Here is a 104,471-nt window from a genome sequence, read left to right on the forward strand (position 1 = left end):
AACTGAGAAGTGGGGCAGCATTCCTGACCGAGAGCTGCAACTCTGCCTCATTCCTCCAGGGATGCCTGTTGATCAGCAAAAGAATGGACGCCTAGTCTTTGAAATGTCCTCTCCTTCCCTACGTTGGTTAAATCTAGTGAGGGCGTGTCACACATCGAGACAAATGGAATAAAGCTTAGCATACACACGATTCAGAGGATATTCACATGGAGGTTTAGTCATGTACTCGTCACTGTAGATATGTTGGGATTAATTTAGTCAAAGCTTCTTTTAATCTTTGAACGCAGAGAAACGAACAGCTCATGAGAATAGCTCAGTAAGAAAGGTTTCATCCTGGTGCATTAAAGCTGGTTCTAAAGGCTTCCAGTCAGATTATCATCGCTGTTTTTGTACAAGGAACCATGATTTTATAAATATTGAAAGTCTGCACGGTGCGAGCTGTGAGGGATGTTTCAGTGCACTATTGTCATGGAAATCTAAATCCACCAATTTATGTCTGTCTGTATGTGTATCGCATATCTCACGAACCTTACATTTGATACGCTTCATACTTGGCATGTGTATTGTTATGCACTCCGGGTAGCGCAGTGTTGTGTCTGGTAGAATTTTAACAAGCGGGACGTTAAATATTAACAAAAGTTTAATAAACAATCGACCAGTGCAACAACCTGTTAAACCATGAGTCAAAATCACAGCCAGATTATTTTAATAGTTTTAATATTTTCATTTCATTAGATGTCCACTAAAATACCAACTTCCCTCTGCACCACAGATTGTTTATAATAAGCTCTGCACACAACATCCAGCACACAAGCAATAAAAAATAAAGTGACAGTAAATTGTTGAACTGTATGAGGAGGACTCACTGAAGACAATGAATGATTCTGAAGTAGCTCCGGAGCTTTAACACAAAGAGAGCAGGAAATTCCAAACCGGCAGGTTTAGAAAAGGTGCTGCACTAGTATCTCAAAAGCAATGAAATGGATTATCACGCATTTCTTTTACAGATATTCATAGTCACCTGAGGATAAATACCTGAAAGTAAAACTTAGCCGTTCCTGTCAGCCACACCTCTCCATTTCGTTAAGTGCTAATTAGCAATATAAGGAATATTTTAAGATAAGATAAGTCCCCAATATCTTCAGTTGTATTGGAATCGGCTCCTACTGCTAACCCCCTGAAACTCGAGCAGTGTTTCAGGGTCTCAAACACTTCACCAACCCCTCCATCACTATATGGGTGAGTAGATAATGAGTGAATTATAATTTTGCGGTGAACTTTCCAATGAGTATGAAGTAAAGATTGAGTGTTTACTTTGTGTGTCCACTGTCTGTACCGCAGCTTCAGGCTGAGTTGGTGGAGTGAGAGTGAGAGTGAGGGGCGGTTTTGCTCTGTGGGCAGGGGCCTGCTATGTGTGGGATGACTTGCATAGCTCTGACTTAGAGTAGAGTCTCGTGACCGGGCTGCTGGAGACGATCATGTGGGTTAGACTCTCCTCTCCAACTGTTGCCCCGTGCTTCGGGGTCACGGTTCTGGCAGCCAATAATACGGACTGACTTGTTAAGGTTTGAAGATGAATTACAACTCCACGTGACGCCTTCTATTAGTCACACAATGGCACACAAGGGTCTCTTTCCTCACAGCAATATTGGCCGAGATCTTGTATCCTGCATCTTCCGAGAACTGAATGGGAGTACATTGTCTACTTTCTTGGATCCCCTTTTCTCAGAATTTCCTTTGAATTTGAATGAGGGGACCTCCCTTTGCTTCTCAAGGCAACAAAGAGCTCTATCAGGCATACAGCGTCCTTTTGGCAGCCTTCGGGTTGTCAAATAACTCTCAGTTCTCAACTCGTTCTGGAATCACGCAGGATGCCCTGATTCTTAACTGCCTTCCCTTTCAGATGCATCCCTCTCCTTCCTCGCCTAATTAGAAGCCATTACAGACCTTAACACAACGGTTCATAAATATTGATTCTTATGGTGAGCAGTTGGCTCATTAAGACGAGGAAATTAAAATGTGGGACAATTACGCCTAACCATGGGTATGTAAATTGAATATTCAGAGCCTCCTTGCACTATTCTGAAACAAGCTGTTCTCATCGACTTGACTGTAAGCAACTCCACCTGACAGTATTTACAGTGCTGTCGGGTTTTAAGCAGGGATTGCTGCGTTTTGAAGTCGGTGCTGCAGCGAGCGGTAATGCCAACCCCCTCCCCACCTCCCAGAGCTAAGCCTTGTTCTCAGCCAGTGCCAGCCTCCAATATCTGAGCTCATCCCACCCGCTCCGCAGGATCTAGCGCCAGCCCTGCCATGCACTGCACTTGAGAGTGGGTGGCATCACATGGTCCTTCAGCCTGCCTTCTGGGGCTCGGCATGGAGGGAGACGGACACACACACACATGCATGGGCCTCTGTGTGATTAGGACCACTGCTGCTGCCTCTGCTGAACACGTCTCTCTCTTCTTTTTTTGTGGATTAACTCCACTGAATCTCAAAGTCAGCGATGCCCACACACCTCCGTGGAGCATAGACCCGTTTTCCAGCCTGCAGAGCCTCCCACGCTCTAGACTGTGAGTGTGTCGAGCTTGAGTGAACCAATCAGAGCCGGGTAACACCTCCTACCCACCCACCCCCTCGTCTTTATCTCCCATCTCTATCACACGACATACTGTACTTTCTCTGGTACAATGCCTTCAAAATAACTGATGGTCGAGGTCCTCAACGCTTCCAGGTAAAATACCTGAGATTTGCTCTGCGTGGTAAATTTCTCCTGGAGATAATAATCCAAAGATAAGGTGGACCTGAGGTGATAAATCAGTCAAAGTGAAACCACCTCCTCTGCCCCCACATCCTGCCTGCAGGGTGTCACCAGCAGAGATGAGCTCTCAAGGCTTTGTACTTTGCTGTGCATCCAAAGCAATGTAACTCACATGAAAGAGAACATGTGTCATCTTGAAAATACACACATGATTGAAAGACCTGCAGCCCAGACAGAGCACGTGTCTCACCCAGGCAACCGGTACAAAGATCTCTCTTGTAGTACGACAAGGTGTGTGCTGGTGAAACTCGTGACCAGAGGCCCTGCAGGATTTGTGCATTTAGCAGCTGAGTTTTCCTTGACTACACGTCCCTGCTACTATTCAAAAACGGGGAAATAGACCCACATTAAAACTAACCAGGCATATTAGCACACAAATATAAAAACAAGCAAGGGAACATGCTGGCTATGATGGCACATCAAATTGTGGCAATGCCAGGGGCGGCAGCTTGTGTGTCTGTGCAGTGTGGTGTGCTAGTGGCTCCAACCTGCCAGGAGACAGGAGGTGTACACCACGCAGGCCTCCTCATCAAGAATTGTAATGCTGTCGTTCTCTCTCTTGCTTCCTGTCTCACTTCACATTAAATGATTCATTGTGAGCAGGATTGGCCGCGCCTGTGGTCTCTGCTGGTGGTGGTGGTGGAGGCCGACATGTACTTAAGCACATGTCGGCTGGTGAACATGCAGATGAAGAAGTGCAGTTTTCACAGGGTGGAGGCTGCAAGTTTGTGGTGAATCATTTCTTCTTCTGCTCGCAAAGGCAGTAAATACGTACAGGAAACAGTTGATTTGACCTGAAAACACAATAAGGAAGGAAGGAGTACCCAGCGCTGCACTGCCACACCCATCATTGATACCCAAGCAGTTGCTGTAAATATTTGCATGGGGGAACAAGGTGTACTTCCTCTTACAGGAATAATACTGAAGTGAAAGGCAGGCTTGTGAGAAGAGGCTCTCTAACTGAGAAATTGAGAGCACACTGCAAGATTGTCAAGCCTGAAGTTAAAGAAAGATATTTAACTTTATAGAACATCCTCCTCTAATCGTTAATTTGAATTCACAAGCAATAAAACACAGATGCTCAGCTCAGTGCAGTCAGGGATATTGTTTGTAGTTATTTACTTGACCGGCGGCAGTGAAGATTATGGGAATGCACACACCCACCTCCCCCCAGGATCTTTCTGAGCAGTCCACCATTAGGCAGGCCAACAGGATGTCATCTCAATTCTTAATATGTTCAGAGGAACTCTAGGAAGAAGAACAGGATCCCTCTGTGCAAACACAACCCGTACAAACAATCTGTCAGTTCGCTGTTTTGTAGAAAATGTGAGGAGTAGAGTCTGAAAGCATGTTTTGTCTTTTTCAAAAGAGTTCACTTTATAGTGTTCTATATAGAAAACCCTATATAGTAAACTAGGGGTGAGTGGAGATTTTGGTCGCATCCATAATATCAACACTCTCAATTCTCTCCTAAAGATGGTGAATAAACCTATTGGCCAATGACTCTCACCCTCCTCTACTAGTAGCGTTTGTTTTAGCATCTATCATTGTCCTGTCATGTGTTTGTCCCTGTTTAGCGTGGTACCTGTAGCTGTCACATAAACCAAAAGGGAAAAGAGCACAAATCAAATTTTTGAGCTGCTTATTTTATGAATTTATTTCCAAATGTAAACTTCACTATTTCATGCATACAAGTTATGACAACATACATTATTCAACAATCTGTTATTTTTCATATTTGCATAGGACATGGTCACAATATATTGTCTAACATGTAAAAAATAATGCCATAAAAAGGTACAGCAGAGCAGCTAAGACCAGCACATTAGAAGTGTGTAGAATCCGAGGAACTGTACAACTGTAATACTTGAATGCATGATTTTGGTTTGCTGAGAGAAAAAATCTAAAACAAAAAAAAATGACACCTGAAGGTTAGAGTGAGGTCACAAGTGGATGTACTGGCCATAGCTGAGTCGAGAGTTATTTACAGATTCGATTTTTATCGGCGCTGAGAGGGAGAGCAGCACCATGGAGTCACTACAACAGGCAACTGATGGTGATGGGCAGAGGAGGAACACACAGAGGTATCAAGAGAGCAACACTACACTAAGGAGGTACGTTGAAGACAAACAGGTTCGGAACCAACAGGCCCTTTGTAATCAAAGGGAGGTCATTGACAGCACTGTGTGCTGCAGAACTTAGAACAAGACAAATCCTTTAAGGGCAAAATATCCAACGTTCGAGTAAAAGACTTTTGTCATCCTGTTTTTGAAGAGTAAATTCTGTACAGTGTCAGCTGTGGCAGTCGAGCGAGAGCACTCGATCGGTGAAGGGTACAGACGGATGTGCTCTGCTAATCTGCCACGCTGCACGTTCCTACTCACTCAGTCTCTAGTTAATACTCTTTCAGTCGTTGAGTATTCGTTTGCTCTTGTATTTAAATGAGTTTTGTTCATTCAAGTTAAAAAAAGTTGAGGTGCAGAAAAAGGTCCATATGAAGCACAACATCCATTGATCAACACTTACAGCATGTAAAGTTGAACCCAGGGGTCCATGTCGGGTTGGGTTCAAAGTTACTGCAACATTCATCTTTCCCTTCAAAGCCTTTGGTAACAGTTTTTAACTGTGGAGCCGCCGTCGAGCTGCGAGAACTCAAAGACTCCTTCGCACCGGTCGAGAACCACTCTTTTCTTTCATGGCTGCCGATTAAACATTGTCCCACCTTAAACAGCCTCAGGCCTTTGACCATGAGGGAAGACATGCTCTGTCTGAACTTTTTAAAAATATTGCATGTTGTGTTCATTTGAATTGGCTTAAGCCTGCACAAAGAGCCCGCAGAGAGGAAAGGAGAGATTAAACCCGGGAAATGTTGACAATGAGAAACGTACCTTGTGCACAACTCACAATGGGTAAAACCTCACAGTCAAGACGAACTTCTATATCAAAACCTACCAAGATGCATCAGGTCAATGTAAGCAGCACATTTATAGCAAATGCAAAATTGCCAATCCTTTGGAATGGGTGGGCGTTAACTATCATTAAGATTGTTTATGTCAAAAAATACCTGTAATAAGCCATTATACATTGCTTGAGTATTGTACAGCAAAAAAAAAAAGAAAACAAATTAAATAACAAGAATCAAATAAAAACAAATCTACACAGTCAAAAAAAACTGTTGACATTAAGCAGAAAAAGAAATATTTAACTTAGAACAATTGCATATCAAATATGCAGAGTTGCTTCATTAAATCCTGTACATAGCGTAAAAAAAAAAAGTCACACTTTATAAAACTGTACACCTTTGTTAAATGTCTGATAGCTAGTTTCTTGTTTTTTATCCCTAACATTTGTATGATCTTTATGAAGTTACCATTATGGTTTTGGCACACAATTGCATCACTCATGCTTTTGTATTGTGATCAGTCAACAAGATTTCAGCTGAGACAGTCCCAACAGTGAATATATTCATGTCATTAATATCAACTTCTTAAATAATATTAAATGTTAGTTCTTTACATACTCGTCAACAATCAATTCTCTTTTAATGTATTTTATTTTTACATTTAGAAGAAAACGGCGTTAACATTTTGTAGAAACCTCACATTTCCACTTTGTCAGCGTTTAAAATTGTTTTTGACAGATGTTGAAATCTGTAGTCTTACTGGGATTACAATTACAATCATAAAGATGGATTAAAACAAATGCTGAAATTGAGTTTCATACCAATACAGTTGACATCATCCCAGTCACAGTAAATATTCAGACCGAGACATAGTTGTGGAGCTCAGTAGGGAAGGGATGGTGTAAATATTTCTGTTAAAAAAAAATATTAAAAAACCATAGTTATACTTTTTCCAAGGAAGATTTCTTATTGAATCTACAAGGATGTGCAGGACCCTGACAACATGGGATGATTATATAAAATGTAGCCCAGTGTTTTTTGTTGTTGTTTGTTTTTTTGTTTACAAAAGAAGTCTCTCTTTCCTTTCTTATTCAAGTAGGGACAAATAAAACCACCAGTCAATTGTGCTGCTCATCAAGCAAATATAAGCTACATGATGGATGCTTTGAAAAGATATGAAGGTACATATTTCGAGAGGTATGATTTTTGAAAAACATACAAGCTTAAAACTTCTTACATGAGACAAAAAATTATAATAATAATAATACACAATCGTGACTACATTGCTAACTCACAATGCTGTGGTCTCTCTATTCTTATGGAAAACCTAAAAAAGAATCTAAGTAATCAAGGAAAAAGTCACCACAGCGGAAATCAACGTACATAGAGGTCAGGAAGTTTCCGTTTCTCATTGTGACCCCAATCACTCCCCCCAACGACCCTCTCAGTTTCCAACATGGAGGAACTTTGGATAACAGGCTCCCTGGAACGACCTGCATCCTGACATCAACAGAGTAGTAAGTGTATCTGGTTAAAGGGGTGAACCCCAGTTAAATGGGGTTTAAGTTGTGTTTCTGTATTCAAAAAAATATCCTGCCGTTACAGCCCGACAAAACAGTCCACCTTAATGCTGTGATAAAGTTAGAGGAATCGCTGAAATGACCTGAAGACAATGGAAAATCATCACAAAAGAAAATCATCAAAAAAGGAACATACTACTCTATAAACCTTTCTGCAGAGAGGTTATGAATTATTTGACAACATATGCGAGTACAGTAAAAACGGACATGTACAAAACTGTGTTCAATGGCCTTTTGTGTTGTGTTATTCAAGTAGATTTGGTACAGTGAGAATAAAAGCAATGAGACACCCTGCCTGTGGAGGCCTGTATGTCACTGGTGCAGTATGGATGGATGGATGGATTGGTGGATGGATGGATGGATGTCTACACTGTCGCAGTCAGTTTATTTTCTCATGGTATGAGCTTCGGGCTGCATACTGTACAGAACGTCCACCGGCGCTAATGGTCAAAGGTCTTTAAAGGAGCAGTTCATCATCGTTGCCCGGTGCTTAAAGAGACATATAGCAGGACTGTTGAATGTTATGCAGACATATCAGGCAGGAGCTGGGCCCGTAAAGCGGCGTTCCTGTGATTCCAGTGTGGTCGGACACTGACCAGCAGTGAGCACTGGGAACCCCAGGAACACTGCGGAAGGCCGGCGGAGACATTTCTGTGCAGCCAAGGATGTTACGACAAAATCTGCAAACTGTCCCGGTCTGCTCTGCGGATGTCGACCCTGAGGTAAATGTGCGGAGTATGGATTAAGAAGTGATTCATGAAACCTGCTTAAGGGTGAGCCACTCAGACGTTTGTTTGTTTGTTATTTTTTTTCGCAAAGACAATGTTATACTACAAATCAAGTCAAAAATTGACAGTAATAAAACAAAAGCCATGGGTAGACACCACCAAAAGCTGCTCAACAGCAATTAGAAGGAAGTGTTTGTTAAAATCCGAGGTCATTTTTGTTTTGTTTTCAGAAATGGTGAAAAGTAAAAACCCTCTCGGTGCTTCCCTCACAGGAAGCGACTGATTAGTGGCATTCAAAGTGTCATCCTGCCGCCTGGAACCTTGTTTAACATCTCACAGAGTTTTCTTTCTCTAACATGTGGTGTGTTTGAGTAAACTACTGCATTCGGTCAAAATAAGGGTTGGTTTTTCCTTCTGGAGGATGTGACAGAGCGGATTCTTTACGACTCTAAAGAGAGATGGCCGCTATGGCGAGTGAGGGACAAGGCCTGCCATTCATTAGCTTACACCTGCCACACCGCCTCAAGAAAGACCCTCCACGCTTTCAGGGTTAAGTTGTTAACATGCACACAGCGGACCACAGGGGTGAGGGGCTGAGATGGGAAGATGAAGCGAACGACCATAGTGCTGAAGCATTAAAAGAAAATGTAGGCATAACACAGACTGGCTGGGCTGCAGCCGTTTTGATAGTGGTGCCTGTTTGCATGGAAGGTTTACTGTGCCTTTTGCCCGACTTATTGAGGCATGTCCGTCTAGAAAACACAAGTGAGCTTTCTCACGGACACATCTGAGCTTCACAGGCAGGACAACGTGAGACTGGCGAACGCTGCACTTTGCTGATATGTTCATTTTGGTTCAGATGTTTTTTCAACAGTTTAAAAGCCCCCTTGTTGCTAAAGAGAGAAGTTTGAAAGCAGCTGTTTGACGGCTTCGGTTTAACTGTTGGGAATTTGTCGCATCGTTTTCTTGGCATCGTGAAATGTGACTCCTCAGGAGCACCGGAGGATTTCTACCTGTGCTTAGGATGGAGTTGGGTACATCCTACCCACACTGTCGGCATTGTTTCGGTAGCCCCGTTGTTCATATTCTTCTCTTTCTACTCTTATCTCACAGGTCGGATCAAACCACTAATTACAGCCATTTTTCCACTCACATCTCCTACAGTTGGAGGAGGAAGGGAGTCGCAGGAGGAGGAGATGGGGTTGTCTGCAACTGGGTGTCTCCTCCTCAGTGCTGCTCAGCTCATGATAAACCTCTCCTCTATTTTCAGGACCTGCCCTCTCTTGTCTGGCTACTGCAGATAGCTGCTTTGTTTCTTCTAAGCTCCACTGTGTTGCAGCCAGGCCCGGCTCGGCCCAACTACTCCGGCCTACATTTGACCTCCTACTTAGGCGCACTTATGCAATTTGGCAGGCGTGCAGCCTCTCCGCTCCCTGACAGGACAGGTAGAGCCAGATGAGTGAAGGAGGGACTCCCTGAATAATGGCATGATCACACTCCTCCTGCGGGTTGTGAATAGCTTCTTGTGGGATGCAGCTCTTTTCTTCGGGGAGGCCGCAAAAAAGTCAGAGCCAGGAGGAGGGAAGCGAGCAGGCTGTCTGGTTCTACCTGTGATACTGCCAACCACCAGCCCCAAGCCTCGATGAAGGGCGGCTCACAAGACCGAGTAGAAAGCTTTCTTTCACTCTTGTCTTTGGTACTTTTTCCTATGTGCTTGAGAGAGGGATAAATATTGTTTCAACCACAATCACTCTGTGACCATTTTGTGTGAAATACTGGCTGATGATACAGCACTTTTGCTTGAAAAAGACGTATATGAACAGCTGCTTTGAAACTTAACTGTGTCTATTTAAAGGTTTCTTCAACTGAGTGCATGTATAAAAATTGTTCACTCACTCTAATCCCAGTCCTCCCACTCTGCAGATTTACACAGTACACGCTGGTACAGTGCACACTAAAAACATGTTTAACCCAGTGTCACGGCAACTGACTGTGGACAGATGTGTTTACTGAGGTGAGGGTATGGAGATATTGATTTCTTGATACACGGCATTTACATCACATATGAATCCCCAGAACACACGTGAGTCCAGAGCATGAGCTTTGTGTATGATTGACCGTATGACCATAGGGCTAGTTTCCTTGGATGTGAAAACAGATAAAAAGTAAAAAAGTAAAATAAAACCATAGAGTGCAAATTGTGTTGAGTGTAAGGCTGCAATATATGTACTGTAGGATTCTCTTTACTGTGTTCATTCTTTCAAGCTAACAAGGCCATCCCTGAGCAGGGCGTAAAATCCAACCCCTGTTGAATTTCAGAGTAAAGTGATGAGTATATTGTGCAGTCAATGTGAGTACTGTTCAGTACTGTGGTATTCCAGAAAAAGTAACTGTCTTCGATCCTGAGGTGTGTGTAAACCCCTTCTCCTCACCGGTTTAAAAAACAAAACAAATCAAACATGATAAGACTTGTCAGGGCGTCTGTGTTTTTGTTTAGCCGACTGCGAACGTATATTGGACAACTAGCCGTCATTAGAAGCTAAAAAAATACAGACATATGGTACAGAATGTAAATATTGCCATCTGGGAAAGGCTTTACCTTCTTTTAGGATCACACAAGTAATTGCACTACAATAAGCAGTTATGTACAGTATGGTACACCACAGCAAGCGCAGGAATAGCAAAGGAGGGGGGGGGGGGTTGCTGACAACTGTGCAACACAAGTGTTATGATGAAAACACAGGCCTCGCAGGTTAGAGGCGGAAAGTGCGACTGGTTTTCAGTTTAAGGCGAGTTGGCTGGGCTGAGGGTGGGGCTGAGGGTGGGGCTGGAGGCATCTGAGCGGCTGTAGTCGCTGAGGGAGCTGGGGCGCATGCTGCTGCTGCCGCCGCTGCCGCCATGGGGCCTCTTCAGCATGCCGGGTTGGAACTCTGAGTGGCGCCGGGCGTGCTTCATCAGGTGGTCGCTGCGCATGAAGCGCTTGTCACAGAGTGGGCACCCAAACTTTTTCTCCCCCGTGTGGGTGCGGTAATGACGGGCCAGCTCGTCGGAGCGAGCAAACTTCTTACTGCAGTCTGGCCAGGTACAAGGGAAAGGTCGTTCTCCTGAAAAACAAGAAAAGGAAGAGAGAGGTTGTATAAATAACTGAAGAAAGACAAGACTACAGCAGCATGACTTTAACCACCAGTGTTTCTGAATGTTTTTATCTCCATAATTATAATTTTACAAGTAGAAAAATTGCAATTGAAGGCAAAAATAGGAAACAATTTAAAAGTAATTTAAGATCACAAAGCAGCAAATTGCAATACAGACGAGAAAGCGTAAAAAAAACAAACAAAAATGATTACAACAGCCGGTAAGATCTACTAGATTAAAAGTAATAAGTAAAAAGAAACCGTACTACAGATCATACACACTTAATATTAGGGCCATCTCTGAACATGTTTTCAGGCCAAGATGAATTGTTTTTTTCACGTTAGTATTATTGGACAAATGGGGAGCAGTAATGTAAATTATTGACATTTGCGTTATAAGGTCAAAATCTGCTAAATCCAGTGTGCATGCTTCAGATTTAGTACAAAGGGAATTCCTTTTCTGCTCTAAGCCTTTTCAGAAGTCCTGAAAGTGTCAGTTAGCGTAACCTGGAAAAATACAAACTCATGTCTATTCACACGTCTGCACTGTGATAACAACTCTGCTACCCCAGTTAGTGACTCATTGTGAGGTGTTTACAGGTTGACAAGCCGTGAACGCTGACATGCACAGCAAACACACGACAGGTCCGGCTCAACAAGACTGTGCTGTTTTCTCTACAGAGTCAACTCTGAGTCATCCGGGAATTATGATCCCAAGGCTACTGTTGTCACTAATAGGTCAGTAAGGGGAGGGATGTCAAAAACCACAAAAGACCTCTTCAGAATATATTTTTTTAACGTGAGACAAAAAGTCTGTGGGGACTCGGGGGACTTTGTGGGTAAATCACTTAGAAATAGCGCTGTAGGAGCAGACACAGTTTAATTATCTATGCTCCAGATGCTAATCACGCTCACAATGGCTGCCCTGCCCATTTCCCAACATGCAACTATATGTGACTCGGCACATGGGAAATTACACCCTTCCCCCCTCCATCAGGCAATAAAAGTGGGCTTTGACACAAATATACTCAAAGCCAGATGGCACCATATATCTTGTGGTTTCCCTCCATTCTGATTTGGAAACAGAGAGCATGGAGCCTCAATGCAGCGCAGTGCGTTCACCCGCCATTATGTGTAATACTGTGTTCCGTTTAGTTACATTTCACTGAGTTTCTGCCTGACAATAATCCAGCATGCTAATTTTACTTTGCAATGCTACACAGCAAAGAGCAGGACATATTCTTTTAATGTCATGGTTCTTTCTGGAGAATAAAAATAATCAATCATCATGTGTAAGTATATGCCAAGGATTTGAAAGAAAAGGCATAGATGACGGGATGTGTTAATGTTTATTGGTGTCATGACAATAAGAGCAGGTCTTCCAAATGCTTTCTTTGTTCTGTGGTTTCCCCGAGGGCCACAATGGAAACAGTGCTGTTCAGCATCAAACACTCATATGCTACCTGATGCCAGTGAGTCTCAAAAACAAGAACTCGGTTCACTATAGTCTCGATCCCTCCCCCCATACTGCACGGTTACAAAGCATGCAGGCAGACAGAGCAGGTCTAGACAACCAAGTCTGTGTTCCTGCCTCTGACGCCTCACCTCAGCTCCAGACAAACACCGTTGGCCCTTCCCACTATAGATCCTGAAGCCTATGTAAACTCTGTAACTGACATATATACATTTGCATATGCACATCGCAAACCACCCTTTTTCTTGGTATCAGAACCCTTAACATGCCTTTTTCCTTACGATACATGAATTATTCCCCGGGAAATCAGTATAATGGCAATAATAAAAAAACCTGATCCTGCAACGATAAAAACATTCCTAGATATGCCCCTTTATCTAAATCTGTACCATAGTTTAATGGGCTCTTCCCTGGTGCATACTTTCAACACCTTCCACAACGTTATTCATTTAATCCGTTCTATCCGTGCTTAAGATACAAACCAACCAACAAAAACCGATAGGGGTGAAAACATGACCTCCTAATCCGTTGGCGTTACCAATTCTCAGAGACTCAGGATTATCTGATTTCAGACCTTAGAATCAAGAGGAGCAGCCCATGCTGCCACATGGCCCGCAAAATGAGTTATTGGCTTTAAAAGAAGTGCTGAGCTACGTAGGCAGCTTAAGGCTCAATAACCAGTGTAAAGGATCCAACAACATTAATATTTAACCAGACACCAGAGAGCTGGGCTGAAATATCCCGTCTAACTGCTCTGATACAGTAATGCAGTCATAGTGGAAGCATCAGGTATCCAACAGCTACTCACGGAGACGCATCGAATTATGTGCAACGTGACTTCTTTGAAAATACAAAATGAACCAACACAGTGACCATTTTCTCCTGATGCTAAACTTCTTTTGGCATTTGGGTCGACAATATGCATTGAAATCCGGCTGCTCTAATGTTTCGCCTTGGAAGTTTCTCTTGCGTGAAGAGAACACACATGCTTTTCCCCGATTGGTTGTTGCGCTTGTTCCATAACCATAAGGATCCATACGGTTTGGGGGGGTTATGGAACAAAGACTTCGATCCTGACTGGAAATGATGATAGCAGCTATTTCCCTGTTGTAGTAGGAGGATGTCACTCTGCAAGATATTTCAATTAACTGCAGCTATCACTCAGCATCTCTGTTAAAAGACTAATGCTGCTAGCTACTCCCCTTACAAGTCTGTTCTTCCCAACTAGTCCCAGCATTGTCACAGCAGGACACTGTGGCCGCCATGACGCCAGGCCCCATCGAGGCCAGGCACCCATTTCTGGCAGAGTGCCATTTCCAGGGTGGGGTTTGTCTTGTCTCAGAATGTGTCGGTTGCAGAGGGCAAGGAAAGGGGGGTTGCACGGGGCGTAATGAGGGAAGCTTTTCCCTAACGAACACAGTGACCCAGTTACCCGTAAAGGGAGTTACATCATGCATGCAAACTGTACCACTGCAAGGCATTAGTGTCCCCCCTCCAAGGCGATGTGATTATGTCACAGGTACTCTTGTCATATAACTGTTCTCTCGGAGGCCATTGTGTCAGTAAATAAACAACACATCTCCTGCTCATCTCCCTTCACCCCCCTCTCATTCATATCTTAGAAGTTCGGCTCCTCGGTTTCTGCAGAAACGGCCGAGAGAAACGGAATCCGTCTCCCCGGTGTAAGAGATGCGGTCTGTGAAGGCGAGATCAAATCTCTTTTTGACGTGAGCAGCGGCAGCGGCACAGGAACTCTACTCAGTCACCTGCTCCGACAGCGGCTACCAGCATCTCAAACCAGAGGAGATAACATTCCTGGTGTGTCCTGGGCCAAACTCCCACAGCTTAAACTCCACGTGTGCGTGCCATGAGAACTTGAGTAAATAGCTCCTAAAGGGTGAGAGATGGGAACAAACTCCAGCTCCTGTGGATACATGTGAGATCACCTTGGAGTTAACTTTGTTCTGCCTGTGAGAAACAGAGCAGGAAATATCTTTTACAGAGCTCATGACAACAACCCGTTGCACACACACACTTGCACTAACACATGCATACGACCTGCACAGACTTTTACAAGCCTAGACAAAGGGAAAGTAAGACTGGAGTCAGACAGTAGATCACCGCTCATTAGATTTGGAGCTACCTCACCTCACTGCTGGCTTAGCTGCACAGCCAGCTTGGCAACATGAAATGAGAGGGACACCACTAACTCCAGTGGCAGGGCTCCGCAGAATCCTGTAATTTGGATGCATGTTTACAACATGCTATGACCTGTAACCAACCAGGAGCCAGCCACTCTGCAAGGAGACAAGCATTCATGTGATTTTGGGTAATACTAAAATGACTGGCGAGTCCCTCATCAGCATAAACCACTGAAGCAGACGAGGTAACCCAACCGTGCCCGGCCTCTCCCACCACACTCACCATCACATGCCAAGATGGTATAAACACAAACATGTGTGTGCAGAACAATAAATATACTTTAAGGTTTTTGCAGCGGCCCATTTCTTTGTTCATGCAGCAGAAACTACACAGGCCTTGCTTCACAAAAATAACAACAAAGGATTAGAACGTTCTGCGGTCTGTGGAGAAGAAAAAAAGCTTGATTTGAAACACATCTGAGATCAGAACAACTGTTTACGTGGCTGTTTGTCTATGAAAAATTAACTCAGTGGGAGAGGAGTCAAATTTTCAAGAAAATCTGCCCCGGCAAACTGTTTGGCTCTTTTCAGAGTTTGCTGCTAAAGATAAAGAATTAGACCTCCCTGCAGGAACAGAGAACCCTTGGGTGGGTCAGGTGCTCGTGATGAGGTCCGGCTCCAAAGTGGGAGAAAGCTCAGACAACAGCGAGCATTTGATCTCTTATCATCTTTTGTCTTTATTGAGGGGGACATTGCTGGCCGTTGAATAGCCCGGCTCCCCTCGTGGGCCTATAGCTGTCAGGTTGTGAACAATAGTGGCAGCCCCGCAGCCAGCAGGAGAGGCACTCCTGTAATGCATTTCAATCAGACAGGCTGGGCGTACTAACCGTAACTCACTCCCCTTGGTCTGCACTGCACAGGGCTTATTGACATTCACCGGGAGACATGCAGCGGGGGTCGAGTGTGACTGTCTGTGATTCCTGCACATACATTACTTCATCCCCTCAACTCTTTAAGAGAACTGCAGGGATAACTTGCATTGACTACCTCATCACATTTGCTTCAATTAGTTAGAGTGGGCACTCTCTTTCAGCCTCGAGTGAATAGTAAAACAACCTGCAGCCTTGATGTGTTGCAGGCAGTCGCCTCATTTTTTAAGCCCTAGTGAACTTAGGACATGCAGGCAGCTGCAGCTACTGTATTAATGGGTGTCTGCAGTTGGTCTACATAAGCAGGTGGGAGCAGGGATGCCCCATCACCCACTCTCACGGGACAATGCCAGCTCACTCCATTGATGGAGCCTGACATTATATCTCCTATGAGATAGACATCCTCACCGCCCGGTGCCAGACAAAGAGCCATAGCCTTGCTAGATCCTGGGAGGCCTCATCACACACAGGATAAGAGCAGATACAGGCTGGGGATAGTGCCAGCTGTCCCAGTGTTATACCTGATACTCTGACGGTGAGTGGGAGAGAAATATTTTCAAGAGGGAGATGATTATGCCGTCCTTCCCCCAAGACTGAACAAAATACTCCTCGTTCTGTGCAGAGGGCCTCACCCCAGTGTATCGTGGGCTGCCACAGTCTGATTTATCACTCTGAGAAAGGGGACACACCTTACATGCTGTAGGGAACATAAACGGCTCAGCTAGAGAAAAACACTCCCTCTGACATCAGCTCCACAGCTAAATTCAGCCATTGCCCCCTTATTCGAGCTATGCTGAACAGAACACAGTAGACCTGGTCCGAGTCCAACTTTCAGATGGGACCCTTTGAGCGCAGACCTGACAGGCGGGTTCTCTGGTGCAGAGGTCACAGCCCTTCAATGTTAATCAGATTAGCTGCAGATGCATGCAGCTGAATATATGACCTACATCAATGCAGGGTATTGACAGTGACTATCCTAGTATCTAACCCCACCCCACCCCCACCCCGCCACACTGTACATTCTCGTCTCTTTACTGCAGAACCTTCCCTCGCACGCAAAATCGGTCTGGCCATTTTTGAACAGCAGGGGTGAAAAATGCACAGTGTTCCACAGGTCTGTATCCCTCTCTTCCTGCCGCTGGTAATCAACACCACACCACGAGCCTTGGCCGGGTCTTGGCCTGGGAACACAACACGCTTCAGCACCTATTTTGCTGTGCAGGCTGGAGAAGCGTGGGAGGGGCTGGAGGGGGGACAGACAGAGTAGCTTTTATAGTAGTACTCCAGAGCTACCTAAAGAATACATGAGCCCTGTGGGCCATTGGACGCAGCAAAGCCAGGGAACTGCCTGACAGGGGCCTTTCAGTATTATGAGTGTCCACCATGCATGCTTAATCATGGCTAAATTAGGTTTATATCCTGACATAGCGAGGAACTGTCCTACAGTCATCTTTACATGTCCATATGTAACACGGGACAGTGCGTTCACCAGAGCACGTCACACTGTGGTGGGTTGTTTCATGGACCAGAGGATTAGCACAGACAAGATGGTGGTTCCACTGGTTGTATTTGCATCCCAAGGATCAAGTAGATTTAACTAATACCTTGTTTCCACTGGACGTACTGTGGGCCGCCGCCAACCACATTTCATCCTGTCTTATCTTACATCGAGACAAAACACTCAAATGTATTCTTCTTTAAATGTATAACAGCCATGCTGCAGACTCAGTGGCCCAGTGGGGCTTTGAGCTGAACTGACACCAGCTAACATGCTCACATTAGCTAACATGCTCCTGATGAGCATGTGCCATGTTAAGCATATACTGCTTTAGCATGCTAACATTCGCTAATTACGCCAAACCCAGTGTGCAGCTAAACTTAATAGGAATGTGATCCCTCTGCAGGTATTTGGTCATAAATTGGACACTGCACATAAAACGGCAAATGTCAACCTGCTGGTGGAACAAGAGGAAAATTCAAATGATCATCAAAAAGTAATTAGGATTCATGATCGAATACCAAACCTAACTGCAATGCATTTCATAGTTAAGATATTTCAGTCTGGACCTAAGTGTTGCACGACACACCACTAGCTTTCCCTAAAACAGACATTTAACTTGTAGCATCACCAGAATAGAGGTCAATGGAAAGTGCTGGGCATCTCCTGACTAAGGAGTCATCCTTTTTTGTTTCATTTTAGGAGAAATATTACTCAACTGGGAGGGATGGTGGAAATCCTGCCATGTGGCAGGTAGAGAGACTAACCTCTTGTGCCCCAATGTATTTTTTGCATATTAGTGCACCAAGGTCAGGCTCGGGAAAGAGCAGGAAAACCCCATCTCCACCCTGCTACCTCATCATTGCCACCAGCCACACACGAACACTGCACTCAGTGTAGCCATGCAGCCAAATATAAAACCACTGGCGGAGATGCAGTTTATATAAAATGAGAGACTCCTGCTTCTCTTTTTCCATTCCAAATTTGGGATAATTTAACGGTTTAAAATAGTGTCATTAACCGCAGTTATTTGACCGAAAGTAGAAAGTATGCATGAACAACTGGAGCTACATGAGTGTGAAACTGTGCTGCCAGGTGGTGCCACTTAGTTTTTAGGACAGACATTAAAATGCTATACAGCAATCTCTCGGTATTAGAGGTACCCCCAGCATAACACAAAAGATGTCTAGACAAAACATCAAACGAACTGTAAAATATGTCATTAGGCTCTTTGTCGTTGAGAAATATTGACCCTGTTCCTCCCGGTGATTCAAATAGTTTTCGAATAGGTTTTGTACACTGACAAGATGGCCTTTTGTGAGGCCCAGCTGTGGGGGGCACAGAGGAGCCGGGCTGTTCTTTCTGAAGAAGACATGACTTGTAATGAGCTTGTCAGGGGCCATCTCTCCTTTGGACGTGGCCGTCTGCATGACATGACTAAAGCAGGGTAATGAGCCTTCACAGAAAACACTGTGTACCCCATGACCGCAAGACACCTCTTGGGATAGTGGGACCTCATTGTTAAGGGTCTGCTCCACAGTTGAAGAGAGAGAATAAGATTGAATAAAAAGAAACCAACTAGCGCGAGAGACTCCATGTAAAAGAATCAGAGGCAGTTGTTGCCTTCTGGCCCTCATTTGCTCCATTTGACTGTAAAGCAGAGTTTATCTGTGAATCAGCATTACACAACTGCAATTTCCATACTTCAGGATAAGTGTATGTGCTCGAGGGGAAAAAAGTCCCACCTCCCACACCGGAAGATCAGACAGAAGCTGTCTGGTAACCATAGACCCCTAAACTGCTACACCCATGTCTGCTACATCCTACCGGCCATCTTACTCTGGGCTGAAGGACACAAAATGTGGTTGAAACCTAAAATTAGACATTTAACCGGGAACCTTTTAACACCTTTTCAGAGATAATTTTACCAGTTTCTCGAGAAAATTCTCGGATCTGACAGGATTGTAAATTATCCTGAATACGATACAAGACAAGAGTTTTCCAAAGGTTACATAAAAAAAAAACTTTGAGCTCCATAAACAAACTTGTATTCATGTTCATCGCACTGGATTGGCATCAGAAACACTGAAACATCAAAAACTTTGTTTAACTATATATAAACCCTGAATCTATATGTATAGCAGTGGTTATCTGTCATTTAGACTTACCCTCGACAATGCTTCAGTAGTTTGAAGGAAACTATGAAATACATTGCAATTAGAATATACTGATACTATATTAACTAAGTATATAACTAGCAAGTGTTAGTTAAGTTTAGATTTTTGCTTCCTGACAATAAAAGTCAAGAGTAAACAGCCGATATTGTCCAACAAAAACATCATAACATGAACTAAAGTGTGGTTTTTGCATGGATATAAATGAAAATGATAAAGTTCATTCTGAGTTTGTAATGAGATCAATTATTTTATGTGCTGTAGAAAATGTGTGCATCAGAAATAAAATGCTGCTCGGGTTTTAGCTCCAAGGATTTGAAAAGATGGGATAATGAGTCTTTGGGCGTTAGAGAAGTCAAGTAAGGACACCTTGTTCCCAGCTCTTTGTTTAGTGTCTATGACAGTGCCCCCCCCCCCCCCTCAATTAGATAGTGGTGTTTGGCTGGGGATGGGATCCATTCTCTCTTGACTCTGCTAGTAGGGACTGAAGGGAAGTGCACCGCCAGGGTCTGGCTCTGTGAAAGCACTGCAAGGTTGGCTGAGACAGCCTGGCTGAACCCAGATGACCCACATTCTGAGGCTATCCAATCAAATAAGCAGCAAGAGTCATTATTATGGGAATTTATGGGGCACAAACCAATCGTGAAGCCAGACGCCGGGCATATCGACACAGAGAGGCAGGCGAAAGGAAACACTTAGCAGGCAAAGAGACAAGGGATTGGGCAAATTCAGGGCAATAAAAACTGCACTTAAAACACATGGCTGGGGCTGAAGGGAAGCACACTGCACTGGAGGCTGGCACACTGAGAGAGGCGCTGCTGCAAGTCTGGCTCAGATGAACTGAGATGACTCACATTTTGTGACTATCCAATCAAATAACAAGAAACAGGACGCAAGCCAATCACAAAAAGCCAGACACAGGAGTGTGTCCTGAAAGAAAGGAAAAGGCTTAATAAGCAAAGAGACAGGGGAAGGAAGGATGGACAGTTATAGACCTGCACTAACACAAACTATTATTAGTATCATGTACTCCCACTTTATGTATAGACATAAGTCAAATCAGGGCTTCATTTTTCTTAGACTCGCACCAGAGCTGGCAGCACCAGGCTGCAGCTGATGGATAAAAACACAAAAAAATACACAACAGCACGACAGGATTAACCACACACATCAGAGAGAAGACACCTCCTAACAGGCCGGACGTATGCTGGCAGTTATATAGTTTCCCCTTTATTGCCTAGGCATGTGGCATCCATATGAACGTCTTCTAGAGGATAATACATCTGGAGATATAAACAGATGCAAACCAGTCACAAAGCCAGGAGAGGGGAGTGCCCCCTCCCAGTTAGACAGGCACAAAGAAAAAAGGGCTTGATAAGTAAAAAGACAATAATTTACCTTTATATATAGAGTCTCAGACAAGAGGAAAAAAGAGGTCATAGTCGATAATGTTTTGGTTTTTTTCTATCACATAAAATCTCATAAAGACTCAAATGTATGTCAAGTTCAAATAAGGTTTCCTGCGATCAATGTGTGTGTGTGGGAAGAAGCAGAGGAGGGAAGGGAGTGAGAGCTGCAGTCATGTAACAGGGAGGCAGAGGCTCCTCAGTCGAGGCTCAGCTAGCTGAGTCTGTTGCTGGCCAGATCAGCTGGCAGTCTGTCTGCTTGGGGGTGTGGCACATCACAACAAAGGGCTCTGGGCAGGCGGAGGACTGCGCGGCGCTTATCAAACCCCCCAATTTGAGCCGATCTACATCTCGTTTCCCTCCAATCTCTCTCTGTCTGTGGCTCTCTGTCCTGGGGAATGCAAAGCGCAAATATGGAGGTGTGGTCCTTCAGGAAGGTCAAAGCCAACCGAGCCTTCACTGCCGATCTGGAGCGCGATTCACAGCCTCTCGCCCCATCTCTCTCGTTTCTCTCTGCAGTGTGACGCACTGGATTGATCTTGAAAACTTTTTTTTTTTTTTTATGCATCCGCATATTCGTGCACACTTGTTTATTTATTCTGTGACGTGCGTAATGCGTGTTGTTGAATGTTATTTATTTGGTCATGATGTCATTAAACTAACCAAAGTTTACTTTGTGCACGAATATACGTCAATGTAAAAGTGATCGTGTAAGATAAACGGGATGTTTGTGCGTTTTGGCTTTGTATTTTCGGTTTATACGCACCGTCCAATGAGGGCGGTGTGGGGGGGAGTAACGCCGTGACAAGGCTCGGAGACTTGAGTGGGAGTGGCACTGTTTTCGACTCGCTCCCTCCCCGAAATCAAAATGACATTACCCAAAGTTCACACAACTTAAAGGCAATAATACAAATGATTAAACTATGAGCCAAATCTGCCCCAATCCGTCCGTCTATTTCCATCCCAGGGTTGGATCCGTGCGTATTTACGCATGTGACACACACACCCACCCTCCTCTGCACACACATATCTCTCTGGGTATATAACAGAACCCAGTTTCTTTATTCAAATCTCGATTTTCGTAGTTTTAATCATCTCATCCGCTCTCGTGTATATTGAAGGGGGGGGAACCACAACAAGTATAATGTTCACAGCAAGAAACATTCGCATCCGGTGAGACTGACCTGTGTGTGTCCTTAGATGAGCTTTGAGGTGGGAGGATTTGCCATAAACTTTTTCACAACCTGAATAGGAGCATTTGTGCTTTTTCTGGGGGGACTCCTGCTCTGCTCGACCTCTCGATCTCTTGCCTCTTTGTTTGAGCGAAGGATCGGAGATGGTGGTAGGTGTGGCAGAGTTTCCATCATCGGCACCACCACCATCATCATCATCATCCTCATCTAGCAGCTTCGGCATGCTCTCATCCTTTATTTTTGCCTGCTCGGCAACATTGCCGGGAGTCTGCTGCTGGTTAAAATCCGCCAGGATCCGCGCCACCACGAACAGAGAGGAGTTGTCTCTCACCAGGGGCTCCTTCATCTCCTCCCCGCTCCTGGAGGAGGAGGACGGGCTCTCTGGTTTCATCTCCCTATTCCCTTTAGGAGCGTGAACGATTGCACGGCTGGACATGGAAACAAGGCACTCTGCAGCAAAGTGATCCATCGTGTCTTTGAAACAGCCCCCTCTGCTTCTGAATGACATTCAAAATAACACTAACAACAACAGTAATATAAAAAAGAAAATGATGGCGCGTTGGGGAAAGTACTTGCTCCGTGTTTCCCTTTGTGTGGTGGAGAAGAGGAGGTGGTTCTCGTCAGAGGAGAAGTGACTTTAGGATCTCACCCCGGCTTTCCAATATCATCAACATCCTGTGAGAGAGACGCCTCGGACAAAAATGCAGACAAGCCCCTCGGATGGAGAAAAAACCAGAAGAGAGCCAGAGTCTTTGTTTAGTGCAACGACACTGGAAACAGGAACTCTACAAACTTGGATGTGTTAACTCCCATCGCGGCTTCAAACACTCCGGCATAGTGAGTGTGTGTGTATGTGTGTGTGTGTCTCCTGAGCGCCTGCTCCTGCTGGTTGTATCCGCGCTGGGGGCGTGTCGACCGGCAGCGCTTCGGCAGCATCATCAGAGTGGCCGCGCATTCATTGGGCACCGCGTGTCCTCAGATGCACCGAGCAGGACGAGTTTGCTTGAAAGTTTCCCCACAGGTTGCTCACGGGCGAGACGGTTACATGCACTGCAGAGACATTTCAGGAACAAAATGTGCAATACAATGACAATATTTTTCTGCTGTCTCCTTGCAGCGGGCGGGATGGATCATTCTGCAGGATCCTAGTCCGCGTGCATGCACACTGACACGTGGTGTAACATTTGCAAAAACATGCACACGATGCAGGGGTCATTTTTAATGCCATTCTACTGATCCATCCATGGGGAAATAGTGTCGGATGAAATGAAATGATATGTCTTTTTATTTTTTTACACAGAAGCAGCAAATCCTTACAAGTGTATTAGCTATATGACCCCCAAAAGAGCACATAGATCCACTAATCTACAACGGTCCCCTAATGAAACAACATTTAAATTCACTAGAATCAGATGATTGATTTTTTTTGGCAATGTACTAGGTTGCACATGCTCATCAATATAATCATATAAAAAATCAGTGAAAATGCAGAATTTGGTCATGTTAATGGTGGGGTCCTTTCCAAAATCACGTTTTCCAAATTGTCTTATCTCTCCAAAAGTCCAAAATAAAAGCTTTGCAATGATACACAACTAATGAAAGCATCAAATACTTATATTGGAACAAAAATAAATCAGACCACAACAAGAATCACACTCAGTAGAGAACATACTTCCACCAAGGCGAGGTGCCGTTGCTAATACCAATTTATGAAACTAAAGAGTATACAGTAGTAGCTGAGTAGTTGTTGTCAACACACATGACAAAGAAATGTAATTGAGGCTTCACATTGTACGGCTTCTACATAAACTTTAAAGAAAACACATGAACAATTAGACGGACATTCGTTCGAGGCCCAACAGTCCCCTTATGAAACAGCATTTACATTAGGTCAAGATTTTTGACTTGAATCTGCACCAATTGCGACAGGCGCCTTCAAACTGTTTAATATCACAACCAGACAAAATAAAAGCTCTGCATTGATGTAAAGCAAAACCTTGGAACAAAATAAACCAGAACAGAATGGCACTCAGTAGAGCTCATACAGGCAAAGAAATCGGATTGAGGCTTGATATTCTACATTTTGACCTTAAACATGCTCACACAGTTGAGCTCGTACCTCCACCAAGGCCCAACAGTCCCCTCATGAAACTACATTTAAAATTCACTAGACCCAGATCTTTTGGGAAGTTTCACACACTCATAAATAACAGTCCAATAAAAATGTCAGGGTTTTTTCACCAAAATCCATGAATTGTTCTCTGAGAAATCTGTGAAAACACCCAATGTTAAAGAAAATGAGATTCCTGAGGTCTTCCTGGCATGGGAATAACCCCGCCCATCCACACAATGTATTATATTGGTAGAGGACTTTTTGCACAATCCAGCTGACTAGCAAGCAGAGTTGAAAACCCCTCCTCTTCGTGGAGCCAGTGTCTGCAGATTAATTTACAGGAAATGTGCTTTGATGGTAAACAGCAGCAATTTCTTCTTTCGAGTGAATCTCTGACACCAGTATGCCACTGACTTCCCCTCCGTGTCACATTAAAAAATGAGCAATCATAAATGAGGAAACAATAAAGAAAAGCACACACAAGTCACAGAGGAACATTGAGGCGAGTGAGTTTGTCTGGTATGCAAAAAAGACCGGCTGCCGCAGATCATCATCAACAAGAAGTTCCACCTGATTCTATGAATGTTACTGCATCATCTTCTCCTCGGGGTCCCTGGCCAATGAGACCGTGATCCGGCAGTGGGCTCAACTGCTTCCAATGGCCATATTATTTGTGTAACCTGTTGAGATTCCACAGGGCTGATCATTCTGTTTCACACCCTCTCATAAGCTCTTAATTATGCCTCAGTCAAAGGAGAGACAGTGGTGTCAACATTACCGGAGAAAACTGTAACAGTTTTTCAAATACCTGTTTAAAATGTTAATTAAACCTTCTTCTTCTTCTTCTTCAGGGATTGTGTGTACATTTGTTTTTCAGGAGCTGCTGCATGTCACGATTATGATCCATTTTCCAGTGTAATATTTCGCTAAATTTAACAACAACAGCTTGTTCATTTTTTCTTTTTTTTTTTTTTTTTTAAAGATGGCGGCTGACTCTCAACAGAACCAGCAATTTACCTCAGAACCTTCCACTGAGCAGCTCTGTGGTCTCTGCCAACTGAAAGGCAGCCAGCTACCACAGGCAATGTCTTCTTCAATTTATCCTCAGGCAAGAGACAAGTGACACCATTGTGGGGAGGAAATAGTCAAGATACAGAGCTGTGCGATATGAGGGTTCTGCCATTACTAGACGTCCATTTATTTCACAGTGTTAGTGTTACAGCGAGTCTGTCAGAAACGTATCTCCCAGAAACCTGGAGTTAAAATCACAAGTCAATTTTTCATCAGTTTATCCAACGTTAGGTTTTCGAACGCAGTACTCTAAAATGACATGTCCCCAGTTACAAAGTCCTGTTAGCAAAAAAAAAACAGCTGATGCCATTGATTAGCAACCAGGACACACTTGAACATCCCTGATAACCTCATGCACCCGAGTGAACCCCACTGGTTATATCTCAAATATATTTTCAGGAATCAACCTTCGCAGATGAAGAACGAGACCAAACTCTGCTTTGTGCATGATGTTCTCAATGATCACCCTGTGCTCCACTTTTCATCTCTTATTTATCCACCACTTAACAAAAGGGGTTGCTTGAAACACGTTTATTAAGAATAAGTAAAAAAAACGCACACTGCAGTGAAACAGGATTAGACCTGCTTCCCTGCAGCAGCTGATGCTCTCCTGTGAGAATGAATGCACACTTTCAGCACCGTGCACAAAAGCCCACACTAGAAAGTTCCCAGTGTTCGGAGAGAGCAAGGCGATGTGGCTTTCAGAGGGCCATCTGGCTGTATTATTTTACATATTCTTTCACCACAAAAAAGACGCGGCGTTCTTGTATTTCACGTGGTGCTCCGGCAGCCTATTCTAGCTTGAGCACGTCAAGAGGGTGTAGTTCCTCTTTCACAGGGTTATTTCCCAGAGCTGTGTAGAAACTGCGAGTGTTTATCAATTCCCACAGGGTGTCAGGCACAAGAAGGCCCGAAGAGAGCGGCTGCATCTCCAAAGGTAACATGCAAAAGTCTCTCTCTCTCTCTGTAGCTATACTGCGATCTGATGATTCCAGAGACCAGTTTTAAATTCCCCAAATTCCCAGTGCTGATTCACCAGCCTCTAAACAGCACACTGTCTGGCACTGACATGGAGTTCTCGCAATCTGATTGGCCTACTCGCTTCTGTTTGTAATGGGAGAGATGTGTTTTCGAGCACAGGACAGTCTGACCACTAATAGCAATCTGGTCGAGTTTGTGGTGTCAAGGCTCTGAAGGCAAGGAGGAAAAAGGACAAAAAAGAACAATAAAAATAATATGAAACACAACACTTGGATTGAGAGTTTATCCTGCAGCAGGTGTTGATGTTCAGCAGAGGCCAAAGATCTCTGGCTTATCTGAGTCATTCCACTGTTACATCAGCATGCTAACATGCTGACAACGCTAACATGCTGATGTTTGGAGGTTTTTAGTTTATTTAGTATTTTTATTTGTTTACATAAAAAATAAGACGATGCGTCCCCACTTCCTATAGGACGATAAAGTAGCCCACAGACGGCCATCTTGCGTTTTTGACTTTATTTACAGCCAGAGTTTGTGCAGTAGTGATCTTGGTGTAATCATTTTCGACCTAGTCAGTCTGAGCTGTCAAGCATTGCGTTGTTAGAGCATCAAAAAAAATAAAACCAATCTTACCAGAAAAATCGGGACCTGAAGCGACGTGATAAGGGCTAACTATAAATTACTGAAATCATCTTCGAGGAAAAAAGATCAAGATTATTTGGCCTCACCGTTGGGAAGCTGTCATGTCGTACATCTCTATATAGAGTGTATGTTACAATGCTTATTATCGCTGTTGTACGGCTAACAGCTAACAACGGACAACACAAATCTAAGCTGGATGGAGCTTTGCAGGTATTTGGTCATTCAATTTTTTGGGGTGAACAAAAAGTAGGTTATTATGTTTTTCCATCAAAACAGAGCCTGTCTTGTAATGTAATAATTCATTAACTAAAAAGTTTCCACTGGATTTCCTTTAATTCTCAGCTTAAGTTGCTTTGGCAATCCGACTTCCCTTAAATTGAAAAACAGCCAGCTCTTATCAGAACTGAAGAAAGCACAGTCTTTCTGGAAATGTCACGTGCCTTATCTGTTACCGACTCGACAAGTAAAAATCAGATACCACAACTCTCTGATAAAAAAAACAGCGTATGACGTAATTTGAGCTGTAAGAACAGACACAGAACATGAGGTGCTAGAGCGTCGGTCCCACAATGCTGCCCCTTCTTTGTGTTGCTCTACAAAGCCCAGTCATCCTTAGTGACACTCGAGCAGTCGGGCCTCATGACTAATACTGACAAACAGGTGGCTATTTTACCCGTATAAAAGAAAAGAGGATTAGTCACGCACAGGACGTTAAATAGGTGTTGAGGGTAAACATGATCATATAAGTCAACAGTGTGAGTCTGACACACTCCCTCTGTAGGTCACTGTAACAACAAACCACATGACCTGCAGTTTCAAGGTTTTGATCGACTGAAGAGGGGAAAACAATTGCAGATTGCATGTAGCATATTTATGAACGCAGTGATCACGTGAGGCAAAATGAATCAAGTCAGGTGCTGCAAGTCCAAACTATGTGTAATTGGGACAAAGTGCGGCCTGGCTGCTGTGGAGCAGGATATACTGGTTATTTTATTGGGTCCTTATCATCCAGCGTCTACTGTCCTTACATTTCCATTAGACCCGAATAGAGCAAACAGGAGACTGAACAAATACTTCTGAGAATTCAGGACCAAAGTGAAAGCCAAATAACGAGCTGGCACCAAACAGGCCCACACGTCTGTTCTTCCTCTCCATGCTGGGCAGAAAACATTCTCGTGTTTTATTAAGAAAGAATTATTACAAAAGTGCTGTTTGTCAGTCAACTTATTCTAAAGTTCTAAAATAAAAAACATTCTGGACCTTCTTTCCATGATCTTAATGAAATATATATATATATACATATATATATATATATATATTTATGATATATAGGCCTATACATGGCTACAGGTAGCAACCAGTTGATTTATTTTAGCATGATGATGTGAACGGAAACAGCCTGTCTCAGTCAACTATAACAGGAGTCATATATCCAAGACGTGGTCTGGCACATAACTCTCTGTGAATCCACAAATTGTCATGTTTACATGCTTTAAACACACAAAATAATGTTGTAATGATGTTAAGAGGTTGCCGTGACCTTCAGACAGAGACAGGCTAGCTGTTCCCCCCTGCTTCAAGTCTTGATGCTAAGCTAATTGTCCTCATGCAGGCCCTAAGCAGATTTAGCAGGCAAACAGGATATTGGCTTTGTACTTGTCATCTAAGGCTACAATCATACTGTTGTCTTTTCATTTGAAAACGCGTCAACACTGCTACAGATTCACCAGCTGTCCACACTACTCCAAAAGTTTTAGAGCCGCTAAAACTGCTAAGTCTGGAAATGCTGCCGGCCATGTTTGAGTTTGAAAACTCCTTTCTGATTGGATTTTTTCTGTCATGAAGTAGCCCTCAGTGATTCGTCAGGCTCATGTCACATGACCCCGTTTCGAAATAAAATATCCCGCATTAGCCACTGCTACCAGTGTAGAACGCAACATGGATAATCAATTACAAGTTGCTGACCCTGTTGTCTTTGCTAACAGCTGTTGTGCTGTTAAATTCAGAATTTTACAATGATACAACTGCTCACATGCATAGGAGACAAGCTTTTATTTGAGCAATCTCCAACAATTCCTGTTTACACCGACACATGATTGTCTTCCTGTTTACCCCGACACGTGCATGCCTGGTGTACGTGACTGGTCACATTAGATTAGATTAGATTCAATTTGATAAGCAGCCAAAACACCTGTGTGCACAGAGGTTGTCTTAGTTTGAAAACTGGTCTACAAATGAAAACGAAAATGTATCGATGTAGCCTAACTCTTGTGAGTGAGTAACCAGGTAAAACTCTTTCCAAATTCATTGAACTATTCCTTGTGGTAGTTGAATCTTTCCTTCAGCAGCTTTATTGTGTTATAAAGTGTTCACATTAACGAGGTCAGAAAATCGTGTGTGCAGTTTATATGTCACGTAAAAGCCTTGTGCAAACAACTTGCACGCCTTTAAAAGCTGCTTGTGCACATAGGGAAATTGTTTTATGGGTGGAGGTAGAAATTACCTGCACAGGTAGTTAACATGCAGATTAACACACAAAAGCAGTGCAGGGCCGCCTCGCTGCTGTCCCGCAGGTGTGTCACTCCTCAACAACAACTAGTAAGTTGAGACCGGAAGACAGATGAGGAAGCGTAGCACAAAAGAGAACTCAAAGGTGCTCTGTGAGGCACCTTGCAGGAAGAGGGTGCACACTGGGAAGGGGGGTGGCTGCATCAGTTCACAGAAGGGTGGGAGGTGTTTGTTGTTGAAGAAGGAGTTCAGCTTGGTCGTCATCCTCCCTCTGCCTGTGCCTCTAGGCCGTCCACGTTCAGCCGCACAACAGAGGCAGCCTTTTTCACCAGTATGTTAATCCTGCATGCCTCCCCCGCCTTGGTGCTGCTTCCCCAGCACGGCACCACAAAGGACAGAGTGCGGCCCACACTCATCGGTAGAACATTTTGAATCGTCCGTTGTCAAATATGAGAGAGGAAGAGCCTCCTCAAGACAATCCACTCTATCCTATGACGTGAAAGCGATGACTGCCATGTATGTGCCGTTGAGTTCAAACTCCACGTCATTGCTTGACCCCGGGCTAACGCTGAGCCATGAGTATGTACTGCCATCTTTGTCCCTTTACATCACAGCGTGGTGGCTTTGTCTGCTGCACACAATACAGCTCAAAAGAGCAAAGTGAAGCGGACACAGTTTTGTTTTTGCTCCCATTTGCTGGTCAGTAGTGGCCCTATTCAGAATGCATTGATCAGTGCAGTGGCGGTGGGGGGAGGGATGAGCCTCGCAGGCACTGGTGAGGGGAAGCATTTCAGAAACACACCATTCAGCTCGGTGGTGAGTCCGCAGGCGCTGCATTAGCCACTGTGCTGATGCTGTGGGGATGAGGGTATCTCTTCTAGCGCCATTCAACAGAGGCACTTATATGGCATGTCATCCAAGAGGAATGAACATGGCCTGTGACGGCACTGAGCACCACAACTGAAGACATACACAACATGATCTTAGACATTACGGCTCCAACGGGTGATCCTTTTTATCAATGATTTAACTGCTGGTGACTTTCTTTTTAGTAGAATGGCCCTCTGTGAACAAACACCTCCACCAATGACCAACCGCCGCCTTAAATCTCACCCACTCATAGAACTCAGTTGCTAACATGCCTGATTTTTTTTCCATCACGATCCAAGAATTTTCCTGGGAAAAACCAGATAATATCTATTCAGCACTACTTAATAAAGTGAAAAAAGATTTCCTGTATAGATAGATAGATAGATAGATAGATAGATAGATAGATAGATGACGTAAAGAGCGTCCATTACTTTTTATGAAGTGACCTAATTCCCCCTTTGCCCACGTGTTGATTCAAATTCCTTACATGTCTTCCACTTTCTTTTACGCACGGTTATGGGTCCGTTTGGAGCGAGCAGGGCGCACGAACCACCGCCTTCAACTTTGTGTGGCGCAGCTAGAGTTCAAAAAGGGAGAAATCAGCGAAGCTTCATTTCAAAACATACACTTTCCACAGAGGTGCTCTTGCATCACATGGTTGTTTTTCACCGCTTCGACCCGAGTGCGCTCTAAAAGTCACCGGGTTCACAAGTGGGCGAGGCTCCACGCAGACTGTGGTGCACACGCTGCCTGCTGCTCGGTGCCTGAACCAGGCGGACCGCGTGGATGCGCTCCGGTGCGCGCTGGAGGCCTCGAGATGAGAAGGGGGAGCGGCTGCGGCAGCGTCTCGCCTTCTCCAAGTTCCCAGCTCCCGCTCCTCGCCGTAACAACACCATCTACAGGGGACGCACGTTGTTTATCCTCGAGTGACCCCAATGACGGGGCGAGAACATCCCGTTCCTGTGATATTAATAGCTCTCCTTGCGTCACCAAACTGTGGCGGACCATTTTGCAAGACACGCAACAGAGCCACAAACTGTGCCAGCGACACATTCTGCTCCAAAGCAAACATGCTTATAAAACAGGTAGTCATCATTCTCCAGCAGCTGTCTGCGTCCGGCATGCACAGCCAGTGTGATTAGACCACTTGTTAAGTGTCACACACACGTTGTTATTAAGGAGGTGAGAGGGGACAATACGTTTAGCCAGTGCGCGTCCAGGGAGTTTTTAGTGTCACTTTGTGTCCGTGTATAAACACACAATGAGTCACTCTTTCAGAAACACAACTCTGCATAGTGATTTTCCAGCCCGAGAGTCCAACACAGTTTTGTGACAGGAGGAGGGAGAGCCAGTGTTGTTGATGAGCTGAAAGCCACAGCCCCACAATGCACAATAAGCCATATGTTAACTCAGTCCCTTCCCCCATGTCCTGGCCTGCATAGCTGCATAGGAGGGGGTGGGTTAGTAGTGGTGGTGGTAGAGGGGGGTGGGGGGGGGGGTCTGTTGCTATGTTCTCTGGATGTCTCCTGTCTGGAGGATCTCTGGAGGCGGGCTGAAATTTTGAGGGCTGACATGGCAATGTGTGTATGTAGGTCAGCAACAGGGAAATAACTCAGGCAGCCCCAATGCACACAGGGAACGTGCATGTGTACAGCGCCACAGTGCAAATCTTTACATAATGGCTGTAAATGAACAGACTGGGCCTGTGCCTCCGCCAGTCTTGTCATGAGATGTGGTTCTTGTGTCGAGCATGATGTCTTTTAATTTCATCCCTTTGATACTGCGACTGCACAGCGGCCCCACACCTGCATCAACAAGCGCATGAGTCGAGGCATTCACCGCTGGAAAGATGCATGTTTCCAGACGCCAAATGAAACATCCTGTAAAAAGACTCAAATGATGCAGATGTTTGAAGTGGGACATTTTGCAGGAGAATCCACTTTTGCGGAGCTTTATCGGTTTCTTCGGCTTCCATTAAAACGTCTAAGCTTTGCATGAGTTTAAGAAGCCACCGGACTTTTTGATGGATGATGGCGTGGAATGTGAATTTGCAGGTTCGGGAGCAAATAAAAACACAATCTGCTGATGAAGATAAAGTTGAATTTAAATCACCCTTGAGTCGTATTTTTTTGATCATCTGCTGCTGTTGAGAATCAACGTGAGCGTATACATGTGAAGAAGCGATTCTGTCCTGATCAGGCAGTTGCTGGATTTTGATAGAGAATAAAAAACAACAACCGGGAGATTCGTGTAGAATCATGAAAGCAACTAAAACATGTACCTTACATGTTTTTGCTGCAGGGGAGGTTCTGTGTCACAGCAGCTGTGTCTCAGTCAAACCCCACTTCCTGTGTGGGTGTGAGAAAACAGTTTGACTTTAAGGGCAATGATTTGATTTAGAGACTTTTAGAGACACGTACCTGCGAATGCGTCTCCAGATGAGAGCAGGCTGGTGCTCGCATTAAGACCTCAGCATAACTTCAAGACCCCCAAACCCCTCGAGCTTTGAAGAACATCTGGATTCACAGCAGGTGCATGAATAATGTGTGAGTGTGGCGCGGTTGATAAGGTTAATGAACACGAGGACATGACTTGGTGTGATTCAATCGTCAGCGGCAGCGTTTGATTAATTGCATTTGAGTTTCATTTCAGACCCATCATTCACATTTTACAGCTGTCACATGGCTGAAGAGGTTTCTCATGACAGGAAAGCTGCTTTCAGACATTTACTGAACTCCACACATCTTCCTCAAATTTTCTGGAGGGGCTGTTTGCATGGATGGGGATTAAAACAGATAATGAGCCAAAAACGCTAATGTGGACAAATAACTTTTTGGTTTTAAAACGTCCCCCAAAGAACGTAGATGAACCTAGCCTTAGTCTCGGTCAGCTGAGGTCTTTAAAGATTTGTCTGCAGCCCCAACCAATTACCCTACTGCTGTTTGCATAGTCTGCCAGCACCATCTGTGTTTCAGATCATCCACAGGCAGTTCTAATTACAGTCACAGGCAAGAGCCCATAGATAATGACAATGGTGCTATGATCAGCAGGATTAGACACATGCTCGACTTGCTCTGACTTGGGCCTTTATGGTCGCCCAGTAAGACACTGTGCCCAATCAATGAGGAGATGAGAACCTCACTGGCTCTTTGTTTAAAGCTCAGATATACAAACAATGCTGTTTCCTTTAACGAACGGGTGTTTCTGTTTCACGTCACAGCTGCAGACCTGCACTACCGGTCGAAGGTTTGACAACACCCCCCAGTTTTCTATCTCTCATTTAAGAAGTTAAGTCCAGTGAATAGTATTTACATACGTCGGTGTTAATGTTTGAGTCACTTGAGGCTGGAGCAGTCCAAGCTCATGGCTTACCATCCCACACACTGTGTTTTTCTGAATGCCCCAGTCATAGACGCATCTCTGTGAATTATACAGAGCTGGCATGGCATTGACAACAGCCTGTGGCTCAGATGAAGCTCTAAAAAAAAATATTGACCGTTTTTGACTTGTAATTCCCAGTAATCTGGCTCACAGCAGTACTCGGGCTGTAGAGGTAATCAAAAAAGCACAGCAGTGACTATTGATTTGGCTTGTTTACATCCATTTCTGACATTCATTTGCATCTATTACACTGGGTTTGGTGACTGTGGACGTCTGACGCAGGCGGTGACACTGTCGCGTGGCTTCGGTTCCCTGTGCGAAAAGTGCTGAACGGCAGTTTTTGTGCTTTCTGTCAGTCTGGCTGTGTGTTCCCGTCTCACATCTCCAGAGTGTTGATGCAGTTTAAATATTTCTTCCCGTCAGTCCATCACATGTTGGTCCCTTAAAAGGTCAGGGAAGTAGTAGGCTTCTGAGTGTGAATCCCACATCTGGTTGTTTGGATCTTGGACTACAAGTCGATTCTGGAAGTTTACGCAGCTGAGCACAGGACTCGACACCCCCCCCCTCCTCCAGTGAGAAGGAGCTGCTGGTGAAGGGCTTATGTGCTTTCCCCTGACAGCACAGACGCTGCAAACACAAACACAGAGGTTTATGAAGCTCCTTCTCTGATCACAGGAAGGAGCCACTGTTCTGGTCGTCTTGATATATCGTGAAATGGAGTCATGGGTCGGTAAACTTCCTGTGGGTCAAGAGAGAGGCACTTTGTAAGCTCCCCTGCAGCACATGGATTTCCCTCTTAACCTTTGTGTGGCTCCCAGGTCAATGCCTTATGCCAGCATGCAACCACTGAGCAGGCAGAATAGAGATACACAAACAGGCTAGACGATTAACCGCTCCAAGAAGGAGATTCATGGAATGCATTTCTCCCAGGGGACAGGTTTCCAGGAACAGTTTGCTCAGTGAGCCACTCAGCGGGCAGAGGCAGGCAGAGCTGGGTTTGCACGAGCCTGCCGGGGTGTTTCACCAGACGAGCTGTTAGCCTTGTGCACACAGATTGCCCCGCCTGCTTCCTATCCACTTCCCTAAAACCCATTTTGTGCTGACGGTGGAGTACAGAGCGACCACTTCTCTCGACATATGTCTTATCATCAGTGTTATCCTCATAAGCTGCAACCTTCAGGAAGAACCTAGGGCTCAACACGCTCGCAATTTTACCCTTAACCCAATTATGCCCCCTCTCCAGCCCCAGACATTGTAAACATCCTTTTTCTCACATGAGTGGACACACCCCTCCGCTCTGAGACGTGGCCCATAGGCAGCTTCTTCCTCCTACACCTTCTAGAAAAATCTCCTTATCATTTACACACATGTATACTCTATTTTTGTATAGCAATCTTTTAAGTTTAAGTTTTTGTGCCACAAATAGTACTGTACATTATTTCATAAATCTATAGACAAGAATTATCTGCAGTTGCATGGCTTTAAAAACAACTAGTTGCATGATGTGCTTTTGTTTTTTATTAATTTAAAGGAAATAAGTGACATTAATGGAAAATCAAATGTAAAAACGTAGAGTAAAATCAGCAAACTGACAAATAACAATCTCAGTTACACAACAATAACTATCTTAAGTTAGCTATCATTAGACACAATAAGCCAACTGGACGTGACATTAGATTTTACATTAACTCCGTTTTGAACTTAGAACTGAGAGGCAATGAGGGACGACACCAAAACGCAGTGCAGGAGGAAACATTGAAGCACTAAGTCGGTTCAAATGGACAAAGTGCATGAGATCAGGTAAAGAAGTAAGTGAAAGTGCACATTAAGTGCTACTGGGGCATGTTTGGGTGTCAGAGGAGTCAGGAGAGGAGGTTCTCTCAGAAGACACGAGTCTGTAGGAGGTTCATGAAGACAGAGAGGGACATCCCTGCACGGATCACATATAGGCAGCTTGTTCCACCATCAAGGAACCACAACAAGAACAGTCTGGACTGATTGCCTGGTCTGCAGGGATGGCAAAGCCAGACGCGGTCCTGGGAGGAACCCAGTGCAGAGTGTTGAAATAGATGGCTGCAAACCCTGAAGTTGCTTTGTAGGCAAACATGAGTGACTTGAACTGTAGTCAGGTGACTGAGTACCAGAAGTAAAGCTGCAGCAGGCTAATTCCTGAGTTTGCTGAAGTGCATCGTATTACCTCTGCCCAGGGGGGGTGTTTTCCTCTTGTTTGTTTGTTAGCAGGATTATGCAAAAACTACAAAAGTGATTTCCGTTCAATTTTGTGGAGGAGGGGCTTGACCCAAGTAAGAACCTATTCAATTTCAGTGTGGATGCAGGATTCGTTTTTTCAACTTTCTTTGACATCGACAGATAGGGAGTTCTTCTTTAGCACTAACGTCCACCGACATCTACTACTGGTTGGCATCTTATCTAGACCTTCAAACGTACACGGGAGATTCTCCATCTTGTCATATGTTCTAAAATAACACGAAGTGATCGAGATTTGAACGCTTATAAATTCAGCTTTCAGGAGTACAATTCTGACATTTCCTTCAAAATAATAAGAGTGAATTTGTCTGGCTCGAAATGACAGTTAAAAAAATATTCAGGGCCGTGTTGCACACCTCTTAAAAGCACCTTCCGTTGGCTTTGAGACGCACAAATCAAGCTTTTACTTGTGTTGTGTCAAATAAGGGGTTATTATGTGGGGAACTCAGGATGCTAGACATGGACACGAAGGGTGCATAGGAGAACATGTCCTGACACGACCCGCTCATAACAAAACACCGAAGAACGTTTCCTGCCCTTCAGTTCAGGTCCATGTTCAGTGTTTGGTCTGTAAAGAGAGATGAAATGTCAACACTCACTCATTTACACATCCTTGTGGTGTGTATTATCTCCCTCGACACATGTAAAGCAGCGTTTTTGTAATCTATCAGTCCAACTGCGTGCATGTTATTATCAGCCGGGTGTGTTTGTCCTCCCCCGCCGTACTGAGGGACTGAACACACCTGAAGCACCAAGGTCTCAGGTGAGGGTGTAGTCCGTCTCCCTAGCAACCAGCAGAAACACTGGGTGTTCACCAGGTCGGAAAAAAAAAACCTGCACACTACTTATTATTGTTTTATTAGCTTAGGTCACTGCAGATCACCTTGATAACAGAAAAAAGGCACGTGCGAGAACAAGCTGACGTAATTCCCTTTGTTTGGTGTTTTTCCCCGTCAGGTGTCTGCAGTGCTCTGGCTCTGTGAGTTGAAATGAATTGAAATGCCTGTCAGCACCTCACAGGAACAAAGAAGCTCTTCCACAGCTTCGGCGAGCCGCACGCAGTGAGACGTCCTCCCTTTCCCATGCACACTGTCTCCTTCCAGAGAATCACACGTGGAAGTCGGCTTCGGGCCTAATCCTGCCTTCGAGTTGTTGGCTTCATCCCATCTGGCTTAATAGAAGAAATTAGTCACACCAGCTATTTACAAGTTATCAAGTGAAGCAACTTCAAGGTAGATCAGGCTTGATGCCAAACGAAGTATTTACTACAGGGACGCACCTCCTCTGTTTGCACTTCTCTGCTGGTGTCTCTGCGGATGGATCCTATATAGACACAACCTGATGGATTCACAACCACAGTGACTGTCATGATGGCAGGTCAATCACTCTGTGTTCGACCCCCCACACTCACAGTGATGCGCAAATCCCCAGGTCATACAGTGGATCAGAGCGTCATCTTGTGGTCAAAGTTGGGAATTACATGCTCTGTGTCCTCCGCATAGTAGTCTGTACATTGTGTACTGCACGGAGATACAGGCATATTAATACTTGATGAGATTATCTTAAATCCACAAAGCTGTCAGGTCATTATTATTGTTGACAAATGAATGAACTGATTATATACATAATCTTAATTAAACGTTATAATTCGTTATTTATTTTCTAGCATGAATTTGGGCAAAGGGTACAACGTATTTTCTGAGGATAGACAATCAATAAACCTCCTCTGTCAACAACAACCTCCTCAGTGATGCATTCATGTCAGCTTGGATTAACTTTAGTTGTCACCTGCCACCAGTGAAGAAATCATAGTATATAAACATCCTGTTTTTGTGGGCTCCAATCTCTTCTGTACTCTGTATCGTTCACTGCAGTTTGTTAAAAATCCATTGTTTGTTGATTAATGCGCACTAAGTGTCAAATTGCCAGTTTTCCTCAGGCTTCAGTGTCAAGTACACATGTAGATTCATCCATCTGTTTCTGATCTAAGGGGAGGGCAGTGCCTACCACTGGCCGAGGAAGTACTTTTACCTAAGTAAAAGTTCAAATAAATAGCCAAAATATACTCAAGTACAGGCAAAAGTACCACATTGGCTTTTCTTCTTGGGTAGAAGTGAGTACTTTTCTTTTACATATACTTTCAGTATAAAAAGTAAAAGTACTTACTGAATGTATCCCGTTCCATAATGCAACTGTCTACTACATCATTATGTTTGAGTCTCTGCCTCTTCTGAATCCATTCTAGTTGTTTCTTCTATACAAGTGATGCTGCTGCTACAGAAGGCGGAGTCAGATCTGACCAGTTCACCTTATCGATCACTCCATAACAATATACAAAAAAGTATAAAGTATAAATGCTTGCCAATATATTTAATGAAGTACAGAAACATGAAAAATGTACTAAAGTACAGTTATTATACTTTGACTTCCCCTTTGTATTTTTGGTCGACACCACACCTCAAACTCAGCAGCTCTTGTTGCTTCTCCTTAGCTCAGTGCTGCACCTTCTCCTGCAGCTAAATAATCTCCTGCAGTGACACACACACACACACATGGACACACACACACATGGACACACACACACAGACACACACATACATAAAGCCACCAGCAGATGATAAAGCTCATTTGTGTCTGCTTACGAGGGGAAATTAGGCATTATCCATCTTTCATCCAGGCAAACAACAATGAGACACATGGCTGCAGTGGAGAAGAGAACAAAAGATGAATGGTGGTTGTTGTTGATCATTTGTGATTTTGACCTCAAGAAAACCTCATCTGACTTTCTTCACTCGCCATAACAGGTACAGTTGCTTCCTGAGACTTATGTGAGCTTGATTATAGTTCAAGATTATTATCTGATCGGAGGCGCTGACCTAGACATAGAAGCTTCAAGCAGAAGTGGATTATTTTTTCTCTTAATGTTTTCTCAACAGTTTTGTCTGTTGCCATGGAAATTGTCCTTATTTGCCTCCTGCTACAGCTCAATTTAGTAACCAGCAGAGGGAGTCACTGGATTTCTAATTTGTCTGATCTGACTCTTTTTCCATCTGTGGCTCAGGTGGTCGGAGGTTTAAGAGGAATTTTCTGATAATCTATAACAGTATATAAATATTTAAGCATTATAAATACTCATGTTTACAAAAAATGTATTATTTTTATATATATATATATATATGAAGACAAGAAGGCATGTAGACATGAATAAATGTATATATATATATATATATTTATAATGTTTAAACATGTACATATATATATATATAAATGTATACATGTCTACATTTTCTTCATGTTAGCAGTTTCATGTGATAGATCTGCTACAGTGAAAATTGTTCGCGTTCTTAAATGTTGAGGTGGAGGTTACTTTCACATCATGGTCTCTTTTTAGATACATAAAAATTAAGTATAAGTAAATCAGAATAATCATAATATTAATAATAATAATACAGATAATGACACAGCAACAAGGTGCTGTACAAGTACAAATTTAAGGTACACAAAAGGAAATAGTTAAAAAGAAACAATATGTAAAACATTTAAATCAATTTAAATATCACACAGCAATAATGCACAAATACAGAAATAATAAAAATGTTAGAGATGAGAAAAGGGTAAAAACTTGATGACGTGAAACATTGCGAAATGATTTTAAATGATATTGCATGAACAGCAACAAGTTCTGTATTAAAGTACATTACTGCTAATTTCAGTTTTTTTTCTAGCTTTGTTATTTGAAAGCAGAAATAATTGCTCTAATTTGTAAGCGTTTCATATTAGGCCGTATACGTTTTATTTTCCTTTAATTTCGTTGCTATTGTGTAACTCTTAATGTCAAGCTGCTTTGAATCTGTGCTGTGATACGACTTTATCCATGTAAAATTCTGCTGTTGAGTGGAAATGAGACAACTCCACCGTTCATTACATTCTGCTGTGTTCATAACTGTAGTAATCAAACTGAGGGATGAGTCTGATGCTGTCCCTCTAGACTCAACTGTTGTTCAGGGTGTGTGTGTTGATTCTGGTCTTTTGTCTCTGCATCACATTTTGTATGTGTGTGTGTGTGTGTGTTTGCACCTTTCTGTTGGGACCCTCCTGTCGTCCCCCTGTCAGACACACTGAGCCTCATCTGCTGGGACAACCTCTGGCTCTGCGCCGGCTAACTTTAGCCTCGCAGCTCTCATGGTCTCTCTCTCTCTAAGCCTTTTTTGGGGTTGTGATGTGCCAAAGTAGATTTACCTTCAATAACCATTTATTAAATCTCTATCCATTAGACTCTGAGGCTTCGTAAGAGCTGGCTGCATTAAGCCTGATTATGGGATGCCCGGCAGAGGAAAAGGGTCTATGTGTCAAGTGTGTCATCGAGTGATTTATATCCCTGGCAGGGATCTCTGTCTTGTCAGTCGGGCGTAAGCTGCTGAGAGGAGAGCGAGGCGCCGAAACCCTCAATGATGCGTTGATACTTTCTATTTTCTCTAATGAGTGATCACAGAAGTCGTTGCCATGCCTTGGTTCTGTAGTGGCCATCCAGGGGTTTCTGTCGGTTTCTCCTGCTGACGCTGCTGCTGAACCTTGACCTGTCGCCGCTCTCCAAGGATCCCTGTCGAAGTCAGTTTGACTCAAGCTGCCCGTCGTCAACATGGACGCCAAGGGCCCCAGCAGCACCTTCAAAAGGTCCTCGCTCAAACGCACCACATCTGGCTCGCAGAAGGTAAGATGAGGTCACACTCAGCAGGTGATTCAGTGTCCCCTGTCTGAGTTAGCTCCAAACTGGAGTGTAATTATTTGTCTCTAAGAGTTTGTTTTACGTTACCCTTTAAGTTTTTGCTTTAATTACATAAAGAGAGTAAAGGTTTAATATCACTGACAAACAACTGGCTCTTATCTTGGCTGCTTTTTGTGAACTCTTGGCTGTTTTTTGTGAAACCACATGATTATTCTGAGAAGGACTTGTGGTGCACAGCTTGTGTCACATGGAGCCGCTACTATAGCCAGAGTCCATATTAGAGCCTAACCAATCATTTGAGAGCTTCTGCCCACAGCGTAATGACATGCATCCTTTAGGACTGTGGGCCATATATTAGTGAGCACATGGTCTGCACTCCCAGCCCCTGCAAACTTAGTGCTAAGTGGTGTTGGAAGCCGAGCGAGCAGCTCACTCCAGTACACCACTTTAATCCTTCATAATGGCCCAGTATGGAAGACCATGGCTTCGGCAGATTAAGGACTTTTATATCTTTCTAAAGTCTGCTTTCATGTGATTAACACACTCCTATTAACATGTCCTTGAAAGCAAGAAAGATTTGATTTTTATATTCATGTTCGCCTCGAGCGCGAGTCCAATGAGCAGTGTGTGCTGGGATGACACACACACACACACACACACGTACACACGCTGACACACACCACAGATTCACAGATTCACTCACTTGGTGTCTGTTCTGTGGAAGCATGTTACTACAGGACTGCATAAATATATACATTTCTTAGTTTTAACATAAACAAAATGTAAATAGATGGAAGATAAATTGAAATATGAAACACATAATGCGTTTCAAATTCTACTTTTGTTGAATACATCCACATCTATAACCATCACCAAAATGTTTCTTTACTTAAACGTTTTGTTCCCCTACTGACACTGGCGTCCCTATACGTATTCAGTGGGATGGGTTTCTATATGTTAATGGAGGCATTATTGGGTGAGATTAATATTCTGTGTACAATCCACAGCCTCTTTCTATATATGAGCTTTAACTCCATCAAGCAACCAGCAATGGCATGGCTCTCCGCTGAATTTTTAATGAGATCGGATATGTTGCTAAATATAAACTCATTGGCAGCACAAACCAGACGGCGGACAGACAACATGTCCTATTTTTTCTGATCATGCATTGTCATGTATGACAGTCTTAAATCATGGATTTATCTGCTTTATTTAAACTATCATCTTCATTATTTACAGTGGGTCGTGGTATGAAGGATGAGGATTTACTCTTCATCCATGGTATAGTGCATCAGAAATTGAAGGCATTATCCCTTGGAAGTGTTTGAACAGATTTGATTTGAGGGTGAAAGTCTCTAACAGAGAGCACATTCAGTTAAATACGTTCACATGATATTACTTTGTCTGTTGCCATAAAGATGCCGCCGGTAAAGTTCCATCTCCCCAGCTGACTACTGACCTTTTACCTATTTTACTGAGATATTATGTCTTATTCGTCAATAGTGAGGAAAGAAATGGAACGTCTTTGGTGTAACAGGTTTGACTGATCAGAGAGAAATTTTGTATTCAGACGATTAGAAAACCAAATGAACCAAATTAATAAACGCTGTTCAAGCAACAGAATCAATACAAATCGGACTGAGAAATTCAGCATTTTTCACAGTGCTTTTTTTTGGTGTGTGAGATCATATGACGTGTGATGTAAGCATCAGGCTCAGGTCAGGTGAGGGCCAAGGATCTTTAAAAAAGCTTTAAGATTCAGGTCAGGGTTGAGCATGAATTATACTGGGGCTGTTGGTGAAAACTAAGACTTAAAGGAATAAGAGCCTCAAATGTTGCAGACAAGTTAAATGAGGTCATGTCACTGAAGGACAAACATAGAGAAGTTATTGTACTAAATTATGAAGCAGACCAAGTGGAAAATATAAAAGCTGTGGTCTTAGCGAAGGGAGAATCTGTTGATTCTGTAACGTAGATGGTAAAACTTTTACATTCCATACACTTACACGTCTAAACATGGTGACATGTTAGCAATAGGTTGAATCTCTTTATATTTATAATGCAGAATCAAAGAGTGTTGCAGTTTTTTTTAAATATATCCCAGCATGCAAGTCAAGCATTTAATAAAACAACCACTCTCGGAAAAACACTTTTCTTCTAATATGTGAACTACCGTCAAACCGCAGCAGATTTATAAATAACCGTTTGATGCCCAGGTGTTATCTCTATGCCGAATCCATGCAAATCTCCATTTATTCTCTTTTTCTATCAGGGTTTTAAAAACACAGGAAAACAGTGTCTTTAAAAAATGTCTTATGACTCCCTCAACTCTCGGGGATAATCAGTGACATGTTGGACTCATGTGATGGCTAACTGGATTTTCAAACTCAGATGCACAATGAGAGCATTTACAAACAGGGCAGGGTGAAAACAGTTAGCTTCACAGTAAATGCAAATTTGCCTATCCAGAGCTTGTAACTCGAGTTGTTTCGCCTTCTTCCAAATATCTTTCCCCTCAAGTGAAAATACATAAAAAAAGGCAGCGTTTGATTCGCTTCACGTGAGATGGACCATGGGTCTGGAATATTTTTTTTCCGCCAGCGAGGGAGTCTTCATGGGTTTCCTTCCTGTCACATAGCATCAAACTCGTAGCACGTCGCCATTCAATACCAAAGCTGAGCAATTAGTTGCTTTTATCTGCGACCCTGGAGACACCACATTCCTCATAGGACCCCCAAATCCCTTCTGATCTATTTCACTTGTGCTGATGAGGCTTTTGTTGTTCGAATTCCATCGTTACTGAAATCAATATTCAGAACGACTGATTCCGCGTCATTCTCTGATTTATAAAGCCACCAACTCGAAATCAGGATACGGAAATACAGGCATCATTATACTCTTTCCTTAAAACTGCTGGGGCTGAATGGTCCATGTAATTGTAGCTGAACTGGAACAAATGTGCTGTGATTTAGCTGCTCGCTAAGCCGTGGGTCAGGAGACCGGGACCATGTGATTCCAGCACAGAGAGGCATTAATGTATGGCACACAGTGTGTGTAGGCTGTAGGTGTCTTCACTAATACAAACATGGTATTTACAACATGTGAAACTGGTGGAATGACTTGCTCCAACACACTCAATGATAAGCATTTTGACAGTATTGCAATGCAGTGGCATAACATTTAAGAGAAGGAACATTGCATCAAGTACAGCTAATGAAATAGTCATGAATTTGTGTCCTGTGTCCTCCTCAGCAACGCACCACTTCTAGTGTTCATCTCACACAGTTGCTTTTTGTTTTCCACCAGCATTTCTTCAGAAAACGGAACACGTTGGAATGAATGTTGTTTATTGTTCCGGGGCTTGTCTTAAGTCGTGTTAAAGTGCCTGGCGTGACACAATCTGATCCCATGGTATCTGATTCTTTAAGGTTTTTGTTGCTTAGTGCTCAGAGGCAGCTCGTAACGAGGCGGCTGGCTGCTGACTGGATTTTGGTTTTAATTGCTGTGGTTAATGAGTTTAAGTAAGCTGAAATAACTGCGTCATACTGGCCAAACCCTTCTGGAAATGCGCTTTGTTTTCTCCAGCTATAATTAACAGTGGCCCATATGCAATTTTTTTCCCCTAATTTTTCTACCAGTGCCAGGACCAAACGGGGGAAGTTAGGGTGTGTGTGTGTGTGTGTGTGTGTGTGTGTGCGTGGGTGTGTGTTTGTGTGTGTGTGTGTGTGTGTGTGTGTGTGTGGGTGTGTGTGCCCCGCTTCTCTCTCTTTGTCTTCTTGAGACATCAGTCACTGACCTCCCTCGTCTTTTTTCACCAACAACACTTATTACAGTCGGGCTCAAACTTCTCCCTTCAACCATAAAAGGAGCGATTATCAAACCCTTTCAAAAGAGGAAGGTTTTAAATGAGAGTCTGCACCTCAGAGTTTTTTAACTCCATCTCAGCTTCCAGCCCACCTAATGCCTTCCTCTGGTTATTTCAGCACTTACCTGAAGCCCTTAACAGTTTTAAACTGATAGGCCACCACGTAAAATTGACAAACATCAATTTAAATTGATATACAACTTGAAGTTCCCCATGTACAATAAACAAAATTCAGTTTGAACTCATTAAAAGATCTGAGTTGACATTCCCCCATACAAAAGAGGCTTAATCCCCCCCACTTGAGCTTTAAAATGTTAAAAGTCAAACTGTTGGCTGTAGGTTAAATGAAATGTTGTTGTTTTTTTATTCATCCAGCTGGTAGGATATTTTTTATACATGTGGGTGGGAATCTCTTTACACTATCCTTTTTAAAGATTAAGAAAATATTGAATTGTCTCCTCTGCTGAGTTTTTCCTTTACACCACAAAAACAAAGTGGGTGGAAATGGAGATTAACTGCAATTAGCAGCGAGTGACCTTGCCCCCAACTGGAGACCAGTCATGTCTTAACAAGGCACCTTCCAAAAGAATGCCTGCATCCAATTCTCTCAATTATGCAAATTAAGTTGAAATCAAAGTAGTTGGAGGGGGTAAAAACTTTCAAATTAATAGTTAGAGAGCCTCTGAACGACACTGCAGTCCCTGCGAGGTCGGACGCTCTGCTCCGTCTTCTCAAACAAACTAAAGATCTTCCACACTATGAAGTGAACACAAAGAAAGGAGTTTCAACAAATTGGGAGATTAGGGGCCGGGTATCAAAGTAGATTTATTGTGCCTTGTTCAAGCGAAGGATGAAAATACCCTGTGGGCATGGAGAGGTTGGTCATGGGACTCCCAAAAGGATTACCTTGAACTGGAGTCATGAGACTTGGGCGAACAAAGACCCTGCTCACATGCTCATCTATTAACTGGCCCTCATAAAGTGAAGAAGTTTCATGTCCAGTGGGATTCAATAAGAGCGCTTGACTGGGAGAGCAGCAGCAGGAGAAAGCTCGGGTAGAGACTCAGCAGACGCTGGACCTCTCCACTCTCCAGGCTCTGACTCCGTCAGCCTTAACGATAGGAATCCGCAGCTCGGACCGCAGATTATCCGTAAGTGCATCTACAATCTACAGCAGCAACTTTTTTTACTTTTAACACTTTTGTGACGGAATCATTTAGATGCTGGCGAGTGGCAGGAGATGTTGCTTGCTTTATGTTACCTTGAATCTGAATTTAGATGTGGTGAATGTCGGCAGGGCAGCACAGTTTGAGTTGTGAGTGCTCAATGATGCACGACAACACTGAGATGGAAAATTGCTGAGACGAGGCTGACACAAAATAGACGGAAACAACCACAGCCAGTTGGACTTTAAAAAAAAAAAAAAAGGATTTGTAATATTTTTACAAAACCCTTACGGGCAGTATTAGTAATTTACATACATACAGTATTATTCTGTTTTAAAGAATACTTTGGATTGTTTAGATTAATATTCTTAGTTACTACTTACTAATTGTATCTTCTGATTTAGCCAATCATTACTCACTAATTAAATCTACAGAACCATGTCATTTCTAGATGACTGTTTGGGATAAAGACAAATTCAAATGAATGAATCTGGTAAGAATATCAGCTATACAATACAAACAATATAATGGTTATTTCTTTATTGACACATGATGATGAAAAGTGTGTCTTTGCAGTTGTGCTGCAGATCAGCAAAAGAAATCAGAGTACGATATTATAGTTATGGTTCATGAAAAGATGATGCAATGTATGTGCGGAAACATGTATTTATTTATATATATGACAAAGTTGACCTTTTTGCAGCAACTCTCCTGCAGAGCCTCCAGAGAGAGAGAGAGAGAGAGAGAGAGAGAGAAAACGAGAGAGTGAGAGAGAGAGAGCGAGAGAGAGAAAACAGTAACTCCACTGTGTTGTGGGCACTTGTGGTCACTGGTCACAAGACTGCATTGGGATTTATTTATGTCCATTTCTTTATGCTCATATTAGTTTTTTTTTTGCTGTTTAACTTTTGATTGGACAGATTCACCTCCACTGCTTCACTTTTAATTGGTCAACACTGTCAACGACATCGGCTCTCAGAGCAAAGCTCGCTTCAAACTCAGTACTGCTCATCAAACTTAAACAGATGATGACAAAGTGTCTAATACCACAGTATTATCAATCTCTAATAATCTCAGGAATAATAGCAGTCATTTTATTAATCTGATTTATTCGCTTTTTTTTTAAAGATACAGAAAGTCCTCATCTTTTAGCCAGGATTACCGCTAAGAGGATTTCCAGAGTGTAACTAAAAAGAAAAGACGGATGATCTCTCTGTGGTATGACAACTTGTTCTGTCGACTAACATTTATTTCTTTCTTTCAAAACGTTTCTCTTGACAGGCACAGAAAGCTTGGATCGAGAGGACCTTTCTCAAAAGAGAATGTGTTCACATATTTCCCACCAAGGACCCAACCAGGTAATCAATTTAATGACTGTTCGTCACTTGTGCTAAAGTCAGGTCAGGCTGCAACATCAGCTTTGTCTTTAGTCATTTATAAAGAGAGTTTACATTAATGAAAGATTAATGAAACAGTTTAGGTTAGGTCAATTATTTTAATTTCACTCAAATTAATTGAGTCTCGACTCTAAAAAGATTGTGAATGTCTTTCCAGTCTATAGAAAGATCAGCAGTTAAAGAATCATGACAGTGTTAATAATGTACAATAAAATATTAATCATGTTTTATACTCATTATGAGTAATGTTTCATTTCTTCCTATTAATTAATCAAGTAATTCACTAAATCATGGGACCCATGACAACAGGTTATCAGAGATTTACTGAGATTAAACCTGGTTTTTCAGAGTTCATTGTAGGACATGGTTACTCTGCTGGGCTCCGAGAACAGGCTGAGAGCAGCCAGGCAGCGCGGCCCTTTGTTCGATGAGGCACATTATTTCCCAGAAATGGGCACAGTCATGAAAGAGCCTGCACAATGTGTGTTTCGAGGAAAAGACATGGGCAAACGAAACAGCGTTCTTTGACTCAGGTCATTCTCATCCACTCAACACTGGACAGTGTAACGCTCAGGGATTTCTATGAGTAGCAAAGACAGTTTATTTAAGTTTACACATCAGGGATCAGTTCTGATATTTTGGTTCTGTGATGTCTAGATGTGCCTGTGGTCAGCTGACAACGCAGCACGCGGCCATTCCCCCTGGTGCCAGCTCGGTAGAGGAAACCAACCAGCTGGTGCAGCTCGACACCCCAAAGGATAAATGGACGTTGTTAAAATACACCAGAACGTACCCAACAGACGCCTTTGGCCTAATCGAGTTCCAGGGTGGAGGATTCATCAACAAGGCCATGGTGAGTCTCAGCTAATGGAAAATAATGTGGATGAAGTGACAATGTGGTTCATTACAAATAAGTCTCCGTGCAATATTCTTTAATGTGAATCAAATACTTTTTTTTCCTAAACCAGTACATCCGGGTTTCCTACGACACCAAGCCTGACAACCTGCTGCATCTGATGGTGAAGGACTGGCAGCTGGAGCTCCCCACGTTGCTCATCTCTGTTCATGGCGGCCTCCAGAACTTCGACCTCCAGCCCAAACTCAAGCAGGTGTTTGGCAAAGGCCTGATCAAAGCTGCGGTCACCACTGGAGCGTGGATCTTCACGGGCGGAGTCAACACGGGTAGGACACTGGCGGCTCAGGACAATGCTTTTAATGTTCCCCCTAACAAACCATTTGTGACATAAGAAGATTACCATGGTTCTAAATTGTCATTACATAAAACAATTTCTGCAATTTCCTAGGGGAGATTTGACCAGCCTATTGTCACAGGTTAAGCTCTATAATTAAAGCTTCTGTGGAAAAATTGAGCGCAAAAGACAATCAGCGGGTTTTCCTGTGACACAGTGTGTCCCATGATGCAGCCCCGTTAGCCAGTTGAGAGCGTCATTATCCATGAGGCTGTATTTAACAATATATTGTATTATTACAACTCAGGGGTGATCCGCCATGTGGGAGATGCCTTGAAGGACCACTCCTCCAAGTCACGAGGGAAGGTGTGTGCAATAGGAATTGCTCCATGGGGGATCCTGGAGAACAAAGAGGACCTCATTGGGAAAGATGTAAGAACATCTGCAGCTTCATTTCATTTCTCAAAATTGTATGCAAACGTTTCTTCCTTTAAACAGATTTCTTCCTTCGTTTGCAGGTAACCAGACCCTATCAGACGATGGCTAACCCCCTGAGCAAACTGGCTGTGCTCAACAACAGCCACTCCCACTTCATCCTGACTGACAACGGCACCTGCGGGAAGTATGGCTCTGAAGTCAAACTACGTCGCCTGCTGGAGAAGCACATCTCCCTGCAGAAGATTAACACTCGTAAGTCGGACAGTGCTGCACACACGTCACGAAACATGCTCCTACATCCTCCGTGTTGTGCGACTGTGAGACACTCCGTCTTCCTGGACGCGTGGGAAGAGAGTTCCTCTGTGACCTGTGGGCTTCCCTTTGTCATCCTATGCCTGGAGTTTGGTTAGGCAGGGACAGCAAAGGGATGCTCAGCCGTCACCACTGACTTCACCACGTCCCTCCTGAGGTTTTGCCTGTTGACACATAACATCAACATTTTGTTTGTTCAACTTTTGACTCTCAAAGATCTGTTATCATAAGGTTGAGTGATAAAAACAAATGGATGTCATTTTTTGGGGGGTTTCCAGGTCTTGGTCAGGGCGTCCCCCTGGTGTGTCTGATTGTGGAGGGAGGCCCCAACGTGATCTCCATCGCCCTGGAGAGCCTGAGAGACGACCCCCCCATCCCCGTGGTGGTGTGCGACGGCAGCGGCCGAGCTTCTGACATCATTTCCTTCGCGCACAGGTTCTCAGAGGATGGAGGGTGAGACTTTAGACCGATGAGTTCTCCTTCTCTATGTTCACATTACTCTTCTGGTTCAAAAGCTGAAATGTCATCCTCAACCCCTCTCCCCTCACACCCTCCAGCCTGATCAATGATGACGTCCGAGACCAATTGTTGGTGACTATTCAGAAGACTTTCAATTACACCAAAAGCCAATCGCAGCAAATCCTGCTCATGGTAATGGAGTGCATGAAGAAAAGGGAGCTGGTGAGTAGGAGAATACAAGCGATGGATGATGTGCTAATATCTCCAGGCTCCTTGTATGTCACAGTTATCCTGTATATGAAAAATAACTTGTCCGTGTCAATAAATAAATCATTTGTCGTGAAACATCTGGTCTCCATCGTCATTCATCCATTCCACTCATCTATGTGATCCATTAACATATTGAATAAACATAATCCCCACAACCTGCCGGTCATCTCCCCGTCTTGTCGTGGTCATGTCATGTAATGCGGGTCATTCGCAGCTCCACCGCCGACCAGTAATAAATGCTCGTGCATAAGTGCAAAGCTGCGAGGTGGCGGCTGATGTGCGATTTCTGCCGAGTTTAAAGTCTTTATTTTGGTGTAAACAATGCAGCTTGGCGCTCACATGAGGAAGCAGGTGATGGATCTCCACAGATAGCAGATTAACCCCCGAGCCATGAGTGTTTCTCAGGAGGGTTTGATGGGAGACCTCGGTGCATAAATAGCGGCGCCGTTTGAGGATCCGCAGCAGATTTTCCATGTGATGTGATTAGTAGTTTGTAATACCCGGGATATATAATCTCCAGACTCTATACATTTGGGTGGGAAAGATCAGAGCCCACTACCAACTGCTTAGCAGAGGCTCTTACTTCATCCCTTCACGGTAAACATGCAGCACACAGATGGAGGATGGGATCCATCTCCCTAATCCTCATCCAGGTTACTCTTTCTCTCCGATCCCCAGGCTTTTCTTTTTCAGGGCCCAGAGTGCTATCTCTTCACCATTGACTTTGTGTCCTCTATCCCTGGTGTATTAGTCTGCCTAATGCTCCAACACACTCAGATAAGCAACTTAAACGGCTTTTTTTTTTTTTTAAAGATCAAGCTGCTGCGGCCTTTTTTTCCCCCCCATGTACCATTTAGTTCTCACTGATTCCCGACCCAGACAATGTGGCAGAACTTTATACACAACGAAGAGGCCCCATCATTGCCTGCTCTTAATCTAAAGTGCCATGACTAACCTACAGGTGAATCAGTGTCGCTGTCTAGGCCCTGCTTAATCCTCTCATCCTAAATGCATGTGAACAGCTGGGTTAGACAAACTGAAAACACTGACTTAGAGAGCGGAAAGTTGCAATGATGTTACACCAGGACACATCATTTAACTGAATTTGGAGTTCACTGTCTCCCTGTCTGCATCCTGCATCTGTCTGGAAGAGCAACACAAGTCTTCAGTCCTGATGCTGATGTTAGCGGCTGGTTATAGACACATCTCGAGACCAGCTCGGAGCTCTCTGGCACAGTGCCGCATATTCATGCCAAGCTAATTCCATTCACCACGGCTGCACATGTGACAGGGCCGTCAGCGTAACTTCATTTGATATAGTCGAGCATGCAACAAGGAAAGCACTATCACTGTCTCTGACAAACAGTCAGCATGTGAGGGGTCAGCCACAGAGTCCTGCAGCGAGAGTTCCTGCTGAAACAGTGTCCCACCAGTTCACTCCACATGTTTGTGAGCGACACTGACAGTTAGACACATTCATCCGTTCGTTGATTCACCAATTCATCTATCCAGTTTGTTGAGAAACATATCCCACCATCACATGACTGCTGCAACCGTTCCTCCTCTCTTCTCATGTTTTCTCCCACACGTAGATCACAGTTTTTCGAATGGGTTCCGAGGGACAAGAAGATATTGAAATGGCCATTCTCACAGCCTTGTTAAAAGGTATTTTCTGAAGATACGTCACGCCAATATTGGTGCTATTGCAGCACAGCACGTACTAGATACCACCACTTCTCTCTGACTTCCCTCTCTTCCTCCATTCCTCTTGCTTTAGGCACCAATGCTTCAGCGGCAGATCAGCTCAGTTTGGCTCTGGCGTGGAACAGAGTGGATATTGCACGCAATCACATCTTTGTCTACGGACACAATTTGCCCGTGAGTGTCGATCACATCTGAATAATGTGAATAAATGATTCCGAATGAGTGTAGTACAGCTGAAAGTCATCAAAGATTTTTTTTTTTCCAATAAAAAAAAAAATTGAATACAAATGCTTCCACGAGTTATCAAACTTTGGCGTAGAGACAGAGGGACTTTGATTCAACTGAATTGTATTTCTCGTATACACAATAATTCAATGATTTAATAAACAATTTAATATTTATAACAAAAGGCAAAGATTGAACTGTTCTGTGAATGTGTGTTCAAAGAAGAGATATAGAGTTCCTCCCCTCTTATTCCTTTTGGTCAGCCTGCCGGTATGATGAACAGCACTACAACATCTACAGCCATGACGCAGGAGAAGCAGAGGAGTCCCGCCAGCGCTCCTCGCAGTAAGACCCGGGGAAAGAAGGGCAAAGGGAAAGGAAAGGCAAAGCCTGAGCCTCCAGAAGAAACAGATCCCAGGAAGTTGGAGTGTATTCGTTGGGTAAGAGCAGGGTTCACAACAAAGACTCTACTCATGATTGAAATGTGAGTAAATAGCTCGAAGGCCGTGTGGTGTAAATAATAATCGGCTTGTGTCCCGTGCTGACTTCTCCTAGGTGAACTCTCTGGAGCAGGCGATGATGGATGCTCTGGTGCTGGACAGAGTGGACTTTGTCAAACTGCTTCTTGAGAACGGCGTCAATATTCACCACTTCCTCACCATTCCCAGACTGGAGGAGTTATACAACACGGTGGAGATGACACGCCGTAGCAACACAATTCAATAAATAAAAAGAAACCAAATCTGAATGCAGGTCTGACAAATATGAAACAGGTTGACACTCGCCTTTCCTCCTCTTCTCTTCTCTCAGAAACTAGGCCCGCAAAACACCCTGCATGCTGTGGTTAGGGACGTCAAAAAGGTACAAATGAACTCTCCTGGAGCATTTATCGTTAATGCATAATGTTTGACTATTTAGATCATATCAGGTTTCATCTTCAGAGTGCAGCTTTGTTAAGTATGACTCTGGTGAATTTGCAGGGAAACCTTCCTCCAGATTATCAGATCACTCTGATTGACATTGGTCTGGTGCTGGAGTACCTCATGGGTGGAGCGTACAGGAGCAATTACACCAGGAAGGCTTTCCGTAACCTCTACAATAATCTGTATGGACTCAAAAGGGTACGCGTGGTTGGCAGAAAATAAAAGACAATGACTTGCTCATTATATTAAGTGACATCTGATATTGATTATCATGTTTTGCTTTCCTCCTCTTGCAGCCAAAAGCACTAAAGCTCCTTGGAATGGAGGTGAGGTTTCCTTTACAACCCTGTCAGTTAGCTGAAACAACAACTCACACATGCAACAGAATAATCAATCATCTTTATTTTATTTTCAAAAACCTTATTAGGACGATGAACCCAGAAAAGGCAAGAAAAAGGGAAAAAAGAAGAAAGAGGAAGAGGTTGAAATCGACGTGGATGACCCTGAGGTCTGTCGTTTCAAGTTCCCCTTCCATGAGCTGATGCTGTGGGGGGTGCTGATGAAACGCCAGAAGATGGCGCTCTTCCTCTGGCAACGTGGAGAGGAGGCCATGGCAAAGGCCCTGGTGGCTTGTAAGCTTTACAAAGCCATGGCTCATGATTGCTCTGAGAGTGAACTGGTGGATGACGTCTCCCAAGACCTGGAGAACAACTCCAAGTCAGTACAGATAACGTCTACAACTTTAACTTCTCTGTCGGCTCTCACAAATCTGCATTAAGATATCTATATTTCTATACAACATGTAAAGCATATTACTCAAACTGTTTGGAGAAGAGCTGAGTTGAAATAATTGTCCTTGTTCCTTCCCCTTCACAGAGAATTTGGCCAGTTGGCGTATGAGATGTTAGATCAATCCTACAAGCATGACGAGCAGGTGGCCATGAAACTCCTAACATACGAGCTGGTGAACTGGAGTAACTCCACCTGTCTGAAGCTGGCTGTGGCTGCAAAGCAACGCGACTTCATTGCCCACACCTGCAGCCAGATGTTGCTCACTGACATGTGGATGGGTTGCTTAAGGATCGGCAAGAATCCAGGCCTCAAGGTTGATAACACAAAATGTTTTCCTTTCAAGCAATCATAAACAAGTTTTAAAAAATTAGACTCAATAGGTCTCATTCCTCCGCCTAGGCTCAACATTCCCTTAAAAAAAAAAAAACATAACCTCCTTGGCAGAGATAACGCTAGCAGTGTCATCATTAGTCGTAATACTTCTCCCAGTAGAGGAATCACATTGGAGTAAAACATATCACTGTAAACAAGAAAATAAATAAAAATCACCATGTCTTGTAAAAACTGAATATTTTCTTTCAGGTTATTCTGGGAATCATCTTTCCTCCTTTCATTCTACTGTTGGATTTCCGTATTGGTGATGATGCATCATATCAAGCTGCTGACGGCAAAGACACGGCAAAAGACAAGGACGACGACGCAAAATCTAGCAAGGTCCAGGATTCATGCTGACCTTGATCAGTTTTTACATCTTGTTAATAAACCATCTTTGTCCAAGATGAAAGATGATGACCTAAGAGATTGTTCTTGCATTATAGGATCCTAATTCGGATGCAACTTCCCGAAAGGGAGACGAAGAGGAGGGTAGCACGCACGTTCACAAAATCCCGATTGGCAAAAGGTTGTTTGAGTTTTACGACGCACCCTTCACCAAATTCTGGTTCAACACTGTGAGTTCCCTTTGGTGCATGAGACAAATTATAGTGAGCATTTACAAAAGAATATGTCTAACTTAAAATAAAAAATGTATAATTTATAACGTTTGTCTTCTTCCAATAGATTTGCTATCTGGGATATTTGATGTTGTACAACTACATAATCCTGGTGAAAATGGAGCGGTTGCCATGTATACAGGAGTGGACTGTCATTGCATACATCCTCACGCTTGGCGCTGAAAAAGTCAGACAGGTAAAAAGGACAAGATATACTGTCAGTCTGATCCACAGACTGTATATAAAGATGAGCAACATGAGAATGAAGCCAAATTCTCTCGATTGCCCCCTGGTGGTTGGTTGCAGTATAGGCCAACAAACAACCCTGGCTCCTCCATGTTAGTGGACCAAACTAATTTTGATTAGTTACTTGGTGCTAAAAAGTCAGGGGGGATTATGTCATGATTGACAGCTGACCTCAATAATTGGGCTCCACGCTATTAACACCTCTGTGCAGATTCTGACTCCAAATGACATCAAAAGCACAAGATGGCAGCATCTTTATGCAGGATATTTTAAGCTTCATGTTCATACTAGAGGAGAAAGTGAAGAAATGTTGTCTTTATTTATGAACAGTTTGTAGTCTGATCAAGTTCAAGTAACTATGTGTGTTAAAGATCACTTGTGGTGTCTGAACTGTGTCTAGATTCTGATGTCAGAGCCGGGGAAGCTGAAACAGAAGATAAGTGTGTGGATGGAAGAGTACTGGAACATTACAGACATGGTCGCCATTGCCACCTTCCTGTTTGGGCTTTTGCTTCGGCTGCAGCATGAGCCTTACATGGGCTATGGCCGAGTCATCTACTGTATAGACATTATCTTCTGGTACATTCGTGTCCTAGACATCTTTGGAGTCAACAAATACCTGGGACCCTATGTGATGATGATCGGGAAGATGGTAATAAGTGTTTTAATTAAATCCTATGAAAGTCACGTGACAGACATGATACATATACTAACAGAACACACAGCAGTTCTCAGGAGTTAAAATGTTTGTTCCTCTTTATTTTCAGATGATTGATATGATGTACTTTGTAGTGATCATGCTGGTGGTGCTCATGAGCTTCGGGGTGGCTCGGCAGGCCATCCTTCACCCGGATGAGGAGCCGACCTGGCGTCTGGCCAGAAACATTTTCTACATGCCCTACTGGATGATCTATGGAGAGGTTTTTGCGGACTCGATAGACCGTAAGACTAGAGTTCATAGTAAGATTCTGTTTCCTGATTCTGGGCAGATGATCAGCGTTAGATTAATTTATTTGTCTAACTCTGTGAAACAATAAGTTACTCTAGGATCTCTCATACTTTGTCTCCCTCTGCTGGTAGATTTGTAATCTTAAATGCATAACCAGAACTTTGCATTGAGGGAGAGTAGAATAGGTATCATTATCTCATGCCCCTGTATCATGATCATCTGCCTTCAAGTTCTGTCAGTTTCTTCTGTCAGGGTGAAGGCAATACGCAGCATTTAAAAAAAAAACGAATATGAAATATGAATATTTAGATATCATGTTTGAAGCTCCATGTATTTAAGACTAATGCTCCACAGCTTTAAAAAAAAATTCAACCAGGCTGTGAAATATGAAATAGAATTTTTGTGAAAAAAGGTAAAAAACATGCTTTCTGGAAACATTTTGATGATGCACGTCAGCTTGACCTTGACAGAAGCGAGATATGAAAGTCCAACATTGATTGATTTTAACGCTTTCTACGTGTTCTTGCTTGACTCTGCTTTGCTCGGATTTCTCTAGTCTATGCAATGGAAATCAACCGTAAGTTATTTTTAAGTCACTTATGTAATTCCTTTCAATCATCTTAAGTTCTCAGAATAAATTCATCAGCTGTAACCCCCCTTCCCCACAGCTCCGTGTGGTGATCATTTATATGACGAGGATGGAAAGAAACTGCCTCCCTGCATCCCGGGTGCCTGGCTCACACCTGCCATCATGGCCTGTTACCTTCTGGTGGCAAACATTCTTCTAGTCAACTTGCTCATTGCAGTCTTTAAGTAAGTATATGTTCCAGTATCTGACTGCACAGTCATGGTTTATGCTCATTTATCTTTTTTTCCTGTTCCACAGCAACACCTTCTTTGAGGTCAAGTCCATTTCCAACCAGATATGGAAGTTCCAGAGATATCAGCTGATCATGACCTTTCATGACCGTCCCATCCTTCCTCCACCTCTCATCATCTTCAGCCACCTCTACATCATCTTCAGCCGGCTGTGTCGTCGGTGTGCCACGAAGAAAAAAGAGGGAGAGCTGGATGAGAAGGACCGAGGCCTCAGTAAGTTTCCTCTAATAATTAGAAAAACGTATACCTAAACATTAATTTCAAGATCTTAATCGTATCCTGGCTCAATAAAACAAATCCGAACATGTTTTAGCTCATTGACATTTAGATCAGTCTTAGACTTGTAGGATGCATGAAGGCAGCTATATCAATGTAACATGCAGAATTTAGCTGCACACCAGCTGTTAACAAAGATAAAAGGGTCAGCAATGCTTGTAATAGATTATCCATGCTGATGCTGATTATTTACTAGCACACGGTTAAGAGTGTCCTAGCTCTCCATTTATGCCCGTCCAGACAAAAACGCAGACCCAATCCATCGTGGTTCGGGGTTGTGTTTTTGCCTGGACAAAACCTATTTTTTGTAGCTCTGAATCTCCGGAGTAGTATGGATGCAAGGCGTATACGTAGCACATTTGATGCATTCTCAAACAAAACATAGTAGCGTAGATGTAGCCTCAGACTGACAAAAAGTGTTGGTCTTTGTTTCTACCAGAGCTCAGGCTGAATCCAGAGGAGTTAAAATGTCTCTTTGAGTTCGAAGAACAGTGTGTGGAGGAATATTTCCGTGCAAAAGAGGACAAGATGCAGTCCTCAAGTGACGAACGCATCAAGGTTACCTCAGAAAGGTGAGCCTCCTTTGTGTGCAGACATTTCTAAACACCAGATCCAGGAAAAACATACATACATTTCGTTTGTGTTTTGTGGCAGAGTTGAGAACATGTCCATGCGTCTGGAGGAGGTGAATGAGAGGGAGAACACTATGAAGGCCTCTCTTCAGACCGTGGATCTGCGTTTGGCTCAACTGGAGGAGATCCACGGACGAATGGCAGTCGCCCTTGAAAAACTTGCAGGTGTGGACAGACTGGAGCTGACCAGAACCTACTCCCGAAACTCCTCAGTGTGCGACCCGTCCTCTCTCCTTCGTCAGGGCAGTATTAACAGTGCTGATGGTTACAGCCTTTATCGTTTCAACATGGACATGGAGGAGATTGCACAGAAGCAGAGGGACACAAATGAGTTGACCAGAGCTGGTGTAGAGAGGCAAAAAAGTCTGCGGCAAGCCTCCAGTGTTTGTACTCTCAACACAAAGGATGGTGGTCAGACCTTAGATGTTGCAGGTTTGGAGAGATCGAGGCCCAGCTCTTGTGTGGACATTCTCATATCTCCATGTGAACAAAAGCCTGCTTCTGCAGGATCAAGTCAAGAGACCATAACCAACATAAAAGGTAGCACATTGCTGATAGACAGTCTAACAGACAAGGATAGACTAAGGCCTTCATCCTCTCCAAAAAGGACCAAATCCTTGAAGTGCTATCCTGTTGAAGACCAACCCACATCTCCTTTGACGAAGAGGAGGGCTATGAGCACCATCATTATCAGCCCTCCTGATGAACCAGAAGAGGCAGCTGAACAAACGAAAAAAGGCCCCATGGTGTTGGGAGCGTCCTCTTCTCCAAAGAGAACAGAATCTTTGAGATACGTCCCCACTTACACCCAGAGTCAAACTTCTCCTATCACAAAGAAGAGGGCAATGAGCAGCATTATCTACAACCCAGCAGAAGCATGTGACGATGTGCTGCAGACTGTAGACTACAGGTCACTGGTTGAGCAAGTAACTAAAGAGCCAAATCAGTGGCCGGGAAACTTGGAGTATCAGGTGCACCCCAGCACTTTGGGGCATTTGCCTAAGGTATCAACAGTCAGGACTCTTGCCCAGCAGTTTCAAACTAGCGCCGCCCCTGCAGTGCTTGAAAAAGAGGAGAAAAGTCTGACTGATCCAAGACCTTCAGAGAGCGAGCAGGCGGCAGAGCCCTGGCCAGATCACACCAAGATGAAGGCAAAGAGAAACCTCTCAGATGCCACCGAGTATCTGACTGTGGCTGATGCAACCTACCTGCCATCTCACAGGTCACAGAGCTGGAATGCAAGCTTGAGGAAAACTAAGAGTCTGATGGTTTGCAAGGAGCCCGGAGCCTCCAGCAGCGAGAGAGACCTCAGTGAAGTCCAGAGGGTGGCAGATGACGGAGGGGAAGATGTGGGAGAGAAGATGGAAGCAGAGAAGAGCGAAGATGAAGCAGAGGAAAAGAAATGAGAGCTGCAAAGGTTGATTAGAGCAGAAATAGGGGACAAAAAAAACTGAATGAGGAAAGTATTTGATAGGAAGAGGAACTGAGAGGCCTGTTACGGCCAGAGGCCTCTGATGACTGTGTATATGAAACAATTTCTGCAACCACGACCTAAACTTGATTACTAAACTCTGCAATCTTGCAGTAAATGTTAACCGTCGTTGCAAAATAGTGAAAACCAACATAATATTCTCTTTTGAAGATCTACTTTCTTTACTGTCTCTTTTCATTGGTGTAACATACAGTAGCTTACGAAGACAATCATTCACATTACAGCTTTCCCATGTTATTGTGTTTTCACTGTAGAGATGAAAAGGGCAACAGGTTTGATGTCTACAGTTTAGGGTAAACTAAAGGATATATACAACTCTTAATATTCACGTGTACACAATGTGAAAAGCAAAAACATGACTGTCCTATATATGGTTGACACTTTGAAATACAGTCTGTAAACATTTTTTAAATATAATGTAATATGTGCTCAATAATGTCCCACTCTAAGGTGTCCCTACAGCTTCCATGCAAATACTGACAACTGCATAACAATATGTATTGAGTACAACTTCCAAGAAACAAAGAACCTTTTCCGTTTCATTTTGTCACACAAACCTGTATAAATAACGGTTCCGTTTGAAAACAATAAATAAAAATTGAGAGAATACAATAAGGTTGTATGTATACATACTTTTGTCTTTTCTAAAAACAATACTGCAAGTCCTTCTATAGGCACACATGAACAAGCAGAAATGTTGTGCAACAGGAGACCATAAGCTTATTAATACACAGTAATTCACAGACAAATACAATCAGTGCTGAGACTCACACAATCATCATATTAAATAAAAAAAGAAACTTTCCCACATTGTTTTACATTTTTACGACAACTATGTGTAACTGAGATATTGTAATGAAAAATTCCAACCAGAAGTATCATGAATGCCGACAGAGTCACGCCCCCCTGTGAGCAGGTACTGACGGCCAGCTACAAACCACTGCTGATGATCAAGTCTTATCACGAGGCTAATTACAGCATCGAGCCTCATTCCTCTGCGATGCTCCTCTGCTCATCAGATCACGATGGCGTCTCAACCACTCATTACACTGGGAGCTTCATGACAGCAGTAAGGCTCTCTGTTTATGACCAGTGCTGCCGCTGCTGTGAGGACATTGAGGGAGGAGGGACACTCCAAAATAGCAAAGTCACACAGGCTGTGAGCTGCCAGCGCTACAGAGGGGCAGCCTAGAGGAGTGAACATTTGAAGAACTTAATCCTCCTGGACTTTTTCTCTGAGAGTTTGACCGGCTTGCCCGACCCTCCGGCACCGTTGTCAGTCTAGAGCAGGGAGAAATTTTATAAGTACAGTATTAAACAAGTGAGCCTTCACACATTGTAGAATCTATTAAAAGAAACTCTTAATCACTTACTGTCTTTGAGCTCAGATTATGTAATATGTCTCTTCCCATGGTATAAAAAGCCTTGAGTGACAGAAAAAAAAGATCAGTTGCCTGTAAATACATTATCACTCATGTTACGTGACACTTCCAGGGTTAAACATTTCTGCTTACCTCCTCCACGTTTAAACCAGACTTTGCACTGGTTTCCAAGAACTTCACTCCGTAATCAATAGCCAGCTAAGTGAGATGACAAACAAAATTGTTAGTGTCACTTACTGCAAACTTGAAAATTGCCCCTTACTTGTTTGCCCCTTACAGATTTTAGTAATGAGCGGCTGAAGAGACTCACTTTTTCTCCTCTGTCTTTCGACACCTGTCGCCGGTCATTCATGTCACATTTGTTGCCCAAGATCACCTTCTCCACATCCGACGAGGCATGCTGGGAGAAATGAAAAGATTAGTTATGCAAAGTATGTCGCTCAGAACAAGGACAAAGTCCACAGCACTTGTAACAAATATAAATACATTTTTTGCAAAATATTTAGTTTAGCTATTAATATCAGGTAAGGAGGCTCTATACAAGTTTTCTCCTCTGCCACAGGTGGTTTCTTTGATTCCATCATTTACATGGACAAGTATACCCTGTGAGCTGTGCTACGTCTTCAGACTGCAGTGACTCGTAGTAAGTAACAAGCCGTAGCAAGACTCTCTGGTTCCAATGCTAACTTCAGGAGAAGCAAACATCCGTCAACAGCGCCCATCAATAGAAACAGATTTTGTGAGCAAAAGGATAACATTTTATGCTGAACTTGCAAAGTTTCTGGTAGATACACAACTGTTAATGCTGTAACATTGCTATCTCGCAAAGGCAAAAAAACGTACATACAACTCTTTTAAAGTGAGAGCTCACCTCTTCAATATTTCTGATCCAGTTTTTGATGTTTTCAAAGGACTTCTCATTGCAGATGTCATAGACCAACATGATACCCTGTGAAGAAAACCAACCTCAGAATGAATTTCCAAACCCTGATGTTTTTTTTATAGACACACAGTGAAGAGGTGTGTTGTGATGGAGGGAGGTCTCACCATAGCGCCTCTGTAGTAAGCTGTGGTGATGGTGCGGAACCTCTCTTGTCCTGCAGTGTCCCTAAGATCATCAGAGCAACAATGTCAGTAATCGAATTGGCCAGATTCACGTCACACTTGCTTTTACAAGGACACTTACCAAATCTGAAGTTTGACTCTCTTCCCATCCAGCTCTATTGTTCTGATTTTGAAGTCTATTCCTGTAATAAAAATGAACACAAGCAGGGTGTGAGTTGATGTTTGCTGCATCCATTAGTGGCATGATATCGTGAACGGTCACATGTCCATGATGCCCAGGGACAAATTATCCATCCTGTATATCAGCCTGCTGAAGGACATAATTTAATTCCACAGCAAATGTAACCGCAACAAAACTAACGAGGATATAACAACATCCAAACTGTTCTCAGCGGCTTCACATTTCAATTAGGTTTCTGACAGTCGATCATCATGACTACAGTTTGGATCTCATTCTACATGCAGGTCTAATGATGCCTCTGAAGCATCAAGGACAGGAGCTCATCACTGGTTCCCATTGTCTTAGTCTTATGCTGCATTTAACGATGCACGTCTGTGTGAGAATCAAAACGTGCTGCTGTCTCTGCATATATTCAACCTACATTAGAGCAATGGCAGCAAAGCAGCGCTATCTGTCAATATGTGCATGCATTACAGCAAAGGCGTCCAGAGGGGCGGATGCAGGGGTATTCACCTATTGTGGATATGAAGGTGGTGTTGAAGGAGTCCTCGCTGAATCTGAACAGCAGACATGTCTTGCCGACTCCGCTGTCCCCGATCAGCAGCAGCTTGAACAGGTAATCGTACGTCTTCGCCATTTGAACGCAGCATACAGTCCAACGTGTTCGATGTTAAAGAGGCCGAGCGGCGCCGGGATCCCCCCTCAGCTGTCTGTGTGTGACGGAGCGGCAGACCGGTGCGGTGGCGTCACTTCCCGCTTTGCATTGTGGGCAATGAAGTTTGACGTACGGTGGCCCCTGAAGCGCAAATCGCAACAGCACATCATAGACACGCAACAAGGCCCGAAACATGGTGACATTAATTTCTCACAGAACAAGAAGTTAGCTGCTGACCCTAACCTTTCTATTATTTAACGGGAAAGGTTACAAAACATGTCTCAAATCGCAAGCTTGTGTTTCTTTATTTGCTTTGCTGTCTTCCTATTATGGTTTCTTTAATGTCCTTTTTTTAATTGGCTACAGTTCTCTTATGATTTTGTATTGAGCTTTCTTATTTGGCGCTGGGAATTTCTTTTTCGCCGTCTTATATGTTTATTTGTTGTGCTGGGTTATTTATACCAAAAAAAAGGACAACGTGCTGCAGCACTACAGGTAGCGTAATAATATTTGCTCCCCCCCCCCCCGCCCCCCTCCTTCTATTGAACCACTTCACATGAACAAAAAGTTGTATTTGTGTATTGGACTCGTCCGTTATCTGTCCTGCATTTTACTAAGGCTAATTGTGAGGTGACTGCACCTTTTGATTGTTCATTTTGCCATGGACTTGCACTGTGTAACCTCGTATTATTATTATTATGAAGATGATGAGGATTTAATGGCTGATGGATCGAATCCCCAATCACTGCCGAGAAAGACTTCCCAGAATGTTAAAACGTTTTACACACTTGTCACACAAAATGTCTGTGACAGTTAAAAAGATATGACAGAAACACACATGGCTGGGAAGGTGCCAGTCTTTTGCCATGATGTCTGATAGAACAGTAAACATGTTTTGAAGATACGCTGTGGACAGAACGAAAATACACCTCCCCCCCTCCTCCTCCTCTTCCTCCTCCTCCTCCTGCCTCTGCCCAGCAGCCCCACGTACATGCAGGAAAGCTAAAGCTAACACGGACAAAATGCCTGTAAGTTTTTTTTAAGTTCCCTGCTCCGCGTGTTGTGTGTGTCCCTGCGCAGTGTTGTCGGCTGTCTGTGTTGTTAACTGTCGAGCGAAGCCTCGGGGTTGTGTTGTTGACGCGTAGCAGCCGCAGCACATGGGGCTACGTGAAGTTAGCTAACGTAGCTGCGTGAGACACGGGAGGCGTCTATTTGCTGAAACACAGCGGTACCAAAGGCGTGTGCGACACAGGCGGCCAAGAAGCAGTCCGCACCCGTTTTAGACAAGACCCTCCTGTGTTTTCACCAGATGATTTACAAACATTAATATTTGTCTTGGGAAAGGGAGAAAGTACAGTGGGTGCTATGTGTGTCTTGTCATCATTGCTTCAACGTTAGTTAATATCAGCTATTTTCATGTCGTTTAAAGCCTTAAAAACAAAAACAATGACATTATCTCGAGAGGAAGAAGTTGTCATCTTTATAAACCGTGTATAACGTGAGACAGGGCAAAATTACTTGGTACATTACAAATCCACTAAACAACACTGTTGTGCTTTTACGGAAATGTCCTGAAAACTGTCAAGTGTCCCCTGATTTGTATTTGTCGTTGACTTCAGTTGGCCAAAGACCTCCTCCATCCTGCACTCGACTATGAGAGAAGACAACACAAGAAGAAAAGACTTGTTCAAAGTCCGAACTCCTACTTCATGGATGTGAAGTGTCCAGGTGAGTAATGACAGACTAGATTCAGGTCGTAACACATAATCTGAACTCCAAAGTTTCTCCTGACATTCTATTGAGGCGTTGTGTGTGTGTGTGTGTGTGTGTGTGTGTGTGTGTGTGTGTGTGTGTGTGTGTGTGTGTGTGTGTGTGTGTGTGTGTGTGTGTGTGTGTGTGTGTGTGTGTGTGTGTGTGTGTGTGTGTGTGTGTGTGTGTGTGTGTGTGCGTGTGCGCGTGCGAGTGTGTGAATGAAAATGTCCGACTGAGAGCCTTCAGACTTTTTACATGTGGCTCCCTTTTAGAAAGCCTGCAGAAAGTCAGGGGGAGCTGATGTGAATGCACAGAAGGAGATCCTCCTCAAGTGAGGAATATTACAAATTATTTAAGGATGAAAAAGCGGAGGGATACAAGTAGAAGACGAAGATGTTAAGAGAGTTTGGTCAGAAGAGCCGATGCTGGTTTAAACAAAAACACATGATCACCGCAGCAGAATTTAAACATGACATCCTGCGACTTTCCTGCTGAACCACCCGTCACCTGAACACTCCAGAGATTTCTGTGTTATCGTGAATTTGTCTGAGCGGAGAATCTCCTGTGGGAAAGGCAAACTGTGGAGAAAGTCTGAACCCAATTCTCCGGACATCCTCCGGAGGCCATGTCTGAAAAGCATCTATACAGTACATTACTCACAAGACTAGTCTAATTGTAGGTCAGATATTGTGGTTTTGTTAAATCGCACAGTGACTCATTTACATGTCATTGTTATGCACAGTTTTAACCCTTCTGTAGATAACATTCAGGCTACATCCATACTACTATGTTTTTAATTAGAATATTGTTTTTTTCAAACAAACAATATCCATTGACCCCTCACATACCATGACCCCTCACATACACTGGGCTTGCACATGCTGTGGAAACAGGAAGACAAGCGCATCCCTCTGGACACGGGAGTTCTGCAGATTGCTCCAATAATAGCTTGTATCCTACGCATGTAAGCACTTATATCATAGATAAGAGTCTGACAGCTCTACACTTCAAGCAGCTGAATTTTAGTTTTAAAAGATGTGATGAGTTTCATTTAAGACAACACAATGATGTGATATGAACTTTTTTCATCATATTTACTTTTATCAACTTTAAACTTCTCAGATGGTACATGTGTATTATTTCAAGACACAAAGAGCTAAATTATGTTTCATGAAAAAGAAACCTAAAATGTTTGTAGTATTTATAATCTTTGGAGCCCTCACATATATCTTGCGACCCTTAAGAGGGGGGCTATTACCTAGCACTTATGTTTAATCTATTGTTTGCAGTTTTAACACAATCTTTTTTGCAGGCTGCTACAAGATCACCACTGTGTTCAGCCATGCACAGACGGTGGTTCTCTGTGTGGGATGCTCAACTGTGTTGTGCCAGCCAAAAGGAGGAAAGGCCAGACTGACAGAAGGTAAAACATCCTAATTCCAATATACAGATAGAGCTTTTTACTTTGTTAAAAGTCTCAATCAACAGCCAGTTTGCTGACATATCCCCTGTGTTGTAAACTAGAAGGCTTACTAACTCCTGTTCATTTTTGTTTTACAGGTTGCTCTTTCAGGAGGAAGCAACATTAAAAAGGGATTGCCTCCTCAATCATGTCTGTAATTCAGCCATGGCGTTGATAACATTTTCCATTGATTACAATGTAGTTCATTCAATAATGATACTGTCACTGTACAAATGTTCAACTTTTAAGAAGAGTTTCTAAACTTGCTAGCAGTTTTTTTAAATACGAAATGAGATATCTCAATAAATAAAACTGTTATAAAAACCTAAGGCCTTCAGGGACTTTTATTGAGGAATAAATGATTACCCTTAGAGGAAGCATACAAGTTGTCAGCGTCAGGGGGAAAATACATTTTTAGTTGGTCTTCTTCAGAAGCATAAAACCAACGAAGACAAGTATCTTAAATATGTGAACATAAAAGGAACTCTACCTGTATGTTAATGTTTCAGGAACGTAAGACAAAAATGGCTTTACTAACTGTTTTAAACTCTGTGAATAACTTGGGGTGTTGTATATAAGACTGGATACAAAGATGGGCCACACCTCTCCATCTTGCCTAAGGACACCTCAGCATGTAGACAAGGGAAGACTGGATCGAAACACTAACGTTCTGACGACTGCTCTAACCCATGAGCCACAGCCGCCCCCCAAAGAGGGAAATATGTGTTCCTGATGAAGACTTGAGATGTTGTGTTGAATTACTGGATGCACAGCAGATGCACAGCAGACAATATTTTGTCAAGTGACAAAATATTGTCACAATGCAACTCAGACAGTATTTTGTCAAGTGACAAAATATTGTCTCACTGTGAGAAAACAAACAGTCTTATTGCTTAAGTACCACAGTGGGCTTTTATGTATTGATCTACAAAATGAGCCACAAGTGTGAAGTTAAGGGGATTACAAGAGAACTAAGGTTTTCAAGAAAATTTGAGAAAGACCTTTAATAGTCTTCAAATTTCCAATGTTCTAGTTCCAAGCAAGTTTCAATGGCTAGCATGGTGACTTTAACCTATGAAGATCATAGACATCAGAAGCTTTTGAAGAAAAAGCAGGTGCTTGACGTTGGTTGCCTTTTCCAATAAACCGAACAAGGAAAAGCTGACTGCATTTTACCAGACAACTAGTTGTTCGAAGATGGCCAAGTCAGAGGCTGAAGAGACAATGTTGGCTTTGATTGAGCTCTATTTCTATGGAAAGTATTTCAATCACGCTGTAAATGCAGCAGAAGGTGCTCAGAGGAAGTTTGGCAATGACCCCATCTACAGTTTTTTCCAAGCATATGGTTCCATTATGCAAGACCAAACTCAAGAAGCTTCTGTGGAGTTGGACTCATTAAGAGATAGTCAAGATGTATCTCTCTGCACAGTTATAGCTCTTGCCTATGCTGAGAGAAAAAAGACAAACCCAGACAGGGAGGTCGTTCGAGCACTTAATGCAAAGATCAAGCATGATCGTAAAAGTGCGTCCCCCAAGAGTCTTTATTATGCTGGACTGTTTCTTTGGCTATATGGGCGAAATGATAAGGCAAAAGAGTACGTAGAGAAAATGATCAAACTCTCCAATGGCTCTAGAGAGGGGATCATCCTTAAAGCCTGGATAGATGTGACATCTGGTAAAGATGACTATGCCAGGAAAGCTGGAAAATACTTTGATGAGGCATTGAAAGAGAAAGCAGATGTTTTTGCCCTGATGGGGAAGGCACAATACCATGAATATCTTCAGAACTACTCTGGAGCATTAGAAATGGTCAACTGTGTCATTAAGAGTTCCCCTGGGTTTGTGCCTGCGCTCATCAAGAAGATGAAACTGGTGCTCAGCCTTCAAGACTGGGATCAATCCATAAAGGTAGCGCGCAGGCTTTTAGAGAAGGATAGAAATAACTTAGAGGCAATACTGATGTTAGCTCTGCATTCTTTATGTAAAGATGGAGATATAACTAAGTCAGTGAAACATCTTTCAACCCTAATCAAAAACTTGGATTATCTGGAACCCCACAACCCTGAGCTAATCTACAGAATGTCTCTGGCCTTCACTCGTGTTTGTGGACGAAATGAGAAAGTGATTGAGCAAACGTTCAGGATGGTGGAAAGAGCCTTCTCTGTGGATTCCAGGGACTCATATTTAGCCACAGAGTTGGGCTACCAGATGGTCCTTCAGGGAAGTATAAAGGAGGCTATGAAGTGGTACAATATTGCCATGGCTTTGGATAAGACCAGTGTTTCTGCTCTGACTGGCATAATTCATTGCCAGCTGATCGAGGGCCACCTTGAGGCTGCAAAACAACAATTGGCATTTCTCGCAGAGAATCAACAATCTATTGAAAAATCAGGAGAGCTGCTGTACCTACGGGCTTTACTGGCAGTGAAAAAGTGCAGACCCCAGGAAGAGATTACCAATCTGCTGGACGAGGCAGTGGACAAACACCTCTCCAAACTGCGAGGTGTGCCTCTGGGAGTAGAGTACTTGGAGAAGCTCAACCCAGACTTCCTTTTGGAGATAGTCAAAGTGTATCTTGCACTTTGTCCTGCTAAGCCTCCGGCCCAGGGCCAAACTCTCGCTCCTCAACTCCGGCAATGTTACAAATTGTTGGATACTGTTGTCAAGATTGTGCCAGGTCTCCACCAAGGGGTCTTCCTGTTAGCCAAAGTCAGATATCTCGCTGGCGACACTGACGCTGCTCAGAGGATTCTCCATCGTTGCTTGGAAAAGTGCCCCTCTCATGCAGAAGCTCATCTACTAATGGCACAGATCCATCTGTTGCAGGGTAACTTCACATTGTGTTCCCAGTCTCTTGAACCCTGCCTCAACCATAAATTTGAGATTCAAGAACATCTCTTGTGCCACCTGATTAAGGCTCAGTGTCAGAAGAAAATGGGCAAACTGACAGAGGCTATTCAAACATTGCAGATGGCCATGAGTCTCCCAGGTGTTCAAACAGCTGGATCCTTGTTCAAGTCCAAGAGTAATAAGATTGAGCTGAGCATTTCTGACTGTGTCTCCGTCTTCTTGGAGTTGGCTGAGGCCCTGAGGCTCAAGGGAATGATGCATGAAGCAGCAAAGGTGATACAAGAAGCCCTCATTGAGTTCTCTGGGACCCCTGAGAAGCCACGTGTCACTATTGCAGAAGCAAACATGGCCCTTTGCCGTGGTGACTCTGAGATGGCGCTTAGTATGCTTAAAAGTATTTGTCCCAAGCAGCCCTACTACATCCAAGCAAAGGAGAAAATGGCAGATATATATCTGAACCACAGAAATGATCCAAAATTGTATACAAGCTGTTATAAAGAAATGGCGAGGAATATGCCCAGCTGTCACACATTTATCTTGCTAGGTGATGCCTATATGATGATTCAAGAACAAGAGAAAGCCATAAAAATGTATGACCTTGTTCTGAAGAAAAACCCAGAATATGGTGCTTTAGTTGGCAAAATTGGAAAAGCACTGGGTGAGACTGATAACTATGACAAGGCAATACATTACTATGAAGTTGTGTTGAAAACTAAGCAACAAAGCTTCCTACGCTATGACCTGGCTGTGCTGCTGTTAAGGGTGAAAAAGTACAAGCACTGTGAGAGGGTATTGCGTGAAGCGCTGGACCATCAGCCAATGAATGAAGTTAAGGAACTCTCAGAGTATTGCCAATATCTTCTCCTATTTGCAAAAGTCCAGAACAAGGTTGGCAAAAATGAGGAAGCTTTACTTTGCCTAAAAAGAGCCCGGGATATGCAGGAAAAGGTACTTAATAGGGTGCAGTCAGAGAAGCCTGACACTGTCCCCATGCAGAAGCAGCTTGCTGCAGAGATCTGCGCTGAGATTGCTCAACACTACAAACGACTGGGGCTTTATAAAACAGCAGTCAAATTCTACAAAGAAGGTCTTGTGTATTGTGAGACTGATTGCAAGGTGATGCTGGAGTTGGCTCGGTTGCACCTCACTCTGGATGAAGTTGATGCGTGCCAGGCGCAATGCTGCCTCATTCTGAAGAATGACCAGTTTAATGTGGACGCAACTATGATGATGGCTGACACCATGTTAAGGAAGCAGGACTATGAACAGGCTGTTTTCCACTGTCGAAAGCTTGTAAAGGGGAAACCAGACAACTACCAAAGTCTGTCATGTCTTATCGACTTGTTGAGGAGGGCTGGGAAGTTGGAAGAAGTGCCCAGCTTGCTTGATATGGCAGAAAAAAATTCTTCCACGACTGAGTTTGACCCTGGGTTGAACTACTGCAAAGGACTTTATCTTTGGTATACAGGAGAAATTAATGATGCCCTACACCATTTTAATAAAGCTCAGACAGACAACGATTGGGGTCAACATGCTATGTACAACATGACGGAAATGTACCTTAACCCTGACTATGACCCCATGGGAGAACAGATGTTTGGGAATCTAGATAGTGAAATGAAGAACTCCACAAAGAAGCAGGAAGTACAATACCTTGCTATATGTACAGCTAGGAAACTGCTGAAGAAGTTAAAGCCTCAGACAACGTGCGGACACCTACAGCTCCGCATCCTGGAGAACTACTGCCTTCTGGCAACCAAAAAGAAGGCCAACATGGAAATAGCCCTCAAAGATTTCATGGAGATTGCAAAAAAGGAGAAAGACAACGTCCCAGCACTGTTGGCCGTAGCGACTGCTCATATGATGCTCAAAGATCATCTGCGGGCCAGGAACCAGCTCAAACCATTAGCTCAGATGAAGTGGACCCTGGTAGATGCCGATGAGTTTGAAAAGAGCTGGTTGCTCCTGGCAGACATCTACATCCATTCAGGGAGGTATGACTTGGCTAGGGACTTGCTGAAGAGATGCCTCAAGCATAACAAGTCATGCTGTAAAGCTTATGAATATCTGGGCTATATGAAGGAAAAAGATGGAAAATTCAATGATGCAGCACAAAACTATGAACTGGCTTGGAAATATGGGATTCAGACTAGCCCATCTATTGGATACAAGCTTGCTTTCAACTACCTAAAGGCAAAGAGGCATGACGATGCCATACATGTGTGTCATAAGGTTCTGGCCGCTCATCCAAATTATACAAAAATTAGAGAGGACATCCTGGACAAAGCTGATACTTCTCTGAGATTCAAGAGTTAGGCCTGTGTGTGTTTCTCAGTCATCATCATCAGTTTAACCCTTACATACTGTTTGGGTCACATTTGTCCCGATGTGACATTTGACAGCAGTAAAAATACCCTAAATATCTTCTTTTAACCTGAAACTTGATATATATATTTATTATACTTTCGTAGAGGTGATATAAATGTTTGTACATAGAGACTGTTCCAGGTCAAATAAAAAAAAAAAGTAATTGGATTATTGGGTTTTAATGTTTGTATGTTGTTTAATAAATCCCAACAGTTCCAGTTTCTTGCAATTCTCGCTTTCAATAAAATATGTTCAAATCATTATGGCTTTACAGATTGTATGTCTTAGGTAAATCAGGACATGATAATGTGTGAGATGTTTTTCAAAAAAATAATGCTGAAACATTAATAAGGATTTATCATTCAGATGAAAGATGAACTTTTCAGCTACTTTTAATCTCTCCCCAGTGCCGTGATATTGTAAACAAAGTAGAAATGTAGTGTGTTTTCCAAGCTTTTTACTTCTGCTTCTTTAACTGCTTTTAACACAGAGGATATGGGTCCTCTTTTTAATAACACCTGGCCGACAGTCGTGGATACTGGAAAGAGAGATTTTAGGAGAAAGGAAAGCTGAAATGATAACCTACCAAAAGGGAAGTTAAAGAGGCAAAACCCTTCTACTGTTCTAACTTGATTTTAATCAATTACTCTAATCCTAGAATTATATTTACAATGTAAGAATTTATTCTATCACCCCTTCCCCCTCTCATTTTATAGACACCTTGGAAGAAATTTGTGAGGCTTTTAAAGGCACAGGGAATTACTCACCACATTTTAAATGCCAAGAGGGACATTAATCATGTCAGTAATTCTGCAATGCTCAAGATAAACTCCCTATTTTCCCCACAGTTGTCTGTTTCTGTACATATGTTTTAACCTGCAAGCAAAGTTGGGAGAGGCGGTGGTCTAGTGGCAGAAACTTGGACTATGGGCAGAGAAGGTCTCTGGTTCGTCTCTGGTTCGACTCCACGGAGAGACAACAAAAGACGAACCTGGATTGATCTGTCCAAAAATCCAAGAGTCTCCCTACCCTGTCTAGTGCCCCCGAGCAAGGCACCTTACTCCCCCAACATCTGCTCCCCGAGCGCCGTACATGGTCGCTCACTGCTCTGTGTGCCCTGCACCAGATGGGTAAAAGGCAGAGATTAAATTTCCCTACCTGCAAGAGTGTGCCTTTGCATGTGTATGGGATGAATAAATGGATCTTAAAGTTTTAAAAATGTTAAATATGACATGCAAGATCACAATTAATCCAAAACCCAAGATTTTGGCATTCTGGGACTTTTATTGAGAAATAATAAAATGTTTGTCATGGCTGAAATTACCTTCACAGAAAGCATACAAGTAGTCCTTTCAGCTTTTGAGTGAAAATCAATCTTTTGTGCACTGGTTTTCTTCAGAAGCATACATCAACAAAAGAGAATGAGATAACAACAACATACACTTGATAACTTTGGGGGCACAATTAAAATGGGAAATACAAGCACCCCAGTTGCATGTTCGTGTTTCAGGAAAGAAGCACACAAATGGGTTGTTTACTGTTTTAAAGGTAATGTGAACAATCTGCTGTGCATTACTTAAAAATCATAACTTTAAAGAAACAAAAACATTTCACAACAAAACCCCACATGCTCTACAACCTGTGATATCATCGTGTATAATCACTGAGTCTGACATTGCATTCCGCCTCTGGGACCCTCCTCATCTTCCTGATAAGCCTCCCTGCCATAGTTTCTCTGTTGTGTCTGCTCATCCACCTCACAGAGATCCGCCTCATCCGCATCATCAGTAACCATCACGTCCTCCCTGGGAGGAAGCAGTCTTTCCAGCTGGAACATGAGGTGCTCTGGAAGCCAGTCTTTTTCTGGGAAATCCACCTGAGGGGTTAAATTACAATTACCTGATCTGAATGTTTGGTCCGACAATATAACCTAAGAAAGATTTGAATCCAGAGTCTGGTGTAACACTGGTTAACAGTTCAGTGACTTACCTGGAACTGAATAATAAGCTTTCCCTTTACAAAGGGATCCTTGTAAATTGGCATGCCCTCATTTGGAATACATTTGATGTCATTGTGCTTGATGACATCACCTGTTGATAAAAAGACATTTAAATTAACTCTGAATTTGAAAAACTCCATTTAAGGGTTAGAGAGGCTGGAGAGCAGCTGATCAGTTACCTGGCTGTGTGCTGATGACTAGCGTTCTATCATCTAAGGTTTGAATGGTTTTCTTGAAACCACACAGGGCCTCAACAAGTTTGATGTTCATCTTCATTATCAAATCATCCTCTCGTCTCTGGAAAACAGAGTGGTCCTTCTGATCAAGCACAATGATCACATCTCCGGGCTCCAGTCCCGGTTCCTGGTCGCCTTCATCCTGGAATGTCAATCTCTGACCGTCTGTCATACCTTCCAAACACATTTATCTTCTGGTTAGTTTGCTTTACACATTTAATACTAACGACAATTCTTAAAGAAATAAGAATATCTGAGATGGAAGGAAAATTCACCTTTGTCAATGTGAACTTCAAGAATCTTCTTTTTGCGTTCTACTTTTTGTCCATTGCAGGTCTTGCAGCGGTCTTTGGCGTTAAACCTGTCCCCCTGTCCATGGCAGTCTGAACACATGCATTGGATCTGCTGGAGCATGCCGGGCCCAATCTGCTGCACCTTAATTTGAACTCCTCTTCCTTTGCAAGTCAAGCACTTCTCCAGGGCATCTTTCTTACCACCATAACCTGCCATAAAGAGAATAAGAGAAACAGTTTGGTACTTCTGAACAAACTTGTTCAGTAGTTAACGATTAACGACAAACCAATACGTACCTTCACATTTTTCACAAATCACATTCTTCTGGAGTCCAAGCTTCCTGGTGGCGCCATTGTACATTTCCTCTAGAGTAACAGTAAGCTGGTGAACAACATTCTTCCCTGTAGGAAAATATAAAAAATATATGTGTATGAAGGTAAAAGTTAAATGTTATGCATTTCGAATATATAAACTTAAACAGTCTGCAGGTTGACTTATTAAGCCAATACAAATCTTACCTTTTCTCTCCCTCTGCATCCGCCCCCCACCTCCAAAGAACATGTTGAAAATGTCCATCGGCGATGTTCCTCCGCCCACGCCTCCCTCTTTGATCGCTTGTTCTCCACCTTGGTCATACAATTGTCTCTTCTTTGGATCGGACAGCACCTCATATGCTTGAGATATAAGCTTGAACTGTGGATTAAAACATTTAAAAAACATTACCTCATTTTTTAAAACAGGACTTCATTCATTTCATAAATAATTGACCTACTTCGGTATAAGTGGTAATGACTGATTATGGTTTCATGATTCCTGAAATATAATCTTTTAGTTTAATTAGATGTACACATGGAAATTTGGTGGAGGGCTGCAGTAAGAACCGCCATACAACATCACCAACATAAGAGTACAGCCTCTCCTTGCTGTGTTCATATACACTCTCCACACGACTCAATCTAATCCCCTCTTTGCAAATAGTGCTGGAGCCCTCTACTGGCCTTGCACTGTAAAAGCATCCCAACAATCACCTAATGAAACTCACTGTTAATGAAAACAAGTTGCCAAGAAAAAGAATCTCCCTTTTTAACAATATGAGGACATTTTTCTATAATATCATGTTACGGAGATTCTTCAATATCAATACCTTTCAAGACAGTAAGATAATGATAAATCTCGATACTTGTCTTACTGAGGAAGAATACTAGATGCCCTTAAAAAAAAAAAGTGGACAATTAACGGACTCGAATACCATTACTGACAATAACTCATAGGAACAGCAATGACCATCATTTCATCGGTCATTGCTGCTCCCTTAATCTCTTTCAGACGTTTTCTCAAGGAAAAATTACTTTAAACCACATTGTCTGAGGTTTTTATGTTTTTTTATCCTGTCAATAGATTTTGGTGTAGTTTTTCGTGGCTCTTGTTGAGGGTTAAGGACAGAGGACCTCACACGATGTTAAAAGGGATAATTCACTCGTTATCTACTCACCACTATATCTATGGAGGGGTGGTTTAAGAAAAGTTAGAGTCCACAAAACACTTCTGGTAAACAGCGTTGTAGCCAAATCCAATATAATTAAAGTAAATCTCCACTGTTATCCACATGCGGACGCAGCTCCAGAGGAGCAGGGGACATTTAAGCTAAATACTTGGTGCAAATAACCTTGTTCGAGTCAAATATGAATGTCTGGGCTTACAAAAACATGGACTACACCGCGGCAACAGTATGGAGGCATTTAATGATTTTTTTTTATACGTTGAATAAGTGATCCCCAAGTCAATTCATTTGTATTGGATTCGGTTGCAGGACTGTTTAACCCTGAAACTCCCAAAGTGTTGTGTTGACTCAAACACTTCACCCACCCCCTCAACCGGCAAAGTGGTGAGTGGATTTTTAGGTGAACTATCCATTTAAGGCCTATGAGGCAAACTGTGATTTGTGAATATGGGCTACACAAAGAAATTGGACTGATTGATTGGTCTCATGAGTCCGGACGAGGATGTGTCATCACATCGATCCCTGGCTCTGCCACAGCGCCACATACCGGGGAGGTGGCTCGGTCTTTCCAGAAACTTCCTTCTGTCAGGTGTTTAAAATTAGCAGACATTTCCAACGGCTCCGCGTGTGCGCGTCACTCACCCGCTCCCCTTCACTGGGGTTCTTGTCGGGGTGATACTTCAGGGCCAGCTTCCTGTAGGATTTCTTGATCTCATCCTGCGTGGCTTTGGGGCCGACATTCAGGAGGTCGTAGAAGCCGGTTTCGTGAACCATGGTAGCTCCTCTTCAACAAACACCAGAAGAAAAAGGAACAAAAAAAAAAAAATCAATATGGCTCTTCAGTAAATGTGAAACGACCGTTGAAGAAGGTTACCTAACGACAAAGGTGACGCTAAATATAAAAAACACGGTAACAGCTGCAGGACATGTGGCGTTCACGGTCCGTTCATTACTTCCGCTGTTGTTCTCCTACGTTTAAACGTCAACGTTAAACAGCTGCGCAGCATAGGGATTCGTACACATGTACACACGCTGTCACATATTTACCTTATGGTGTTACACTCCCGTGTTTCCCTCGGCGAACAGTGAGGCTGCTGGGGGAAGATGGCCGGCTCTTATAACCGCTCCACAGTGTAGAACTTTCTGAAGAGCTCCAGAAGAGACGCCGGATGTTTCGTCGTGCTGAGGCCGCAGGGACACGAAGGAGGCGTGGTCAGAGGAGGCCGGCACCCTGCCCCTTTCCCCCGGGTTAAATTACACTGGAGCCATGGTACCAGGGTCCGAGGCTTATAAAGCATTTAGTGGGACACAGGCAGCTCATTTAAAAGTAATTAAACAAGTTCATCAATATTAACATCACAACAATTACAACAACATTAATCATTTATGATAATCAATGACAATAATAATAAAAACAAAAACTGTATTTATGAATCACCTTTATATGTATATAACACGAGGTGCTTTACAAGTTACAATATACAAAATTAAGTAGTAATAGGAAAATGTTAAAAATGAACCTCATATTACATTATTTTATTCCTCATTTTTATATATTCACATATCATTGCATACTCATATTCATTTTTGTACCCCACCTGCTTTGTGCAATCAACCAACATCCTGGTGCAATAATCCTGTGCCACTGCACTTTACTCGATTACATTTTGATACGAACAATATTCCTCAGTGAAATGTTTATTTTATGTACAAATTCTGTATTTTTTGTTATTTTCTCTTTTCCGTTGGATGTTTATAGAAATCAAACAGTTTACCGTGATCTAAATCAGCAAATCATGTTGTTACTGTCAAACCTTAAATCTGTTTTCTTTGTGGCTGACAGCTGAAATTTCATTGACTTACTGTGAGCCTCATGTCTTCATGTGCAGTCTGGTCAAGCTCAACTGAGTTCACTAATCTCATCTCATTCACATCCGCAACATTCTCTAGATTCCATCAACCACCGGCAGTGTCTAGACCTCAGCATCAAATAGACTCATGCATATCACATTACTTGATCTCTTAGTCAGCATGGCAATACATTTAGTTTATCTTTCAATTTAAATCTGTCCTGATTCACATACAATTTATTTTTCAGTCAAAAATTTGACCAAATACTTCCTTGAACGGATCTTACAAATTTACATATTTTGTGCTGCATATTCCGTACATGGTTTATACCCATGTGAACAAATGAAAAACAATAACCCCAAAAACAAGTTATCATAGGGATTGTTGCTGTTAGTGGAGGGCGCTAATAAAGCCAAGTATAGTCATTAGCATATCATTGAATAAAGAGTCTGACATTGTGATGTTATACTCATTTTCTTTATATTGCAGCAGAACACAAAATGACCTGAACAGCAAGATGAGTGCAAAACATTTTCAAGTTTCATGTGAAGGAGCCTGATAATGTTAAAATCATAAAAGCTGAAATTGTGCCTTCCATTATGAAATAAAATTGTACAATACATCACACAGGAGGCTAAATAAAGCCAATAAAGAGACATGTCCACCACAGATAAATCTCTTTTAAGAGTTTACGCATATAACATATACAGCGTTGAATGTTGATCCAACGTTTTAAGACATTGCTTGGAAAGTGCGGGAAAAATAAAACTTCTGGGTTCTCAAAATCTTTTTAAATACATATTTCGGTTAAAATTGTGCAGATACAACATGCCATGATTAAGTTTATAGACTTCAACACTAACAATCGACTCACAGCCACATGAGGATTCTATTAGTCCATATCACGCACTCGCTGACAAATAACATCTGTGAATTCTGAGCACTTTGAGTTTCCTCCCAGGTCTTTTGTGAGAACCTTGAAGATGGGTGACAAATAGCATAATAAGTCAGAAAGGGAATTTATGAACATGTGCGTCTTTAATGTCTTGATAAGAAGTTTACCTTTTTGTCTCGAATGGTGTCAAAGCAGGCAGCTTCAATCTTTTTGGCGTAGCCGTGCAGACCCATGTGCCGCAGCATCATGACCGCACTGAGCAGCAAGGCAGTGGGGTTGGCCATGTCTAGTCCTGCTATATCTGGTGCAGTTCCATGAACCTGAGGGGGGAATTAATCAAAATCAATCATCATGATGAGGATACAAAAACATGTAGACAAAAGGTTCATGTGTCTTCAATAACTCCTCCCACACCGTGATTTTCTGGATAGAAAAACAACATACCGACTCAAATATGGCAACACCATTGGCTCCAATGTTTCCACTAGGAGTCACTCCGAGACCTCCAATAAGTCCAGCACAAAGATCACTGAAATATTAAACACATGTGGTTTACCTTTAGAGTTCTTGGTCCTACAGTAACGTTGTTGTCATTGCTACACATTACTAGTTTCTGCTAATATATTGTTTGGTGGATTCAACCTAGTCAGCACTTCTCTCCTGGTTTTAACACATTTCTACATGTAGAGTAAAACAAAAAGACACAATGGACAGTTGTGTTTAAATGCATACACAATCTGTTTTACCTCAAGATGTCTCCATACAAATTTGGCATCACTAACACATCAAACTGAGTGGGGTCCTGCACCATCTGTAAAAACATAATTGGATGTTAAATTTACAATATTTACGGCAAAATATTGCTTTGTATCCAATCAAAAACTAATTTCTTGTAAAAGTTACTGGGACTTACATTAAGACACACAGTATCCAAGTACATCTCAGTGAACTTCACATCTTTGTGCTTTTCAGCGGCCTCTCTGCATTTTCGCAGGAAAAGCCCATCTGACATGCGCCTATAGAAAAAAGAGAGGACAACCTTTTAATTTCCGGAAACAGCTTTAAAATTAAGTTATAAAACTAATTTGTAATAAAAACAACTTACATAATATTGGCCTTATGAACAGCAGTAACGCTGGCCCTCTGATTGTTTCTGGCATATTCAAAAGCATATTCTGCAATGCGTAGGCTGGCTTGCTCGGTAATGAGCTTAATACTCTGTACAACTCCATCGACAATCTGAAATGAATATTATCAATAGTTACAAAATACCCCACTTCTATAATATAGACTAATAACAGTGACTATCGGAGAAATTAGATAACAAAATACATTAGAATATAAGGGGGTTTGAGCCTAATAAAACTGCCTACATTTAGATGTTATGCATGTCTATGTAAAATGAAAAGGTCAAAACAGAAAAAACGTTTACAGAAAAAATTTGATTTTCAATACTTGACAATTAATGTTTGAAGATTTTTACCACATGTTCGATCCCACTGTATTCTCCCTCTGTGTTCTCCCTGATGGTGACCAGGTTCACATCAGTGTAAGGGGTTTTATATCCCTCAATGGACACACAGGGACGCACATTGGCATAGAGGTCAAAGGTTTTCCTAAGCAGCAGGTTCATAGAGGGATGACCAGCAGCTATTGGTGTCTTCAGAGGACCTGTTTATTGTTAAATAAATCAATAATATTTAGTTTTTAACCTTTCAACACAAACACCTATCCAATGGATAAGATCTTATATTGATGTACCATGATTATTTTTAACAGCAATATACAGCAATGTATAAGTTATTTACTTTAAACCGCTTTCTCTGACACAAAGGATAAAATAACTGATCTTGTAGTGTCATTGGCAAATGTAATGCATCTCTCTAAATGATATAAATCCCTAACATCTGCTGTGGAAAGTAATGGGGGAAATGTTACAGGTATAGAAGAATCAGTTAACACTCACTAGAAAAACATTGTACCAATTTCATCAGCACTATTAGCATAACTTATTGGCTAATTATCCTACATTTAATAAATATTTGTAAAAATGTACCTTTCAAGCCAATTTTGGTCCTGTCCATTGATTCTTTGCAATCAGGAGGAATCATCCACTTGCCACCAGGTCCTTGAATGGCAGTAACATTCCTCTCCTCCCATTGAATGGGTGCCTAATTTAAAAGTGGACAGCAGCAGGAGATTAGTTGAATAGAGCCATTTAAAAAATGTATGAAAAAATACAGACTTAAAATATAAGTATTTACCTGGGCTGATTCAAATATTTTAATGACAGCATTGGAGATCTCTGGACCAATTCCATCACCAGGGATTAAAGTGACGGTTTGCATCTGTGAGGCAGAACAAAGACAAATAACACTTAGTGATAATAGAACAACAACACCCTTCAGAGTTACAATTTAATAAGCTATATGCAAAAAGTCTTCCATTTATAATGTATTTAATCTCTAAAGTAAAAGATGAATACCCCACGGTTGAATGTCCTGGATTGTGGAGTCTCTCTCATCAAAGCTCCAAACACCTTCGACACCTGACAATCAGAAATATAAAAATCAAATACTTTTCCATTTGACTTTCTGACTTCTATTGCAGGAATATGTCACGGGTGCTATGCTGTGTATTTCTGACTGAGGAAAACCCTAAGAACTGGAAAGTATGGGCACAGTGAACTTACTGGAGGCAGCGAGCATACTAGGAAAAGGGTGACACAAGAATTATGCATTCTTGTGTTTTACAGCCTGCAGACAGATAGTGATAGAGAGACAGAGAGACATAGAGATTGATAGACAGACAGATAGATAGATAGATAGATAGATTGATAGATTGATAGATTGATAGATTGATAGATTGATAGATTGATAGATTGATAGATTCTCTGGGAGAAGATACTCATTACAGCAGGAGCTGCTAGGCCTCCATAAATAAAATGTTTTCATCTTAATGAAGGACAATGGATAAAGGACCCACACAAATACCTTTATTAAAGGTTAAGGTTAGATGAGATAGAAAATGTAATGTTGATATTGTAGTTGAACAACAGTGAAGATAGGTTTCATTTTGTAAAGGAGCTGTCAGTTTACAGGGAAGGGCGTGTCTTAGCCGTGCCGAGTTTCAATAACATGTCAACTTCAGATCTGAGCAGCATTTCTACTGAGGGTCGTTGCTAGCTAGCTACCGTGCTAACCCAGCGGGGACAGTCAACTTTACATGTTTAACTTACTTCCTGTGCCTTGATTTTATCCTTGTCATTGACCGATAAACCCCACTTTCTTAGTAGATTAAGAATCTGCAGATGATATGAAGACGTGTTGCCTTAGCGTTGATTCGCAGTAACATGTTACACTTGAGCAGTCAACAATACACTGTCACCACATGCATTATCACATTATAGAAATCTTATCGTAGTAGCAGGCTGGCGGTCAGGAATCAGGTTGCTATAGTAACTCAAAGCAAGTAGCATGGCTAGCTAGCTGGGGAGCAGACGTCAGTCTGTGAGGGAAGGAGCGTCGGTCAAACAGGCTGAAGTCAACTGACCGTTGCTGTGACACAGTCGCAGAGGTTTGGTACAACACACTTGAGAGACTGACAGATTGACGGTACGTACCCCTGACCTCCACGCTTTCCCTGCCATCATCAGCTTTCAGACCAAGGTCGATCCTGTACTGCACACAGGGTACTGCAGCAGCAGGAGAGAAGCCGCTTCTTCTTCTTTGGGCTTTCACGGTCTCCAGCTTCAATGTCCCATCACTGCCACCTGCTGGTGTTAGTCCGTTAGCCGCTACTCGTATATCATGCACACGTTCTCTGTATTTTCATTTCATTTTATTATATTTGTATACTTTCCTGTTTTCTTTATCCTTCTGACTACCTGCAGCTGAAATAAGGTAGGATTTATACTGTTTTATCTCATAATCGTTTTATTATGAGCAGGTTGTTACCTTGAGTATTTTTAAATGTGCAGGAATCCACATGAAATTGAGCTCCTCTGCTTGATTGATACTCTTGGATGTATCAGGGGACTTTTTTAAGGGCCGGATTCATTATGTTTTTGTAAAAAAATGATATCTTCACCTACACCTCACCTCAGTCCAGCACACACTACAACAACCAGTATGTCATCCATAACTACAGCCAGTGTTGAACACGTTCACTTTTATGAGAACGATGAACTGTATGCAACTCAATGAGAAATAATTAATTTGAACGGTGAACACGTTCATATTGTAGCATCCTCGCGTATAGACGACAGGAAACTTCTTTATGTGTTTATGTTAAATCATCCAGTATCTAAAAGCCAAAAATATAAAGTAACTTTTAAATGAGGCTGTCAAATATATGTAGTAAAGTAGAAAGTATTTTCTCTGAAGTGTTTATTAAAAGCAGCATAAAATGACACGTACGCACACGATAATTTGTCCATCTTCTTACAATGCTTAGTTCCTCCTTGCGATCATCAGACGGTGTGGCCAGGGGCGGACTGGGGGAAAAAAGTGGCCCGGGAGTTTCTGTCAGACCGGCCCACTCAATACACGGCGGTGCGCATGCGTATAACTGGGTGCCGCGTTGCGTGTATGTATGCAAATCCAAATTCTCTACACTTCGGCTGTGTAAGAACCAATTTAGAGGTGTTTATTAATAAGGTGGAGATCTTTTCTTACTTTGGACTTCCGAAGTCTGTAAAACACATATTAAAAGACACTTAAAAAAAAATCGAAAAATAGTCACCATGAGTGTGAAGACCGATTGCGAGTAGCAGTATAAAAGCAGTCAGTGCGAATAGATATTTATAGCTCTTGGAGAAAATTACGCTTGTGCCGCTGTTTCAACCATTGTCGGGCTGATGCGATGATGGGCGTGGGCCGGTACATCATAGTGATGGGTGTGGCCCTGTAGGTAGAGCGTCCGCCCTTCGACAAGGACCCAGTTTCAAATCCCACTCCCTCCCATCTTGTCATGTCATTTAGCTGACGCTTTTATCCAAAGCGACTTACATTTTTAGAACACTCATCATTTTATGAGGGGCCATCTAGGGGTTCAGTATCTTGCCAAGGACACTTAGGCATGCAGATGGGATAGAGTGGGATTCGAACCGGCAACCTTCTTGTTGCAGAGCACCCGCTCTATCCCCTAGGCCACACTCTCCCATCTTCCATACGGCAAGATACTGAACTCTTTACATTGGCAGGATTTTTGCTAGTAATTGCTTAATATCTTACACTATGTAAATTTAAATTAATTAAATATAAATAAAGGAAAAAATTAAATAAAAAAAAAACAAAAAAAAACTGCGCGCGCAATTCCTGTGCAATGGGCTTCTGTGCAGGATGTGCGCAGTAGGCCTCTGCGCAGGATGTGCGCGCTCAGTTTTAAAAAAATTTTTTGATGTAATTTAAATTAATTTGTCTATATTTAATTTTATATTTAATTTTTTTATATGTAATTTTTCATCATCATTGTCATTTCTCCGCGCTGGTTCAGGGGTTAATGATGCTGGTCTTCACAGGTGACTGACCTACGCCAGCCTGTAGCCGCCACCCCCCCACAGGAGATGTGCTTGTGTGTTTGTGGGTGGCCATGGCGCTTCCCGGCTCTTCGCTGCAGATGTGCGAAGAAAGGAGGCGGACCGCTTTTGGCAGCGCTTCTACCTCCGGTGCGTTCCCGGGGTTAGAGGATGATGGTGTGACGTTAATGTATTGTTTCACATTGCATGTGTCACGTCGTGATAAATCAGTCTCCTATGTCGCCTGTACCAGGAGCTGCCCCTTTCACTGGTGATCTTGGCTCGCTGTCTGGCCGGTAACCAGCCGTCCGGACCGCTCCGTGAATAAGGAGGAGGAGCTGTTTCTTTACTTGGAATGCGACCACTTTATTTCTTAGATATACAGCAGGAGCAACACTCGCATCACCTCTCGGTGGTCCGTCTTATACACACTTTTGGCGTCTTTTCCCACAATACCCTAGTCACACACTACAAACTTTCCTTAAAGGGGCAGGCCATACCTGCAACACAACAGCTCTCGGTCTCATATACAGAGGGCAAGAGAAAGCAGAGAGAGATTTTTACACACTGTCTGATAAAGATTCCGACAGTAAAGGCAAGGGGTAGTGATGGATAAGGTTTTACTTAACAAGTTAAGTCTTTCATTCTCACTTTCCACCTTAAAACTATGAAATTTACTGAAAATGAACTAGTTCAGAATTTAAATGGTAAACGTGAACTATTCACGTTAACTTGTATAAACTAAACTTTGAACTAGTTCATGAGGTGTGAACTTGCAAAACACTCTACAGCATGCACACACTTACAGCTTGGGGTTCACAGGTCTCTGGTGATTGGACACTGCCACCACTGATCCTGTTTAATGTGTCTATGGGTCATTTAACTTATCTATGGTAATGGCACTTATTCAAAACAATTTTGTCCTTTGCAGCTGTGGCACTCAAATACATGAGTGCCTCATACAATTTTGCAGCATACATTACCACCGACAGGTGGCGCCAGTAGACTGTTACTGAGTCTACAAATTCCATCATGTATGGCTGCCTTCAGTGTGTTGCGCCTTTCTTTACTTAAGACACATCATTAATGTTACACTTTCTTTGGTTCTGAATGTGTACACAGTGTGTGTGTATCAGTATTAAAGTAAAGTTTGTAAAAAAAATATTGAAGCAGACTTTAACACCTTTATAAGCACTGTATTTTCTACAAGTTGGTCAAACACATAATACATTCTATGGTATAAAACAAGTAGAAACAGCTGGAACAATCATTCATTCAGTTTTTGCAAAAGTTTAACATACAACAAAAGCATACAGCATGGGACACATTAACTCCCAAACTTATCCAGCCATGTCAAATGGAAAAGAGCTCTTAATTCTTGAGCAGCATTAGCTCTCAGCATAAATTCAGGCTACAAAATGCAAATGCAAGTAAAGACATCTTTGAACCAAACTAAGGGGTGTCAGAATGGATAAAGGCTTTTAAAACACTTGCATGTATTGTATACTACCCACTGCATAGGATGCGATAAAGTTTCAACAAATGCTTGCACTGCAACACAGAGAACGTGAATCTGGCAAACATACTTATCAAGCATTTGGATATAGCGCAGTAATTTAAAAAGCCTACAGTACATTAGACATAGGAACTCATACAACGGAAGGTTGTTGAAGTTAACATAACTTAGATGGCGTACTGCTTTGGCTGCTTCTTCAAGCTCATTGATCTCTCAGTTTGAGAAATGACATGTGTGGCTCTGTTGTTGAGGAGTCTGCATTCATGAAGAACATCTGTAGAGTAAAACGAAGGACAATGATTCGATGGACTACAATACAGCAAACACAGATAGGTTGAGTTGACAGCTGATTAGATCACATGTAAAGCAGTCACCCAGAGAACCTCTTACCATTAAACTGTTTGTAGGCTTCTTCTATAATGGCGTTGTTTGATCGCTTTATCTCCCAGTAACTATCCTCCACCCATGGCTTGCAATCAGGACGTTCGACAAGTTGTCCATTCTTATATAAACCAGCTAAAGATTCATAGATGGAGAGAAAAACACATTAGTTCAATCTGAACTAACATCTTACTCTACCAGGAAAACATCACAGGCTGGTAAATGCTGTAATGTAAATACATATGCTGTAATATACATATACATATAAAGCTGTTCTGCCACTCTGCTCTACAAATCCTCTGGCACTCTCGCTGCATTGGGATAAGGTTCAATGTGACATTCAAGTGTTTCCATAGGTGTTCAATCTGGTTTAAACATCTAAAAAATGATCAAGACAAATGGGAGGACCCCATGAAAATATTTTTGTTATTCCTTTTCAATACATTTGTAAATTGAATATCTAAAATACTGTTTTCTTTAGTGTTAATGGGCTATTGAAGATTGAGGAGTTAAAATCCCTCTTCTGAGTAATTCCTGAATTTACAGTACAAACATAATACACTTACATAATACATACTAGTTAGAAAATATACCTTTGATGGTGTCATCAATGTCTTTGCATAACTGGTACAAGTCACTGCCCCGTCCGACCACTCTTTCACCTACAGTTTAAACAAACAAATCCACAGACCTTGTAAAACATGCACAAGTATAAGAGTATTTTAGTGAAAGGCATAAGAATAAAAAAAACACATCTTACCATCCAGCACCTTAATGTTGGAGAACATCTCCAGAACTATGGTTCTATATGATGCGTTTCTGCACACTGACAAGGAGAGTCATTGTGAGTTCACTAATCAAGATATCCCTCCATTAAATAGATACTAAATATAATCACTGAATAACATACCTGGATTAGTGTAATTGTAAGTGTTGTCTTTAAAGCGTATATTTTCTAGCTTTCTCAAAGACTGAAGGCAGTGAAAGCTCTCAATGCTGGTGAAAAACAAAACACACATAAGATAATTTTACAGGGCCATAACATATAATACTTCATATTTCATGCCAAACAGTCAATTGTTTCTACAGTATATAATACAAATTGTAATGAGTGCCATGTTAACTCAATCATTTAGGTGAATTATTCGTCACAGCAGTACCTGGATATGATATTCCCAGCCACGTTTAAGTGCTGTAGACTGTCACAATTGCGCAGGGGCTCTGGAAGTACAAAAGTAATAACATAAAAATAAATAAATACAATTATATTAATGAAAGAATGTTATTTGATCAGTCGAGATCAATAAAACTTTTGCTCCTGAAATCTTACCTAAATTGGAAATCCTGTTCGCAGACAGATTGAGCACAGAAAGAAGCCGCAGCGATGATAAACAACCCAAATTTGTGATATTATTTCCAGAGAGGTCCAGCTTCTCCAAATTGACACACTCCCCAATGCATCCAAGATCATGAATTCCTGTAAGACAAACAAAAAAAATAAGTATACGAATACACTGATGCAATTTGAAAAGACCAGAAATACTGAAATATGAATTTCACCTTACCGAGACCTCTCAATTTGAGAAAGAGTATGGACTCCAGATCAAATTCTCCTGTACGTCCCTTGAGCAGTACAGCAGTTATCTTCTCACAGTCTGCATCTGCGGAACAGCCAAGAGCATTCACTTTTCTATTCTTACTTATGCAAGAAATCCTATTTGTGAGTCAGCGCTGGAGAAGCACAGTGCTGGAGGCGCCGTGTCTCTTCCGTTTACGTGGAGCATGAAAATAACTCGTGCAAATCTTCTCCAAATGGCAAATACCAATCCAAGCAAATCTGTGGATTTCATATGTGGCAGCACAGTGCAAATGGGCAGTTCCAGGGGGGTCACAAACAAACAAGGCTGATGTGCTGTTGTGTGGGAGGATTGGGTGATGTACGGTCTCAACAGTTGCATGGGAGTTATATTTGGGTTATCTTTCCTCAGGCGGAGTCAGTCCATAACTCTTGAGTGCACATGAATGCTGCTGCCTGAGCCTGTTGAGACAAACCATCCTGCAGACAGCAGCAGCACACGCATCTGGTTAATCACACGTAACGACGCTGGAGCTCCACAGTTCCTATTCATTCTGTCATATTAACAGATGTACACTCCATTTCGTTCACTTTGCGTGTAAATAACGCAACGGCAGGTGCACCGGTGACTGTTGCATAACCGCAACGTGGAGGAAACAACAAGTACATCGTGTTGACGGCTGCAGACACGGTACAAGTGGCCACCGGCTCGTGTTGTTAGCTGCCTGTGTGTCCGCTGCCGAGCGCCATGACGCTGCGCGCTCTCATGAGGATGACTCAGCTGATGAAACGTGGGGCTGTTCTGTTCAATAATATTTGTGTCTCTCTCTGGAGGGCGTCACGCGCAACAAAAAAAAACATGTCGTGGAACAAACGTCACCATGTTAGCTTCACCCTAGCATAAGCTTCAGCGTACGCCGCTAGCGCCTAGCATAGCGACGTAGCAACAAGCTCCATCCGTCACAACTCACCCTGGTCTTTATCTCGCCTCGACTCCATCGCGGGGAAGTTTGCCTGTGAATGTGCCCGTGGTGGCGGTGAGCGAGGGTGTGAAGCAGCGCGGGGACAAGACGAGGCTGTGGTTGTGTTGGTGCGAGGGTGAAACATGCATCTGTCCCGGGGTGTCCACTAACACACACACACACACACTCACTGTTACTGTACCACAGCCAGTCACAGGCAGGTGGATGCTGAGTGAGACGGACCTCGGTGTCTGCGGCGCTTCAGCCCAGGATGAGCACACGGGGAGGGGGACGCTCTGTTTTCACCAGGCCGCTGCAAGATGGAGACACGTCTGCAGAAAAGCAAGAGTCTGTGAAGGAGAGATGTTGCTGCAGAGCAACAGGTTCCTCTGTGTCACAGGGAGGTTCAGAGCTTGTAAACTTGGAGCACTGACTGAGAGAGGATCCCTGTGAGGATCAGCATGAACAACAACAGCAAACTGTGGTTGCAGTGGTGTATAAAGTACTGGAAAGCCATACTTGAGTAAAAGTACAGATATCTTACCTGAAAGTGACTCCGGTAAAAGTCACCCGTCTGAGAATGACTTGAGTAAAAGTCTTAAAGTAGCTCATATTAAATGTACTTAAGTATCACAAGTAGGATCTGGTGTTGTAATGTACTCAAGTATCAAAAGTAAAAGTACAAGTACAAACATTTTAAATGCAAAGTGCTTTTTATAGTAGGCCTATACAGACAAAAAACAACCCAACATTGTTCTCTTCAGGATTTATTTCAACTGACTGAAAAATTATAACAACAATATACATATAATGTATAATTTTACAAATTTGGAACCCCAGATGATGAAGTTCAAATAGTAATGGACTAGTTCATCTGAACTTCAAGTGCCTCTTGTGTCTACATAAGAACACTAATAGATCCCAGTATATCCACTAAATGATTGTTTAAATATCACTAAACAATGGACCTTTGATCAGTAGCAGGAATGATACACAATGCCCCTTATGATAACTCAACAAAGGGAAACAAGTTCTAGCACACAAAATAAGATTATCTTTTGTTAACAGCCTGCACAGATCTAGTACAGAGAAGAAATAAATTGAAATGTTTTACCTATGACTTTCTGTTCTTAAATGATTCACATGTAGATTCCACATATGGCAGCATCGGAATTTACGTGGACAAGCCTTTAGAAAATTGAATCCATATTCTGATAAATTCAGTGGAACGAGGCTGGACTTAGTGTGCAAGAACACAAAAGTAGGGAGATAATTGAATGTATGGAATTTTATTTACGAAGCAAATGTTCAAAACCTAAATTGGCCATAAAAACTGAGAGTGCTGACAGGCTGGTAAGTTCAGATACAACCAAAGATCCTTAGTACAAAGGGACTGCAAGGTACTATCAGGTAGGCAGGCAGGTAAGAAAGATACAGAAACAGACCGACAAAAAGGTCAGACTAAGCGTATGGTACGTGAGTACCGGTCGAAGGCCCAGCTTAAACACCTTCTGCCGGATATCCTTGACGTAATCTGTTATACAAGCAGTAAGATTATATTTTTAACAATACCCTATTTGCACTTTTTTTCTTTTTTACATTGGTTGCTTTGCAAATCGTTATGCTTAAATGTGGATGTTATTGCACATGCCTGCGTTCATATACAATATTTTAGCTATAACATGTATAATATGTATGTTTCTAGTCCTGTGTGTGGATCATATAGTTGTGATTAAAAGGTTTGGGTGGGCTTCACACATTTTTCAGTTTTCAAATATGGCCGTGGAATTCTTAAGTTTGGGAATGGCTGATCTAGAGAAAGTAAAACTCTGAATCGTTACCAGAACATCCTGTTCGACCCTGGTCAACCAAGGCAGCCCCACCAACATCCAGACTTTAAGGGTCTCGTGCTAGTGTCAGATGCAAATATGAGCCTTTATGTGTGTAATACCTTCAATTACCATACTACTGTACTAAAACAAAACACATAAACATAGTTGATAATAGACTTTTGATGGAATTATTGGATATAAAAATTTAATAATGCTAAGTATAATAGTAATAATAATAATGTATTATGTGTTATAAAAATACAAAATATATGAATGTAAAATATGTTTTGGTTACTACTACTATACTACAATTATTTATTATAAATATTATTTATTATCATGCACATTATTATGAATAATAATAATAGATAATATATTATCATATATCTTCTTTGTACTGATTATTGAATATATGGACAGCTTCTCCTTTTAACACCAGGTTGTGTTTTTATTTATTTATATGTTTGGTTATTTATTTATTTACCTGCGTTGTCATTGGTCAGGCTTGACTCCGGTGCAGAGCAGCCGAGCGGCTTAAAGAGAAGCAGATCAGTTAGCGCTCTCTGGACTCCGCTGTCGGGCTCCACTCGCTCCACTGACACAACTGGACACATCCGGTACCATGCTTTTTCTTTTTGACCTTTTCTTCATTTATACCACATGCTCTACAGTTAGCAGTGAAGGAGGTCATCAGCTGTAAGGACACCAGAGACATTTCAGTGAGACTTATCCAGCGTCCTGGACTTGTCCTGTGAGGAGACTAAATGCCTTTCATTGAGAAAAGGCTTCGGATGTTCAAGCAGCAGATCACTTGATCGAGATGGGTAATAAACAAACTATATTTACTGACGAGCAGCTTGATGCCTACCAGGTGAGCGTGCATGTCTGGGTCTTTACGTGCATCATACATATACTGTGCATGTCCAGCCCACCAGGAATACAAGTTTGTAAGAAAGAAAGAAGGGAAAGAATTTACTCAACATTGTTCGTCAATATCGCTTAACATCAATCTAATGGAACAATGTGGCTCTGTTTTCACATAAGTGAATGATATTCACTTATGTGATATTCACTTATGTGGTTCTGAATTTCCCACAGGATTAATAAAGTATCCATCTATCTATCTATCTATCTATTACAGGCAATAACCGATTACCAGTTGAAGTGTTATCATTCATGACTCCACTGTTCAAATAGATGAAATCAAGTCTTACAGCTGAAGGTCTCAATTTCCCTGCAAAGTGGAGGATCTGCTGTCTGTTGAGTTATGATCTGAGAACATCTGACCTTTCTCTGTTTTCCATGGAACAATAATCCAGGTTTTTTCCTGTGAAGAAACGCATCTTCCTGTGCACAGGTTTATCATGTGCACAGGTGTGGACTCAATAATTGATGCCAAGTCAGAGTGATATGCTGTGAAACTCTACTCTCAGGAGACAGTTTGGTTCTCAGGAGCCTCTCTGGTTACTCCTGGTTGTTAAATGTCCTTCTTAGAATACTGTTGCTTTTTGTTTTTAGCCTCGGTTCAATACTGACCAATGAGACATCTTCTTTTTGCAGAATCAAATGTTATAGATATACCGCCCGATACATAATCAACTGACCAAGGTTTTGTAGATTTTTCCTCTAAGAAATTCACATCTTGATATTGTAATCACACTTTCTATCTTTTCTATGTGTATAGGCTCCATTGACAGCATCATATTGTATGAGGGACACCAGTTGTCTATGATATCATTGTCAGATATTGCCATAAATATTCACCCACATTATAATTAACTTACACCTCCTCAGGAGGCTTGCTTTAGACTCGAGCTGCCACACTGAATAGGGTTCCTTCCTTTTATTTCTTCATATATTCCTATATTGTCTCTGGAGCTCCGCTGGCCTCACACTCAGGAGACACAGCTCAGACACAACTGGCACAAGAGAAAATGTAAACTGAGGTGCTCCCAGTCGGGCTGTTGGATAATGCGTGTGCCAGTACATGCATGTCAGACAACAGCAGATCATGTTCCTCCCTGCCTCATCGCTCCTACCGTAAGTGGCAGGTGACAACACCCGCACACATTCCTCATTTAAGAGAAACTGGACACCTCAATGAGCGCTTTTACAGTAAGGGCGGCTAACATGACTGTCAGAGGAAGAGTAATGTTATTATATATGATTCACACACACGTGTCACTGAGAGTACAGTGTGTAATCCATGTATATCTGCATTAGGTTGTACAGTTCAGCTCTTTAACAAACTCACACGTGTTTTTTTCTCATTGCAGGACTGTACATTTTTCACCCGCAAAGAAATTTTGCGGTAAGTTTTATGTAGTTTACATCTTGATTATTGCTTTTTCACCTAAATGCAGAGTATTGATGTGTAATATTTTTTAAATGTTTGGTTGGCAAAGTGTGGTTAGCACTGTTGCCTCATAGCAAGACGATTCCCAGTTTGTTTCTAGATTTACCTCCCGGAAATTTTAACAATATACAAAGCAAAGCTGCACTGACTCGATGTAAATGTCAAATGTCTCAATCAGGCTTATTCAACTGATTTAAATGTTTTATTGAATCTTAAATATAGTTTGGAATTAATCTTGAATAAATATAAAAAATAACAATCAAATTAAAAAGCATGTACACTAAACTTCAAAGTTATATCTTGATTGAGCAAATGTTCATTTTGTGCAACCACTTGACACAATGAAATTTAGTTAATTCAACATTAGATTGTTTTCAATGTGTATGTGCAAATTAAAATGAAGCCTAACGGTCAAATTAAGACACTGGCGATGATTATTTAGTGGCTGCTACATTTCTTACAATCACAAGGAAATGATTCTCTTCTCCAACACGTTCATGATCTTCTCGTATCTTTCCATCATCTCCCCATGTCGTCCCGCAGCATTATCAGAACGTTACCCAAACCTCTGAAAGTCACTTTGACCTTTTGACTGTGGTGTTGTTTTCAGCACCGCCCGATGGAGTCTCACGTTTCCACCTCCGTCAACATGTGCATCCTCAACACCTTAAAAAATGAAATAAATATGAACGTGCTCTTAGTAATTGCGCTGGGTATCATGGCTCACTGGGTTTAGCATCATTCCTCTCTAACTGTCAATCAGTCCCAGGACCATGTGCATAAATTAAAAAAAGATGCCTGCTTTTCTCTTTAATTGAATTGACCAGTGATGCTCATGTTTCAGTGGCTTTTGTCAGGAGGTTCTAGATGCTGGAAGATAAGCAGCAACTTAAAGAAATTAAATACAGATACTCAAGAATGTTGTAAGGCAACATTAGTTAAGGATAAGGGTTATGTGATTCCAGGCATGCAGGTAGTTAGGGTCTGATTTGGCCCCCTAAGTTCCATCAAGGTTCACCATTTAAGACAAAGTCATAGTTGTCAGTTCCTTTATTATGTCTGATTGTCTTCATCAAGGTCTCTGGGAGAAACAGAGAAAATGTTGAAAAAATGTCCAATCTCACAACGTTGAAGAAAGAAAAGAAAGTGAAAAAACATCCTTTCACCAAGATTGGAAATCTGTTTAGTATTTTTTGAAAAAAACTAACAAACAAACAATGAAAATAACCTGAAATATCAAGAATTAATAAAGGATTAAACACATAACAAAACCTGCTTGTATAAGGAAAGATGAAGAGCCTTTTTCCTCACTTGTGTCTCAGTATTTGTTCACATTCTGGAAACCAAATTGACAATCAGCAGAGGGTGTACTAGAGTCCCACACTTTATGACCTTCATAAAACACTGCTTGTTTCTGTGTTTTCGGCTGCAGCTGTTACATTTCAGTTGTGTAACATCAGGTTATCACTGGTAACCATGAGGTCACTGATTTCAGCCTTTCGGCTTTATGACACATCCAGCCTTAATACTGGATAATTTTAGTGTATCTTCCTATGTGTGTTTACTATTTGTAAATTAATGATAATGTTAATAGTTTCCTCATGATTTGCCATTGAAAAAAAAATTTAGGAGATTTTAGAGCCAAGGAGGTCAGAGAAGCTGTACGTCTCGAACCCTTTCTAAGGTCATGGTGCAGGTTTACCCACTCATTTCTTGCAGTGCACTAATTGACCTCCATCGTTTTGTCAGGTTTATCTTATTTAACTGTAAGTTAGTCTTCTAAGACCAGTGTTTCAGCTGATGAGTGGCTCCGCTCAGGCAACAAAGGTATACCATGACATGACTCATGAACAGTGATAAGCTGCATGTTTTTATCTTTCACCTGCAACCTCCTCATTGACAATAATAGATTCCACAAAACTGAAGAATGTTAAAGCCAGGAGAAAAGAGATGGACTCAAGGGAGAAAGGTTAAAAAGGTCAATAACTGCATTTAAAGATTAATTCAGTCCAGCACAGCTCCATGTTTTATTGTAGAGGAAATATGTTTACTCAAAAAATGTCCCAGTAAGTTTTTTGTTTATTTTATCTGCTCCCTAATTGCTACTCTCTACCTGTGCTGTGTATTAACCAATAGATAACTACTTGCTACTAAATCAATCCTGCTAAACATCTCTCTGTTTCTCAGGTGTTTACCTGTATATGTTGGTCTATCTTTTATTCTAGGTTACATGGCAGATACCATGAGTTGGCTCCACATCTTGTACCGATGGACTACACCAAGGAGCCTGAGTGTAATGTGCCTTTAGCCTTGATAGTCAACATGCCAGAGTTAAAGGTAAAATAATCCTTTATAAACCTCAGTACGGTTTGAGTCCTGCAGTGTAACTTGGATGACTCGTGCAGTGCCCGTTCTAAACCTGCTTGTTTGGAATGGGCTGTTTACTTGTCCTGTGTTAATGCTCCGGATCTACTTCAGAATTATTCCTTGTTGATTAGAGACTCCTCCTCAAACAGTTCTACAGTATACTGTCACTGTTTTATTGTTTATCTGCTGGACCTTGTGTGAAGAGCTTTTTATAAACAGTCAATGGTGAAGAGTGAAGTTAGAAAACTTTGTGTTCATCCTACCTGGTTTAACAGTAAAGCTGTTATCCATCTCGATTAACCACTTTGTTGTTTTCTGCAGTCAATGTTTTTCATAAAACTGAACTGAGTATCTTTTATCACTTGTAATCTGTGCTGCTTATATATATACGTTTTAATGATTTACTTAACTGGTTTTATTTTTTCGAGGCATTGCCTGTGGCTCAGAGGTCTATTTAGCGAGTGTCAATCTTCTGACACAATTTCACCACTTTTTTAAATAAAAGCTGCGTAATTCAGCCGGATTTCAAAGCATTGCAGCAACAAAACAAAGTTTTTTTTTTTACTTTGTTGACCCTCACTGCCTGAAAGGCGCTTTGCAAATTCAACACTGCTCTTCATTGGGCCTAAACAACACATTTGCCAAAAGGACACAAACCCACTACTCACGTGGGCTGACACCTAATCAATACACACTCTCTTCTAGCAGCCAGAATTGATTTTTAACCATCATCATCATCATCACACATCTGATTGTATGACACAGCGTATGAAAGCTAATGTGCCATGAAATGCTCTGCCTCTTTTCCTGACAGATGGATTCCCTCCCTATTTTTCTAGCACCTGCCATTTGAAAAGAACATTCAGCATTTTGTCACCCAGGGTTTTTCTCTGACAGTCAAAATGTGTCCTCGCTCTGGGTATAATTAGCACCTTTTCCTGGCAAACGGTTGTATGATAACAGGGGTGTGAGGGTGGCAGGAAGAAGATGGGGAACAGACAAGGCAGGATCGATGAAGCTTCGGCCACACATGCTCACCCAAAGTCCTGTGCAGCCACAGTCACATAAATACATACCTGTCTCACTAGGACTCAGTTGGTATGAGCTGTGTTGAGTCGATTGGCCTGATTCATGCTCCACTGACGTGTCTCAGCATATCCTATTAGAATGGCATTGCTTTAGATGGCTGTTTATCAAAATGAGCTTGCAGTGACCTTGAACATGCTATCTGTGATCAGGACAAGTTTTCATTACATCACACACAGGTCTGTTTTGAAGGCCTCATAGACAGCACACATGTATTGCAGATTGTGCCAAATCAGCTTATTACCTGAGATATAAACCACTCTTCGCAACGGTTGAGCAATAGAGGAGAAAATATCGGCTAGGCCACATCAGCAAAGAGGAGGAGTCAGCTATTTTCAGACGAACCCTGTGATCAGCAGAAAACCGCTGCAGCTCATATGTAGAACAACTGCATATAAAACCACATGGTCATGAAACCTATGGTTCCTTAGACAAAGACTCTTTTCTCATCCAGACTCTGAGCTCTATATGTTGTGATGTGCTCCGTGTTGCAGCAAGTCTTCCCTTCGCATTCATATTTGCGCTGGTGTATATTTTATTGTTCATGTTGTTAATTCATTTGCAGGAAAATCCGTTTCGAAACAGGATCGTCGAGTCTTTCTCAGAAGACGGGATGGGCAATCTCAGCTTCAATGAATTCGTGGACATGTTCTCAGTCCTCAGTGAAATGGCTCCCAGAGAACTCAAGGCCATATATGCCTTCAAAATATATGGTATTGCTGCATTTCTAAAGGATACTCTTTCATTTTCTTTCAAAGTTCCCAGAACGGTGTAAAATGAAAGTCAGCCATTGTTTGCTGTAACCGCTGTTACCCACAGATTTCAATGTGGACAATTACCTGTGCAAAGAGGACCTGGAAAAGACTCTGAATAGGCTGACAAAGGAGGAGCTGACTCCCGAGGAGGTGGAGCTGGTGTGTGAGAAAGCCATCGAGGAGGCCGATCTGGACGGAGACAGCAAACTCTCCTTTGCTGACTTTGAGAATATGATATCTAGGGCACCTGACTTTTTAAGGTAATAAATGTACCATAAAGTAACATTTTAAGATTGCATGTATAAAAACGTGTGGCAATATATTGTTTACTCCTCATTTTATATGAAAAGTAGAGGCAGTGGGCTGAGCATGCATTACCTCTCTTGTTGCAGCAATGTGGGCTCTGTGTCCCTAGCTACTTAATTACTACTAATTACTACTAATTATTTATATTTAAATAACCTCACCACAGTTTGTCTCCACTGAACACATCTCCTGATTCTGGTGTTTATACTTAGATATCCACTAAATCCATATATTTACACGTGCAATGAGCTCACTGTTTCAATGTCCCTCATATTGTCTCTTTTGTTCCTCCAGTACCTTCCATATACGAATCTGAGAGGGCTGAGATGAAGCTTTCCAAGGTCGATGGTGTGATGAACCTCAGGACTCTCCCTGAACTGTGTCCTGGCCACAGCACAGTGCCAGTCCTCCATTCCCATCGTCAAAAAGAGAATCACACATCAGTTCTCTCTGGCTTCATAGAAGTCTGCCGAGATAGAAATCAAGATATTGGGTAAAGCTGGATTCCCAGGACGCTGTATTTCTCGACTGCAAATGAAAATGTATTTTTATTTTATTACTTATCAAGGGCTTGACCTGGTTCGGTCTCTCGTTGGGAAAAAACGTAATTCTTCTAACATTTTAAGTTGAAAAATGGGAAATCTAAAGTGTCTAAATGAGCCAGTCATCTCCGGATTGTGGTCATACTTAAAATGTTATTTACCTACATTGCACATGTCTTCCTACAATGACACAGTAGATGTACGGTTAAAGCTTGAAGTGAATGAAAGCACAGCAATGGCATTAAGGGCATACAGATATTCTCTATATGAGCTATGCAATATTTGTACATGCGGTGTGTTGCTTTAAGTCATGCTAGGTTGTGTTTCTCGAGCACGTTGACAATCATATATTCCTGTTCTCCGGGTTAAATGAAGGGCTCTGTCTTCTGAACTCATTGTGGTATCTTTCATCTGCCTCAGCCATTATCATGAGATGGTAGTTACAGCCATTTTTTGGTTACTACACATGTTACAGTATTTTAATGTGACTTCAGGTACTTTTGATAAATGCTTTTTTTCCTGTGTGTACTGGTTGTTTGTGTGGTGAATGCATTTGTGTCAATGCATCTGTGGGATTTGTTGTCGTCACTGAAAAAAAGAAATGAATGAACAGTTGGGAAAACAGGATCCCACATTTGCACCATCATCACGTCCTTATGAGCAGTTTGCCTCGACCCACCCGCCCATGATGATCAAGGAGCGTGCACAGTAAAGATCAGGAAATGAATGAGTGCACCTCCCCATCATAAGAGCCGTAATAACTTGTTAAGCAGGATGTGATCAAGAGCCAGCTGCCTCAGCATTCACAGGCATGATTACATTACAACCACACACACACACACACACACACACAGACACACACACACACACACACACACACACCTCATCTCAGTGCAAGCTGCAGGAAACGGCCTCTGTCATGTGGGTCACTGATTAATGGGATCTGGTTTCCCGGCTGTTGGTTGCAGATTTGCATCAGGTATATTACACAAGGTACAGTGCACAGTGTTGTTGTTGTACGGCGGATGATTGTGGTACAGGATGCATGAAGGAGTCAGACACTGGGTACATGCAGAATATTTCATTATGAATCACTCAGATGGTCAGACCAGCCATCTGCTTAGAGTCAGACTGTAGTCGTCTTTCAGTGGCTGCAAAATAAATGTGACCTGGTTAGTTGGTGCTGAGTCAGACACATTCCCGAAGTAGAAACTGGGAGGCAAGCTACAGCCAAAAAATAGAAAACATATGACAAACAACATGTCAGTGGTGTGTGTTGGGAGGGAACAGTCCAGGTTTGTTTCCAGTTGCCCAAAACTCTTTGTAATAATATAATATATATCATATGTACTGCAGCAAGACATATACATCAATAATTAAAACATTTCTACTGTGTTCACTCAGATTGTGATAATCTATTGTTACCTCAGACAAGGGGGTTGTGTTTTCACTCCTGCCTGTGTGTTTGTTGGATTGTGAACCAGATTATACACTGGAGGACTGGAGGGGATTACCACAACACTTAGTAGAATAATGCCCTATTTGTCAGAGAAAAACCCATTAATTTTTGGTGCAGATCTGGATCAGGGAGCAGATTCAGGAAAATAGCACCGCTGTCTTTACCCCCTACCTAGATGGACATTGTATGTGGCAGCAGACTAAAAAAAAACAACAAGCAGCTTCGGAGCAAACATCAAAATATAAGTTTACACAACAGAGCCACAATCTTAAAGACCGTCCCAGCTAAAACGGAGAGGACTTGATACTGAGTGTGGAGGCGGATGTTGAAGTCAGTTAAACAGTATGCCTTCCGCAGGGCAGCCAGTTTATTCACTCCATTATCTCCAGTTCCCTTTATGAGGCCAGTATCAAGGATTCGGGGCATCGCAGACCTGATTGTGTGGCCTCATTAAATAACCGAGAACATCTGTTAATTATGATTCCAGCGGAGAAGCTTCTGGCTCGCTGTGATACTTGGGCAGTAAAGCAGGTCCCAACGGTAAGCAACACTTTCTGAAGAAACTGAGTGAACCTCACGCTGGTCTCTCTTCACAGGACCTTGTTTGTTTACATTTGAGCGGCTTCAGATGGTGACAACGACAGTGGAGGTAGGATTGCGAAAAGTATTTTGGAAATACTAACGGATAAGAAGTAAGAAAGAAGGATTTTGGTTCAGATTAAAGGGCAGATTCAGAATTATCTTTTATACTTTTTAAGCTGTGTTTTATGACAAATAAACCATTCAGACCTCTGCTGAAAGCCACGATAGTTCATCCATAAGTACTTCTTCATTCTCCACGAGGACTGAAGAAACTCCCCCGCTGATAAGGGCCATGCTATGTGATTGAAAGTGCAGAGAGAAAACCAGTAAGTGGCCTTTGAGTTGAATGTGTTACTAATCCCGAGACCAAGAATCAACTTTAACATGGCTTCACAAGTTTCTTAACACATTTGTAAACAGTTGAAAACAAGTTATTACTGAGGATGAGTATTTTAAAGACTAGTCTGTAAAATGTGTTACCAGTCATTTATTAACTTACTTTGATAAACTAGCCTTATATATGTTAAAACTATATTAGAGTGAGTTAACGCAATTAACTACATGTTTATGTCAACTGTGAAAGTTTCAGAAATATCTAATTATTGTCATTGAAGTTTTATCTTCACAGTAATTCTACTGAGATCACAAAAACTGTAATTGCTAATGAAAAGCGAAGTAAATGATTGAATACAATAAATGACATTTGATCATCTTCCTCTCTATTGCTGTCATATGACATTTGAAATCTGTATGCAAATCCTGTTTCCTGTTAGTGAAGTGTTAAATACAATAGCCTACACATGAGGGTTTTGTAGAATTACCCCATTTCCCCTTTATCATCGTGACATTATCATATAATACTAGTATACTTTTTATGTAGATGCATAACTTTCTTTGAAATTGCAAGATAGGCTGTTATTTCTCAGTGTCTTTTCACCAGTTTCCCAGGGAATTAATTCATCCATCTTGTTGAATAAAATCAGGCATGTTTAACGAACTGCAATTTATAAGTGTGACATTTGGTGGAGCTGGTTTGTATTTTTGTTTCCTTTTAGAAAATATATTTATACTGATGTCTTTTTAACTGCATCATGTCTCCTTCTACCCCCAAACTCGGAGAAACCAGAAAATCATAGAGCACATTGAATAAACTACATTTCACTACACATCATAAACTGTTGAAATAAAATAAGTCCTGAGGAAACACAATTTCACTGTCGATCCATCTATTGATTTGTGTTAAATAAGTTGTTTTGGAAAAGTTCGGTAAACAGTGTGCATTTTATTTAGCTCATCTGGAAAATGCAAAAGCATCATCATTTTTAAATAAATACAATTACAACAAAAAGAAGATTGAATATCTAGGAACACATAAGTCTACGTTGAACATATAAAATAAGTTGTCACAGGTTGTATATTAGTAGCACAGTAGTGTCAGAGTGGCAGGAGTCAACACGTCCCTCAGCGGCTGGGGACTGAGCCTCTTCACCATTTCCTCAGGGCCTCAGGGAAATGCCATTTGCGTTTCTCATTCTGCGGAAGATTTTCATTATTAAATATGATGAATGACAAATATATGTGAAGAATTAAGTATTTGAATGAAATTTGAATACATTGCTAACCTTTACTATCTTGGGTCTGAGGTCCTCCAGAGGCTCGTAAGTGTTATTGCTGGTTTCCGGATCCACTGAGTCCTCGTGCACAGGAATGAGCTCGTATGTGTTGTCTTCAGGGAGGTGACTGAAGAGGGCCACACCAGCGACCTCCGCGTACGGTGACTCACTGCTCTGCTCGGATGTCGCTGAGCTGGTAACTGACGCTGCACTGTGTGGGCTGCCAGATTTACCAGCCAGGTAATAAAGGGAAGGTTCTAGACCACATGGGTCTAACTTTGGGAGACTGCCCGTGACTTGTCTGACGGGCTTGGGGGAAAGTCTTGGTGGGGTGTGTGGGGGTGTTGTCAGCCTGTAGAAGTGCTCCCCGTCAGAGCTGTAGTCCGGACGAGACCTTCCATTGCTGCTCTCTGGTAGGCTGAGTTGGGGGTATAGAGACGATCCTTGTCCTGATGGAGGACTACACCGACTGACAGTCTGATTCTGGCTGGTGTGTCTTTCGGGCCTTGCTGGATTGTCTCCAGGTAAATGGCCCTGAAAGATGTGCTTGGATCTTGGTTTATTCCTGGGTGACTGCTTCCTGAGATGAGCGTACAAAACACCGTCCTGGTTGATCGGGGGGCCGTTGTCGAAGTTCCTGTTCCTCTGAGGCAAAGGCGGTACTTCCTGGTTGACACAACAAGCCATCTTTTTTAAATCTGCTCAGAGTTACTGATTCTTCTACATTTACTTCAACTGAACTCACCTCCAGTGGTCTGTTGATCTGCCTTGGCTGGGTGCGTGGCCGCTCAGTTTGCAAGTCAATCCGTTGTTTCGGCACATTCTGACCCGCTCTGACGGAAGCCACAGGTTTTTCTTTTTGAGAGATCTGGATGGTATCATACAGCTCTTCGTTCCGTACCTGCACGAATGAAAAAACAAGAAAATTCAGAGCTATTCAGTCTGGATCAATTTTACCCAAGCAAAGTGACTTAAACTCACCTCAGAACAGGAAGATGTCAGAAATTCTCCAAACGGTTGGATGGGGCTCGACATGTAGAAGTTTATTAGCATAGGTATCGTGTCATGTCCCCTATTGTCCCCGCAGACTACAAACTGCCCTTCTTCATTTTGGTTTATCACAAAGTGTCGACACCGATCTTTGCCTCTGCAAATAGAAAAAAACAGTTTGTTTGAGTCTCAAGTCTCTGCACAAAACATCATTGTTCAGTTGATTCAATTTTGTGTCAAAAATCTGAAACGTTATGCTTATTTCTTGGATTCTATTGATTGTAAAATGATGACAATTTTAATTGGAGTTTTTGCGGAAATTACTGAAATAACACAGAAACACACAACAACCCACACAACACAATTGTTTTCCTAAGCCATTACTTACTTATAAGAGAGTATGTACCCGATGGCCTTGTCACTGAGACGGAGCAGGAAACAGCCCGGCTCCTTTTCTCTGAGTAGGTCTTCAGCAGCGCTGTAGATAAAAATTAAAAGAACTTAATACTCAATACTTTTTTGTAAACATGCATGACGTAAATGCTTTAAAGGTACAGATTCAAAAAGAGAAAGAAAGGTGGCTTATTTCCAAAGAAAGTGAGTAGTCTGGAGCAGTTTAATATTTAACACGCTTTCCACAATCGATACTTACTTTCTGGTGATGAAGCCCAGGAACCAGGTGGGGAATAAACCGTTTTGGACGATGTGGGGCACTTGAGTCTCTAGGAACCACTTCGATGCCAGCTCCCTTAGTTTTCCTTGGGTCACTTCAGCGTGAGAACTCCTGAGTTTTTCTCTGGGCTCCATCCTCGCTCGGTCCTAATCAGAGCCGCACAGACATTCAGTGATGACAGCCTGTGTTTATCTCCTAACATACAAAACAAGGCTCCACCAGAACTCATTTGTTTATTTTCCAGGAGGTGTCAACCAGAAATTCAAAGCAGCTCGATGATCTCATCACAGCTGCAGGAAAAACTGTTCACTGTTTTTCACATGTGCAACTTTTTCATACTGTATAACATGTATTAACGGTTTAATCACAAATCGATGCGGAATCCAAAACTTATAAAGAACTCTCTGACTTTAAAAATAGTGCTGTTCCCTATTAATTCAAATACTATCTAAACTTAAAATAGTAAAATGTAGGTAATAATAGACTTTCTCCCCTGCTGATGTTATTTTATTTTTTTCTTTAGATGAGATAAGTGAGTGTTCATTTAAGAGGTTTTCTTACCTTGAAGAAAGAATTGAGACAATTCCTGAAGGAGGGTGATTTGGGATCCTTCGACCCTGGGAAGATCTTTTCCAATCTGGGTTTTGGTCTCCCGTACAGAGCGCACCTCTCAACCCCTAGGAAAAGAAAAGAAATGAGCACTGATTCTTTTTTGTTTAGATATACAGCTCTGATGCTGTTGTTTCTTGATAGAGTTCATACCTTCTCTTGAGACTGACCGTGATGGGTTTGAACCTGGAGCCATTTCAGCAAACACTAAAAACCCTTCTCTCATTAGCCTGTGATCTGCAATCAAAGATGTTCTGAGGGAGTTCAACTCCAGACATGAGGAGATATAGACAGATGACATTTAGAATTACACACTTGTTTCCACCGGCTTGGAAAGCAGTGATGCTCGGCAATGACACAATAACAGTTTGTACGTCTCATTTGCATGAGAGAGGCGGCTGAACAAACAAGAGCTTCCTGAAGAGAGACGGAAAAAGAGATGTACAGAAAATGTGGTTTGTGCACACGACTGCACTCATTTGCAGGAGGAGGTTGTTTTACCCACAGACTGTTTGATTTACTGTAGTAATGGGAGCTGAGCTGCGTCACCATGTTGATCTCTTGTGTTCACCTCATTTGGTTTATAATACATTCTGGTTATAGTTGTTGAGGCAGGTATGAAGGAGTGGAAATATCTGAGAAAACTTGCAAAGACATTGGAAGTCACAACCCAAATAAAATCAGATATTTCCCAGCCGGGTTTGTCATCAATAAATACTCATACCCTCCACTGTAGAGAAATGTTGTCATGATTCCCCTCCAGCAGTTCTAGCTCCATGGTGAGGAGCAGTAGAGGAACTCCCTGTGGGGGAGAACCATTACCAGAAACAGTCTGTGTCATACTGAGCGGGATGAGACTGGATTTTAAAATTGTAAATTAGACTGATAAAACATCAGCGATCAATGTGGGTTTGATTGTGTTTATGTTTATATTATTACAAAATACATTCAATTTATGTTTGAGGCTCGTGATCCTCCAACGCAGCCGGCATTAAAGCTAGGGTAGGTAATACTGGAAAAATCAAGAGCAGGCTACACTTTAAAAAAAACTTCCCACCTTCCTCCCATCGGCCCCCTCGTCGAAGTTAAGGTCATATAACACTTAAAGGTTTATTTAGTTTATTACAGTCCTGAGAGGGACACAGACACTTGCCTTTTTAAACGATTTCAGACAACTTCATCTGTCAATGCTATCATGACATGAAGAGGAAACAAATAGCAGCCCTGCCACTAAGTACATACTGTACATACAGTATGTTCCTTGTATGACTAAGTATTGCAACACACCAGGATATAGAATTTCAACATCATCTTTAACGGCGCTGTCTTCTGGTTTGAAATGTCTCTATGAATCACCATCTGCTCCTCTGGGGGTGTGAACAGGTTTGGGGTCAAATGCTCTCTCTGTTGTGTCTGTAAATAACCATATAATCACTATTTGTGCTTACAATGTAAATGTGCACACAATGAATTGTTAACAATGTACAAGGAACATAGATGTACATGTTTTTCAACAGTTGCAGTGCAGTACAGTATTTTCTGATAGGTGTAGAACAAAGAGGCAGGTTTGTCTCATTAGACAGTTGCCAGCCAGGAGGCGGTTTAAGATCTTTTAACAGTCTCGTGGCGACATACCTAAGAGGAGGATGTGGGTCCTTTAGAAGGTCACAAGTCTGTTGATGCCTGTTAAATGTCAGTGCAAAAGCACCGCATCAGTTTTTCTTACACTTTCCTTTAAACCATGGGTAAAACTGCATTACACTTATATAAAAGAGTTTGGGGAAATGTGTAGGTGCACTTCCAGACATAGACCACCCATCTACTATTCTATACACATGCATCATGTTATAACAGGATTGCAACTCTAAAGCATCTTGAACAGCTTGTTCATCCAGTTTCACACATGGTTAATTTTACGATTACATTAATCGATAACTGTTTAGTTACAGGGGTACTTTACAGATTGAGACTTTGTCACAGAGAAGATGCAGAAACATTACAAAGTCTTGATGATGTCAGATCTCGTTTCATTAAACTGTTAAACACTGGAAAGAATACAAAAAATCCCTTGTTCAGCCCAATGACACAATGCATTTTAACATTAGTGGTAC

General features: G+C 42.3%; 10 protein-coding genes across 11 annotated transcripts; 4 read left to right on the top strand and 6 right to left on the bottom strand.

Moving 5' to 3' along the window:
* Window positions 1-6,355: 6,355 nt before the first annotated feature.
* Window positions 6,356-22,853, bottom strand: klf13 (Kruppel like factor 13). The gene is made up of 2 exons (XM_062389796.1): window positions 21,972-22,853; window positions 6,356-11,135 (listed from the first exon to the last, which is right to left on the bottom strand). Exons 1-2 carry the CDS (start codon window positions 22,486-22,488, stop codon window positions 10,816-10,818), a joined length of 837 nt encoding a protein of 278 aa, XP_062245780.1. The 5' UTR covers window positions 22,489-22,853; the 3' UTR covers window positions 6,356-10,815.
* A 16,736-nt stretch (window positions 22,854-39,589) lies between these two features.
* On the top strand, window positions 39,590-58,893 carry LOC133954931 (transient receptor potential cation channel subfamily M member 1-like). Its single transcript, XM_062389509.1, has 27 exons — window positions 39,590-40,525; window positions 46,853-46,929; window positions 47,626-47,821; window positions 47,937-48,150; window positions 48,466-48,590; window positions 48,677-48,848; window positions 49,187-49,361; window positions 49,466-49,589; window positions 51,230-51,302; window positions 51,415-51,515; window positions 51,830-52,006; window positions 52,122-52,256; window positions 52,377-52,427; window positions 52,547-52,687; window positions 52,786-52,815; window positions 52,917-53,206; window positions 53,366-53,594; window positions 53,864-53,995; window positions 54,100-54,231; window positions 54,341-54,469; window positions 54,920-55,171; window positions 55,287-55,461; window positions 56,025-56,045; window positions 56,137-56,281; window positions 56,355-56,560; window positions 57,063-57,195; window positions 57,278-58,893. The coding sequence occupies exons 1-27, from the start codon at window positions 40,454-40,456 to the stop codon at window positions 58,659-58,661; spliced, it is 5,091 nt and encodes a 1,696-aa protein (XP_062245493.1). The 5' UTR covers window positions 39,590-40,453; the 3' UTR covers window positions 58,662-58,893.
* Window positions 58,885-62,251, bottom strand: LOC133954929 (ras-related protein Rab-8B-like). The gene is made up of 8 exons (XM_062389507.1): window positions 61,889-62,251; window positions 61,316-61,376; window positions 61,177-61,237; window positions 61,001-61,078; window positions 60,440-60,529; window positions 60,262-60,327; window positions 60,121-60,171; window positions 58,885-60,028 (listed from the first exon to the last, which is right to left on the bottom strand). The coding sequence occupies exons 1-8, from the start codon at window positions 62,010-62,012 to the stop codon at window positions 59,936-59,938; spliced, it is 624 nt and encodes a 207-aa protein (XP_062245491.1). The 5' UTR covers window positions 62,013-62,251; the 3' UTR covers window positions 58,885-59,935.
* Window positions 62,252-62,899: 648 nt separating this feature from the next.
* Window positions 62,900-65,573, top strand: rps27l (ribosomal protein S27 like). The gene is made up of 4 exons (XM_062389508.1): window positions 62,900-63,058; window positions 63,650-63,758; window positions 65,095-65,205; window positions 65,343-65,573. Exons 1-4 carry the CDS (start codon window positions 63,053-63,055, stop codon window positions 65,369-65,371), a joined length of 255 nt encoding a protein of 84 aa, XP_062245492.1. The 5' UTR covers window positions 62,900-63,052; the 3' UTR covers window positions 65,372-65,573.
* Window positions 65,574-66,441: 868 nt separating this feature from the next.
* LOC133955497 (tetratricopeptide repeat protein 21B-like) lies at window positions 66,442-70,621 on the top strand. The gene has a single exon (XM_062390360.1). The coding sequence runs from the start codon at window positions 66,442-66,444 to the stop codon at window positions 70,408-70,410; it is 3,969 nt and encodes a 1,322-aa protein (XP_062246344.1). The 3' UTR covers window positions 70,411-70,621.
* Window positions 70,622-71,725: 1,104 nt separating this feature from the next.
* dnaja (DnaJ heat shock protein family (Hsp40) member A) lies at window positions 71,726-75,699 on the bottom strand. Its single transcript, XM_062390321.1, has 8 exons — window positions 75,539-75,699; window positions 75,134-75,275; window positions 73,509-73,683; window positions 73,287-73,391; window positions 72,972-73,199; window positions 72,640-72,870; window positions 72,451-72,551; window positions 71,726-72,337 (listed from the first exon to the last, which is right to left on the bottom strand). Exons 2-8 carry the CDS (start codon window positions 75,263-75,265, stop codon window positions 72,122-72,124), a joined length of 1,188 nt encoding a protein of 395 aa, XP_062246305.1. The 5' UTR covers window positions 75,266-75,275; window positions 75,539-75,699; the 3' UTR covers window positions 71,726-72,121.
* A 1,098-nt stretch (window positions 75,700-76,797) lies between these two features.
* On the bottom strand, window positions 76,798-80,996 carry idh3a (isocitrate dehydrogenase (NAD(+)) 3 catalytic subunit alpha). 2 transcript variants are annotated; one of them, XM_062390677.1, is made up of 12 exons: window positions 80,860-80,996; window positions 80,476-80,541; window positions 79,723-79,785; window positions 79,502-79,585; window positions 79,294-79,408; window positions 78,721-78,908; window positions 78,343-78,476; window positions 78,151-78,253; window positions 77,984-78,048; window positions 77,682-77,766; window positions 77,405-77,557; window positions 76,798-77,318 (listed from the first exon to the last, which is right to left on the bottom strand). In XM_062390677.1, exons 1-12 carry the CDS (start codon window positions 80,887-80,889, stop codon window positions 77,235-77,237), a joined length of 1,170 nt encoding a protein of 389 aa, XP_062246661.1. In that variant the 5' UTR covers window positions 80,890-80,996; the 3' UTR covers window positions 76,798-77,234. The 2 variants fall into 2 exon arrangements, with proteins under 2 accessions (XP_062246661.1, XP_062246662.1); XM_062390678.1 differs by lacking the exon at window positions 80,476-80,541 and having other exon boundaries at window positions 80,860-80,967.
* Window positions 80,997-83,925: 2,929 nt separating this feature from the next.
* lrrc61 (leucine rich repeat containing 61) lies at window positions 83,926-87,375 on the bottom strand. The gene is made up of 9 exons (XM_062389244.1): window positions 87,200-87,375; window positions 86,218-86,313; window positions 85,983-86,129; window positions 85,813-85,873; window positions 85,563-85,648; window positions 85,413-85,478; window positions 85,246-85,314; window positions 84,662-84,787; window positions 83,926-84,545 (listed from the first exon to the last, which is right to left on the bottom strand). Exons 1-9 carry the CDS (start codon window positions 87,333-87,335, stop codon window positions 84,439-84,441), a joined length of 894 nt encoding a protein of 297 aa, XP_062245228.1. The 5' UTR covers window positions 87,336-87,375; the 3' UTR covers window positions 83,926-84,438.
* A 3,837-nt stretch (window positions 87,376-91,212) lies between these two features.
* cib2 (calcium and integrin binding family member 2) lies at window positions 91,213-97,055 on the top strand. Its single transcript, XM_062390476.1, has 5 exons — window positions 91,213-91,333; window positions 93,604-93,715; window positions 95,397-95,544; window positions 95,651-95,846; window positions 96,187-97,055. The coding sequence occupies exons 2-5, from the start codon at window positions 93,647-93,649 to the stop codon at window positions 96,206-96,208; spliced, it is 435 nt and encodes a 144-aa protein (XP_062246460.1). The 5' UTR covers window positions 91,213-91,333; window positions 93,604-93,646; the 3' UTR covers window positions 96,209-97,055.
* Window positions 97,056-99,743: 2,688 nt separating this feature from the next.
* LOC133955416 (SH2 domain-containing protein 7-like) lies at window positions 99,744-102,711 on the bottom strand. The gene is made up of 8 exons (XM_062390252.1): window positions 102,514-102,711; window positions 102,313-102,428; window positions 101,731-101,897; window positions 101,467-101,556; window positions 101,070-101,235; window positions 100,834-100,989; window positions 100,098-100,754; window positions 99,744-100,008 (listed from the first exon to the last, which is right to left on the bottom strand). The coding sequence occupies exons 1-8, from the start codon at window positions 102,659-102,661 to the stop codon at window positions 99,961-99,963; spliced, it is 1,548 nt and encodes a 515-aa protein (XP_062246236.1). The 5' UTR covers window positions 102,662-102,711; the 3' UTR covers window positions 99,744-99,960.
* Between the last annotated feature and the right edge of the window lie 1,760 nt (window positions 102,712-104,471).

Source organism: Platichthys flesus, chromosome 6 (genome assembly GCF_949316205.1).
Source record: "Platichthys flesus chromosome 6, fPlaFle2.1, whole genome shotgun sequence".
Classification (NCBI taxonomy): Eukaryota; Metazoa; Chordata; class Actinopteri; order Pleuronectiformes; family Pleuronectidae; genus Platichthys; species Platichthys flesus.

Coding starts and splice junctions, on each gene's coding strand:
- klf13 (XM_062389796.1), bottom strand. CDS start 22,488: ATGTCATTCAGAAGCAGAGGGGGCTGTTTCAAAGACACGATGGATCAC. Junction 11,136..21,971: donor TCATCTAAGGACACACACAG/GTCAGTCTCACC, acceptor CTTGTTTTTCAG/GAGAACGACCTTTCCCTTGT.
- LOC133954931 (XM_062389509.1), top strand. CDS start 40,454: ATGGACGCCAAGGGCCCCAGCAGCACCTTCAAAAGGTCCTCGCTCAAA. Junction 48,849..49,186: donor CCTGCAGAAGATTAACACTC/GTAAGTCGGACA, acceptor GGGGGTTTCCAG/GTCTTGGTCAGGGCGTCCCC. Junction 49,362..49,465: donor AGGTTCTCAGAGGATGGAGG/GTGAGACTTTAG, acceptor CACACCCTCCAG/CCTGATCAATGATGACGTCC.
- LOC133954929 (XM_062389507.1), bottom strand. CDS start 62,012: ATGGCGAAGACGTACGATTACCTGTTCAAGCTGCTGCTGATCGGGGAC. Junction 61,377..61,888: donor CACCTTCATATCCACAATAG/GTGAATACCCCT, acceptor TTTTTATTACAG/GAATAGACTTCAAAATCAGA. Junction 60,029..60,120: donor ATAATCTGAGCTCAAAGACA/GTAAGTGATTAA, acceptor TCCCTGCTCTAG/ACTGACAACGGTGCCGGAGG.
- rps27l (XM_062389508.1), top strand. Junction 63,759..65,094: donor CATGGATGTGAAGTGTCCAG/GTGAGTAATGAC, acceptor TCTTTTTTGCAG/GCTGCTACAAGATCACCACT. Junction 65,206..65,342: donor AAAGGCCAGACTGACAGAAG/GTAAAACATCCT, acceptor TTTGTTTTACAG/GTTGCTCTTTCAGGAGGAAG.
- LOC133955497 (XM_062390360.1), top strand. CDS start 66,442: ATGGCCAAGTCAGAGGCTGAAGAGACAATGTTGGCTTTGATTGAGCTC.
- dnaja (XM_062390321.1), bottom strand. CDS start 75,265: ATGGTTCACGAAACCGGCTTCTACGACCTCCTGAATGTCGGCCCCAAA. Junction 73,684..75,133: donor ACCCCAGTGAAGGGGAGCGG/GTGAGTGACGCG, acceptor TTTAATCCACAG/TTCAAGCTTATATCTCAAGC. Junction 72,338..72,450: donor AGCTTATTATTCAGTTCCAG/GTAAGTCACTGA, acceptor TTAACCCCTCAG/GTGGATTTCCCAGAAAAAGA.
- idh3a (XM_062390677.1), bottom strand. CDS start 80,889: ATGATGGCAGGGAAAGCGTGGAGGTCAGGG. Junction 79,586..79,722: donor CCAGGACATTCAACCGTGGG/GTATTCATCTTT, acceptor TCTGCCTCACAG/ATGCAAACCGTCACTTTAAT. Junction 77,558..77,681: donor GTGTTGCCATATTTGAGTCG/GTATGTTGTTTT, acceptor TTCCCCCCTCAG/GTTCATGGAACTGCACCAGA.
- lrrc61 (XM_062389244.1), bottom strand. CDS start 87,335: ATGTTTCACCCTCGCACCAACACAACCACAGCCTCGTCTTGTCCCCGC. Junction 85,874..85,982: donor GAACAGGATTTCCAATTTAG/GTAAGATTTCAG, acceptor TTGTACTTCCAG/AGCCCCTGCGCAATTGTGAC. Junction 85,315..85,412: donor CAACATTAAGGTGCTGGATG/GTAAGATGTGTT, acceptor TTTAAACTGTAG/GTGAAAGAGTGGTCGGACGG.
- cib2 (XM_062390476.1), top strand. CDS start 93,647: ATGGACTACACCAAGGAGCCTGAGTGTAATGTGCCTTTAGCCTTGATA. Junction 93,716..95,396: donor TCAACATGCCAGAGTTAAAG/GTAAAATAATCC, acceptor ATTCATTTGCAG/GAAAATCCGTTTCGAAACAG. Junction 95,847..96,186: donor AGGGCACCTGACTTTTTAAG/GTAATAAATGTA, acceptor TTGTTCCTCCAG/TACCTTCCATATACGAATCT.
- LOC133955416 (XM_062390252.1), bottom strand. CDS start 102,661: ATGTCATCTGTCTATATCTCCTCATGTCTGGAGTTGAACTCCCTCAGA. Junction 101,557..101,730: donor CTGGGCTTCATCACCAGAAA/GTAAGTATCGAT, acceptor TTTTATCTACAG/CGCTGCTGAAGACCTACTCA. Junction 100,009..100,097: donor TCAGACCCAAGATAGTAAAG/GTTAGCAATGTA, acceptor AATCTTCCGCAG/AATGAGAAACGCAAATGGCA.